Source organism: Sprattus sprattus (assembly GCF_963457725.1).
Source record: "Sprattus sprattus genome assembly, chromosome: 7".
Lineage (NCBI taxonomy): Eukaryota > Metazoa > Chordata > Actinopteri > Clupeiformes > Clupeidae > Sprattus > Sprattus sprattus.
In genome coordinates this window covers 32,593,832-32,730,933 of record NC_137926.1, presented here as the reverse complement: position 1 = coordinate 32,730,933, position 137,102 = coordinate 32,593,832, and the positions used below count along the sequence as shown (strand labels likewise).

Below are 137,102 nucleotides of genomic sequence, written 5' to 3'. Positions count from 1 at the left end.
TTGAATCTCCGACTGATGGAAATAATCCGACATGTTTGTTGTTGTTTGGCTGTATGCACATGGATACGATGTCAACACGTATGCGAGGATAGCCAGCGTGAGCAGCTCAGAGCACACTTTTGCGTTTTCAACCCTTTAGACAGGAACGCGACGGTGGAGCGTTTTTAAGATTTCCACTCTGGAGGGTGGGTTCATTTTTTTGCGTTTTTAAGCCCCAAAAACGCTGTCGCCGTCTAAACAAAAGGCACATCTGATAAAATATTTTGTCGGTTTCACCCGGGAGCGTTGTCGTGTAAAGCCACCCTTAGTGTGGACGGTAAATGCAAACGCAGACATATTTATGCGTTTCTACATTTACCCGGGCTAGTGTGGACGCACCCCGTTTACACGGTGGGAAAACGCAGATATTTTCATGCGGTTTGGCCTTTCATTTACACAAAAACGGAGGTTTTATCACGGAAAACGATAATTTAAAAAAACTCCGGCCAAAGTGGAGATTTCTGAAAACTCCGTTTTTGTGTTTGCGTGTGCACTGGGTCAAACGGAGTTTTAGTTTCTCAAACGTCACAGTATGCGACTAAAAATGCAACACGTCATGTGAGTCTCCTATGTTTACAGTTAGTTTGCTTACTGATTATGGATGCTGTTTAGGTAGTGCTCATTTATACGTTAAGGCAAACGCAGGATTGCATTCTTTCAACCATATAGCCTAACGGAATCTCAACCGTTTCCCAGTGTGTGACTATTGGCTTTAACAATGGTATCCCCGCACTTCCACCAGTGGACAACGAGTTTTCCATTCCATCTTGTCTACTTGTTGTAGTAGCCCAGATTAAATACACTTAAATATCTGGGACTCATAGCCAATTTAATTGATAAGCCTACTTATGCAAACCTACAGGTTTGGCATGGTTATGATGGGCATATGCGGGTTCATGGGGGCATATGCGGGGGGCATATGCGGGTTCATGTAAACAGAAACTTTTTTTAAAACGACCTTGTGTGTACGACGTTATTTTTGAAAATGGAGTGGCAGAAATATTCGCTTCTGTAAATACCCGGCTATGTGTAAATGTGGTCTTAAATGGAGAGGGACAGAGAGGTGCAAGCCAGTTAAATGACCCTTCCCTATCATGATGTCATAATGGGAAAATTTGTATTAGTTTTTATTAAATATCTCAAAAAGTATCAAGTTTAGAAAAACGAAAAATACATAGCATACGTGTCCTTTACAAGACCTACGCGAAAGCAAAGTTTGAACAAAGTTTCTAAGTTAAGTGCTTCGAGCTGAATTAATCGCAGAAAAAGGTAATTGGAATAAGAAGAAAAAGATGAAGAAGCCTAGGAATAACAATACAGGGCATTTCATGCACTCTAATAAATGTTCTTCAAAAAGTTGTGTTGTAAACATGTTATTTGCTGTGACTAGAATTACTGCGCACGTTGCTTTGAGTGTATTTTTCGGGGGGAAAACAAGTTCGGTTTGTTCGAAAAGTCATGCCGTAGTTTACTTTGACAGAGACGGGGGATAAAGTTTTGAAATCACTAAAAGCGGACAGATTTTCAAGCGACCAAGTTACGTCTTGACACGTCGGCCCCTGTCATTTTCTTCGTAAAAAGAACTTTTAAAACCAAGATAACAGATCGATGGCTGTCATTTAACTTATTTGGCTGAGCTTCCTGGTAACATTACCTTTGACATAAGGTGCCAAGCTTGCTAGCTAGCTAGATAGCTTACATACTTCATTAAGTTATTTAAACGGTGCCTGGCCTCGTAAAGAGGCATCATATCATATATTGTATGGGTTCTGTATGCATTACGTGAAGTATATTTCATTTCAGTTTTTGTGGTCTCCTGTCACTGAGATTTTCCTGTCGAGAATGTAGCGCTCATTAGCTGTGCAACGTTATGTTACATCGGCATTTGGAATTAGCTAGCTAGCCAAGTTGGTAAACTTGGAAGTAAGTTAGGTTGCAAGTAAGTTCTGTGGTCTCTCAAAGAGGTTATTGTTGCGTTATCAGTGCAGTTGCCCATGTTAACTATATTCACCACCTCATCACGGTGACTGCCCCAAATCATTAACATTACGATATTTCTCATGGTACTTTTCTGAAGTTTATAACATGTAGCAGAGTACAGTCCAGCGATAAGCTAGCTTGCTAGCTGCTCATTCTCACATTCATTTAACATGCCTTGCTATTTAACTAACTGTCGGACTGTCCTGTAATTGGACTATTTCTGAGTTGTTAAAATATGTGTGCTTTTTAAATACAATCATATATACAGTCGTATAGTATAGCAGCGGATAGCTTTTTGAGGGAGCAAAGACACTCTATCCTAAAAAACTCCAGGTCGCGTTATTTAGACAGGTGGGTTTAAGTGCAGAGATGTGCAGGTTACTAAGGTATTGTATTAGTCACTGCCTTTATGCAGCAATGACTAGGTTCAAGAAAGTTGTTGAAGATGTAAGTATGTGGACATCTGTCCGCTGCCTGGGCTACCTATCCAACCTCAGTCTATTTGTGGCTGTATGCCTTGGACTTTATGTTCGGTGGGAGAGGACGGCAGAATCCATTGTTCTGGTCATTTTGATTTTGGCCCTCTTTGTTCTTGGAATAGCAAGTATTTTTTATTACTATTTCAGTATGGAGCGTGTCAGCCTTAGTTTCTTCCATGTCTGGTTTGGATTTTTGCAGGGCCTTCTGTGTTTTCTCCACAACCCTTCCCTTGAGATGGATGTGAAGGAGCAAGCCACTAACTACTTACTTATAGCCAGTATAGTAACATTTACTCTATGGGCACTTTTGGAAAGGATTTTTGGCAACACCAAGCCCAATTCCATCTTCCTCACATCTTATGAAGCCCTGGAGCTGACTGGTTTTGCTGTCGCAAGCACTACTTTGCTTGTTGATAAATCGGCAGCTGTGGGTGTTCTCTCTGCTGCACTTGGAGTGCTGCTTGTGGCCCTCCGGACAAAGTCTTTTCTTGCCCTCCCTAATACAATATGTTTTATTGCCATCAATGAAGTTCTGTTTTTTAAGTCCCTGAACACTTACACCAACCCATTTGCTTTGGCTTGTTTTTTTGTGCGCCTCATCTGCCAGCCACTGCTGGACTTCTACTTCAGTGGACTGTCAGCTATTGAGCGGTGGCAGCCCCTGCTGCTGCAGGCGGGTCTGTGGCGCAGGCTCTCTCTGCTGCCATTACTCGTGGTGGAAGTTGCATTCTTTGTCCTGGCTGCCTTTAAGCTTAGTGATCTTGAACTGTGGTACCTGGTCATCCCTGGATTCTCTGTGTTTGGGGTGTTTTGGGTGATCTGCCATGTGGTCTTAATGGTCACGCTCTGGGGATTCCACAGTAAACTGAGTGACTGTCAGAGAGTTCTTTCAGGACAGAGGTCAGACGCCAGCAACCTGGATAGAATCATGGCTTCTAAAGGGATGCGACACTTCTGCCTCATTTCACAGCGCTTGGTGATGTTTAGCGTTGTGTCCACTACTATCCTCGGGGCTCTCTCATGGCAGGTAAGTTAATAATGCAAACATGCACTCAAACAAACAAACAACAAGTATTTTTGCTACAGTGCATGAAATGATGTCAGGTGATTCCACAATAATAGATATTTCTGTTTTCTGCAGCCATCTGAAAGCCTGTACATAAGTGTTTTCTTGCTAGTTTTGCCTCTGGAGTCTTTGGCTCATGGCCTCTTTCATGAGCTAGGCAGCTGCCTCGGAGGGACTGCCATGGGCTATGCTGTGGTAGTTCCCACCAACTACTGCAGGTGGGACACATCGACATCGTCTTGTTTTAAAGTTTAACTGCACTCTTAAATGTGTTTTTTGATCTGTAAACTTAACTACATGGCTGAACTGTGATAATGACATACACTAGTGCTGGTGTTAATATGACAAAATCTGATTTTTCATGGGTTGAAAACCACTCAACCCGTCATCTAATGTTTAAAATCATCCTGAACCTGGCAAGGCTAATGCTGATGTAGTGTCAACCATTTGGGATTTATCTTTGTCATAAAATGGGCTGCTCATCCCCCCCAGGACCCTCCCATTAGTGTGAGTCTCATATTCATTTGCTGATCAGGACTCATCACTGACACACATTTCAAACCCCTTCCCCTCTCAGCCCCATGCCCACTTTCATTCTGTGGTATAGAGTTAGGCTCTGAGCTGGGAGTGAAGTTACACTCTACATGTGTTGTGGATGTAATTATGTCATGGTGTTTGTGAAGCAAACATTTGCATAATAAGGCAGTCTAGCAAATGTCACTGTACTTCTGCATTTCTGACCCAAAGTACATATTAAATAGCCTGAGCTGACTTTCAATTAACTTTCCTTCACATGATCATATACCATCACCAAATTAATCTGAGGATGTTATAAAAATGGTGTCCTTATAGATAGCCTACCTTAAAAAGATTATTGAAAGACATTGCTAACACATTTAGTCTTTGCTTTTTTTATGTATGTATATATATATATTCATTCATTAATATAACATTAATTTAAATGTATTTAAATATGCACAGGCTTTTCTTCTTTTTGTTGAAGTTGGGGACTGAAGTCTGATTTGTGGATGGTCACAAAAACAAAATCATAAACAAGAGATAATAATTGTACCAAATCTGACTGTTAAATCACAATGGGGTGTTCTGGATATAACATAAGTGGTTAAAAAAAGTTGTCATATTTGGATATTGTTGTCCACATTTTGATGCCATTTCCCTCTTTTTCCCTCCCTCTGTCTTGCAGTCCAGATGGCCAGCCCACCCTTCTCCCCCCTGACCAGGTGCAGGCTCTGAACCTGCGCTCCACTTCCATGTTGAACCATGTTCAGCGTTTCTTCTCTCATCACATGATTGAGACGTTTGGCTGTGACTACTCCACCAGTGGCATGACTCTGGAGGGCCTGCAGGCCAAGCTCCGTGCCTTCCTGGAGAGCACCACAGCCGACGGGCCCCGGCACGACACATATGTGCTCTTCTACAGCGGTCACACACACTCCACTGGGGACTGGGCCCTTGCAGGTGGGCATCGTAGGTCTTATAACGAGCCTTCCCCAGTCATATAGAATAGTTTAGATAGAATAAAATAAAGAGATGACTTCTGTATGAGCTGAATGTGAATCAGATGAATGTGACTGGCACAGTTGAATGATGTGAGTGGTTTTGTTTTTGTTTGCTTCGATCAGGGGGAGAAACCTTGCAGCTGGGGGAGATTCTAGGTATCTGGAGAGAGAAGAACATGGGTAACTGCTCTCGGCTAATCCTGGTCTTGGACACAGGTAATTCATTACCGTGGGTAAAAGCAGTCCGCAATGTGGAAGACGTCTATGTGGCCATCCAGGGTGCGGGGCTCGCCCAGGCCACAGATGTGGAGGGGCAGGACGCGCCTCAGCTTGGGGACTTCACTGCAGAGTGGGTGGAGTTCAACTGTAACCCCGCTAGTGTTATCCACTGGACAGAAAGGGGGCGCATGGTCAAGGCCATATATGGCCTCTCCAGGAACTGGGGGGACTACAGGCTTCACTTACCCACTGGAAATGATGTGGCGGCCCACTGGAGGGTTAACTTCCCCCGGCTCACGTACCCAGTGGTGCAGCTGGCCCACTGGTCCACGGGCCTGAATCTGTTCTGGACGTGTAGCATGTTTCTGAAGTGTCTCAGGAGGATCAAGCTAACCTGGTTTCCCCCTGCTGTTCTGGACACTGGCCAAGGCTTCAAATTGGTTAAATCTTAGAAGACGGTCTACATATTGCTACAATTAACAATGCACAATGGCTCTAATTATAAAAGATATATATTTTACAGCATTTCCAAATTGTATTTTCATTGGTTACTGTTCTGGGTTACTGACATTTTTTATTTGAAAACAACTTTCTATGTTTTGTTTATTAACATTTTTCAATGTTTGTGACTGTTCACACTGGTTAGAATTTGAATTCCAGTACAATTGTGCAAGATGACTAATTAGACAGCCAAGAACTGTTTTTGGCATAATTTTATGTACTCTAAAAAATTATTTCTTGTATTCCAAAAAGATAATATCCACAAAGTATCTTGAGAGAACAAGATGATGAACTCATATACACAAGAGCAAATATCACATTCAAAATAATGTGCACTCTAAATGATCTTGTGGATTAAATCTTGTGTACGTTAATTAGCCTGCTGTTGATGATAAACTGCTTTCATTTATCCTGTTGTGTGAGCGAGGTGAGCAGCTCTCTGCCCTAACTGGATGAGCAACTTTAAGTGGTACTTGAATTTGTAAGACAGGTTTTGTGTCTGTTGCTCAACTGGTAGATGAAGATCATGGTTTCAATGTGGGAAACAGAAGATTCATCTTATAACAGTCTACATTGCAACAATATTGCCCACAATATACTAGCTGCTTGGTTACAAGATGTGAACAGTCTCAAGGTGGTGTCTCCATTTAAATTATAATAGTTTGTGTGACTTATTTTTCTGAAATCAGATGTAAAGAAGTTGTTATACTGCCATTTGCAATTATTGTGATGATATGCTTAAGTGATCTTCATTAAGATCTCTACAACAATGCACATACTTTTGCCTGTCATTGAAGTGCCTTATAATATTAAAGCTTTAATAGTAATTCAAGGATACCCAGGTGTTTTTTTATACTGTAAACAAAATATTTATTCACATTATTTTTTTCATCATTTTGTTCTGATTCCCTCTTAGCTGACAGAACTGTGTTGCAGAGTAGAAAAGATGGTGCAGCTCCTCATACCTTGCCTTTGTAGATATCTATTGGAGCAATGTCTGTCAGACTGAAATACAATTATGTGGTCTCGTCAGAGAATTTCAAACTGTCCACATGCAGGGTGGTTACACAGCTATAATAAATGCAATATTATGGTACATTAGGCCTAGGTAATCCAGCCAGCACTTCCAGCCTTCTTTTGCCAGTGCTTTAGTTTAAAGGGATGTCCTGAAGGAGAAGAATACAGCTGTCTTTGGGCTCAGGGAACTCATCAGAACAATGGAACTCATTTCATGTTTGCTAAGCCAACAGTTCCGTTACCTACTCATCTTCTCCTCATTAGGCCTGGGCAGATCAGCTTACCGAGTCACCTGTGACACGCTTGCCACCCCACTGCCTTTTGTCTTCAGCTGTTAGTGTCAAATAGGCACATCAGACCAGGCTATCAGTGTGGAGAAGAGATGCACAGACAGCATTTTGACCTCTCAAGGACTGCCTGGGAGTCCTAATGCTAGCGGCCTGCACTGTGGACTATCGTATTTAATCTACAATGGGTAGCGGGGCTTCTGCCATTGATCCCAAAAGAGACACAACAGATGAAACAAGAGACACAACTGTAGAAACAGTTACCCGAGAACAGATGAGAGAAGAGGCTGCACAGTCCACATCACACCGAGGAGACCATGACGACGTGGAGCGGATAGAGAGAAAAGACAGTGTGATTCAATCTGAGAATCACCCCATGGTGGTCGGGGAGCTTATAGAGAGAAAGGACAGTGTGATTCAATCTGAGAGTCATCCCGCGGTGGTTGGGGAGCGGATAGAGAGAAAGGACAGTGTGATTCAATCTGAGAATCACCCCATGGTGGTTGGGGAGCGGATAGAGAGTGAGGACAGTGTGATTCAATCTGAGAATCACCCCATGGTGGTTGGGGAGCGGATAGAGAGAAAGGACAGTGTGATTCAATCTGAGAATCACCCCATGGTGGTTGGGGAGCGGATAGAGAGAAAGGACAGTGTGATTCAATCTGAGAGTCATCCCGCGGTGGAAGATAAGCCTATTGAGCATGGAGAGACAAACACAAAGGAAATAGAAGAGGACCTCAAACAAGACCAACAGTCTCAGTCACGAGGTCCAGTACCAGACGACGCATCCAGGGATGAAATCTGCAGTTCTGAAGTCAGTGTAAGGCTTCTCCTGAAGTTACTATCTGCAACTTTGAGTTTGTGAATTCTTAGACGTCCCAGAAATTGATGTTACCTCATCCATGATTTTGCATACCATGAATGTATGAATGTGTTTTACTTAATTACTCTCTAATTACTTAATTACTCTCTAATTTTTTCAATATTCCAGGGAAAACCACCTAGTGTTGTGGTTGATGTAGATTCCAGCGAAGAAAGTATCTCAGAAAAGGAGGGAAATGAAGATCCTGAGGAAATTCGGAACACTTTCAAAACGACTTCTAATGTATATATAGCCTTCATTTGGGTTTTTATCTAATGAATCTATCTGCCATGATCAGCCCTGCTCATCAGAAAATGTTATGTGTGTTCTGAATATGAGCGGTAACCTTGTACAAGTAATCCCCCACCCAGTCTGGTGTGAAGTCTGGCCTATAAATCCATCAAGCAAACAATTGATTTGAATTTGCCAAACACATTTGTAAACAGATGTGTTAAATACTGAAATCACATAGATTTTCTTTTACTGTAACTTATTGCAACAGGATTCCTGGCAAAATGAGACTTTATAATTCTTTTGAGGTTATAGTAATAAGGTTTTTCAAGTCAGAATCAATTTGTTTACTGTCCAGTTCTGAGTATTTCCAGGCATATCAAATGTTTTTGCTAGGATAATGTCATTTGAAAAAAAACAAGCACTGTATGTAAAATAGGGTAGATTGATATTTCACTCTGTTGATAATTAAGCTCTTGTGCTGTGCAAAAGAACCAAGCGCATTACCTAAGGCGTGTTTTCTTGAAATATGCAGCTGTTGTGAAAACTTCCATCACATTATTATAAGTATTTTTATGAATCAAATAATTACATTTGCCTTCTGCAAGGAGTCCAATGTAGACAATGAGGAAGTTCCTTTAGCCTTTGAGAGTTTTCTCCATCGGAACGGCATACTCTACAGCTGCTTCTGCCAGCATGGCCACAGGATGTATGTTGATGAGTCAAAGGTAAGAGAAGAGAGGCTCTTCTTTAATGTCTGTACATTAAAATGTACTTTGATACGTCCCTTTTGTAGCTGGAGTTGCTGTGAAGGTGACAGGTTCAAATGCGTTAACAAATACTTCAACAGATTTTTGAAAAGTTGCAAGTACCAGTTCTAGTTCAAGTGTTATGTTGCAATTATTGAATGCTCTTATGTCGTTAATCTTAGGGACTGGTTCCTTTTCCAATGGAGTGGTATGACGAAGGAAGATTTGTAAGTGGGATAAATGAGGTCATTATTTATTTATCTTTTGCCTTCGGTGTGTAGTTGTAACTGGTGTTTCATCACAGGTAATAGATCAAACTGAGGATCCAGTCAATAGCTCCAATGTGAACACAACTTCAGTGGCAGAGAATGATCGAGCCGGTGCTGTTTACATTCAGGGAAAGGGGACGGTCATGACATATATGTTTGAGGTTTCTGAACTTTTTTTTTTTATTTCATGCCACACTTTTATGTTATTCTTACTGCTGTAGTATTGGATGAACACGGTGTCCATCTAAAATCAAATAATAGTTATGTTTGAAAAATATATGCTATGGATATCAGCTGAAAAACAGGGTATCTCAACTAATGACCACCATGGCTCCATGTTGAGAGCCTCTGTAAAAACACTGTGCCTTTAGAACTTTAACACCCATCAGCAGATATTCTGCTAGAATACACTAGAAGGCTGAAAGTGTACTTCAGATCAGTTTTGTGCTGCTACTGTCATTTCACTAGCTTGAACTGCCCGGAAAGTTGACAGTTATTTTTTTTAATCCAGGAAAAGGTCAACATCTGCAGGTACTATGATATTCATTCAGGACTGTGGCTCTTGTTACCTCTGCAGTGGGAGATGAACATTGATTTTGTCACACAGAGAGTGAAAAAAGTCATGGTAAAGTCTTGAAAACCTGTTACAAAACACATCAGGTATTTTCTATGTTGCAGAACCACGGTTTAATTAAAATATATATATTTTTTTTTTTCACAGGAAACTCTTCCTGGTCTGGTGGACCAGAAAGAGATAATTGCAGCGCTCAGACAGTGTAACTATGATCCTGACGAGGTCATGTCTGTCTACCTCACTATATTCGGTGACAGTCTTTTTGCGTCATCCAGCAGTGCACAGAATTTTCTGAGTTTGGGTTCAGAGTTGAATTCATTCAGGTATATTTAAAAAGAAATCACTGTTAACAAAAAGAAATGACAACAGTATTGTTTTCACTTAGAAACGACAGTTCCTTTAGCTTGTTGAAAATGTTGCGAGGTATTATGAAGAATGTGTACTATGAGAGGCCGGTGTGCACAAGCTGAGCTAATTCTTCGTATTAGAGCAAAGATTTCAGTATTACTTGTCAGGCTGTTGTATTGACTTGACTAAGTCCGTATTTGTTTCTCTCCATATCTCCAAGGAGCCATTTGGAAAAGGACAGGATGATAGAAAACCTCAAACTAAAACTTCATACAAAAGAGAATGAGCAAGAGAAACTTTTCCAGAGGAACCACTACTTAGAACAAGATTCCAGGTACCTCGCTGATGTGGTCCAACACTTGAACCAGCGAGTAGCTGAACTTGAGGCTGACAAGCAAGAGGCCAGGGAGAAGATCAGAGCCTTGTTGAACCGAAGATCCACAAAAGCACCTGCTAAGTTGCCCCCTAAGCCCTCTGTAGATCATAAGCACCTCCGTCAAGTCAGCCGTTTGACTCATGAGTTGAACGTCTCCAACAAGCAACTGGGCTCCACAGTGCGTCATGCGCTTGTGGATCTGCAGAACCACTTCCAGCAGCTGAGAGAGCTGGTGGAGAAGATGACCCAAGCAGAGCAACACAGGGTTCTGGAGCAAGAGGAGGTTCGCTCTCTATACATGAAAGAGGCTCTGGAGAGAAAGACTTTGTACAACAAACTCCTGGAGCTTCAGGGGAACATCCGTGTGTTCTGCCGATGTCGAGGTAACACTTCATCAAACTCCTGTTTGGAGGTGTCTTCTGAACAGGAGATTGTGGTCATCCAGAAAGGAGGCAAGAAAAAATTGAACTTTGATAGGGTCTATTCACCAAACTCCACTCAGGTCAGTCAACACTATGGAAAAGGAAGCTTTCATGCTTTTCTAAATTAATATTTAATAAACTTTATTACAGGCTCAAGGCCCACATGGAAGATGTATATTACATAAAATCAATAAATTACATAATAATATACATACATACATACATACAATCATAAATACATATAAATACACAAGGAAAGAAGGGCTAAAAAAGGCACTTATGCCAGTGTTCCCAGATCTTAGATGTGTACTTGACAGAGCTGCGGCTAGGGTCTGTCATCAGATCAATTATAACATTTGAAGAGTGGTCCAGCCGACACATAAACTTAAAAGTAAGGTTCCTCAGCAAGGCCATGAAGGTGGTTAGACCCATATTACAGAACAGCTGACTGGCTCTAGTACTCCTGGGTTTCTTCAGGAGTATCCTAAGACAGTCATTATAGGCTACTTTCAATTTACACAAGCTCTCCTTCTTGTAATTCACCCAGGGTGGAGCTGTATATAGAGGGGTGCAGTAGGCTCTAAACAAATACATTTTTACATCATATGTACAGTGGTGGAATTTTCTTACCAACATGTTAGCTAGGACATAGAGCAATCTCCTCTGTCTAAACATGTCAGCATCATCCTCCAATGTGTCTGTGATAATGTATTTTAACAGTTGATCATTTGATCTTATTATTCTTTTATGATGTAAATTAGTGACTTGCATTGAGGGTAGTGTGTAAGTACTTAACAGAAAGTGTATACTTACAGGAACAGGTATTTGAGGGGACAGTGCCCATCATAACCTCTTGTGTAGACGGATATAATGTATGCATCCTAGCATATGGTCAGACAGGCTCTGGGAAAACATACACGATGATGGGTCCTAAAAACAATCCAGGAGTTAATATAAGGTAATGAACAGTTGTGTTTTCAGCCTCATGTAGAGTTGGGAACAACATTAACTTGTTCTGCATGTTATTCCAGGTGTTTGTTGTTACCCTTATGAAGGATCCATGAGATAATAATCCCTGCTTTAATGCTGAGGTCTAATGAGGCTAATTGTTTGTCATTGTATCCTGGGACACTTGAACGTTCTGCATCAATATGTGATTAGCATACTAAGGTGTCAAAGCTCAAGTTCAAGTTACTTAGAAGGTCAGGTTTCCTCTGTTATTTATGTCAGGTATTATAGTCCCTCCCTAGCTTCTGTGCAGCTATACCCACAAGGTCAGTGAGATGCCAACCATCCTCTATGTAACCTCTTTATGACAATTTATATTATTTGCCATTAGCCAATGACAAGATGGCAGAAAAGCATAAATGTGGTGCTTGTGTATTGTACGATATGTATTTCAGCAGTTTGACAAAAATGTTAAATAGGATTGTTTACATCTCAATCTTCAGGTCTATCAGAGAGTTGCTGTCTATATGCAAAAACAGAGAAAATGTAATGTACTCTCTCAAGGTAGGTATCTTTACTAATTGTTATTGAAAATAAGATTCAGAAAGAATTCATGAAATTAAATATCGAGAGCTTTTTGAAAGAAGCCCGGTCTTAAGTTAAATAATAACGTAAGTAATTTCATATTGATAGTCAAATCCATGTTTTAGGTGTCCATGTTAGAAATCTACAATGACAGCCTGAATGATCTTCTGGCAAACAACCCAAATAATCATCTGGACATTCGCACCCAAGGAAAGTCCGTCACTGTTCCAGGTTTGACACAAGTTGAGGTCAAGACTGAGGATGACATTTTGCATATCATGGAAATGGGTGAAAAGAACAGAAAGATAGCATCTACCAAAATGAATATTGAGAGGTACTCTAAATTCTTGCATGTACATACAACCATAAACATTACCCAAATGCAATATTTTATAATTGTATACCATGTTTAAATAGCAAAGCTGTTTCTGAAGTTATTAAAACTAGACGTAACGCAAAGCTTTACAAAATATGACCGCCGAACTGTTCAGTAGGTTACAAAAAAAAAAAAATATTGTATGGAATTGCACGAAACTTGGCATGCATTCAGAGGGTCTCATAATGATCCACCACTTTCAATTTCGTGCACTTTCGACAATACATGCATAAGTTATAAGTGACTGGAGTTGTGAAGAGTGCATAGTTTGAGGGTCTGCCACGCCCACACCCTTCAAACTTTGTAAAAGATTCTCATAACTTTTAATTCCCCATTGCTGAAGAGTAACCTGACCACGTTTGAAGGCATTCCTGTAGGAGGAGTTCAATCACAAGCGAGGTGTGGAAACAAAGTGAAGTTTCCAACCACCAACAGGTGGCGCTATAGGTGATATCAGTCAGGCATATGTATGCCTTTCGGGCCGGATCCAGCGTCCACCCTAAGACATTTTCTCTGGATCAAACAATGAGACTTTGTGTTTTTGGCAAGCACTGGCAAGTTGGCAAAGTTTGAGGGTCTGCCACACCGACACCTTCCGACTAATGAGAAAATCTTCTAGAACTTTTAGTAGCCCATGGCTGAAGAGTAACCTGAAGGTGTTAACATTAAATCTGTCGGAGGAGTTCGATCAGATGCGAGGTGTGCAAACGCCGTCAAAACGCATCTTCCACTCAAAATGGCCGACTTCCTGTGGACCTGCCACCATGGCGTCAAGAGACTTTTTGGTGCGTCCAAGCATGATGAAGACATGTACCATGTTCTGTCAAGCTACGCCAAAATAACCCCAATGCGCAGGGTTTTTTGCAATGTTCTAGGGGGCGCTAATCCTACAGAGCCATTTTGCTCCATCCATGGACAAAAACTCTACCGAAGATGGACGGTTACAGGCTTGATGTCCCAGGCAAATTTGGTAACTTTTCGAGCCCTTTGACATATATGCGATTAAAACACCTCATTTTTGCTTTTTCATTTTTAACTAGGTGGCGCTATACATGTAATGACTGGTTATGGTATGGGTTGACATGGCACCTAAACACAAACATACAAGAACAATTTGGCCCTCCTAGGCCCTACGGTTCTCGGGATATTCGAAGAAAACAGTGTTGCGCCACCTACAGGCCAGTTGGTGTTAAACCATATAATAACTACTTACTGGCCGAGAGTGAGGTCATGCAGGTTGATGCGGCGGGGCAGAAGTCTGATATACCTGCATGACCGAACGGTCGAGGTTAGTAAGTTGTTTATTATATGGCATTTAAGCTCTTTTCATTTTGATAATAAATAAATGGTAATTGTAAATAGAAAACATGTCGTTTTGTTCAGCTCTCAAGTCTTCTCACGACGTGTTTCAGGTGTTGCCTAGCAAACAATGACTTGCTAACTTCAAGTTACAATGATCAATAGAAAACGGACAACAGGGCTCAGCTTAAATTTACAGTTAAACACAAGGTTTTCAAATTATAGTTGTCAAGTCTTCATCATCACTTTTAATAACACATTTTCGCTGCTTCTGAATTGTACTGACCTGTAATAAGTCCTAAAAAGTATTACCCGGTATCAAAACGAATTCTTGAGTCTTTATTCTTCAACTGTCATCAACTGTCATGTTACCACGACATTCAACTGGTTTCCTGTTCTCAGATAATTTCATAATAGGAGTCCTGATTCTATCAATACATGCTCATGGCTGTTGATATAGGCCTATCGCTAATTTTTAAGGATGTAATGTTTAGTACTTGGTACATGGTTTCACTCATTTTTAAGATTGATGGGGTGTGCAATAACAATACAGACCGCAGACCGGCTAGAACGTCAATACGCGGCTGGCATGACTACCCATTAGCCAATCAGAATGCTCGTACTGTCGTTGCCATATAATAAATCAATTTATTGCATGCCCCCCGTGAACGGAATTCCACAAAACTTAACGTGCAATCAGAAGGTGTCATAATGATCACACACCTCCGATTTCGTGCAGTTCTGACCTTGTCAACTTACATTTTTTACAACACTCCATTTTTGCTTTTTCATAGGTGCTATACATAAAATAAGTGGTATTGGAATGGTTGACGTGGCCTCTTAAAACCAACATACAAAAAAAATGTGGTCCTCCTAAGCCCTACGGTTTTCGACTTATTCACAGAAAACTGAATCGCCCCACCCTCTTTAAAAGGGGTCCAGTCCGACGGGAGTGCAACGGATCAAAACTAAAATCAATGGTTCCACGGTTATCTAGTGGGGCTACATGCCCAGCAAGTTTCGTGCACCCCGGTGTTTCAGTGTCCCGGGAATCGTTGACAGAAAATCGGCAAACAGAAAAAAAAAACTCCGACTAAACCTATATGACGCCGTCGCGCGGCGGTCATAATAAGTTGTCAGTGTTACACTGTGCTGCCTCAGTGTCATTCCTAATTCTTGTCCAGTCCCCGTCTCAACTGTCACTTTGATGATGTCTTCCAGCTCTCGCTCTCACCTCATCCTCACCTTGACTGTGGTTGGAGCTAACAGCCTCTCCGGGGTCACGTCTCATGGTACACTGACCCTGTGTGATTTGGCTGGTTCTGAGCGCATCTCCAAGACAGAGGCAAAAGGGCAGCGCCTAGTGGAGGCAGCAGCCATCAACAAGTCCCTCACAGCATTAGGACAGGTACAAACACATATGAGGTCACAGCATTAGGAGAGGTACAAACAAATATAAGGTCACAGCATTAGGACAGGTACAAACACATATGAGGTCACAGCATTAGGACAGATACAAACAAATATGAGGTCACAGCATTAGGACAGGTACAAACACATATGAGGTCCCTGACAGCATTAGGACAGGTACAAACACATATGAGGTCCCTGACAGCATTAGGACAGGTACAGCACATGAGGTCACAGCATTAGGAAGGGTACAAACACATATGAGGTCACAGCATTAGGACGGGTACAAACACATATGAGGTCATAGCATCACAAACACGTATGAAATTCCACCATTACCAATTAAAAGGAATAGACCAAATCCACCCCACTATTGTATTTTTAATACCTTTTGCTAGATATATTTATTTCACTTATGTCATTAATATCTTAAACAAAGAATTTATCTTCAGGATATATTAACAATTTATGTAATGCTTCATTAATTGTCAATCTACTGTAATGAGAATGAAATGATTACATTTTTAATACAAACTATTTCAGATGGTGTTTAGGTCCAGTTGTTTGCATATTTATGTGAGAGAATGGTGCAACATGGTGTCATTTGTCCATTAGGTTTTCAGTGCTTTGAAATGCAATGCCATTCATGTGCCTTTCCGAAACTCCAAACTCACACATCTGCTTCAGCCATGCCTTTGTGGAGATGCCAAGGTAAGACATTGGACACCACCTTATAAACATGCTTTGCTCCTCAGTTCAAGACAGTTTGCTGATGAGTGTTATGTTTAAAATAAAGATGAGAAAATATTATCTTTAGTGGTAGTGGCTTAGGTAGTGATTTTTCCGTTAAAAAATGTTTAATGTGCATTAAGTGTGCTTATTAGTTTATTATTGCAGAAGGGTTGTATTGTGGGTGTTCATTTTCTGTCTTTCCTTTTGTCAGGCTTGTGTGTTTGTGAATGTAAGTCCTGATGCTCGAAACGTAGTTGAAACTCTTAGCACGCTCCAGTTTGGCTCTTCAATTCGTCAGGTGGCACTGGGGAAAGCTACACAGCATGTCACTTCAACACCAACTACCAAGCAAGACAAATAACTACTTTAGAGACCTGTATACAAAGATTTACAATAGATCCAAGCTTACTGAACCAGTTATAGTGTTATCGCAAATAACGTCATGGCTTTGATGTAATCTGCCTCTGAATCACAACAATTATGCTGTTTTGGGTTCATTTATGTTCTCTTTGTGATAAGAAATATTGGCAAACATTCCTGGAGCTTCATTAAAGTAAACAAACACATTCCAATAAACACTATCAACTTGTTTATAAGGACGAAATTCCTCTATTTCCTTTCAAGTTGTTTATGTTTTTATAAACTCTCAATTAATAGTTTCTTTAATTCAGGGTACCTTCAAACAATAAAATTGTTTATTGGGTGAGTTCAAAAAGTACAAAACTGCTGTGTGCTGCAGCAGCAAACTTCATATTCTCTGATGCATCCCCACCCGGCCAAGTCACTGAGTGAGTCCCATCTGACTGGGTGGAATAAGTTGCCTTCCTGTATGATGACTGCATTGGTTCTCCATGAAGACAGTGTAGTAAAGTGCTTATAAACATATTCCATACATCTGTGCAACGTGACTTCACAAACTCTCATATTTGGTACTTCTTGGTCATTGCTTTGGAAAGCCAATGCAATCAATGGCAATCAATTTGTAAAAGTCATAAACTTATTAAGATAAGGAAATGTACCCATACATATACAGACAGTCTGGTGTTTCATATTTACAACCAACCACTCTCAATATTTTTCAAAACAGCTTGTATTTTAGAAATAATTGTCTGATATGCAATATTACCCGTACGATATATTACACAGAGATTCTAAGCACAAAGTTGGAAGAAGGATTAACATGGACCACTCCTATCTTTTAGCAGGTGTTTCAGCACACTGCCTTGTTTCAAGGTCTCCAGGTTAGAAATATCTTCAGCTATGACAGGGACGCCCCCCTTCTGATCCGCCTCCTCCTCATCCTCACTGTCTGTTAAGGCACAGAGAAGCGCATCATTCTCATACGTGGGGAAGTAATACCTAGAGAAAGAAATAACACTTGTCCACATTAGTCATTTCATCAAAGCTAACTAAAAACATTTCCACAGTACATCTATTCTAACCCATATTCACATAACATTTTCAGCAAACCCGTCAAAATTGTCATGATATGAAATGCACTGTGGTTCTATGTAATGGCAAGCAGTGCTTCGTTAGAGGATATAGATGTCAGTTTGGGATGAGTGAGGCACAACCTGGTTTACACAGAACTGCCACATGTTTGTGCAGAGATCCCTTTATAATTAGGGTTGGGTACCGAGAACCTGTACCAATACGGCACCGGTACCTACCCGGACCGAAATGCAACGCAGTTTTCGGTGCTTCCTTTCGGTGCCTGAGCCGTTTTTTTTTTTTTTATTAAAAAATTAATAATTTTACAAAACTAGCGATAGCTAACGAGAAGTAACGTTAGTGGCGTAGATCTTTCAGTGTACGATCTGTATACTTTTTTGGGTTGCTAACAGATTTCGTGGGGCACATATAAAACTTCTCCATCTCCCAATGTAGACTCTCGCCTGTGTCGCTCACGCTCATTGGTGATAATGTAGCATTGCATATGGGACTAGTGGAAACGGGATTTGTGTTGAGGAGTTGCCATGGTAATGGGTTGACTTGTGTGTGGTTTCGGTTTCAAGATAAGTGTGGTTGTTCTAAGCAGAAGTTGGATACGCTTTATTAAACGGAGAGCTACCGTCTCATCCAAAGATATTCCTTCTCAGTGTGAGTTCTTAAGAGAGCTTATCCTTCCCCTGACCTATACTTTTCAATAACCTTTTCTCTGAGTTTCTTAGGGTGATCTTTGGTCTTCATGGTGTAACAGTAGCCAGGAATACTGATTACTGAATACTGACCAGTGAATGGACCTTCCAGACACAGGTGTCGTACTACAATCACTTGAGACACATTCACTGCACACTGATCCCCATTTCACTAATTGTGAGACTTCTAGCACCAATTGGCTGGACCTCTGTTGAATTAGGTCAGTCTATTTAAAGGGGGTGAATACTTATGCAATCACTTATTTTCGTTACATATTTTTATTTAATTTACATTAACTGTGTAGAAATCTGTTTTCACTTTGGCATTAAAGAGAGCTATCTTGTGATTTTTTTTTGTCCAAAAAGCCAACTTATATTGACCATGACTGATTTATAAAAGCCATAAAAGGGTCAAACATCCAAGGGGGTGAATACTTATGCAAGGCACTGTAAAAGCTCTCCTCCAAGACACTGAATATGATTTTAAGAACCAAACGTTCATTCTGTCACTTGTATTTTCATCCTCTATGCAAAGTGCGGAACACATAGCTGGGTGCGTTGGCATATTATAAATAGGGATGGGTATCGTTTGGGTTTTTTCCGATACCGGTACTTAACCGATACTTTTAAAAAGATACCGGTGCCTAAACGGTGCCAGAACCGATACTTTTTCTTTTTTTTAATTAAAGACATTAAAGGCTTATTTATTGCCAAGGCAAATAGTTTTCTTCAAATTTAACAATATATTAACTGTTTAAGGTGTACTATAATACAAATAAATACAAAACACTTGGCTTCAAACCTTTTAACTCTAAACTATGAACAATATATTACCTTTTAACAACGGTTTACAGTATACTTATATAAATATAAATAAATACAAAACACACTCTGTACACACACTTCACACTTCAGTAATTCTTTTGAAGAAATATGAGCATATTTGCCTTCAGAGTAAAAAAAAATATTATTTTGTTTGCATTTATTTAAACCCACTGGTTTCGTGAATGTGTACTGCCCCTTTAAGAGTTTAGGGGAAGGGCTCAGTCTGCGATTTCGGATCTGCCTTTGCCTCTTGTTGTTGCATATGCTGCACATCGCGTTGTTTGAATCTTTTTGTGCGAAATACAGCCACACTTTTGATCGTTTACCTTCAGGGATTTTCTCCGTTATATTGATGGCTAGCTCTGTTTGTGCTTGCTCTGTGCAAGGCTGCCTGCTCTTCGCTGTCATTAGACTGCAATGTTATTGTGGCGTCCGAGTTAGTGCTCTCTTAACCTTTCAGAACGTAGCGACACACCGGTGTGACAGCAGCCAATTTCCCAATTTCCGCAAAGACGTACCGACACACGGGTGTGACAGAATGTAGCGACAGGAGCGTTCCAAAAGCCGCTTAACAATAAGCCTGTGTGTGGGTTACTAACTTCGCTAACGTGAGCTAACATTGTACATTCAGCCACCTTCATCCATTATGCCTCTTAAAATCGTCTTGTCAGTATCATTTTGTTTACTATATGTAGACTTACTATATTTGTGTGGTCCACGTCCAATTTTACATGACAAAGTTACAACGTTTGCAAGTATAGGGAAGACATGATCTCCGGTACAAGACAAGCACAACAAGTGTTTTGTTTTGTGAAACTTGTATTAATCCCCGTAGGGAAATAATGGTAAATTAAATATACATAACTGAAAATAACATGTATGGTACATTACTCAATGTTCAGCCAAACATCAATTCCAACGACAGCTCGATATGACAACCAGCAACCCAGCGGGAATATACCGTACATGGAATGCTTCACGAGCTGACTAGCTTAGAGGCATACGCTCCTCAGGATACGCATCTCATCATTGATGCACACAAACTGCGCAGACACCTTTTCATATTACAATCACTTGACACTGACAAATCATATTGGCGCACTATCAGCGCATCCACAACATGCAACAGTTTGAAAAAAATAACGACACACCGATACCTGCATCGCATTCATTCATTTATTACAGAAAAACAAGTAGCGTAAACGTAAACTCACAAAACTAAATAAACATGACAAGAAATGTTGAAAGGAGGCAACAGCTCACTGATGATAAAATTCGGGACATCTTCACCAGCTGAAACACACAGAAATACCAGTCAGTTAGTGTAATGGCCAAAATCATGTAAAGACACATACATGCATAAACCTATGGTACAAACACTGTTCATCGCTAAGTATAGATAAGTTGATGTCTCAACACAGTCATCAAATGAAACCTGTTCATGAGTGAATGTGTGTCCGTGTGTGCTTGTGTTTGTTTATGTGTGTGTGTGTGTCCATGAGCACATAAAAGTAATTGGCCTCTTTTAAAAATAAATGTTTCTGGTTTCTTGAAATATTCAAATAGTTTGCTATAGAATTGTACATACTTTTTGTCATTTAGCCTAACTTTTACTCAAAATCACTGTTCGACATTTATCATGTTCCCAAAATCTACACTAAACTGCCTTCTATTTGATATTGACTACATTAACTTCGCAAAGTAATACACTGATATGTGGTATCTGTGCACAAAAATAAGGTAATTTCACCTCAACTTCTCGTTTGCCTCATCTGACTAGCTCTGGATTTGCGCAAAAAAAAGAATTGGCTATTGTTGTTGAATCGACTGAATTAGACGTTCACTTTCTGGAGTATATTTCCACGTTATTTTCACATCTAGCTAGCTCTATTGGCCTACAGTTCGACATCGATTGTATTCACATTTGTATTGTTTTGCATTCACGCGATTGCATTGCATTTACACATCATATCACATCACATCACCTCATATTCCGCTAACTAGCTCTATTGACCTACAAACGGTTTGACATTGATTTTTATAGCCTAATTTACAACTCTGATGTTTTCTGGATATCATAAAGAAAGAAATTATAAGGTCACTTACCCTTTGTTGAATCCATGTGAGGAAAGGAAATAGTCGTTGACAATCATCAACTGTTGGGCCAGGTGATGACAAATTCACGTGAGACTGGCTGGTAACTACTGCCACGACGATATCATCGCTACAAACGTGCAGGCACCTGTCGGCCTATGGTGTAACGATGACGTCACACGGTTGACAAAGAAGCACTTGTTGATTAGTCTGATATTTGTTAAATATTTTTAATGAATAGCCTACACTACTGATAAAAACGTCTAGATAGCATATCAGATCAGGAAAACTCTGCATAATAATTTCCTTGAAGCCTTAACAATGACTGTAGAATGTTCCCGTAGAACATTCTGTAGAACATTCGTGAATCAGCCAGAAAAAAAACTCACCCACTGCGGTAGGTTGGTAAAAAAAAAACCTACGTTCTGAAAGGTTAAGAACTCACACTGAGAAGGAATATCTTTGGATGAGACGGTAGCTCTCCGTTTAATAAAGCGTATCCAACTTCTGCTTAGAACAACCACACTTATCTTGAAACCGAAACCACAAACAAGTCAATCCATTACCATGGCAACTCCTCAACACAAATCCCGTTTCCACTAGTCCCATATGGAATGATACATTATCACCAATGAGCGTGAGCGACACAGGCGAGAGTCTACATTGGGAGATGGAGAAGTTTTATATGTGCCCCACGAAATCTGTTAGCAACCCAAAAAAGTACACAGATCGTGCTCTGAAAGATCTACGCCACTAAGGTTATTTCCCGTTAGCTATCGCTAGTTTTGTAAAATTATTAATTTTTTAATAAATAAATAAATAAATAAATAAAAATCGTCTCAGTCACCGAAAGGAAGCACCGAAATCTGCGTTGCATTTCGGTCCGGGTAGGTACCGGTTGTATGGTACCGGTTCTCGGTACCCAACCCTACTTAACATCCCCTGAAATTCTGTTCAATCCATCATCAAGAAATGGAAGGAATATGGCACATGTGTAAATCTGCCTAGATCAGGTCGTCCTTACAAACTGAGTGACCATGCAAGAAGGAGACTAGTAAGAATGGCCACCAAGACACCTTAAAGAGGGCCTATTTGTGTTTTTGTCCAAAAAGCCAACTTATATTGACCATGACTGATTTATAAAAGAAATAAAAGGGTAAAACATCCAAGGGGGGGAATACTTATGCAAGGCACTGTACTTTTATGAAATGTGGACATCTTAACTTACTCTGGTTGATCCCAAGTGGATGCCTCTGGCAGGGCCATGACATGACTAGCCTCTGTTACGTGATGAAGAACATCAGCTTTGGAGCTAAACTTCTCATGACAGGAATAACATCGACACTGATGGATTTCACGACGGATGAAGTTGACCAGCTTTATCTGCTGGTAAAACGTCAAGTCTGTGGGAGAACACAGAAACAGTAGATGGATAGATAGATAGATGGATACTTTATTAATCCCTAGGCAAATTTAGGGAAATTTAGATCAGGCAACAATGCAATAGTGTTCTACATGCAGTTCAAAGGTCCAGATGACAGCGCCATTAGGTCTTTAAAAAACTATTAAGTGTGCTGGAGCAAAAATATGATTTTCAAACAGTCCTATCTAATTGTACTTTCAATATATATACTGTATATATACACACATATCAAAATATGATTCTCAAACAGTCCTATCTAATTCTACTTACGGAGTTGTGTTTTAAGTTGATGCAGGTCAAATCCATGTGCTTCCTGGAAAGAAAGAAAAAGATGAACAAAAGTAAACTAATAACATTGAATATAAGAAGCCTTGGATTTGAGTTCACCTGCATGTGGGCGTAAATCTTCTCTATGGTGTCTGACTGCTGCTCACAGAACAGACACACGGCACAAACTGGGTGAGCCTGCCAGTCTGACCAGTCACTGCAAAACACACAAACACACTCATTGGTATTACCTTAGTGTGTCATAGACTAAGAGTGCTTCAAAGAGGAAAGAGAGATACTCCACCATACTACATCCTTTCAACCGCTTAAGTAGTCCTTACTCATCATTGTCTGCTAAGATATCACGGTCATCCTCAGATTGCACTTCCTCCCATGTTTTCCCAAGTTCCTGGACAGACAAAATGACAATTAGGCAAAGTGTAATGAACAGATTGATACTTAACTATTAATATTATACTTTTTTTCATATCATACATCTGGAAGACAATGCATCCATGCATTTCATACGAGTCTGAAGTGTGTAGAAAGGCAAAATCCAAAAGATGTCCAAGTGATTAAAATGTAGCCTCATGTATGAATATTGCATACACACAAAATTACAGGATTTATAAAACAGAACAACATGGTCCAACATTTGCTATTACGAGCAGTTTGGTAGTTCATATAGGCTCCTCAGACACTTCATCAAATTGAATACATTCAGTTTCACAGGATATGTGTGTATGCAGACCTCATACAATAATCTACATGAGGCTTAAAAAAAATACATTTATAGAGTATAAACTATTACAAAACAGTAAGTTAACTAAATGAAAATCAGACTGAAAATTCCCTGCAATATTATGAATGGCTTACTTTTAAAATACTTTAATGCAAATACAAACCAAGTAGTTAATGATGTAGAATCGGTCATAGTCGTGATTGTTTGCGTTAATCCTACGGTGTTGTTTCTTCCTCATATGGTCTTTCAAGGTGGTCTTATCTCGAAAGGTCTTCTCACAGTACAAACACTGCAAACTGGAAAGACATGAAAAGTTAAACCCCCTTTTCCCCAAAGTTTTTTCCAAACTTAAAAAAAAAGTCAAGATTGAGCGAACAAAAAGCTAACCTGTCCAATTTCCTCTCCAATGTGTCAAGGAGCTCAGTACAGTAAACAATGTTGTCAGGCAAGCCCACACTGAAAGAATGTTCTCTGGCCATATGGTTGAGCAAAGTGGACCTGCAATGGGTCATGATGTCAAGTACAACATATTTTTCCATGTTAAAGTTAAGTACAATACACACACATACAGAAAAGTCTATGTCGTAAATCAAACAGACTGTGCCCAGAGCGAATGAGCACCAAATGCAATACAGTGAATAGTTACTATAACTGTCTGCAGCCTGCCAAAAAATACTGTAACACTACAGTAGGCTAATGATGTGTGGGATTTTAGTTCCAAATCTTAAATCATAAATTTAATTCAATTCAATTTTATTTATATAGCGCCATAACAATACAATTGCCTCTAGGCGCTTAAAATTCACTTCACAATCAGTCTTGACTTGACTTGACAATCAATGCCTACCTATTCTCTGTAAACTCTTCATCGCAGAACATGCAGACACGGTGGAAGGTACAGTCATCTCTCTCCTTCTGCTGCTGCTCAAGTACCTCTCCCTGTGGGAGAAACTCATTTTCAATCTGCTTGAATCTTTTCATTAATAGGCCTGGGAAACAATGATTGTAAACGGAGTGAACGTACCAGCCTTTTCTGCTGAAGCTGTTCTCTCAGAATCCTATCCTCTGGCAGAGCATCACAGAGGAGGTAGTATTCCTCCTGTTGGTCTGAAATCATTAAACACCCGTATTGTTATCCAGCTTTGCATCAACTCTTTTGATGAGTCATAAATGTATGACAAGCTGAACTGTAAGTATGATATTTCATTAAGATGTCAAATAAGATACAGGCAACAGAGGGAATGGGGACCATGTCGTATTCATGCAGTGTAAGACTACCCTCAAACTTGTGTACAACATTTATAATGCTAGGTGTAAAGTCAAAGAAACGTCAGGTCTGTGTGTATCTACTGTCCATGACTGCAGAGAGGATGCAAAGATTCTGCCCTCTAGAAAAGTGTCATCTGTATCATTGTGCAGGTATTGAGCTTGGTTGGCAAATTCTAGTAATAGAAAAATATGTGTGTTTGGTGGATAGCATTTTTACCTCTGACATGCTCATACTAAAATACAATTTGGACTTATGTTAGCTTTATGGTTTGTAAGGGAAGTACCCTTTTCCATTAATTAGTCAACCCATTTAATTTCAGCTTAAGGTGTATTGTGAATAACATTATGAACATGATCAGAATCAGGCATGTGAATCATTACACAAAAACATGTTTCAATGTCCAGAACTCCAATGTACTATTTCACAGAGATAGCAATACCCAAACTGGTTCAGAATTAGAATGCATGCTAACCATCTTAAGTGAAACATGACTGACAGAGATCATACTCTGGCATATAATTTAACATGTCAAAACAAGCATACATACCCACAGGACCAGTTGAATTGGTTTTGATCACACTACAAAACTCTGTAATGGGACTCTCTGAAAACCGTTTCCCCCAGTAGAGGACATACCTATGGAAATACAAGTTTAACATTAGATTGAGTCAAATCATAACATTGATAATAAGGTAATATCATATTGATGTTTCTGGTATCAAAAGTATTCTACTTCGCTGCAGTCAGAAAATACCTATTAACCAAGGCAAAACACATTTTGGTTAAAATGATGTAGTACCGTGAGAAGTCTGCAATGAGACGAACATCAGCTATTACAACTTTATGTTCGAGGACGAAGTGTTTGAGAAGTTCATTCTTCTCTGATAATGGTGTAGACTTTGAGCAAAGTATACAGGTGACATTTTTGTTGGCCTCATATGATGAGGTGGAGACGAGCTGATCGGGGAAGGACAGAGACTCCAGAATACAATCCTGATAACCTGAGAAAGGGAGCAAAATCTAACTATTACATTTCCCATGTAACAAGTAATGTATCCCTTCATATCACGTAGCCTACACCCATTCATGAGGATACACTATAACGATATGGGTGCTAAAAGTTCATATTTTCTCAAGAAACAAAGCCGCAAATAATGACAAACGACCACGGCATTAACGACAGCCATAGAATAGGCTATGTTTACCGAAGTTGTTTGATTTATGAGCTGAATATTAATCAAAACGTAGGGTAGATATGAGGATTGGTTAAACACAGAAGATCGTGGTATAACGAGAAGTTCGTTTAACCGTGGCTAAAAGCGGGCAGCTGCACACCACAGTTAAAGACAGATACCTAACTAGCGACTTTGCCACAAACTTGATCTTCAATAAATGTAAATATAGAGTCACACAACTGATGATTTAGGCTTAGCAAAACCATGGTTAGTTACCTGCCGAATTCTCCCCCAGAGAGGTGGCCATGTCTAGAGCAGAGACACGTGAGTCGTTATTGTCCAATCATAAACTTACTGCGTTTATCAGTTTGTGGGATTTGCAGTGTTTTGCTCTGACTGTACTCCATCTCCCACAATTCTCGACGTACGCAGGGTAGGGACACACTGCACTGTAGTTTACCCCTCCTGGTATTTGCATTCAGGACAATACAGTAGTAGACGATGCTGCGATTGTAAAATGGACTAACCTCATATATTAAGACCTCTACATGGGATGATATTTTCCATACTATACATATCGCTTCAAAATGTGGGTGCCCACCGAGCACGACAAATATGGCGTTGGTAGGTTTATTTTTTCATTTGATCTGTAATTTGATGTTTTTCGATAATGATTGTGAATACCCAATTAGTCTAGCCTAATTGGTTGCCTACTCTGTTGATGACTGTGGGAATTATCACACCAGGTAGGCTTATTTAGCTAGGCTGGTTAACTGGTGTTCATGTAGCAGGCTAAGCTATATAAACACTGTAGTATTTTTAAGCATATTGTACAGTGTTATCGCCTAATTTGTATGTTCTAACAAACAATGCAATGTAATGATTGTGTAGGCTACAGCCCGTAGCAGCCTGTATGGAATGCTTTCTGTTTAGTCTTCCCTGCTTTTCTGCAGTAGAGACACTGTGGGAGTGGGAGTAACGTTGTAATCTTTGTGTCTCGATGTAGGTTATTTCTTTTCATTACAAATAGTGGGTATAACATAAATTAATAGCTTTCAAATTGTCAACATGTTATGCCAGTAAATTGGCCTTTGTTTAATAGCATAATGTGTAGGGTTGAAATCAAGGGAAATGAAGGGTTATTGTGTCACGTTTTGATTGCTGTATATTGTTGTGAAAGTAAGCATAAGCCTATTTCCTTTTCAAGTTGTGATAAACTGAAAATTGCAGTTTATATTCAAGTCTGTTTAGACTTGTCATTGTTTTGTGTGGTGGTCTCTGCTGTTATTTAGCCTGGCCTTTTAGTTGTCTCGATCCAGTGAAATACCTCTAGATTAATTGAATATCAACATCAGAGAAGACATTTGTCAACACTAGTGCAAACGATTCCAGTAAAGCAGGGACGAAGACGTTTTGGGCGGGGGTGGGGGGTTGATCGCCATCTCCACTGTGGATCTGGAGCAGTTTTTGTTTCAAGGTGCAGTTTGCTGTTTTTGTAGTCTAAAAATAAAATGCCTCTACACCTACAATGGTGATGTAATTCTGAAAGCGTAGTGGCGTGAATTTACAAATATGGCTGTGCACTCCACACACCTCATTTCAGCTTACAGCTGTTTAATGTCATGTGTTCACACTCTCCAGGCCTTGACAATGTTAAAACATTTCAAACCATCTTTGTAGGCTATCAAAATAGCTCTACATTGAACCAGCTTAACATTACAAACTAGGCAGCTTTATGGTTCAGTCAGTGTGTTTTGTTATGAAATAGTTCTAGACCAACAATAATGATATCTGAAAGATATTAGCAATGCCACAGAGCCAATGCCACACATGCAATGAGCCATAATCAGTACCAAGGGACAAAATCAAGTCACCTGAGCACATCTGATCTGTGATGATCTGTGTAGAAGCTTAATGATAGCAACATTTTCATCTCTTATTAGCCAAGTATAAAAATAAGACTTGATTGAATATGAAAGGGGATTTCTGCCAGGCTAATTCTGTCCATTTAGCTTTATCAGTTACAAAGTAAAGCCTGGCCCCCCGAGGGGAACATGTCATGCATACTTTTTGACACTGTAAAGTGACCTTACGTTTATTTCACAAGTGGAGAATGAAAATGTAGTGCTCATCATTCATATTCAATGCCACTGATTTCAACTGACTGATCACAACAGTGGGATGCAGTGGAACAGTGGCACATTACATTTGGAAGTGGATAGCTTAGTCCAGGGTCAACTCCTGTCAACTAAGAACAGCTGGAATGGTATTTTGCTGATGAATTGTCAGTTGACTTTTCTCATGACAAAAAACTGACTTGTTTGAACAATTATTTGGATTTGATCAGTTACAAAAACTAAAAATAGTTGGCAGTGCAAAACTTTCAAACTGGACTAAATGGATGGGTTCAGACACACACAAACACACAACACAAGCATATACACAACTTAAACACAACTCAACACAAATACACACAGAATTATGTAAAACCTTTATCTCTTCTCCCCTGTCCCTACCTCCGTATCTGCTGACCTATGTTACTAACAGAGTGATACTGGGCTAAAAGAAAATGTATAAAACCATGTATAAACTAGAGTAATAGCACAATCTAAGGACGATGAATCAGGTTTCACACCCCTGTGTTGTGTGCAGAAGGCACTGTTCTAATGCCAATATCTTGATGAGCAGATGGACACAGAACACATTGGTTCTCCACTGATTTCTTAAAGTTTGTGGCAGCATTTGTATCTTTTGTATTGTAGCTAGGGATGGGTATCGTTTTTTTACCGATACTTTTAAAACGATACCGGTGCCTAAATGGTGCCAGAACCGATACTTTTTTGTTTTTAATTAAAGACATTAAAGGCTTATTTATTGCCAAGGCAAATAGTTTTCTTCAAATGTAACAATATATTAACTGTTTACTATAAATACAAATAAATACAAAACACTTGGCTTCAAACCTTTTAACTTCAAACGATGAACAATATATTAACTTTTGTTAACTGTTTACAGTATACTTAAATAAATATAAATAAATACAAAACACACTCTGTACACACACTTCACACTTCAGTAATTCTTTTGCAGAAATATGAGCATGTTTGCCTTCAGAGTAAAAAAAATATTATTTTGTTTGCATTTATTTAAACCCACTGGTTTCGTGAATGTGTACTGCCCCTTTAAGAGTTTAGGTTCAGGGCCTCTTGCCTTCTCTCCCACCTTTACATGCAATTTTGTTTTGCATATGCTGCACGTCGCGTTGTTTGAATCTTTTTGTGCGAAATACAGCCACGCTTTTGATCGTTTACCTTTCGGCATTTTCTCCGTTATATTGATGGCTAGCTCTGTTTGTGCTTGCTCTGTGCAAGGCTGCCTGCTCTTTGCTGTCATTAGACTGTTGCAATGTTATTGTAGCGTCCGATTTAGTGCTCTCTTAAGAACTCACATTGAGAAGGAATATCTTTGGATGAGACGGTAGCTCTCCGTTTAATAAAGCGTATCCAACTTCTGCTTAGAACAACCACATTTATCTTGAAACCGAAACCACAAACAAGTCAACCCATTACCATGGCAACTCCTCAACACAAATCCCGTTTCCACTAGTCCCATATGGAATGATACATTATCACCAATGAGCGTGAGCGACACAGGCGAGAGTCTACATTGGGAGATGGAGCAGTTTTATATGTGCCCCACGAAATCTGTTAGCAACCCAAAAAAGTATACAGATCGTACTCAGAAAGATCTACGCCACTAACGTTACTTCTCGTTAGCTATCGCTAGTTTGGTTAAATTATTAATTTAGCATTTCGGTCCGGGTAGGTACCGGTTGTATGGAACCGGTGCCGTATTGGTACCGGTTCTCGGTTCCCAACCCTAATTGTAGCCTGTATTGCTATGTGTAAATTCACAAGTAGTTGGCAAATTTGGGCCTGTGTCTTTGTGAAATACTGTTTAATGGTCTCGTTTTTAAGGACTTTATATAATGATGCCGGCGCTAAGGCTCTGCCATCAGTGTGTGTGTGTGCGTGTGCGTGTGCGTCTGCGTCTGCGTCTGCGTGTGTGCGTGTGTGCGTGTGTGTGTGTGTGTGTGTGTGTGTGTGTGTGTGTGTGTGTGTGTGTGTGTTTGAGTTTGTGTGAGTGAGTGAGTGAGTGAGTGTGTGTGTGTGAGAGAGAAAGAGAGAGAGAGAGCGCGCGAGAGAGAGAGACAGAGACAGAGACAGAGACAGAGACAGAGACAGAGACAGAGACAGAGACAGAGACAGAGACAGAGACAGAGACAGAGACAGAGACCAAGAACAAGAGAGAGAATAGAACTATAACAACATTTATGGATGTGTTAATGTGTGTGTGGGTGTTTTTTTCCCTGATCCTTTTTCTCTGTTCTTCAGTGTGAACTGTTGTGTCTTTGATTGCCACCAGTCAATTGTAGGACCATGCTTATTGTTACAATATATAAGAGCATTCATTTAGCTCAAGTTTTCTTTTCCTCTGCCCAGCCCATCATGGTGCTCTTGTGCTTGATTGATATCAGGGAGTCCCACTTGAAGAACTTCACCGTCAAAGTGGATGTTTAATACATTTAATGAATATTTCATTTCTTAATAGCGTAAACTTTTCATCTTGATGGAAACATGTCACATACTGTACATTTGGAACAAAACCAGGACAAAGGCAATCACTTGGGAGTCCAGCAGACATTTAAATATTGTCTAGGATATTGGCTTGGGATTGGATGCCTCAAAGATCCTGTTTAATTAACAGCTATTTGGGCTTCTGCTTCACTGTTCCACTTTTTTTGTCACGTTGGTATCAAGAGATCCTCCTTCATCAGCATATGTGTTTTTGAGCATTTGATCTTGTGAGAACCACCTTGAAAAACCTGCTACTTCTTGAGAAAGCTTAGGTTCTTTAATATGTGCAGCAATATGCAGATGTTGCATATCTTCTACCAGGCTGTTGTTGCAAGTGCAATTTTCTTTGCGTCAGAGTGACACTAAAAAACTGAACAAGCTGATAAAGAATGCTGTCTCTGTGCTGGGGACTGCTCTGTGCTGGGGACTGCTCTGTGCTGGGGACTGCTCTGTGCTGGGGACTGCTCTGTGCTGGGAACTGCTCTGTGCTGGGGACTGCTCTGTGCTGGGGACTGCTCTGTGCTGGGGACTGCTCTGTGCTGGGTACTGCTCTGTGCTGGGAACTGCTCTGTGCTGGGGACTGCTCTGTGCTGGGGACTGCTCTGTGCTGGGGACTGCTCTGTGCTGGGGACTGCTCTGGAGCCCCGAGAGTTGGTTGGTGAGAGAAGGATATTACACAAACTGCTCAACATAATGGACAACACTCCACATGCCCTGCACAACCTACTGGTCAGACAGCAGAGTGGTTTCAGTCAGAGGCTCCTGCAGCTCTGCTGTAATTAGGACCTCTACAGGAAGTCACTCCTGCCCACCGTAATATATAATCACGCAAGACAAAGTCATTTTCAGTTTGCTTTGCAAGATGTGCTTTTGGATTACAGAAGTTTAAAGGTAATGCCTATTTCTTACATTAGCCAGATTATCACACTTTACTTTATGCTAGTAAACGTTGTGATTTAGCTTTTAGATAAAGACTGTGATTGTGAACTTTAGGCCCACAGAAAGTTGCTGTGCTGTAGTGTGCACTTGTACTTCACATTCTTTTCAAACAGTATGGACAGGTTGAAACGATATTGAGTGTTTATGCAGCTCAGCTGGTAGAGCAAAGTGCTAACAATATCCACTGGTAGAGCAGGGGTCACCACCACCAAGGTCATGAATCCAAAATGGGGAGAACATACTTATGGAAAAGCATATTTGTACTGTGTTGTAAGTCACTTTGTATGAAAGTGTCTACTTAATGAATATAAGTAAATGACTGGGATCGTCTGCAGAAATCACCGTGTTTCAGGTTTATTGACAGTGCATGGGAGAGGAGGAAATTGAAGGACCCCAATTGTTCTCTTGATTTATGTTATGCATTTATGAATTTAAGTGGAGTTAAAAGAAAAAAAATACAACACATATAACACATTTCTTTAGATGTCTAGCCAGGGAGAGTGGCTGAGTCCTGCTATGTATCATTGTGAATAGGGGCCCAATGAAGTGTTACTGTGATGGGGGACTGTTTTGTTGTACTGGTGAGCAGCTCTAAGTTAGTTACTGTGATGGGGGACTGTTTTGTTGTACTGGTGAGCAGCTCTAAGTTAGTTACTGTGATGGGGACTGATGTGTTGAACTGGTGAGCAGCTCTAAGTTAGTTACTGTGATGGGGGACTGATGTGTTGAACTGGTGAGCAGCTCTAAGTTAGTTACTGTGATGGGGGACTGATGTGTTGAACTGGTGAGCAGCTCTAAGTTAGTTACTGTGATGGGGGACTGATGTGTTGAACTGGTGAGCAGCTCTAAGTTAGTTACTGTGATGGGGGACTGATGTGTTGAACTGGTGAGCAGCTCTAAGTTAGTTACTGTGATGGGGGACTGATGTGTTGAACTGGTGAGCAGCTCTAAGTTAGTTACTGTGATGGGGGACTGATGTGTTGTACTGTAGAGCAGCTCTAACTTAGTTACTGTGATGGGGGACTGATGTGTTGAACTGGTGAGCAGCTCTAACTTAGTTACTGTGATGGGGGACTGATGTGTTGAACTGGTGAGCAGCTCTAAGTTAGTTACTGTGATGGGGGACTGATGTGTTGAACTGGTGAGCAGCTCTAACTTAGTTACTGTGATGGGGGACTGATGTGTTGAACTGGTGAGCAGCTCTAAGTTAGTTACTGTGATGGGGGACTGATGTGTTGTACTGGTGAGCAGCTCTAACTTAGTTACTGTGATGGGGGACTGATGTGTTGAACTGGTGAGCAGCTCTAAGTTAGTTACTGTGATGGGGGACTGATGTGTTGAACTGGTGAGCAGCTCTAAGTTAGTTACTGTGATGGGGGACTGATGTGTTGTACTGGTGAGCAGCTCTAAGTTAGAACTGATGGAGATTAGACTGAGATGTGGGCAAGGCTGCTCAGAGGTCATACTAGGCCTCAGCATGCACATTCATCTCTGTATTGGACCAAACCTGGCCTGCTGGATTCTGAGGAACTAGAGATCCGATCCAGATTGAACGTTAGCCACCTCACAACCCCACAACCAAGGTGTTTTCTGTGATGAGCCGCCACCTCTCTCTCCAGACAAATAACAGGCTCAAATCTTGCAATGTCTTTGTTATAGACACGATTTTATCAATGTTTTAGGTCAGTGTTTTAAAGTCATGCAGAATTTAAAGTATTGACTTGCAATTGTCTCAGCATCTGTAAATTAGCTCTTCAATTAGTCAGAACCACCATCCAAATGTAACGGTACGCCAGACGCTAGCCGGTGGAGCCCCACTTCCACTTCTGTAGCCCTCATGTTTAGCAATTGGCAGACAAGCTATTTTTCCCTCTCCACCTGAATAGCCATTTACAGAATACCAAATTAACTTTGTGTTGACATGGTCCTTGGATCTCACTTCATTAGTTTTGCTGTCCAGAAGATTTGTAGGTGTAGGAAATGAGATGTACTCATTGGTTGAGAAGACATGATTTAAGCACAACACCCACTTATAACGTTCCACTTGACTCAAGCCCATTTGTGTCTAGCACACTTGATTGGGCCGTGCAAGATGTGAATGAAGTGCAGGTGTCCCTGTCTGATATATTTTATATGATGATGTTGAGTCTGCATCTGCACATATGGCCTTGCACATTTAAAGAGGACTGACTATGCTAATTTTCAATGATCATAATTGTATTTGTTACTAAAATAGATTTTCATGCTTGTTCAAAAAACACATTATTTGTCTTAAACAGTACATCTCTTTTCACCCTCTGTCTGAAATGTGCTCTGTTAGAACTCCTGTCTATTTAAGCCAGCCAGGTCAGCTAGGCAGGCAATAAGGAATGTGTTACGAGATTGCATCATCTTGTAGCAAGGGAAAAGGGCTGGAATTGTGTGTACTTTGGGCTTTGTAACCGGCTATATGCACAAAAAGCTTTATAACACATTCAAGGTCGAGTTACACTTCTGCGGACACAATACTGATACGGACGTGTGCATTGGTGTGTCCCCAGTATACCCTTCTTTGTGCTGTTGCAAAATCAGACACAAGCTGAGCGCATGTGTAGTCGTGCAACCTTCTTGTACTGAGTGCATGGGAACTACTGCATGCTCAGTTTCACACCTGTGCAGTGAACAGGGACATGTCTGTACGGACACACAACATTTTGCTGCAGCACAACCAAATTTGCGTCATCCACACTTTACGGAGACCATACACGGTGTCTGCAGATGTCTGCCAAACGGGAGAGGAAAAATGGGAAAGCATAATAGGTCCTCTTTAAAGAAGCATGATGGAGTTTCGGTCTAAATTTAACACGCTAACTACCTCAAAAGCATGCTAGCCTAGTTGCCACTAATAAAAGCTTGCTGACATACTGGCTTCTTTTGGCGATGTTGTGAAGGCTTACATTTTCGCGGGGTGTTCCGACCCGTACCACAGACCTAGATAGTGCATAACATGGACAGTTAGTGGGAATGAAAGGTGGTTTCATCTGTCCTTCACATGACCATGAAATTAATTTGAAGACATATTTGCTCAAAAAACATACCTCAAAAAGAGGCAAGTTGTTGCATAGATATGTGCATAGCTTTTATTCATGGGAAAATGTACTAAGACACAGAGAGAGTAAGCAGTCACATATTCTGTTCAAATTTGCCAAAAATAGGGGCTGATTTGAATGTATGTTACTCATAAAATTAGGCAGTCTTTGTCTATGGTGCTAGACAGTCACCGAACTTGACATAAGTAAATACAATCAATTCAACCCCTTTTCTTGCAGCTCTGCGTGCAGATAACTTGGAACTGTTCAAACTGTTCAGCCTAAGTGGAGCCTGTTCAGTTGAAGTGCGGCTTGTTAAGGCACCAGACTGGCATAATGGGTTGCAGCGTTCCAATGATATGACAGAGTAGTTTGGACATGGTGTGGATGATGCAAGATGGAGTGGGTTAGATATCACTTCTTCACATAATTTCACACTAATGTAAATGTACGTGTGACGGAGTGTGACTGAGTATGTGCTGTGACTGCCATACCAATGAGCCTGACTCTCTGGCAATGCCATCAGCGTGCAGCTTTGGTGCCCTGGATCTTGACCCTCCCTGATGTTTCCTTTGTGTTTGTGTGTTTTAGTGCTGGCCAACTTCAGGGGGCTGGTGCCATGTGGGTTGCCCCTGGAGATTGGAGACACGGTGCAGATTCTGGAGAAATGTGAAGGTAAGTAGGGGATGGAAAAGGCAGTGTGTTTTTGCTGTCATGATGGATAACCCAATTCAAGACATTGTGAAGTTAAAGTTTTAGAAATCTAGAAGTTAATTTGTGAACGTTCTACTATTGCTACTACACAAGACTTACACTGGTGAGCGTAGAGGTGGACCGCTCCAAGCATCGAGAAACAGGAAATCTGCCACTTAATATTTTCTTGCATGCTTGCTTTGATATACCTGACATGATGAGTATATAAAACTACACATAATGTAATGTCAAGCCATGAGTTGTGCTGTTCTTCTGCAAGAAACTACAGAGATATTTACAGATAGTGACTGTCATTGAATGCAAAAATGAAATATTTTGTTCCCATAGGTTGGTATAGAGGATTCATAATTAAGAATCCAACTACTAAGGTGAGCTAAACACGCTCTTTCGTTTTGTAGCATACATGTAGGCTTATAGTACCAAGCGGAATATTTCTTCTATCATAATCTTTAGTGTCATACAGTTTTACAAAATCATCCAAATTATGTAAAATATTTAGACCATTATTAAATAATCATTCAAAACATTGTGTTTTGTTTTGTTCTGTAAATCCGTAATATCCTATATGGCCTGTGAAGGGTTTTGTATATTGACAGTATTGACAGTATATTGACAAGGGTTTTGTATATTGATGCAAAAAGCGCATTATGTCATCATATTTTTAATATAATGAGATCTTGATGGGATTCCCATTTCTATTCATGACATACAGTGCCCTCCACAAATATTGGCACCCCTAGTGAATATGAGCTAAACAGGCTATAAAAAAATATGTCTTTGCTGTTTATCCTCTCAGTCTTTCACTCGAAATATACACAAAAATCTTACCTTTTCATTGAAGTAAAATTATTAAAAGAAAAAAAAAACATTGACATTAAATACATATTTTCCCCCAAAACATGTGTGCCACAATTATTGGCACCCCTTAATGTAATGTTTTGTGCAGCCTCCATTTGCCAAGATAATAGCTCCGAGTCTTCTCCTATAATGCATGATGAGGTTGGTGAACACATGGCACGGGATCTGAGACCATTCCTACATGCAGTATCTCTTCAGATCCTTCAGAATCTGAGGTCAACGTTTATAGACTTAGCTACAGCTCATCCCACAGATTTTCTATGGGGTTGAGGTCAGGGGACTGTGATGGCCATGGCAAAACCTTTATTCTGTGGTCTGTGAACCATTTTTGTGTTAATTTTGAGGTGTGCCTAGAATCATTGTCCTGCTGGAAGGTCCAACCACAGCCCATTTTAAGGCTTACTGGAGGGGGCTGTTAGGTTTTCATTTAATATCTGCTGGTATTTGATGGAGTCCATGATACCATGTATCCTAACAAGATGTCCAGGGCCTTTGAAAGAAAAACAGCCCCACAACATCAAAAATCCGCCACCATACTTCACATTGGGTATGGGGTGCTTTCTATATGGCTATCTTTCTGTCTACGCCAAACCCACCTTTGATGTTTGTTGCCAAAAAGCTTTATTTTGGTCTCATCTGTCCATATAACTCGGTCCCATTGAAAGTCTGACTTTCATTTGGCAAACTGTAGGCGCTTTAGTTTGTTGTTGATTGACAGCAGAGGCTTTCTTCTGGCAACCCTCCAAAACAACTTGTGGTGATGTAAGTGGCGTCTGATGGTAGTTTTGGAGACTTTCTGACCCCAAGACTCAACTAACCTCAACAATTCTCCAGCTGTGATCCTTGGAGATTTTTTTGCCAGTAGAACCATCCCCCTCACGGTGCGTGGGGTCAATGTACTGTACAGACACGTCCTCTTCCTGGCTGATTCTTAACATCTCCTGTCGCTTTAAACTTCTTAATTATTTCCATGATAGTGGAAATGGGTATTTTCAACTGTTTAGAGATTTTCTTGTGTCCATTTCTTGATTTGTGCAGCTCTACAACTTTTTATCGAACATCATCACTGTGTTATTTGTGTCTTTCCCATAGTGATGAATGACTAATGGAATTGGGCCTGTGTCACCAAATATTTGTAAGCCAGTGGAACTGGAAGTCATGGTTGACCTCATTAGAGTTCCTTATCAAACAGGTGAACTTAAAAATGTAAAATATGACTGGAAATATACTTCAGTTAGATTTGAATTAAATATTTTTCTAGGGATGCCAATAATTGTGGCACACATGTTTTGGGGAAAAATATGTATTTAATGCCAACAGTTTTTTTTTTTCTTTCAATAATTTTACTTCAATGAAAAGGTAAGATTTTTGTGAATATTTTGAGTGAAAAACCAAGAGGATTAACAGCAAAGACATATTTTTTTATAGCCTGTTTAGCTCATATTCACTAGGGGTGCCAATATTCGTGGAGGGCACTCTATCGTAGTGAAATCCTTATGAATTATTGATCAAACTGTATTTCATTCGATCTCTATTTCACAGGGAATATTCCCAAGCTGTTACATCCATTTGAAGAGTGCTCATATCAAGAACAAAGGGTAAGAACCAAAGCCATTGCTCTGGTGTTGGCTATAATGTAGATTTAGTTTGTTCTAAATGCATAAATCTTTCTTACACCCGGTGCGAGGCAGGATGAGATGTAAAAAAAAAAAAAAAGCAAGGTATGACGGCTCTTTGTCTTGCTCTACAGGCAGTTTGAAAGCGTCATTCCAATGGAGGACTCTGTCATCACAGAGATGACCGTGAGCTTGAGGGACTGGGGAGTCATGTGGAAGCAGCTCTATGTGGTGAGTGGCACAGTGCTGCAGGCTGGCTGGCAGGCTGGCTGGCTCGCTCTGGAGACCTAGGCAAGGTCCTCTTCACCCCAGGAAGCTGTTTGGCATGCCTTCACAATAATACAACAGCTGCATAGAATCTGTACTGCTGTGCATTTTTGAAAAATGCATTGACAGTGAGTAAAAATATGATCAAAAATACAACAAAGCCTGTCCAAAGTACTCAAAATATGTAACAATAATTAAACAAGTAGCAAAGTGTATAACAATATATAAGCACGAACATGATGTATGCATAACTCTTTTCTGCCACGGCAACTCTCTCTCTCTCTCTGTACCCCTCTTTCTATATACCTCTGTGTCCACCTTTTCTGTCTCATAGAGGCAACATCCTCCTCAGCCGGGTGTTTCTGTATCTACCTATTACCAGTACAAGGTTGTGGTCACTGAGACCACACTCTCTGCCTCTGCTTGATATTTCTGACAGCAAATGAAGCATTTCATTCTGCTCCGTTCGAAAATGTTAATTCATGTGTCGTGGTTTGCTCTGCATTGTATTGTATTTTCTTGGATCTCTGATCATGTTATTGACTCTTCCACCCTCTGTACAGAAGAATGAGGGTGATCTGTTCCACCGGCTGTGGCACGTGATGAATGAGATTCTGGAGCTGCGGCAGCAGGTTCTGGTGGGCCACCTGACCCACGACTGCATGAGCAACATCAAGCAGCATATCACAGCGCGCCTGGACTGGGGCAATGAGTAAGTGTGAAACAAAGGCCCTGGTGCTTTTGTCTTTCAACCTTCATTTGTCAGAATATTCACCCTGAGACATGGAGGTCCTTGGGGGAGTAACAGCTTGTTTGATGTCAGGCTCAGTCTTGGCATGCTGCAGCATGTATGCGTACTACCTGAAATCGTTATGTTAAAGTAGGCTAGTAATTATGCAGTGAATATATGCAAAGCTAGTCCTCGAAAATGCTGTGATATGTTTAGCCTGTGTAATATTTGTGATCTCACATTTTCATAATAGTGAATAGTGCTTTACAAAGGCTGTGCCTTAAGCTGCATTCCCTAGGAAAACACACGTTACTATGTGAAGTCACGTACTAAGCACAGGCAATCAATCCATCTGGAAAAATATAACTTTAATAGAATAGCATGGAACAGTTAAATAGGAGCTGGGTCGTGAACATAGTTTTCTTTGCATTAACAAGTTGTACCAGAAACAACACCTATACATTTAATTTCAAAGGACAGTGTCCAAAAACTTTTATGTTAAGCATCAAATGTATTTTCTATGAATTGCTGATGTAACAGTGTGCCAAAATAATTGTTAATTTGCCTTTTCTTCTAGTATTTAGTTTGTTTGTAGCAGTAATTGTGTGTCATGCTTTGGCAGGCAGCTAGGTTTGGATCTTGTTCCCAGGAGGGAGTTTAGCATGGTGGACCCAGACGAGATCAGCGTCACTGAGCTCTACCAGCTGGTGGGTACTGTGTGCTTACCCATGAGTCATCCGTGCTTATCAACACCTACATGCTGCATCGTTGCCATAGAAACTGACGCTGCAGTGCTGTTGTGTTGCAAGGACACAACAGTAGGATTTTATCGTCTCTAGTTACGCGGTTACTCACACAGAGATACACACACCCACACATACTCACGCACAGATACATACATACAGGCATACATACTCACACAGAGATACATACAGTACATACAGGCATAAACACCCACGCATACTCACACAGAGATACATACACACAGGCACACACACTCACACATACTCACACAGAGATACATTCACACAGACACTCACACAAACTCACACAGAGATACATACACACAGGCACACACACTCACACTAACACAGAGATACATACACACAGGCATACACACTCACACAGAGATACATACACACAGGCACACACACTCACACATACTCACACAGAGATACATTCACACAGACACACACACTCACACAGAGATACACACACACAGGCACACACACTCACACTCACACAGAGACACATACACACAGGCACATACACTCACACATACAGTAGATACATACACACAGGCCTAACCCCTCACACATACTCACAAAGAGATACATACACACAGGCATACACACTCACATAGATACATACACACAGACACACACACTCACACATACAGTAGATACATACACACAGGCATAACCCCTCACACATACTCACAAAGAGATACATACACACAGGCATACACTCTCACAGAGATAAATACACACACACAGGCACACACACTCACATACTCACACAAAAACAAAACCCTTACAATTTAGTTGGCTGTGAATGAGGAAATTACAGTAATTAAGCACAAAGAGTGATGTCGAGTTAATGGTAATTCAGGTTGCTGTTTGCACACAGAGATGCAAATGGTTACACACATCATTATTAAGGGGCTCTGTGGATGTGCTATCAATTACAAGACATAATATTGGTCTCGTGGTCCCATGGTGGCCATATATCAAATCATTGAAGTCATTGCCCAGTGAATATGGCAGCTTCACATCACCGACCGAGTGTAGATGCTTTTCCAGAGCTAACTGATAGCTGATGGTGTCTTTCCTCTAGGCTGGTTGAAAGTGTATGTTATTGGTGTTTTAAGAGGTGTACATGAACAAAGAATGAGTGAGTAGAGTTGTGAGGCAGAGATAAAGAAAGAGAGAGAGAAGTGTCATCACAAAGACAAGGAAAGAGTGAACATGATGGCATGATATGGGAGTCTGTATCGGTATGTATGCACATTCATCTTTATTTTGGCCTTCATAGCCATAGTGAAACAAATCTTAAGTAATCTTTCCTTAAGAAAACTGCATCACATAATCCCATGCTCCAGCAGATTACCCACACCTCTGTGGTTCCCAGGACTGCTTCATTGTACAATATGATTTGCAATGAATATTTGGTTTCTATATGGAAATGACCATGTATGCTGCTTCACTCATTTCTTTGGACCTCATCTGTCAGATGGAGCGGAGGCACCGAAAGAAAGAGCTTCCTGCTCAGGCCAGCATGCATCACCTGTTTGTTCAGATGAAGGGTCTGATGAGCACCAGTCTGGGGGAGGAGCTGGAAGTATTCCTCTTCATCTACGACAGCAGAGAAAGTCGTCCAATCAGGTATGTGGTCTTTACAACATCTTAAGGACCTCAATTAGATTAGATAAACTTGATTTTGGCTTTGGCTTTGGCTCCCAGCTACAAATGACTCAGCTTGTGTTTCACCATGAGATGAGATTTTCAGTGTTATTAAAAATGGTATTAATTGTGATATTTATTAAAATAATAACTTTTTTTCATGGCATGAATGGCCAGCCAGCTATCCTGTTCAAACTAAAAGATTAATTCGATTGATTAAATGAAATTGTTGGACAACTAGAAGGTTTTTTTTTAAATCACTCAAGATCATATTGACACTTTTCCCACAAGTTCCAGACCTGCAATGGTCTGTATGTGAGACTGTGAAATGAACTGTAGAATAAATATTTGATGGATCTTTTTTTCTCCTCTGCCCCTTGATGTTAAAGGGTTTTATATACTGTCTTCACTCCTCCTTGGGTGTGAATTATTCACTGTGATCAATACCCCAGGGTACACGGGAGTGAGTGAATGCAAGAAACTGCACAAGCCTCAGTGGAGTCCTCCTCATAATTAATCAGCCTCCGCAGACCTAGGGATAGGCCACTGATCTGTGCTCAGAGCAGTCCTCTCTTCCTCTTCCTCTTCCTCTTCCACTGACTCACTCAACTGTGCTGTGATGGGTGGACGACCCAAGCTCACCTAACTCCCATGTGTCTTGCAGTGAGAGGGTCGTAGTGCGTCTGAATAAACAAGGAGTTCCAAGTGCGTTGGAGAAGACTGAGCGGCAGTGCACTCTCTTTGTTGTAAGTGCCCTCCCCCTATACTGCTCTGATGTGTCAAGGATCAGAGCCATTTAAAAGCATTAGCTGTGATTGTAGTGGTATTATTAGAAACTGGACACTACTGATGCAAGCACGTGTGAGACACGTGTGTCCAGCAACAGTGTTCACACATTATGTTACAGTATGTTGAGGTCAGGGCATCTGTCTGAATATCTGAGCTCCCTGTGTAGAGGGAGTTTGTACAATTTTGTTCCGCAACTGCTCCAGGAGATACCACTATAATATTAGAGCTTTTCACACACCTGTTTGAAACCATCAAATTGATTCGCTGTACAGTTAAATCACTGTTGAATAAAAATGTGTGTGTGTGTTTTTTTAAGGATTTGGGGAGTAGCGATCTACGAAAAGATGTTTATGTTGTAGCTCATATTATTAGAATCGGTAAGAGTTACTGGATGCCTTGTTGTCCAGAATTTTCAACGAAACACCATGCGTTTTTGTGTATGTGTATTCCACTGGATATCATTTATAAGGTTGAATACTTGTTTCATGTCAAGTTGTCTGTGTGATTATGTGCATGACCTCAACTAGCAGAGTCTCATTGTGGTGACAGTTATATGTCCATTATAATGTCTTATGTCCATCGCATGTAACCACCCTTTCCATTTTGTGCCATTGGCACGACTGTGTTACTTGTGGATTGTTGTCTTACTGTTATTGTACTATTGGTGCGCTATATAGTATATGTAAATAATTGTTGTTTGGAAGTGACTGAATGCCTAATTTATAATATTTCATTAGACAAGAGACTTTGAGATCTATCTAACTTAGCATCATCTTCTGGTGTATATCACAACTTATTTAGATGGTAATGTTTGACGCCTGTGACAGCTGTTGCAAAAATGACAGAAAGTACTATTGTACAATTCACACTAGGTATCAAGCCATGTCCATGACAGTTCAGTCGTAGCAGTTTTCCCAGTGAAATGACTTGTGCTGTTCTGCACTGTGTAATCTCCACCTCTGGATATGATTTCCAGGGCGAATGGTGGCAGGGGAGAAGAAGAATGTCTGTAATGCACAGTACAGACGGCCTTACGGTTGTGCCATCATCAGCATTGCTGACCTCTTGACTGTAGATTCCAAGGATGACCACCTACTGAAGGTGTATGCGTGAGTGCACCAAAATATTCTTATACCCGTATAACCTTAACACTGGTTACACAGAAAACTACAGAAAATGTACACTAATGTAGGTCATAGTGCGTGAAGCAGGTTAGCTAGTTAAAGTGAAACTTTGTTCATATTCTTTAACCTTCTCTGTCCTCCCTGGATAGGGGTGTCAGTGATCATGTGGCCATGTTTATAGTGATAGACATTTATTTGTTAATTCTACTGTCACCCACACCAAATGTCAACAAAATCATTCCTAAGACATTTGACATGGTCTTTCTTGTGACAGATGTAATATGGAAAGTGAGTGGTACCAGATTCATGACAACATCATCAGGAAGGTCAGCTCCAGATACAGCCTGGTTGGCTCCAACACAGGTATGAGTACTGGATTTATAAACTCCTCAAAAAAAGTTCGGAAACTTTTCTTCAGTCGATTATCCCTGGTATTGTATATCGTTGGAAAGCCTGATTAGTCACCTTTACAACGAGGTACAACTTGTAAGGATCGTGCATTCGTGGAATGAGCAGCACAGCTAACCGTGTGGGTAGCGGCCCACATTTTTTTGCCAAAATCCCCTGCAATATTCTTTTGTTGTTATTCACTCTTGTTTTGTGTTCTTTGGTGGATTGGATGATTCTCCCACAGTATTAAGGAAAAAACAACACATATTGACCATTTTTACACTTTATTCATTTTACACTGTCAGGGACCTCAGTAGCATGTGGAAGATCCATACGCAGCCACAACAGCTTGGCACCTCCTGTGGGATGGCATCCCATTCCTGAACCAGAATTTGTAGCTGTTGTTGGTCACTCTGGCACGTTCTGCACGCCCAAGCAGATCCCACAAGTATTCAATTTGGTTTAGGTCTGGACTCACGGCAGGCCTTTCCATCCTCTCCACTCCCAAGTTCTTGAGGTACTCTGTGATGATCCTGCCTCTGTGGGGGCGAGCGTTGTCATCCTGGAGGATGGAGTTAGGTCCCAGATTCTGGAGATATGGGGTCGCCATTGGCTCCAGAATCTCATTCTGATATCTCAATAAATTCCAACAGAAGAATATTGCAGGGGATTTTGGCAAACATTTTTGGGATGCTACCCACACGGTTAGCTGTGTTGCTCATTCCATGAATGCACGATCCACATGCTACTGAGGTCCCTGACAGTGTAAAATGAATAAAGTGTAAAAATGGTCAATATGTTTTTTTTTTTCTTAATACTGTGGGAGAATCATCAAATCCACCAAGCAACTCAAAACAAGAGTGAATAACAACAGAAGAATATTGCAGGGGGTTTTGGCACATTTGTTTGGGCCACTACCCACACGGTTAGCTGTGCTGCTCATTCCACGAATGCACCATCCTTACAAATTGTACCTCGTTGTAAAGGTGACTAATCAGTCTTTCCAACGATATACAATACAATACCAATTGGTATTATTATAAGGGGAGGGATAATTGACTGAGGAAATGTTTCCGAACTTTTTTTGAGGAGTTTATATGAAAAGAGTCATTAAGAACAATGACTGAAGACATTTGAGAATGGAATGACAGAAATTGTATGAAAAGTGATGGAAAGATACTCAGTAAACACATCATTGAGAGATGGCAGATAGTTGTCTGTCTAATAACTATAATTAAGTAAATACACAGATATATAGAGACGTTTTAATCTATCTCACTTGAATCACCTTTCTCTGGATGTGTCCTCTTCAGGGCTGTCCATTTCCCTGCAGCTGCTTCACGGAGACATGGAGCAGATCCGGAAGGACTACATGCGCCTCTTCACACGGAACATCTCCATCACCAAGAGACTGGGCTTCTCTGACATCATCATACCAGGTGAGATTCAGACATGACAACATCTCCATCACCTAGAGACTGGGCTTCTCTGACATCATCATACCAGGTGAGATTTAGACATGACAACATCTCCATCACCTAGAGACTGGGCTTCTCTGACATCATCATACCAGGTGAGATTTAGACATGACAACATCTCCATCACCTAGAGACTGGGCTTCTCTGACATCATCATACCAGGTGAGATTCAGACATGACAACATCTCCATCACCTAGAGACTGGGCTTCTCTGACATCATCATACCAGGTGAGATTCAGACATGACAACATCTCCATCACCAAGAGACTGGGCTTCTCTGACATCATCATACCAGGTGAGATTCAGACATGACAACATCTCCATCACCTAGAGACTGGGCTTCTCTGACATCATCATACCAGGTGAGATTCAGACATGACAACATCTCCATCACCTAGAGACTGGGCTTCTCTGACATCATCATACCAGGTGAGATTCAGACATGACAACATCTCCATCACCTAGAGACTGGGCTTCTCTGACATCATCATACCAGGTGAGATTCAGACATGACAACATCTCCATCACCTAGAGACTGGGCTTCTCTGACATCATCATACCAGGTGAGATTCAGACATGACAACATCTCCATCACCTAGAGACTGGGCTTCTCTGACATCATCATACCAGGTGAGATTCAGACATGACAACATCTCCATCACCAAGAGACTGGGCTTCTCTGACATCATCATACCAGGTGAGATTCAGACATGACAACATCTCCATCACCTAGAGACTGGGCTTCTCTGACATCATCATACCAGGTGAGATTTAGACATGACAACATCTCCATCACCAAGAGACTGGGCTTCTCTGACATCATCATACCAGGTGAGATTTAGACATGACAACATCTCCATCACCTAGAGACTGGGCTTCTCTGACATCATCATACCAGGTGAGATTTAGACAGGACAACGAGGGGGGGACTACATGAAGTAGATTGTATCACACCTCTTTTAGGGGTAACTGTGATATCATTTCCCAGTCTATACATTTATATCCATATAGTTATGTCATTAGGAAAACCACAACTTACCAACCTACCAACTAGTCCCAAGCTTCTTAGGTGTGCCACAAAATTCATATGACTAAAACTCAGTAAACGAAACAAATGATGTTGCCTAGAAGGGTAATAAGTAGAAAAAGAAGAAAGCTCATCCAGCTCAAAAGTAGAATTGTTTGGATGTTGTTGCCTGTGTAGGTGATTGTAATGCCTGTAAAAGGATCCTTTTTGATCTATAAGTGATTATATCAATCTCTAAATTGGACCCTTTTTTCAGGGGAGATGAGGAATGATCTGTATGTAACCTTGGAGAAGGGTGAATTTGAGAAAGGGGGGAAGAGTGTCGCTCGTAATGTGGAGATCAGTGTACACGTTCTTGGAGCTGATGGACAGGTTCTCAAGGTAAGCTGTGTCATGACTGTCTCATTATTACTCAGAATATTGTAAATCATATCCAATATTGACCTGTTAGATCCATTGGGAAAAACTAAGTATTAGAAAGTATATAATATAACATCATCATATCATACTAACCTTTGCATTGGAATGACAAGTTCTGCAAGAAACTATGCTTTAAAATCAACTGCTGGCCGAAGTATTTAAGCCCTTACTTTTTTTCATCTTTTGAGTTTTTTTGTCAATGTGGGATGCCATGTGCTTAATCATTTTATTGTGTATACAGAATATACAGGTCATGGAATCTACCCAATTTAAAATGAAGCCCTTCCCCTGTGTCTCTTAACCAGGACCTGGTCTGTGCTGGCTCTGGAGAGCTAGGAGTGGAACAGCATGACTCGTTTGTGCTGTACCACAGTAACAGTCCGCGATGGGCAGAGCAGATCAAACTGCCCATCCCTATGGAGCTGTTCAGAGGGCTGCACATACGCTTCGAGTTCAGGCACTGCTCCAGTAAGTTTGCTAACCTAGTCTGCATTTAGTCAAGACTACTTAGACTTATGTCTTTGAGAGACTGCCACACATATCCACTTGCTACTGATACTATCAATGACAGGATATTTGAATACCAAGCAGGACCTCATTATTCTCTGATTCATTTCATTCATAACAAATACATGTATTTTCATGATGTACAACATATGCTGATTGTTATAAATGTTACACCCATACATTTGTAATGTGTCTTTCTCCGTAGTTATGGAAACTGTGTTATACATGATTGGGTTAGGGGCTCAAAAGGCTGTAATCATAAAAAATGAAAGCAGTACTTCCAGTTCAAAAAAATCTTGATTTAAGCTACATTCGATTCAGGTCTTTATACACCAGCAGGACTGTGTGTGAACATTTGGTATGGGTCCTTAGTGCAGATTTGACAGTCGACTGCGTCACAATCTGCTCCCAGTCAAGTGTGGCAGGAAATGAAACTGAGAACAGTAGCTATCTGATGATGATTTACCCCATTGGTTTGTTGTAATAGAATGCCAGTGAAGGAAATGGGTTCAGAGATCCTAGTTCACCCCTACCCTGAAATCAAAAGGAAGTCTAAATGATGGAATACAGATGTCATCTCTCAGGGTCTCTTATTGGACCTCCACCTGGTGAAACCTTGCCAAGACTACCAGGGTCTATGTACTATAAAGGAATGCATGAACAAATCAGAGCTCAGATCAACCAGTATCTCAGTGTAAAGTACTGTTATATCAGTGTAAAGTACTGTAATCCCAGTGTAAGGTACTGTATTTCAGTGTAAGGTACTGTATCTCAGTGTAAGGTACTGTAATCTGGGCATGCAGTCTAGGCATGCAGGGTTTCTGAGTTGTAGTAAATGGTATATTTAGGTCAGCCAATCGATCAAATCAGCCAAAATAGCTGCTAAATACAAAAAGGCTTCGCTAGTCCTGTCAAATAGCAGTTCACCACCCGACTGAAGGATCTAGTCCAGCAGAATGCATTAATCCTGTTTCAAAAGCTTAAATGGCCACATGTGTTTAGGCATGTGTGTTCACCTTGTGTGTTTAGGTGTGTTCAGGCATGTGTGTTCACCTTGTAGAGGACTGATGCCCTCTGCAGTGGTGGCTCCTGTCTAGTGCTTGATGACACAACAGGCCTCTTCCCTTCTGTGACTCTGACTTGGATGAACAGGCGAAACAAACTGATAACTGTTGAGCCCACTGTAGTCGTTAACACTTGGAGGAATGTATAATAAACCATGCATATAACACTGTAACAATGTGTTTAACAAGCTCAAATGTTCTTGTTTCTTAGCCAAGGAGAAGGGGGAGAAGAAGATCTTTGGCTTCTCGTTCGTCCCATTGATGCAGGAGGATGGAAGCATACTTCCTGATGGAACACACGAGCTTATCGTTCACAAGGTAGCGTGTGTGTGCACCAGTGTGTTTCTGTGTGTGTGCACCAGTGTGTTTCTGTGTGTGTGCAAGAGTGTGTTTCTGTGTGTGTGCACCTGTGTGTTTCTGTGTGTGTGCATGAGTGTGTTTCTGTGTGTGTGCATGAGTGTGTTTCTGTGTGTGTGCACCAGTGTGTTTCTGTGTGTGTGCACCAGTGTGTTTCTGTGTGTGTGCATGAGTGTGTTTCTGTGTGTGTGCACCAGTGTGTTTCTGTGTGTGTGCACCTGTGTGTTTCTGTGTGTGTGCATGAGTGTGTTTCTGTGTGTGTGCACAAGTGTGTTTCTGTGTGTGTGCACCAGTGTGTTTCTGTGTGTGTGCACGAGTGTGTTTCTGTGTGTGTGCACCTGTGTGTTTCTGTGTGTGTGCAAGAGTGTGTTTCTGTGTGTGTGCACCTGTGTGTTTCTGTGTGTGTGCACCTGTGTGTTTCTGTGTGTGTGCAAGAGTGTGTTTCTGTGTGTGTGCACCTGTGTGTTTCTGTGTGTGTGCACCTGTGTGTTTCTGTGTGTGTGCACCTGTGTGTTTCTGTGTGTGTGCACCAGTGTGTTTTTGTGTCTGCCTGAGTGTGTTTCTGTGTGTGTGCACAAGTGTGTTTCTGTGTGTGTGCACCAGTGTGTTTCTGTGTGTGTGCACCAGTGTGTTTCTGTGTGTGCACGAGTGTGTTTCTGTGTGTGTCTGGACGCATTAGCTGATCGTTCACAAGGTAGTGTGTGTGTGCACAAGTGTGTTTGTGTGTGTGTCTGGGGGGTTGGGGGTGTTGTGTTTATTTTGAACCTGTAGGCAGAAGAGACAGCGAGCTGTTATATTTATGTTTTCTTTAACAGTGTGAAGATACAACGTATTTCCATGATGTAACTCGGTACATCAAGCTTCCCTGTTCCAAGGCAAACATGCCTGGAAATAATCTGCCTGGACGCAACAGCAAGGAGTCTTTCTGGATCACATCCTTTTTGTGTTCTACCAAACTAACTCAGAACGGTATAACATGTTGTGTATCTGTTATTTGGAATAGCTGAAACCTATTTGTTTTTGTTTGGAATAGCTGAAACATATATTCTTTATTACACTATTACCTCTGACTGTGAGGCTTTACAAAAAGAGTGATCATAAATACCAGATGTACAGTGCCACTTGAAAGTATGTGAACCCCTTCTGCACTTAAGAGTTTTCTGTTGTTTTACCATGATTTTTCATTTTTTTCATCACCAATTTTCCATAAATGAAATGTCAGGTTTATGTTTATCATTTGCATGTACTTGTTTGGAGGGAATTGTTTGAGTAGCCAAAAAACTACATGAAACATGGAATTAGTCCATTTCAAAAGTAAGTGAACCCCCAGCTGAATTGGTAAAGTCAAGCAGGTAACAGATTTGGTGAAACATATTTGGGTGCTTAATTAGTCAATTAAGCAAACCGATCAACTGAGACATCCTTAGGGAAAGGTTTGGGCAACACAGATGAAAAGAGAGAGGAAACCAACCAAACTACTGTAGTGCCAAGGTGTACCCACACAGATCAACAATGCCGAGAGGAAACGAGATATCCGTGAACATCAGGAAGAAGGTACTGACAGCCCATCAGTGTTGGAAAAGCTATAAGACCATCTCCAAAAGATTCCAGCTCCATCCATCCATCCCAGACAAATAATTTAGAAATGGAGGGCATTCAACATGACCGCATCTCTGCCTAGAAGTGGACGCCCATCAAGACCATCACCAAGAAGCACCAGAAGAAGAATAAATCGGGTAAAAGTCAACCCACACATCACCTGTAAAGAGTTTCGGACCTCTCTGGCAGCATCTGGGGTAAATGTACATGGGTCTACTTCACTTACTTTTGAAATGGACTAATTCCATGTTTCATGTAGTTTTTTGGCTACTCAAACAATTCCCTCCAAACAAGTACATGCAAATGATAAACATAAACCTGACATTTCATCTATGGAAAATTGGTGATGAAAAAAATGAAAAATCATGGTAAAACAACAGAAAACTCTTAGGGCCTGATTTACTAACAGGATTGCGCCCATTTCTGGCGTAAAATAGCGGTCGTAAACATAAAACGGTATTTACTAATGGGCCGCAGCGCATATTAACGCCTGTGGGTGTGAACAGGGGAGGTTACTTGGAGGTGGGTGGTAACGTAGGCGTGAGGCGCAATTTACATGGGTGGAGACAAGTTAAGTGCGCCTAATGATGTCATGCGTGGTATTTACTAAACTGCCTGTGGAGCGCACGTCTCCAATTTGCAGGCTAATTCTCCGCCTCATAAAAGCACGTCTTAACCAAGCGCAATTTCATTGAGTCTGAAAACGTTGATATGGCAGCAGTGATAAGAGAAAGGCGAAGAAAGAAGACAGAGACAGCGCACAGAAATAATTTTTTCAACTCGCATAACACATTTTCAGTTAAATGAACCACAAATCATTAGACGGTACAGGTTAACCAGCCACGCAATACTTAAATTACTGAACCAGATCAGAGATGACATCTAACCCTCCAACCGGAGATCACATTCCATTCAATCAGTTGGTAAACATTGCAAATATTGGCACCGGATCATTTCAAACAGTTATAGTATCAGCAGTTGATATATCTCAGCCTTCACAAATATTCACACAGGTACTCGAAGCATTGCTATGGCGCACTGGTCAATACATTTCCCCACTGCCACAGCCGAAATTTTAGACATCAAACAGGACTTTTTTTGAAATCGCAATCTTTCCGAACATAATATGAACCATTGATTGCACCCACGTCCATATATATTGTAGTGAACCCATGTCCCTTGTAGAAATTATTAATCTCGCCATGTACACATATATATTGTTATAATAGACAGTTTATGCATTAATGCCACCAATAGCATATTCTTTATAATCGTGTTCTTTTAAACATCTTGCTGTAGGTGATGGCGGGCAGAACAACATTATAGCAGCGCACACATTGAATCAGGTTCAGTGATTGAGCGAACGTGAACCAATATATCAATCTCCACTTGCTGTAGCTTCTTTTTCTCTTCCTAAATAAATACCACGGAAAATACGGAAAAACACCGTGCGTTAATGTGCGAACGCAGTTTAAGCAGCGGTCGCAATGTTAGTAAATCAGGCCCTATATAGGGCGGAGTAAGCACAGATTGCCCAGCGCGATCTGGTTTGATAAATACCAACTAAAATGCGCTAAAACACCGTGCGTTAATTTGCGAACGCAGATTAAGAAGCGCTCGCATATTAGTAAATCAGGCCCTTAGTGCTCAAGGGGTTCACATACTTTCAAGTGGCACTGTATATTATCTGATTATCTGTCAAAAGTCAAAAGAATATTGCTAATGAGACAGCATGTATGTGTAGACCTACTGTCCAGGTTTGGGATGATTGTAAATACAATGAAGTTGAAATGGATAAATGGATATAATGGACGTGTAAATGTGTTTATAAAGTGAGTCCCTTTTGAAATATTCAATCATTTATCCATCTGCCATTGGACTTCAAATGGCTCCAGTAGCTCACTCGACATTACAGTTAACAGCATGTCATCCAAACATCACCAGTGATGCTAATCTGAGTTAATGACTGTGTACGCGATCAAGTGATTTCTACTTCTGCCCTCACTTTCATGCATTTCCCTAAATATTTTGTATTAGAATCCGTCAGTGCTTTTGTTATATTAGACACATACTATGAAGAAGAGGTGTAACTCTGCATTGACTTTTCTCAGGTGATATACTCCACCTACTGCAGTGGAGGACCAATCCAGAGAAGATTGCTGATTGCCTTTCTAAACTGAAGGACATTGACGGTACTGAAATTGTCAAGGTAAAATTCACACTGGCCTCTCCTTTGAGTTCCTTTCATATTTTAAGGATGGCATACAGATAGACACTGCAATACAAATTGGGTTACTTGCTTTTTATGGATTTATGAATCTACAGAAAGCACAGTGTAATAATTCAATATAGGGAAGTTATATAATTGCAGTGCTGGGGAAATTGAATTGAGGTTCCTAAAGCAGTCATTTTAATAGACTGAATTATTTCAAGATGATATTGATATTATAATATAACTGATTTATTTTCTCCATCAGTTTTTACAGGACACACTGGATACTCTGTTTGGTATTTTAGACCAGAGCTCACAGAGGTATGGTCTAAAGGTGTTTGACTGCTTGGTAAGTGATTGTGTTGACCTTCTCTAATGACTGCAGGTTAAGACATTATACAATTTTGCTGTTCAACCTAACACAATGCTATTATAAAGTAGGGAATTGTATACACACACACTCTGGTTGTTTATGAACTTAAGTGTGCTTTAGTCCCCCCACATTAAGTTGCTGTGGTTACTCGTAGGTGATAAAGAAATGAAGGTGTTGGCAAAATGTACTCACATGACAATGGATATTTCTCTTATTTCCCCCAGGTACATATCATAAATTTACTGCAGGATAGTAAATTTCAGCATTTTAAGCCAGTGATGGACACCTACATTGAGAGCCACTTTGCTGGAGCTCTGTCATACAGGTATGAATATGTTCAAGTTTGATCTCATCTGCCTATGGATGTGGCAACCTAGAGCCTTCACATAATCAATCCGTGTTGAATCTGATCTAGAATCAGTATCCATTGGAGGTTTCAGAAGAGTTGTTTTATTGCCATTATTAGAGCATGATAGAATGTAGTAGAGAAATTAAGTACTGCCTGCCCATTTCAAACTATTCTTTCCTGACCTACTGCTGTATACTAAGTGGAACAAAGCTATGTATACTTACACTTCAAATGACTTACTTAATAACAAAACATGCCTTTTTCAGTTTAGAGGGTCTTCAATAGTCAGTTATGTTAAGAGCAGCGGTAGATGAACCCTGTATCCTAGCAAACCTTAAAAGAAACGGTTATCTGTAACATAGATCTGAACCTGGACTAACAAAGCATTACTGTCACTTGTGCCTGCTGTTATATTACAGAACAATGTTATCACTTTTTAGAAAAGTTGAAATATGCAATTTTACAAAGTTTCAATGACTTTGAACACAAATGATAGTTTTCATTCACAAGCGTTCCCTCTCTGTTATCCTTTTCTGTTGGTACCTGTGTTCTTGACCAGGGATCTTATTAAACTACTGAAGTGGTACATTGACCGAATCATTGATGCAGAACATCATGAACAGATTCAGCAGGTTCTGAAGGTAAGTGCTTTTTTGTGCATTTTATGTCTGTAGCAAAAGATTATTAGACGCACAGATGAACATTTCTACTTGTATGCTCCTTTACAATGTGCATGGGAATCGGATCCGGGCGGTTGCATCTCTACTCTTTATTTTGTGTGGTGCTATGAACACGCGCCCTCATTATATGTCTTTTCTTGTAAAGTGAGATTCGTGGCAGTTTATAATTGTACCTTTGCATTCTCCCACAGGCAGCTGAGTATATTTTCAAGTACATTGTTCAGTCGAGGAGACTCTATGCAGGAGCAACTGGTGGCCAGGGTGAGGAGGAGTTTCGCTGCTCCGTCCATGAACTCTTCAAATCTGTCCATCTCTTCCTCTCTCACGAGAGCAAAGGCATCAGCCCCATCACACACACCCAGGTAAGCTTGCTTTTGTTCACGCGCTTCAGTACTTGGGTGACTAACTGCCAATGAGGTGTATAGATGCACTCAAACTCACTCTGCTATTTTTACATTTGCAGTTGGGAACTATAGAACTCTTTGGCACACAAACAGCGTTTTAGAAATCGGTTACAAATACAGAACAGTGTTCAGAACAGAACAGAATTGTTGCTGAACATGACTGTAAAAATCATGGACAGTGTATAGTCAGTCAAAAGTGAAGCCACCAGAAGGAACTAAAAATGATTTAACCAAATATGATCGGTACTGGGCAGGTACTGTCATCCAATTCATTTATTTTTTGTAGGATTTTGTATGCACTTTGGTCCAACTCCGGTTGTTTTTAAATGTCCTATACAAATACATGTGACCTGACTTTAATTTCAGGGCCATTTGGGTGAAACCTATTACTTCTCATCAAACATGACATAAAGTACACAGAGATCAGTAGCACATATGAATTATAGATAGTTTGTTTTACTAAAGCTACATGCCACTGTGTGTTTATAGGCTGTGTTCCTGAGGTCCTTCCCTACAGTGTGCTGTGAGTTGCTCAAGGTCTTCCTGGTCCGAGAGGTGGCTGTGCTGGCCCATGACACCCTGGGCAGTCTGCCCGTCATGGCTCACATGGACTGCCCCCTTCAGGCCGTCAAACTACAGTGTATCGCCAAGACTGTGGAGAGCCCACTGTACACCAACCACGGTGAGTTATCCCAAACCTCCAACACAGTGCTTCATATGCTTGTATTTTTGGAAGCGTTGGTTGCTTTACGAAGTCTTTGAAATTGATCCGTTTAGCTGAGATGTGCCTTGGCATTAGTATCTCCTTACCTCACTGGCTTCAGTGCTGAAAGTGAGTATGCTGTCTGTATTTGTACTGCAGAGTGAGTATGCTGTCTGTATTTGTACTGCAGAGTGAGTATGCTGTCTGGTCTGTATTTGCAGAGTGCCGCTGTGTTGTCCTGCCAATGATCCTGCGTCACCTTCAGGTGCACATGCAGGAGCAGAGGGATCTGGTCATGTGTGCTCACATCCTCAACAGCATGCTCACGGTCATCACTAAAAACGGCACGGTAAGAAAGATATGACAGACACCAAAGGGATGCTCTATAACACTGTCACTGATCTTAAAGAGATGCCCTATAACATTCTCACTTATCTTAGAGACAAAAACAATAAAATAGTACACAAAAAAAAATAGCTCTTACCAACATAACATGAGAACAATGAAATGGTCATGGTCATATATGGTCAGGGTCAGTTGATAGTACTACTGTGCAGCTAATCTTCCCTCTCTTTTTGCCGTGTTTGCCTTCTAGGAGTGTGTGGCGTCTGAGGAGGTGAATGTCATCATGGACAGCATGGCAGCTGGGCTTCTGAGAACCATCCTGGAGGTCACCAACTGCCCACAGCCTGCTGGGACGGCCTTGCGTCTACAGTACCAGGATGTCACGGTGAGAAAAATCAGAGCTTGGACATAAGGCCCCTGAAGTGAACTTTGTTTAACTCAAAGAGAAAAACAACAAAGAGGCAAAGGCTTTAGTTATGTGGCAAACTAATATGCCCAACAGTGTATTATAAGTTTAACAGGGTAGTTTGACAGCTACCCCTAGTCTGGTTCAGGATGACCAAACAGAGAAAGCCCTTACCCCCATTCCATTGATCTGTTTGCCTTCAGACCCGTTCACAGTCAGAAGATACACCAGAATTGCTCTCTGGTGGACGAAAGAACTCACGGCTACTCTGTTGCCTCTCATCTGCAAACTGTTCTATTGCCTTTTGTTCCATGGCTTTGTTTTTGGATATTTTCAGGGTGAATTTGTGGCCTGTTTACTCACCATCCTGAGGCTGCTAAGTGATAAAGATTACCTAAGATTTCTGTCAAGATTCTCAAGCAAAGATGAGCTCATGGTATACCTGCTTAAACACATTTGACTGATTCATCATGAAATAAGAAAAGAATGTTATATTTAGTGTTTTTACTAACTATTTCTTTTTTTATGATTAGACTTTTCTCCTGCAGTTATTCACTGTCTTCGAAATACTCATACGTCCAGATATGTTTCCTAAAGATTGGACAGTCATGCAGTTAGTCACCAGCAAGTGAGTGTTTATCTGAATACCTTTTCAAATCAGGTTAGGGTATATTTCCTATATGAATTATGTGTCATTCTCTCCTGTTTAATGTTTTACTCAAACTGTGCTTGTTTTCCTCTGTAGTGTTATTATCACCTCACTGCTGTACCTCTCAGATGCCCTGAAGAAGAACTTCCTCAGTGAAAAGTTTGACTTCAAGGTAAAAGACAAAGGAAACACAGCTTCCTTAACCCCTCTTAATTTAAAGCAAAAATTCCATCTTAGAAAGATGTCTTTTCACTGATGAAAAATGCGGCCTATTGTAGATACATATTCATATGGTAGGAGATTTAATGCATATTCATGTTGCTATAATTGGACTGAGCTCAACTTGAAACTTTCAAGACATGTGACTGGATATTAAAGACTCCCCAGCATCTCCAGTCCAAATGAGGATCTGTCAGAGCGGAGAGCAGAGGAGAGCAGTGGAGAGCGCTCGCTGCACGAACATGCTGTAATTAAAGCAGCTTCTGTTCCCTCAGGTGTGGGAGTCCTATTTTTATCTGGCTGTCATCTTCATAAACCAGCAGTGTCTCCAGCTTGAGAAGTTCCCTCCCTCAAAAAGAAAAAAAGTGTTGGAAAAGTAAGTATTCTTCGTCCATGTGACAGCCGGCGGTTCTCAGATGTTAAATGATTGCCCCAGTTCATTAAAGATGTGCAAAGTAAATGACCACAGAAGCATTTCAATCTGTTCAGAAGTGAATTTGCAAAACATTTTGGACCTGAAAAACCTTATAGTGTGTAATTTATTCTCATGAAGAATAGGTCAGATTTAAGTATAATTATTTGCTATGGTCCTTCTTTTTTGAGTCAGTTTGTGGACACCTACTTTCTTCATGAAACTTGTTTAATATAATAACGATTATTTTTTGTATCTTTAAATGAAGGTATGGAGACATGAGGGTTATGGTTGGATGTGAGATCCTCAGCATGTGGCAGAGTTTAGGTAAACCTCTTTGAAGACCCCTTTTCCATTTAGAATGAAAATGTTTCACTATTTGATCATGACTTCAAAGTCATTTGCCAAGGTATTATCACTGAGACACAGTTTAAAAACAGTTATAGTTACTGTTATAGTGCCTTGATTGTGTTTTTTGACTTTAAAAAGACAGTATCCAACAATTTGCCACTTTTCAACAAATGTTTTTATAGCACTGGTCACATGTTCTTTCTAGTTTTCTTGGTCATTTGAAGGACAGATTAACACACCTGTCGTTCCAAGTAGCCACCCAGGTAATGCACGGTGCAGTTCTGGGCTCTGGGTCAGACCAGCCAAGTGAAAATGTAAAAGAAATCACCAACTTTATTTAGAGCTAACTGTGTTGTTGGATTTTGCATGCCTTTTCAGTAGTTAGGTTGGGAGTGTTTGACCATAACTGTTTGCTGCTCCTTTAAGAAAGAAGCAGACACTTTAGCCCTTCAACAATCTGACATGAAATGAAACCTCTTCTTCAGAGGAGCACAAGCTGAACTTCATCCCTGCCATGATTGGGCTCTTCCTGGAGGCAACACTGGTGCCCCAGCCTGACCTGCGGAACGTGATGATCCCCATCTTCCATGACATGATGGACTGTGAACTCAGCAGAAGTGGCAACTTCAAACAGGTCATGTCTGCATGAGACCAAATCCAAACATAACTGTTTTATTGAATGTTTGTTATTTGTATTGACTGTTTTATTCATGTACTTTGACCAGTCCACCATAATAATGCCCTGAAGTCTACCGAACCTTATTTCATGCTGTTGTTCAGAGACAGCCAGTGTCATCACTAGAAAACCAGCACGGTGTTAGTTTAGACAGGCCATGGTAGTTCATTTAGTGCCCAACACATAAGCGAACACTGAGCTGATTCCCCAACACCACCTGCAGTCACCCTGCAAGTTAGGGCAGTCCACGTCAGCCAGCCCCTGTGTGGCCATCTGATTGTGTCTCATGGGTGTCTCTCCTCAGGTGGAGGCTAAATTGATTGACAAGCTTGACAGCCTGATGTCTGAGGGCAAAGGCGATGAGACATACAAGGAACTCTTCAACAACATGTGCGTTACATGTCCACTTCATGCCCACTTCTACAGCATCTTTTTAAAAGCTTGCATGCACACTCAAATTTGTATGTTTTTTTTGTAGATTTGTAAGTTATTTTCCTGTTGTGTTTTATAGATGGATGCAGGAGTTCATGTGATATATATATATATATATATATATATATATATATATATATTGTGATTGATTAAATTATGTTGTAAACAGTGTTAGTGAAATCTGTTGCAATAAGATATTAGGGCTATGCTGTACATACAGTTATATCCTCATTACCTACTGAACTATTGCGTCATGTCCCTGAAAGAAATTTTTGGTACTTTTTGGTACTTGGGTCACAGTCCAAATACTTTGATTCCTTTGAAATGTCCTTGACAACATCAAAACTGGATGGATGTGTTTGTGATAACTACATGAATGTACTAAATATCAGTTTGTCCCATCAATGCTTCCGGACAAAGAATTCCCCTGTTTGGCCCATACCCAAGGTAAGACTGAACATCCTTCAGATACAGATATACGTAATACGTAAATTTTTTTTTAGGTTGTATAGCCTTTTTCACTCTAGCAGGGGGACTGCTAATGGAAACTAGCCTTTTGGCTATATTTGGGTGCATTTACATTTTAGTGTTCATGAATGTACACTGTCCCTCTTGATTAAATAAACAACTAGATTGATTGATTTATTGATTGATTCAGAGAAGAACAGGGTAGAACTTTTTCTGTATAAAGTAGTTTTCACAAAGACATAGTAAAGACAGTGTCAAGACGTTTTGCAGTGTTAAAGTCAGTGTTAATTCAAATATGCAGAAGAGGTCTGGACAGTTGGACAAATGTACTTCTCTGTTGTAGTCTGCTGAAGAAGATCGAGAGCGAGACCTGGAGGGAGAGTGGAGTGTCCCTCATCACCACGGTAACTCGACTCATGGAGAGGCTACTTGACTACAGGTAAACAAGAATTGTGTTAAAAAAGAATTGAGTCCTGTTGTATTTCTCAGGTTCCAAGGCATACTAAAGCACATCTTAGTGAGCTTCTGGCCCTCCCATCTGTCCATCTAATTCCCCTTAATGACGTGTGTGTGCTCATGACAGACACGAAGTGTATCCATGAAGTCTAATCATTAGACAGAACAATGATGACAAAGTTTGAAATGAGAGTTGTACATTTAAACAGACACTTGTGTGCATGCTTGCATGAACGCCTAGATTACAGATACAGAACACTCACACTCATCAGATGTTATGTTATGTTCCCCAGGGACTGCATGAAGATTGGAGAAGTGGATGGGAAAAATATTGGCGGTACAGTCAACCTCCTCGTGAGTGTGCAGTGCCATCTCTGCTGAAAGATGCAATTATATGCATTTAAAAAATTAGGGAGACAAAGATGGCCACGTCTTTCATGTTTACGAAATTTACATTTATTAATGGTACTCCACCTCATTATTGTAAGAAATACAAGCATCAAACGATTAAATATCACCTCTTTCTTGACAGAACTTCTACAAAACTGAGCTAAACAAAGAGGAGATGTACATTAGGTACATTCACAAGCTCTACGACCTCCATTTCAAAGCCCAGAATTACACAGGTAAAGAACACCCCTCCGATCACCTGGGCCTTTGAAATGACTGGGTTATCTTTCTGGATTGAACCTTAAGCTCAAGGGTTGTTTGTGTGCTCTGTGATACCAAGAGTCTGTGTTGTGTCTGTGAGCCCTGAGTCTGTGTTGTGTCTGTGTTGTGTCTGTGCTACCTGTGTCTGTGTTGTGTCTGTGATGTGTCTGTGATACCTGAGTCTGTGTTGTGTCTGTGATACCTGAGTCTGTGTTGTGTCTGTGATACCTGAGTCTGTTGTGTATGTGAGATCTGAGTCTGTGTTTTGTATGTGAGATCTGAGTCTGTGTTGTGTCTGTGAGACCTGAGTCTGTGTTGTGTCTGTGAGACCTGAGTCTGTGTTGTGTCTGTGAGACCTGAGTCTGTGTTGTGTCTGTGATAGCTGAGTCTGTGGTCTTGTGGTATGTTACCACAGAGGCTGCCTACACGTTGCTGCTGTATGATGAGCTGCTTGAGTGGACTGAACGGCCCCTGAGGGAGTTCCTTGGCTACCCCATGCAGAGTGAATGGCAGAGGAAGGAGTGCCTCCATCTAACCATCATCCACAACTTTGACAGGGGAAAAGTGAGTCTGCCTTATTCTCTAGCTAGCTTTGCTTAGTTTATGTATTTTATATATATTGCTGCCCAGAGGTCCATTGTATTACACACCTACATGTTTGCCATTCAATGTTTACTATGACGGTGAAAACTATTAATTTTTTTTCAGAGGTTTCAGCTTTATGGTTTGTCGTTTTAATGTGGTCAGCATTCCCTGTGTTTGTTATAGTGTTGGGAGAACTGTATCATACTGTGTAGAGAGCTGGCAAATCAGTACGAAGCCTATTATGACTACAGGAACCTCAGTAAAATGAGGGTAAGTGGCAAATCGGTCAACATGTTGTTTAACCGACTTATTAACTTCTGCTTGACATATATAGACTATGACAAATGTACAAAAAAATGAAAGGTACCTTTGTTAAATATTTTGCCAAAATGACTATTCAGTGACAGCTTGCCCAAACACTGGCCTCTTATGAGGTGAGTTGATATTTTGTTTTGTATAGTTATTGTGCATATCTCTGTGCCAGCAGATGATGGAAGCCTCTTTATATGACAAAATAATGAATCAGCAGCGCCTGGAACCTGAATTCTTCAGAATCGGTTTCTATGGCAAGAAGTTCCCCTTCTTCTTACGGGTAAACATGTTCTCTGATGTCTGATGTCACTATGTTCTGGAACAAGTACACATGTCTTTTCACACTAATTCAACATAATTTCTTGCAATATAACATTTTACTTGTTATTCATGTGATTATACAAATGTAAAAAAAACCTTCTGTATGTTTATTAGGTAAATATATATTTCATATCCTGGGCTCATATGCCCATGTGAAGCTACATTTCATTCCTCATTAACCACGTGCAATGGTCTGAAGCAGGGGTCTTCAACGTTTTTCAGGCCAGGGACCCCCAATCTGATGGCGAGATGAGCAGGGACTCCCTACTATATAAATGGCATAAAATGTTGTTTATAATATACTGGGCCTAGTGCCATATAAACATAGCTACCCTGTTATTGTGCATTTTTGCATAATATTTTTGAACAATGAATTAAACTTAACATTTTTGAACATTGAATTGAATTTAACATTTAACAACATGAAAGGTACAGGGTGGCCGTGCCACTGCCATTTATAAACATACATCTTGCATACAACTCTGAGCTAACAATTAATAACAACTTATTAAAATAATTCACAGATATATGTTTTTATTTCATCATACATAAAGAAGGGACAGTGAATCCTCAAGCATCTGTCGATGGCACACATCCTCCCACATTCTTTTCAATAACTCCTGACCGACACGATCCAACGGATGTCGGAGGAGGACTCTGGCGCATGGGGTTGTGTTGACAACATAGACGTTATAGTGAGATTGACAGGTCAACAAACCAATCACACCGCTAGCAAGTTGTTAACCTTGTAGGTAGTAGCATGCTAACATTAGATAGGGGGCTCATACACCTCGCAAGTCCTCCCAGACTTATTTTTCAGGTACAATTAACGTTTTTTTGACCTTGTACATGTCTATTTCTCGGTAATTTTTTAAAAATCTAAGCAAAAAATGTCAAACTAACAACTTATAGGTACAAACAAGACCAGCTACGGAGTTTGGTCCGCCATCTTTTATGTTTGATCTTCGCGCTCTTCAGACTTGAGCAGAAACGCGATCTGATTGGCTAGTGCCTGTGCTGTCGTATTTGCATGAAAGTTGCTGTGAGTGAACCCGTGCCCAGCTTGAGAGAGCTCCTGTGGGTAGCTGAATGTGAGCATTGGACTGAAAGATAACGTCTTCTCGATCATTTTATACGTTCGCTACAATATATTGGATTTATGTTAATGTGAATTTAAAGGGAATAAACACAAATCTGATTCGGAAAACATTTAAATTTGTGGGGGAAAAAATTGGTTGAATTTTTATTTATTTTTTAAGAAATATTTTAAAAACTTGACTTATCAACCAAAGATTTCGGGACCCCCCCTACAGTACCTCCGCGGACCCCCTGTTGAAGACCTATGGTCTAACGCAGGGGTCTTCAACAGGGGGTCCGCGGAGGTACTGCAGGGGGGTCGCGAAATCTTTGGTTGATAAGATAATTTCTTTTAATATTTTTTTTTTAAAATTCAACCAATTTTTTTTTCCACAAATTTAAATGTCTTCCAAATCAGAATTGTATTTATTCCCTTTAAATTTACATTAACATAAATCCGACATATTGTAGCGAACACATAAATTGATCGAGAAGACGTTATCTTTCAGTCCAATCGACACATTCAGCTACCCACAGGAGCTCTCTCAAGCTGGACACCGGTTCACTCACAGCACCTTTCATGCACAGGCACTAGCCAATCAGATCGCGTTTCTGCTCAAGTCTAAAGAACGCGAAGGTCAAAAATAAAAGATGACGAACCAAACTCCATAGCTGGTCTTGTTTGTACCTATACATTGTTAGTTTGACATTTGCTTAGATTTAAAAAAATAAAAATAAAGAGAAATAGACACTGTACAAGGTCAAAAAACGTTAATTGTAACTGAAAAATAAGTGAGGATTTGCGAGGTGTGTGAGCCTCCTAGCTAATGTAAGCAAGCTACTACCTACAATCTTAACAACTTGCTAGCGGTGTGATTGGTTTGTTGACCTGTCAATCTCACTATAACATCTACGTTGTCAACACAACTCCATGCGCCAGACTCCTCCTCCGTCATCCGTTGGATCGTGTCAGTCAGGAGTAATTGAAAAGAAGATACATCTTCTTAATGTGGGAGGATGTGTTCCATTGACACAGGGTAGCTATGTTTATTTGGCACTAGGCCCAGTATATTATAAACAAAATGTTATGCAATTTATATAGTAGGGGGTCCCTGCTCATCTCGCCATCAGTTTGGGGGTCCCTGGCCTGAAAAACATTGAAGACCCCTGGTCTAACGCATTGAAAGCAATCACCTCAGCAACCATATGGTGACACTGGACAATATGCTACATAACATGTCTTAGCAGCAGTGGTTTGTACTGCACTGTTTGTATCCATTTCACCTGTAGGTTATCATGTGAACCTGTACAAATATTTCCAGTTAGTGTGTTAATAAATAGAACCCAAAGTTATTGCCTGTTATGCTTTATGTTATGTGCAGGGATATTTCATGCAAGCACAGCTACTGCATCTAGCATGATCAGGTTGTATGATTTTTCCTGTAAATGCCAACAGACGCAGCATTCATTTAAGTATTTGGCTGTGCCCTACCCCTTGTCTTGCTCACAGAATAAGGAGTTTGTGTGCCGGGGCAATGACTATGAGCGCCTAGAAGCCTTCCAGCAGAGAATGTTGAGCGAGTTCCCCCACGCCATCGCCATGCAACATGCCAACCCGCCCGACCAGACCATCCTGCAGGCGGAGGCCCAGTGTATCCTCCTCATCACGTTCACACGCCCTCTGCTCCTCACGCGCCACACGTGGTGTGCATGTTCTGCTCTCTCTCTGTTGGAGCACAACACACAGCACTGCCTCCTACACAGTGTGCACAGCGGCTGTGCTGCTAAATGATATCAGCACTCATCACACTTAGCTGCAAGACCACAGACACAGAAGCCCATGGTCACACAACAGTACATACAACTGGTTCATACAGAATTGGAATTTCATTACTTTTTCTGCTTCAGTTGTTAAAATGCAGACACATAATTGTGGTTTAATTCCACAAAGAAAAGAGAATCCTGGCACTAATTGTTTATGCATGCTCTCATTAAAATGAATATATTGTGACATCTAAAGAGCTGCTGTGCCTTCATGTAGGCCTATACTTAAACTACAGCTGTTGTTCTTTTCTGCCTTGCGTTACATTTCATTAGTGTGTGACTATAGCCTTATTGGAGTGGTTGAGTGTGAGGTTCATTAGTGTGTGACTATAGCCTTATTGGAGTGGTTGAGTGTGAGGTTCATTAGTGTGTGACTAAAGCCTTATTGGAGTGGTTGAGTGTGAGGTTCATTAGTGTGTGACTATAGCCTTATTGGAGTGGTTGAGTGTGAGGTTCATTAGTGCGTGACCCTAGCCTTATTGGAGTGGTTGAGTGTGAGGTTCATTAGTGTGTGACCCTAGCCTTATTGGAGTGGTTGAGTGTGAGGTTCATTAGTGTGTGACTAGCCTTATTGGAGTGGTTGAGTGTGAAGTTCATTAGTGTGTGACCCTAGCCTTATTGGAGTGGTTGAGTGTGAGGTTCATTAGTGCGTGACCCTAGCCTTATTGGAGTGGTTGAGTGTGAGGTTCATTAGTGTGTGACTATAGCCTTATTGGAGTAGTTGAGTGTGAAGTTCATTAGTGTGTGACCCTAGCCTTATTGGAGTGGTTGAGTGTGAGGTTCATTAGTGTGTGACTAAAGCCTTATTGGAGTGGTTGAGTGTGAGGTTCATTAGTGCGTGACCCTAGCCTTATTGGAGTGGTTGAGTGTGAGGTTCATTAGTGTGTGACCCTAGCCTTATTGGAGTGGTTGAGTGTGAGGTTCATTAGTGTGTGACCCTAGCCTTATTGGAGTGGTTGAGTGTGAGGTGGTCTGTACTACCTTGACTCCCAGTGCCCTAGACCTACAGATCTATGCAGCGAGTCCAGTCCCTGAAGGTCAGGATGTACTGCAGAGGGACGGGGTGCCCAACAACATCAAGAGCTTCTACAAGGTCAACCATATCTGGAAGTTCCGCTATGATCGGCCTTTCCACAAAGGCACCAAGGACAAAGAGAATGAGTTCAAGGTTTATTCACCATCCTTGTTTGTGTATCTCATTGCATTTGTCCCCACTTCTCACAAAAATAGGCATTTAAGCACTTTTTGTCATTTTCTGAAAAAGCTATCAACATGTCACAGTTATTGGCAATCCAAGATATTGTGAGAAGATGTTTTGAGGACAGCTGCCCATACCTTCTACGTATAGGGGAATTGTGCCATATACCTTTCCCAACCAAGAGCTGAAATGTTACTGACTTGTTGCATGATTATAGTGCAAATGATCCCCTTATTGTGGTGACTTTTCTGTGCCTATGTTCCTCATACCTACTGTTTATCTGCAGAGCCTGTGGGTAGAGCGGACTATGCTGACACTGGCCCAGAGTCTGCCTGGTATATCTCGCTGGTTTGAGGTGGAGAAGAGGGAATTGGTAAAAGACAAATTCAATTCAATTACATTACATTACATTTTATTTATATAGCGCCATAACAATACAATTGCCTCTAGGCGCTTAACAGACGTTTAGTTTTTTCGGAATTGCATGGATATAGGTATTATTTCATTGTTTTTTTAGTAGTTCTTTCCATTGCTCTGTGTTTCTAGGTTGAGATGAGCCCTTTGGAGAACGCCACTGAAGTGATCGAGAACAAGAACCTGCAGCTCAGAACACTAATTGCTCAGTGCCAGACCCGCCAGATGCAGAACAGCAATCCCCTCACCATGTGCCTCAATGGGGTGATAGATGCTGCTGTTAATGGGGGACTGGCACGCTACCAAGAGGTATGGAAAGGAGGAAGGTCTTCAGGGTCACAGGACATGCCACACCAGACATTCAGCATGTTAGTCAACCTGGACAGCTGATGAGGCCAAATACCATCATTTACCAATATGACATATAATACTTTACCGCAATGAACACATTCCTTTCTAGTATAAGTACTGAATTCTTCTTACTCGTGCAAGTGTTCGTGTGTGATTGTTGCTTAGCAACTGCTTATTCACCCATCATTGATTGAGCCGCAGACTGGAGCCTTATGGTTTCCTGCTGTGTGAACCTTTGCAACGGGAAATTAACCCCTGAGTCATATTCATAATTTATACGACGGGTCAACTGTGAAATGAAGGGCAGCAAACTCCACTATGCAGAATTGTGGGTGTTCATGTCAAGGACATGGAGAAAGGACTTATATAATGTGCTCTTTGAGGAAAATATAATGTTGTAATCACAGCATGGTAATGCTGAATAAGTATCGCTCAAGACTCAGCAGATGTCTGTTCTTCTCAAAGTCACACTGAGCAGGCAGCCTGTTATAACCATACATGTTAAAATCAATTAGGTTTGATTGGGATGTGAAACAACAATCATATTTTACCATTATTTCGAAAAACCTGATATAAAATGATAAATTATCAAGTTCTGATTAAAGTTCTTGATGTTTGCATTCTACAGACATCTTGAGTAACAAAGGCATTTTGTGTGTTTTGTTTCTTTGTGTGGTCTAAAAGGCATTCTTTGCAAAAGATTACATTGCAAATCATCCTCAAGATGGGGAGAAGATCACTCGTCTCAGAGAGCTGATGTTTGAGCAGGTAAGTGTTAAGTATTGTGGCAGTGTTTTTAACTTCATGATATGTCTATAGCATCTGTTATGTGAACCACATTGATATAGTACTTTTAGTTTTTAGGATAATTAGTTTAGATTAGAATACTCAAAACATTGAATCATTAGAGTCTTAGAGTTCTTCTTCCACATTCATGATGCCTGCAGTGGTCACATAGTGGTCCCAGCCGTAGTCCAGCTCATCTGTTGCTGTAAAGTAACAGAAACTCTGCTTCCATTCTAGGCTAACATTCTGGAGTTTGGGTTGGCTGTACATGAGAAGTGTGTTTCACAGGACATGCGACCATTGCACAAAAAGCTGGTCGACCAGTTTCATATGATGAGGTCAAGTCTAGGACTACAGGTAGGTGTTTATATGAGTATACAGTGCCCTCCACAAATATTGCTAGTGAATATGAGCTAAACAGGCTATAAAGAAATATGTCTTTGCTGTTAATCCTCTTGGTTTTTCACTCAAAATATTCACACAAATCTTACCTTTTCATTGAAGTAATATTATTGAAAGAAAAAAAAACTGTTGACATTAAATACATATTTTTCCCCAAAACATGTGTGCCGAAATTATTGGCACTCCTAGAAAACATAAAATTTAACTGAAGTATATTTCCAGTCATATTTTACATTTTTAAGTTCACCTGTTTGATAAGGAACTCTTATGAGGTCAACCATGACTTCCAGTTCCACTGGCGTACAAATATGAGGTGACACAGGTCAAATTCCATTAGTCATTCATCACTATGAGAAAGACCCAAATCACACAATGACGATGTGCAACGAAAAGTTGTTGAGCTGCACAAATCAAGAAATGGACACAAGAAAATCTCTAAACAGTTGAAAATACCCATTTCCACTATCATGGAAATAACTAGACGTAACGCAAAGCGTTACAAAATATGACCGCCAAACTGTTCAGTAGGTTTTAACACAGAATGAATCATGGTTGTCAGTGTGTTTGTGTGTTTTTATGTGTTTTGTGTGTGTAAAATGGTTTGTGTTTCATTTTTATGTATTAAAGGAATTATTTGTGATAGATTTTGATGATTTGGTAATGTAATGTTTTGTGTACTACTTTTTTGTGGATTTTTTTGGTATATTTTTCTTTTGCAATGTAGTTTGTTAAAACATGTCACATAAAGAGGTGTGGAAACAAAGTGAAGTTTCCAACCACCAACAGGTGGCGCTATAGGTGATATCAGTCAGGCATATGTACAGGCATATGTACGGGTTCGGGCCAGCGTCCACCCTAAGACATTTTCTCTGGATCAAACAATGTTCGCAAGAGTTATAAGAGACTTTGTGTTTTGTGGCAAGCACTGGCAAGTTGACAAAGTTTGAGGGTCTGCCACGCCCACACCTTCCGACTAATGAGAAAATCCAATATAACTTTTAGTCGCCCATGGCTGGAGAGTAACCTGACCACATTTCAAGGTGTTACCATTAAATTTGTCGGAGGAGTTCGATCAGATGCGAGGTGTGCAAACGCCGTCAAAACGCATCTTCCACTCAAAATGGCAGACTTCCTGTGGACCTGCCACCATGGCGTCAAGAGACTTTTTGGTGCATCCAAGCATGATTAAGACGTGTACCGAATTCCGTCAAGCTACGCTAAAATAACCCCAATGCACAGGGGTTTTTGCAATGTTCTAGGGGGCGCTACAGAGCCATTTTGCTCCATCCATGGACAAAAACTCTGCCGAAGATGGATGGTTACAGGCTTGATGTCCCTGGCAAATTTGGTAATTTTTCGAGCACTTTGACATATATGCGATTGAGTTATAAGAGACTTTGGGCCTGATTTACAGGATTGCGCCCATTTCAGGCGTAAAATTTAGTAGAGTCGCATATTAACGCTTTGTGGGTGTGAACTTGAAAACAGGTGGGATTGCACGGAAACGTGGGTGGTAACGTGGGCGTGAAGCGCAATTTAATGGGAGGAGAGAAGGTAAGTGCGCCTAATGATGTATTGCTTGGTATTTACTAAAACTGCCTGGAGAGCGCACGTCTCTGATTTGCGGGCTAATTCTCCGCCTCATAAAAGCACGTCTTAACCAGGAAGCGCATTTCCATTGAGTCTGAAACCGTTGATATGTCAGCAGTTATAAGAGCAAGGCGAAGAAAGAAGACAGAGACAGCGCACAGAAAGAATTTTTTCAACTCGTATAACACTTTTTCAATTAAGCGAACCACAAATCATTAGACGGTACAGGTTAACCAGCCACGCAGTACTTCAATTACTGGACCAGATCAGAGACGTCATCGAACCCTCCACCCGGCGATCACATTCCATTCCATCAGTTGTTAAACTCCTGGCAACATTTGCAAATATTGGCCTCCGGATAATTTCAAACAGTTATAGCATCTGCAGTTGGTATATCTCAGCCTTCACTCAGCCAAATATTCACCCAGGTACTCGACGCATTGCTACGGCGCACTGGTCAATATACATTTCCCACTACGATAGCTGAAATTAAACTTTCCGAACGTAATTGGAGCCATTGATCGCACCACATGCAAACAGTCCCACCTTCAATCCACGAACAGAGCCATTTTGCTTCATCCATGGACAAAAACTCTACCGAAGATGGACGGTTACATGCTTGATGACCCTGGCAAATTTGGTAATTGTTTCGAGCACTTTGACATATATTCGATTAAAACACCTCATTTTTGCTTTTTAATTTTTAACTACGTGGCGCTATACATGTAATGACTGGTTATGGTATGGGTTGACATGGCCCCTTAACACAAACATACAGAACAATTTGGCCCTCCAAGGCCCTACGGTTTTTGGGATATTCGGAGAAAACTGTATCGTGCCACCTACAGGCCAGTTTGTGTACAAACATATAAATCAATTTATTGCATGCCCCCCCCGAATGGAATTCCACGAAACTTAACCTGCAGTCAGAAGGTGTCATAATGATCCCACACCTCCGATTTCGTGCTGTTCTGACCTTGTCAACTTACAATTAAAATGTTAATGTTAATTAAAACACTCCATTTTTGCTTTTTCATTCGTAACTAGGTGGCGCGATACATGAAATAAGTGGTAGTGGAATGGTTGAGGTGGCCTCTTAAGACCAACATACAAAAAAAATGTGGTCCTCCTAAGCCCTAAGGTTTTCGATTTACTGAAACTGAATCGCCCCACCCTCTTTAAAAGGGGTCCAGTCCGACGGGGGTGCAACGGATCAAAACGAAAATCAATGGTTCCACGCTAATCTAGTGGGGCTACATGCCCACCAAATTGCGTGCACCCTAGTGTTTCAGTGTCCCGGGAATCGTTGACAGAAAATCGGCAAACTGAAAAAAAAAAAAAAACGACTAAACCTATATAAAATGTTTAAAGCGTCAGGAGATGTTAAGAATCAGCCTGGAAGAGGACGTGTCTGTACATTGACCCCACGCACCGTGAGGGGGATGGTTCTACTGGCAAAATAATCTCCAAGGATCACAGCTGGAGAATTGTAGAGGTTAGTTGAGTCTTGGGGTCAGAAAGTCTCCAAAACTACCATCAGACGCCACCTACATCACCACAAGTTGTTTTGGAGGGTTGCCAGAAGAAAGCCTCTGCTGTCAATCAACAACAAAGAAAGCGCCTACAGTTTGCCAAATGTAATTCAGACTTTCAATGGGGCCGAGTTATATGGTCATATGAGACCAAAATAAAGCTTTTTGGCAACAAACATCAAAGGTGGGTTTGGGGTAGACAGAAAGATAGCCATATAGAAAGCACCCCATACCCAATGTGAAGTATGGTGGCGGATCTTTGATGTTGTGGGGCTGTTTTTCTCCCAAAGGCCCTGGACATCTTGTTAGGATACATGGTATCATGGACTCCATCATATACCAGCAGATATTAAATGAAAACCTAACAGCCCCCTCCAGTAAGCCTTAAAATGGGCTGTGGTTGGACCTTCCAACAGGACAATGATCCTAGGCACACCTCAAAATCAACACAAAAATGGTTCACCAACCACAGAATAAAGGTTGTGCCATGGCCATCACAGTCCCCTGACCTAAACCCCATAGAAAATCTGTGGGATGAGCTGTAGCTCATAAATATCTACAAACGTTGACCTCAGATTCTGAAGGATCTGAAGAGATACTGCATGTAGGAATGGTCTCAGATCCTGTGCCATGTGTTCACTAACCTCATCTTGTATTATAGGAGAAGACTCAGAGCTATTATCTTGGAAAATGGAGGCTTCACAAAACTTTACATTAAGGGGTGCCAATAATTGTGGCACACATGTTTTTGGGAAAAATATTTATTTAATGTCAGTGTTTTTTTTTCTTTTAATAATTTGACTTCAATGAAAAGGTAAGATTTTTGTGAATATTTTGAGTGAAAAACCAAGAGGATTAACAGCAAAGACATATTTTTTTTTATAGCCTGTTTAGATCATATTCACTAGGGGTGCCAATATTTGTGGAGGACACTGTATATGAAACGTGAAAGATGAGTTAAGTATTACATCGATTTGATTGTATAACTGCCAGTGCATTGCTCTCATGGTCCTCCTCTGCTGTTGATCAGCCTCAGGAGTTCCCTGCCCTTGTGCGTGCCAGTCCAATGCACTTCGTCAGTGGAAGCCCACGCACCTGCAGGACCCCCGTACCCAGCGCCATCAGCCCAGACAGCTCTCGGATGGTGATTAGGCGCAGGTGAGTCTACCCTGTGTTCCCACCTTTTATACTTATTCTTCCAATGGTCTTCCATTTCCTGCGTGGAAAAGACTCTGCCTCTCCCTTTCACACTGGTTCTTGAGGTTTCTGCCTTTAGATGGTGAGACTGGTGTGATCATTTCTAGGGTAATCTTGTTTCAGATGGTTAAACTCGTGTGATCATTAGTCATATGGTAATCCAGTTTCAGAGAGAAGCCATGGAGACATCATATGCATCAACAGCAAATGCTTGCAGTTAATGGAAGGGTTGGCCTTTGTATGTGGCCCATGTAGAAGTGTTGGATTGTGCTCCATTATTGCCACATCCTGAAACTTGTGTTCTGTGTTAACGCGCGGCCAGTCCCCTGACCTACCCAGCAGTCAACCGGTACTCCTCCTCCTCACTGTCATCGCAGGCCTCGAATGAGGTGAGCAACATCACAGGCCAGTCTGAGAGCTCTGATGAGGTCTTCAACATGCAGGTAAGAGCCTCCTCACGTCTGACGTAGTTCTACCCCTTGCATTAACTACTCCTAGAAATGATCCTTTCCTCCTTTTCCTCCTGTTTTTTAAGTCTATATAAATAATTGTTGGGTTTTAGGAGTACTAGAGCCAGTCAGCTGTTTTGTAATATGGGTCTTACCACCTTCATGGCCTTGCTGAGGAACCTTACTTTTAAGTTTATGTGTCGGCTGGACCGCTCTTCAAATTTATTAATTGATCTGATGACAGACCCTGGCCGCAGCTCTGTCAAGTACACATCTAAGATCTGGGAACACTGGCATAAGTGCCTTTTTTAGCCCTTCTTTCCTTGTGTATTTATATGCATTTATGAATGTATATTTATATGTAATTTATTGATTTTATGTATTGTACATCTCCCATGTGGGCCTTGAGCCTGTAATAAAGTTTATTATTTATTAACTAACTGATCATTTCTGAACACAGTCTTGAATGATGTGTTTTTCCCTTTCCAACTAGCCAAGCCCCTCTACCTCTAGCCTCAGTTCCAACCAGTCCGGCTCCATCCATGTGAACAGTTCCGCTCCCTCCAGCAACAGAGGTAAGCTGAAATGACAACCCTGGAATCACACCCATTTCACAAAATATCCCATAAAACAAGATGTGTCGTACAATTGTCTAGGCAGTCACGTTATGATTGAATACAATAAGTGAGAATGATGTGACTGTTGTTTGAAAAGACTATCCCAAGTCATTGTCTCTCTACCCAGTCGATGCCCTAATGAGAGTTAGTAGTAGTTAGGAGTTGGCGAATGACTGTAAATAGTGCTCATATATCTTCTTGTTTTATATGTTTTCAAAACCTAGCGTCTCCATTGTCCTCTGACAAACATAAGCACTCTCGAGATAATCTGTGCCTCTCGCCAAGGGACAGGCTCTGCGCTGGCATATTTCCCAGCCCACTGGACCCAACTGCAGTAAGACTTTATACAGCACATATTGCAGTATACCTTCACAAAAGTTAGCAGTGCTATTAGATTCCATGTTCTACATGTTTTAATCAGTATTATTTTGCACATTTCCTGTTCACAGAGAACAATGCCACTCCAGATTGTGGATTCTACATCAGCTCGTCCTGAAACAAGCCTCCCAACACTGGAGAAAGGTATGAAGTGTGCAAGTGATATTTCTACACTTTATTTATTTGTAAGAACATACATATTCTATTACAAATGCTGCTGTTTTTAACTCCTTTAATGAGCAATTAGGGAAGATCCTCATATTTGTTATATTTGTTGTATAATAACATTACATACTTTGTAAATACTGACTACACTGATACAGATGTGTTATAGATGTGTCACACATCTGACCTCTCCCAATCCCTCCAGGCTTTTGGAAAGTATAATATGTGCCTGCTCAGCCAGCCAAGAATATCCACCACTATGCCTCTGTCAAATGTGACAAGACATAGCTCTACTCTTTGTGACCCGGACTGTAGTTGCCTGAGGCTGAAAGACTAAGCTTAATGTCATCTCTGATTCTGCCATTTTACACTGTTTTCCTATCAAAGCTATGTACAGTACTGTATACTTTCATTCAGGTCTTCTAAAGGTCCACAAGCCCACAGCCCACAAAATGATCTTTTAAAAATTGTATTTAACATTTAATTTAGCCACACACAGTAGTTGTCTGTAGGTTGCAAGTGTTGTTTACCCATTCATTATTCTATCCAGTTATGTAAGAATGTAACCATGTTTTGCCGTTAAGATGCAGCCTTCTGTGCCGTAACCGGCTAGATAAACATGTTTCCCATTCTTCCAGGAGCAGGATCTCTTGGCATGGTGATGAGGTCATATTCACCTATGCCCACAAACAAGTCTCCCCAAAAGGTATGTGAACGCTAGAATGATTACCACTTTGAACGATGCAGATCAATTTGATTAGAACAGGACCTGCATCAAAGCAGTAGAACTCAAATATTGTTTATATGATAACGCGTCATATAATCTTCCTGAACTTGTACTTCCATATGATACTCTGAACTTTGACCTTTGATCGTTTCTCTATGTGCAGGCATCCATGCCTCCCTTGACACCATCCCCCATTGATGGCCTGCCCCCTGGTGGTTTGGTGCTGAACTCCCCAGCTCGCTCTGGCAGCTGCAGCAGTGGCATCTCTTCCCTGAGCCGCTGCAGTGTTTCAGAGACCTGTAGCATGGATCCTGGTCCCTCGGACTCTCCAGTGCCTCTGACTGTCACCACACTGGATGAGCCCATCGTCCGGCGGGGAAGCAAAACGCCTCCTCCCTACAGCGTGTATGAGCGCAACAACCCCCGTCGTGCCACACCCCTGCCTCACAGCCTCTCTGTCCCCCCAAGTATGGACACCTCTGGTCTGCCCCCTAAACCATATCTGAACCGCAGCCACAGATTACACTCGGAACCCCGCCAACGGACTGTCCCCCGTAAAGTCTCACAGCTATAACGGCACAGTATCATCGGAGATTCAGATTGTAAATGATTAACATGGTCCTAAGGTGCAAAGGCGACAAAAGCACACACTATATACCTGTTTGGTGTGCCATATTTGTACCCTTTCACAGTTGGGGTTTCTTAATATTTCTGAATATTTTTAGGAGCCATTAAGAGATTTAACGTGCTGTATAAGATTATCTGTTTTAAAAAGGGCAAATAGTTTACAGCAAAATGTACACATCTGGCAGGTCCACATTGCATTTAGAGTACTTCAGCTTTAGTCAATCATATGTATTTTTGATAGATGTTTAAAAATTATGATATTGATGTACAGTATGGTTAACAATAGTACTTATTTGGCCTTACACAAAGGTCACACTGTGCAGCTAGTCCTGCAGATCATTCAAAATGCTTTTCTGAATTGCTGAAAGGTTCTAAAACTTAGACAGTATATCTGATGAGTCTTCAATATTTTTAGACTTGTGTTAGCCAATTTCTTGACTGTCTCAGCCTTGCACATATTAAACAATTTATAAAACTGTACTTTTTTTGTAATCGCGTAGTGTAATTTAAACAAGGCACATGCTAAATGTTAGGTAGTTGTAATGATTTTCACAAGTTAAAGGCTTTGGGTTTTTGAAGGGAAACTGAAATACTTTCACGTTGCACTATAAGAGGCTTTCACTGCCCGACCAAAACACCATCCTCTAAAACATTAAGTTCTTAGTGAGTACTTCGTAAAGCACATTTTGTTACAAAAAAAATGCATTTCTCTTTTCAGTGGGAACTTTCATATGATGCCTATTCTACACATGCATACATACATACATGCCCTGAACTCTTAAGCTATGGCTGAAACCGTGTAATGTGTACTAGTCTTCAATGTGCCATGTAATGGTTCTGTATGGATTGCTGACGTTGTGCCAAAGAAACGTACGGACGTTTTAAGTGCTGCAAGTATTTAGAGCTGCTTCATTAGAATGTGTTCAGTTGTGCTCTATGATGTACTTCATGTGCAGTTTGCAGAAGCATAGATTCTGGCAGCATGTGGCATGTATGTAAAGCATTAAGCAATATAAAGTATAAGAATACAATTGCTATGGTTCTGTGAGGGTGTCTTTGATATGACACAAATGGCAGCATTACATTGTTTGAAGAGCATCCTTCCCACGTGACTCTGTTGAGGGAAATGGCTTTTTAAAAAGTAATGGAGTCTTTTTTTTGCTTTCAATTTCAACTTGGAAAAAGTAACCTGAATGTGGTATTTTATCTCAATTTTGAGTGAGTTGGTTACTTACTAGTTATTCACGAAAGAAGAATTAAGTGTTTTTAAAAAAAGTAAATGATACTTCAAATGAAATGGAATGTTCGTATCTTGCAAAGCAGTCAAGACATTTGAGCCGACTGCTTTTATAACCAGACAATTACAACTGACCACTAAAAAGACTCCATGCAATGTTAAACATACCCAATGTTAGATCTGACCACTGGGGTGCAGTATACACAGAAAGCCCTACACAAACATGATACAAGGGGTGAGGAGGATCTTGTGGATTTGTTAGCTGGCTTCAGTGGTCCTACAATTTACTGCAATAAAATGTTACAGTAACAATGATTGTACATTTGTATTTGGTCTGTTCTGTTCAAACTGGGCAATCTGCACTGACATCAGGACCCTGTGCTTTCTGAAATACAGAACAACAGACAGAATGTTGAATTTAAGTCAAATTTGAATTTAAAATGAAAAGCAGAGAAACTCTTCCACACTCCCTTCCTTGCGCCTTGTACTTGAGAGTTGAGTATGTGAGTATGATTTTTTTCATTATATTCCCAGTAAAAAGAAACTGAAATGAAATGAGTTCTATGTTGCCATGGGGGTTGTAGCATTCTCAGCCCAGGACCAGATTAGGCGGTTTGGTCCTATAGCAATTGGGCCAACAGAGGTTGGATGTAAAAGTACACCACTTGACTTTATTAAATAATGTGGTAGATTTTTCTTTTAATTTTAATATCATTAAAGCAACATTATGTAACAATTTGACCTTAAAAAACTGCTTCAAAATCATTTTGGTGGCACACTTGCAATACAGAGAATAGCCACTGCCACAGCACACCCGATGCGCCTGGCGTTGCACTGTGTTACTGTGTAATGCTTTATGGCACCACCTCATACAACAACTAGACCCTTCTGCTAGCTATGAGAAGAAGATAGCACAGTATTCTCTGTATGGACGTCATGGCAGAGGCAACAAAAAGAATGAGCAATAAACTGAACAAGAGGCAGTCTTGGACTGGATTTTATTTGTTGGTGTGAGATAAAAGATACAGAAGTAAGTCAGATGCCAAGCTGGCCTTCTTTCTGTTGGTCTAGAAAGTAATAATGTATAAGCTGTCTTGCTATGTCTTGTGTGGCCCTTGCTTGATGTCTGGCTGCAGGGCCGTCGTGGTAATGACAATTCTTGGGGCCCACAGCCCCAAGGGGGGGGGCTTATTATGTAAGATGAATCATTTCACCAACCAGGGACATGTCACCTGTGTGTAGGTTTGCCTGTTGCATATTGCGGTACTTAGATATGTTTAGTTTTTCTGGCATTGAGCATTTAGTTTTTTGTTGTGATCTGTTTGCCGGGGCCGTACATGCATCCACTCGGCAAACAGGAAACACATTTGATGTTGCGGTACTAAATTACAAGTAGTAATTTAATTTGTTTTTTGTTGTGATCTGTTTGCCGGGGCCGTACATGCATCCACTCGGCAAACAGGAAACACATTTGATGTTGCGGTACTAAATTACAAGTAGTAATTTAATTCGTTTTTTTGTTGTGATCTGTTTGCCGGGCCGTACATGCATCCACTCGGCAAACAGGAAACACATTTGATGTTGCGGTACTAAATGCAAGTAATATTTTAATTTGTGTTCGGATATGTCTGGGTGGCTGGTACAGCAGGTGATTGGTTTGGTGTCGCGGTTACTTTTGGCTATAGGATGCAGCCAGCTGGTTATTAATAGAGAAACAATCATAAAAACAGAAACATAAATCGGGAAGCCCAAAAAGAGAGAAGAGGAAGAAAAGGGAGGACATCAGGAGCCCAGAATAGCATCGATTTCCCCCCCCCCCCCAAAGATAGTGAAAGTTTTAAACTAGCTGCACAGGTGACTAATGTTAGGAGCTAGCGATTAGCCAGCTTTCAACATTACTTTGTTAACCGAATAATAACGTTTAACGTTACGTGTGGTCAGCAGTGTAAAATAATCGCTTGACAAGGCTGACATTACAAAATGAAACCACTAAATATCATCCACAGAAAAGATCAGTAAAGCGGCGTTCACACTACACTTCTTTTTTTAGAAAAAAGCGCAGCCTTCAGCGCCTTTTGAGCTCTTCAGAATTCATGGATATTATGTGACGTCACCATCTTTTAAGCACCGCCATATTTGTGTCTGATGCAAACACATTACGGTCATAACATACGGTCACAACTCACAGAAAGTTCAAAACGCTAGGGGATATGTTGCGCTGTTGAATGTGACAACCTAAATATAAAATTGCTAAAGATTTATGGAATGACTGACCTGTTAAGTGAAATGCAGCACGTTGATACAGTCGTAGTAATGGCTGTGTATTATCAAAGCTATCATACATATATATAGCTACTATCTTGAGCAAGCTACAGTGCTAGCAGTAATATCTAGCGAGTTGTTTACGGCCACAACCCACAGACAGTTCAAAATGCCCGGGATATGTTGGGCTGTTGAATGCGACAACAGTCACCAAAGAAAACCTAGATATACAATTGATACAATTGTGAATAGTTGCTGTGTCTTAGCACTCTACTGAGCAAGCTAGAGTGCTAATAACTAGCGTGCCTTTCACCCAGGGCTTGGCTACAACTCGTTAGCCAGTATTGGCACTCTTGCCTGCTCAGAAGAGTTTCTGTACGCTTGAAATCTCCGGTTTATGGGGATGGATTATGTACAAGATAAATGTCAATGTCGGGAAAAGAAAGTTGGGGCAGATGCTTTGCAAAAACACAGTTAATCGATAACGGCTAGTAGCATGCTAACATAAGATAGGTAGCTCAGACACCTCGCAAATCCTCTTAGATGTATTTTTCAGTTACAATATTGTGGTTTTTAAATTGTACAGTGTCTATTTCTTGGTACCTTTCTAACAATCTAAGCGAAAAAGGTTCAAATACGATGATCTACGGCGTTTGGTCGGCAATTTTTAAACTAAGTTAGAAGGTTACTAGGGAAGGTACGCGACTACCTACTCTCCTCGTCCTGATTGGTCAGCTGTTAAAAAGGCGCTTGACGTCACCCGGCGCTTTTCTTAAAAGTTGAGAAAATTGAACTCAAAAAGGCGTCGGAGGTTGCGCTTTTTTAGAAGTTTTTAAAAGGCGGCGGCGTTCCATAAAACATAACCACAAATGTGTACAAAAGCAATATGAAATTAAACCTTTATATGCTGCTACCCCAGAATCAGCTGCAGCCTCCTCTGACCCCCACCCCCAGCACTCCAAAGATGCTGATGGTGGTGAGTGAGTGAGGTAGACACTTGTTCATAAACATCCTTGCCCATGTTATTTATGAAAGAATATGACGTAGGTTGTTACCTTGTCAGTGTCATTCCTGTCGTGATTGTAGTTTTTCCAGATGCCCAAAGTCATCAACCACAGTCTCATTTTAGGCTAGCATACAAATGAGTTTATCTCACGCCAAATAAGCCTTGGACGTTTGTAATACAAAAGTAAACTGTCCAATGTATATTATGGACTACATGCCTTAATCATGTCGTTAACAACATAGATTAGATTACACATTACACACATTCAAGTGCTTATAAAACCATGTGTATCGGCTGAAAACGTGAGCAGTATTTCAGCAAAATGTAACACTTTTGTTATTCTTTTGGTTGCATAAGCGTTTATCTCCGATGTCACAATATATAAAACTATGCAGTCATATTTGGGTAATATTGTAATATTATTCTACCTTGTCAGTCAACATGTTTCTTTGGCTTCTGGCGTTGTCTTTTCCATATCCATCAGCTTCAAATTCACATGTACCATTGTCCATTGGGGGGTCTCAAAGCACAAACTGTTTGTATGCCAGTAGTCACTTTGTTCCCCCCCAAGATTGCCATTGCCAAAAATACCTCATGATGAGATCATGTTGCTCAAGCAGGGCTCGTTATTAACTTTTTGGCTTACCATCCAACATGGCTGGTAGATGAAAAAACTTACCAGCCAAATATATTTTTTTACCAGCCAAAATTAAACTTGGCATTTCAGACGTATTCTGACATTGTCTGACATAAACAACCTTTACCCATGATTTTAATATCATTGAAATCATGAATCATGAATCATTTCAAGTTAATCACTCTCAGAATGGATTCAACAAAATCAACCAGTTTTACTTTTTTAAATAATTTTTGTATTCAGGGTTGTTCCACTACTCCTCTTGCTCAATGTGAGATGGGTTGTCGTTGTCCATGAGGTTCGGTCTTCGCATTCGCACACTCTCCGCAACCCACAAGTTGATTGCAGGTGTGGGGTCGAATTCCTCCACATCTGGGGACAACAGCTGGACAGTCAGGAGGTCTGAGAGAGCAGCAGGAGTGAGGCTGGCCCTCCAGTCAGTCTTCACCTGATGACATAAAAGTACATGGGGAAATATAGCAGTGAGAAACTTAGTTCATGACAACGATATACATAAAATCACTGATTGAATCCTCACCTGCTTCATGGTGCTGAACCCTCGTTCACATTCAGCGGTGGAAGCAGGAATGGACAGGAGCAGGTCAAAAAGACTCAGCACATCTGGGCAGGCGTGTCTGTGCCACCTATTCACTTCCATCCATGTCAAGGATTCAAATGTTCCCTCTTGATATAGCTTTGCCTTTATAAGGGTCCATTGGTCTGGGATATTTTGTACCACAACATTGGCCGGAATTAAAACGTCCTTGAAATGATCACAGAGGGCCTCAATGTCTTTGGTCACCAAAGTCTAGAAGAAAAACAAATTGTAATATGCATTTCATCATGCCAGTTCCTGTCTAGCCACTTACAGCATTTTCAATCCTAGTCACTTCATCTGATGTACACTTAAATCAGTGGTTCTTAACCTTATTGGAGGTACGGAACCCTGCAAGCTTCATCAGTGCATTCGCCGAACCCTTCGTAATTTGAAAAATGAAATATGATTTCTTCAAAACGTAGGTATGTATAAAAACGCCCCGACATTGCTAGTGTGAACCGGGCTATACTGTGTGTGTCTTGACCCCGGCCGAACCCCTGATGGTGACTCAACGAACCCATGGGGTTTGATCGAACCCAGGTTAAGAACCACTGACTTTAATGCTTAAACTTTCTCTAACAACATCAACTACAAACCTGCAGAATTAGCTGGATCTGCCCAGTTTTTGAAATTGACAAGCTTTGTGTCAGACAAGCTTTGTGACAGAACTCCTGCACCAAAGTCCTGAAATCTCATGCTCTGACTCAGCTTTCTCAGCAGGCTATCCTGTGAGACCTTAACAGCCCTGTTATCACTCCTTGAAAGTTCTACTCCCTCAAAGCTGGGACCACTGGTGGCCTTCATCATTGGTCCTTCTCTGATGAAAAAGTAGATATCTTTTAATCATTTTGGTATTTAAAAAAACAGTACTCTCCTATCTCTTATGAATACACAGGTAGTGAGACACATAAGTTCCATACTTTGTCAGGTACTTTGTGAGCACAGTCTGTGTACCCACAAGTGAGCCATGTGCCTCTGCAATGGTGACACCATTGTGAACACCAACCATCACCGCTGCTCCATCAGTGGCACAGGCAACAAGCTTCTTGCGCCACTCCTCATCCACACTGTCCATCAAGCAGGAGATGACAGAGGTGATGTGTTCGGCGTCAGCCTTCTCCCCGGCGTCGATCCCAGCAAATCTGACAGTGACTCTCCCTTCATTGCATGTCTGGATAAACAGCAATTCCTCCTGTCTGTAGACCCGTCCATTAGAAGGCCCACAAATTTTGCAACTTTGATCAGCTCTTCTGTATGCCCCCTCTCGATAGTGGCAATAGATCTAATGAACTCCCGGCACTGTTTATCGTAGGTCTTCCCGACAGGTACACCTTTCTTCTCATCCAAACTATAGAGAAACATTATTTAACTTTTGCATGACCACAATTTATCAAAGCACAATCAAGAGGTGGATATTAAAAAATATACTTCAAATGAATGAATTTAACCTCATAAGAAGCGTTGCATTAGGCCTACAAAAAAAATCTAAATCAAGCCTTAAAATGACACCTATATGATAGATAAATATTGTTCAACTAACAATATAGCATACATATTCAAAAGTAGATTACAGCCATCAACCTATTCTGAACAAATTGTCACAGCATTTTTTATAATCAAAATAGCTGAATTTCCGCAAACTGGGTTGAATGTATGCGTAGAACCTATCTAGTCTTGCTGATCTGACATGATCATTATAAAACTAATACACTTTATTTAGATAAAACCTTTCACGCAAAAGAATGAAGCTCAAAGTTCTTAAAATATAACAACGTCCCCTCCTCGTTCCAAAAAAATCAAGTACAAATCTCCGGTATGATGTTAGGTGACCGAACTAACTAAAAGCCTTATACATTTTTAAAACAGAGAAAAAAAGTACTGCAAACAATGGCTATGTGCAGCGATTAAACTCATCTACACTGTTCAATACAAAATAAGAACTACAATGTATATGAAATTATGAATATTTTAGACAATCAAACAAAAACTATGCCAGATAGAGCGGCGTTAACCTCGCGAGCGTCCCCGTTACCTAGCAACCTAAAACCACTGTTAGCTCGCCTCACCAGCCAGGAACTTCACCGCAGTGAATAGTTAACGTTAGCTAGTTTTAACCAGAGATAACTAAGCATAGGAAAATTACAGCCTAACAAGAGCAATGGCAGATAGCTAATGAACGTAGAGTTGACTGTGTGGTCTGTGTCTTATCGTCGGACGAAAGCCTTTTAAACGGCATAGCATTAATGTCTACTAAACCTCTTTTGTGGTCATTGGACATTGATTCAAAAACGTAAAAAACAACCATTCAAATGCACACGGACATCTAAAATATCTGGAAACAGCGCTAGGCACCGTGCAGCGTCACACTTTATGTCAATTGAATTGTGTTACATTTTGATAAATAAAGTATCAACTTACCGGCACATCCAAACGAAGCCCGTGAAGGGCTTGGCGTGCTTGGCATGGGCATTTCAGAAGAGCACCTGCATTTTTTTGTTGGTCGAGTCGGTGAGCTTCGTAAGTTGCCTGACGGTCTCGGTGGTCTGCACTGTCGAGCTTCTGGCATCGTTGATCGCCATACAATCTTTGTGGCAGTTTGATGTTTCATGGCTTTTAATGGCCTCAAATTTCATGACTTGTGTCCTGACAACAAATTAATTATTCCGCCTCTAATCCCTGACGATGTTTCGGCATACTTCACAATACATAGTACTATCAAAGTATTTTAGCCACTGCCGTGGCTGACCATTATCAGCAACGAGCCACCTACTGCTACATTTTCTTGATGTAGCTGCTGTTGTTACTTCCTCGCTCCTCTGCACCTTTGCGGGAGGTAAAACACCGGGAATGAATCGCCACATATTTTCGAGAAGTAACTTTATCTTTAACTGTATGAACTTGCGTGTGAATAACTAAGTGTCTTTCAACTTTTGATTAGCGCTCAAAATATTACAACTTTATACACTTTGTATTTGCGGCCAAAATATTAGAACTATGTATTCACGCGCAAAGCAAAATTAACTTTATAAAATGTGTATTTGCGGGCAAAATATTAGAACTTTGTATTCACGAGCAAAGCAAAATTAACTTTATAAATGTTGTATTGGCGGGCAAAATATTAGAACTTTGTATTCACGCGCATATTGTTATAGTTGTATACAAATTCATGTAGCCCCACCGCTTCCCCCTCTCCCTCTCCCACTGTTCGTGTTGGCGTTGAAAGCTATTTTTAACCATGACGGTTGCGGTAGTCGGAAACTGTACTCCGCAATTTCTCCGCCCCAAAATCTACACGCCATTGGCGCTTTGCGGATGCCAATTTCGAGCCCTGTGCTCAAGTCAAGGAAGGATCCTTGACGGCTGTGTTTCAAGGATGCTAAATCATCGAAACCCACCGAATGACTAGCCCCATACATGTGTCAATGTGATCCGATGACATCGCGTCTGTTCCGATAGAAACTCGCGATACGGTTACAATTGCCTCATGTAGCACTGGCCTAGATGTGATCTGATCGTTTTTCCGCCGATGTCTGAGCCTTTCGAGAGAGGTGGTTTACACCGATCGTTCAGCTCAGAAAAGGGCGTGTCAAATCAGGCCGATGTGCCATGGGGGAGGCGGTGACAGGAGGCTAGAAAGTTAGAGGCTAGAAAGTTCTTGCCTGTTCTTGAAAGGAGACTGATCCAATAGGCTAGTAGGCCTACAATCTTTTATCATTGTAATAAAACACAATTTGGTACACCATTTTAATATGGTAATATAGCCTACTGTTTTTTGCAAAATGAAAGAAAGCATATTGAGGAAACGCCAACTCGAGCCTATTAATTCCGAAATGTAACCACATTGTAGGCTATATACTGTAACAACCCCAACACTTGCCTGCTTCCCTTGCAAATCAAAGTTTTCCGACTATTTCTCTTACCTTCTTTCTTAGCTGTTGATGTTACTGAGCTAGAAGTTTAACTTGTTCTGAACATCTCGCGCTGCCAATGCCCAATGTCACTTCTGAGTCAAATCACTCAATCATCTCTTTGAAATTCCTTATTCCACAAGTGGTAGGCTACAATGACTGGCTGTTTTAAAATATAACTAATAGCCTAACGAAACAAAATAACCCAGGCAGTTTCATCTACGAGACGTTAAGGCTTCTTCCAATACTGACAGCTGACTCATAGCTTGCAGGTTTGCGGCGCTGCAAGGAGACGCGACATTTGAGGGATCGTCACTTAATTTAAACCTTTTTTGCTTCCGTTAGTGTGTGTGTGTGTGTGTGTGTGTGTGTGTGTGTGTGTGAGATAGAGACAGAGAGGACTCAGTGAAACATCGGAAAACACTGTGTCTCGTAAGCCTTAAGCTATCAATCACCCCCACAATGAAATATGCCATTACAGTCGCGACAAACTTCTTGGCATTGTGGTGCGCCCAAAACGCAAGCTATAAACGTAGCCATCCTAATGTAACCAAATATACCTCTGCTGATATGCCTAACCTTCGTTCTATTTAAAATTTGTCTTAGCACTATACAGGAATAAAATAGCATCTACAGTGTCAGGATTCAGGCGAGAGCGCCTGGCTTCTATAACGCGCCCTGCTGCATTGAAGGAGCGCTCACTCGCAGCACTTGTTGCTGGAACGCATATAATTCGTTTTGCAAGGTGCTGTAGTCGTGGGAACGACTGGCCTTGTTTCTCCCAAAAGGAAAGTAGATATTCCTCTGCTGGTCCCGCGTCTATATTGAAGTTTGTAGAGAGATTGCGGGGGAGTAAAATGCTCCGCTGCCGAAGTAGAGTGTTTTTGACTTCGGGGTTAATTCCCTTTCCTTTACGTCTGCTGCTGGCTAGAAAATACAGACAGCCGCAACGGTGAACAAACGGAATGAAATAGCTACACATTACACACGCTATGTTTTAATAAAACCCACGTTACTCACATACTGGTTAACTATGCGTCACCGTTGTCCCTCCCTGTATGTGCTCCAGCCGCACCATTTTACTTGCAATGTGAATCATTTAATTCAAATATGCTTATTGGCATTTGTTGCACCTTAATCATTTTCTACAAACATGATATGCTATGTATGGTGTAGTAGACTGAGACTCTATTCACTACTGCACAAAAACGAGACACGTTTGCAAAACTAGACGTTTGCAATGAAGTAGGTAAAACAACTTTCGCCAATATCTCCGTAAGGGAGATGGGTTATGTGCTCAAATTTCCTGGGATCAAAGAAGACGTATTCATGTGCAAACTAAAAATCACGTCTCAGGATTGCTGCGCATGCAAGTTATTCCGGGTGTATCAACTGTACCCATGTCTCAACTGTAGGCTACTAATACCACTGTCATATAATTATGAGTTCAGTAAAAGACGGAGCAAACACAGTTTTCTACCGTTGTTGATGTTGTCCAAGTACACCCAATATATCACTGAAATGGCCCTGTGGTTCAAAGAAAGCTCACTGCAGTTGAACATCAGCAAAACCAAAGAACTGTGTTGCCATAGGAGGAGGGCATCTAACACCCCACATCCACTTTCCTCACCTTTGACCCTGGAAGGACAAGTAGTTGAACAGGTGGTGAACTTCAAATACCTTGGCACAGAGATCGACCAACGTCTCCAATGAAAGTGGGGTGGAATATGTTCAGGACACTCTAAACATTAAATAAAATGTGTGATGAAGATGTGAATTGCGTCCCTGAATGCTCCAGAATACTTTAAACATAGGCCTACACACAGGCGAAAATGCATGATTTTCAATTGCAGGACCATATGACACATATCACACTATGCTGATGAAACTAGAGATTGTGTCTCAATGAAAGTGGGGTGGAATATGTTCAGGACACTCCAAACATTAAATAAAATGTGTGATGTAGATGTGAATTGCATCCCTGAATGCTCCAGAATACTTTAAACATAGGTGATCAGACAGGTGAAAATGCATGATTTTCAATTGCAGGACCATATGACACATATCACACTATGCTGATGAAACTAGAGCTTGTGTCTCAATGAAAGTGGGGTGGAATATGTTCAGGACACTCCAAACATTAAATAAAATGTATGAAGTAGTTGTGAATTACGTCCCTGAATGCTTCACCATGCTTTAAACATAGGGGATCAGACAGGCAAAATTGCATTATTTTCAATTGCAGGACCATATGACACATATAACACTATGCTAATGAAACTAAAGATTGTGTCTCAATAAAAGGGGGGTGGAATATGCTCAGGACACTCCAAACATTAAATAAAATGTGAGAAGTAGTTGAGATTTACGTCCCTGAATGCTCCACAAAACTTTTACATAGGCCTACACACAGGCGAAAATGCATTATTTTCAATGGTAGGGCCATACGACACGTTTCATACTTTGCTGATGAAACTAAAGATTGTGTCTCAATAAAAGGGGGGGTGGAATATGTTCAGGACATTCCAAAAATTAAATAAAATGTGTGAAGTAGTTGTTATTTACGTCCCTGAGTGCTCCACAATACTTTTAACATAGGCCTACCCACAGGTGAAAATGCATTATCTTCAATGGCAGGGTCATATGACACGTATCACACATTGCTGATGAAACTAAAGATTGTGAGGAGAGAGGTGTGTAAAGAAGGGAGTGTGTGATAGGGAGAGAAGTAAGGAGGAGAGAGGTGTGTAAAGAAAGGAGAGTGTGATGGGAGAGTGGAGAGAGGTATTGAGTTGATTACAGACTGCACCATCCAGCCCCTCCGACTGAGTGACGAGCTGGTGCAGACGGGTGTGAACGTCCACCTGGTATCCTGGATCACTGACTACCTGATGGAGAGGCCACAGTTTCTGAGAATGTGCTGTGCAGCACCGGCTCTCCACAGGGGACTGTGCTCTCACCGCTCCTGTTCACCCTGTACACATCGGACTTCACCTACAACACAGAGTCATGCCACATCCAGAGGTTCTCTGATGACTCTGTATCAGGGATGGACAGGAGGGCCACCTGCAGCTAAACACCACTAAGACCAAGGAGATGGCTGTGGACTTTAGGAGGTCTCAGCCTCCTCTGCTACCAGTCTCCATCGAGGGGGTCAGTGTGGAGGTGGCTAACACCTACAAATACTTAGGAGTGTATCTGGACAATAAACTGGACTGGTCAGCCAACGCTGATGCAATCTACAAGAAGGGTCAGAGCCGGCTCTACTTCCTGTGGAGGTTGAGGTCCTTCAATGTCTGCAACAAACTCCTGCGCATGTTTTACCAGCCTGTTGTTGCCAACGTCCTTTTTTAGGCTGTGGTGTGCTAGGGTGGCAACATAAAGAAGAGGGATGCAGGGCGACTGGACAGGCTGGTGAAGAATGCGGTAGCTGTTGTGGGCATTGAACTGGACTGCCTCACAACAGTGGCGGAGAGAAGGACCCTGAGCTGCTGACCCTGCTGACCATCTTGGACAATGTCCACCAACCACTACACAGTACTCTCAACAGACAGAGGAGCATATTCAGTGGCAGCCTCCTGTCGATATCATGCAAAAGGTCAAAGACGTAGTGTGAAGCTACTTAGAACAATTTGGAGGTGTAATAGGGGTGATATACAACAGTTAGTGAAGAGTATACATACTCAAAAAGAAAATAACACTAAGATTTATTTAACCACCACCAGAGACACATCAGGTATATAATCTGAGGCTGGTCAATAGAAGACATGGAACCACTATTTATCCATAATTTCCTCTTGAATTTCAACAGAGACTTCATTATAGGTATAATTAGGTATAATTTGATTACATTGGACCTATACTGAATCCAAAATAGGAGAATATAAAAAATATAGGCCTACACAGTTAATACAAATAGCACCAATAAAAATATAGACAGTTTGAGAGGGTGCATGTCTGCAGAAGATATGATTTAAAGTGAAGTAAAACCTGTGCTTTCATGATGTAGTCCTGGTTATTAAAGGTTAGTTTTTTTTTTCAATCTTATACATAGGCCTGCCTAGTCAATGGTATCGTATAACCATTTTAAAGTAACTTCTTAACAGTACCAAATATGTATACTATATGCAATGGTCATAGCCTACATTTTTGTAATCCTGTTTTGCTCTAATGCACGTGCACTGATCAAATACATTATTTTTAACATAGTTTTCAGCTACAAGTATCCTGTACGTTTAAAAGTAATTTACTATATCTCACCTTGTTTTAAAACAAGTTAATATAATGCACAGATAACACAATACAATACTTTTATAAACAATGATCTAGCAAGTAGTTAGACTCAGACTTTATACTGGCAATTAGGCTACAATAGCTTTCAAACACGCTTTCAACTATTTTCCCGATAATTACGACAAATGCAACAAAAACTCGTTCCATAAAAAACGGTTTTATATAACCCAGACGATTTACAGGGCTGTTTGTTGTAAAAACCTTTCATTTGATACAAAAAATGTATTTTACTTCCTCGTTTCTTTTTACTTCCTGGGGTTATTGTTGGTTATGCAGCTACACTCTCACAGAACGCTGCTCTTTGAGGAACACCCAAAGATTTTAAAAGGGCGGAGCTCCGCCTGTGTGATTTGCAGGAACATGGTGTTCTCTAGGACCTGGAAATGCATTCAACGCCGAAGACGGACCATGCGAATCACACACTAGGTGAGTAGGCTAGTCTGATCACAAAAGTAGTTGTCAAGTGAGTTAGCTACAATCATTTTCGAAGTGATGTTGTGTGGTGATGCGGGATGAAGTGTATCTTCATAATGTGACTGCAAGAAAGAACCGCTGAACCGGAGCCTATCGTGACGTTTGCTAGCTTTCTAGGATAATTAGCTTAGCCTGAAAAAGTAAACAGGCTTGCAGGGCTAGAGTGTTTTTTTGCGTTTTGTCATTGTATGCTTTTGCTCAATGTTTTTTTCATAACATTAAGGTATAGATAGACTGGTGTTTAGTTGAATGTTGTAGTGTCCAACCGCGCGGTTGCCATGATAAAACACAAGGGCAAGTTGATAAGAATAGTGCTAACGTGGGAGGCAACCAGACAGCTCTGAGCAACTTTCAGACTCAAGGTTAGTATATCAGTTTACAGCACTTCTTAAAGGCAGTTGGCGTTGCCAAAGGGGTGCAATAAGGCGTGTGGCTGAAATTACTAAACAATCCGTTGCAAAAGTTTGTTCGTTTTTCATACACCTACTGAATCGTCTTCGTTGTTGACAATGTCAAACCAATTTCCTCCCTATCGTCTGTGTCACTGCTCCAAGCACATCTGATGGAAAATAAAAGTTAGTAGCTAAATCGGGTGTGCTAATTGAAGCGTGCCAGTAGGCCCATATACATGTGTCAATGTGATCCGGTCAATTTATCGTATCGTATTCGCGTGTAGGTGTGAAACATTTTAAGGGAATCGGCTCTTGTCGTTACGTGTCTACAGCAAAATATGATCCGGTTACCTTGCCTTGGGCATGTGCAAAGACGACGGAGATGTGCTCCCACCTGGTTTGTTTACTAACAACATCAACGTGGATCCGCATTGTGCAAAGGCAGTGTAGTGGCTAAAAGTTCACTTATTTCTATCAGTAGGCTATATAGTTCTTAACAGTGGTGCCAACTCGTACGAATTGATCCGTACTAATACGAAAATGTGGTGGAAATACGGCGATACGAATATAATGACTCATTCATACGAATTTAGGGTCAACTTGCAATATTATTTATTGAATAGAATATTTGCGGAAACTCGAGAAATAAGCAAAAATGTCATGATTTGGCCTCCTGCTTACTAACGCGGAGGGCGCCATTTTTGTTTAATTTGACGGACGTGATACGTTTGTGCTGATTGGTCAATATTATAGCTGCAGCGACAAACCAATAGGGGAGTTCGGTTCATTGTTATCTATTTAAGTGCGCACAGGCGATTGGGAATGTGTTTTATCGTTTTGAAGACTATTTACTTTTGACGTTGATGGCTAAAGTTACCTTGTTGCATCTGCTCATAGTTTACAAATGGCCGTCACCAACAGATTTGGGTACGTTTCTGCGATGTTTTCTTTTTTAATCAACTACTGCTTCGTAATATGGAACCCCAATCATTAAACTAATGATCAAGAATAAAACTTTCTTGACTCGAGCGATATATATTTTTCTAATACAAATACGAATGGCTAACGCAGAATTTCCATTCGAATCAAGGTATATTTCTGTCAAAAGAGTGAGCTAAATGAAAAGACAAAAGACTGAAGTTGGAACAGACCACATTTGTTGTTATTCCCGTGGCAACAAACTGACACGAGCACCGCTGTCACTGCTCTTGTGGTCGTTGTCGAGCAGTACTTTCCACGTGACGGTATTCCATCTAATCGAGCTCCTTTCTTACTTCGCTCAATTTGCCTTACTGAGTCTTTTCATTTAGCTCAATCTTTCTGTTGTGGACGAACAATTTCTCATTTCAAGTTTTTAAATATAGCATGCAAACTTTATAATCTAAAATAATGGCTGGGAAAAATAGAAGAAGCCATTTCCTAGGAAACAGACTTTCTCCCAGAGTTAAACCAAGGAATACACTTACATTAGTTAAAGTCCTGTGTCTACCAGTCATGCCTTTTGCACTACAGTATTTCGGTCCACATTTAGCATTGCCCATAGTGGACTCTATGATGTTAAGACACACATGTCTTCCATCAAACAAAAAACAGCCAGCACCCAAGTCCAAGGGAATAAGAGTCTGCTGTCAATGTAGAAAACTGTGTTTGCTCCGTCTTTTACTGAACTCATAATTGACAGTGGTATTAGAAGCCTACAGTTGAGACATGGGTACAGTTGATACACCCGCTGTAACAGTGTTAACCATTATGTGAGTAACGTGGGTTTTATTAAAGCATAGCGTGTGTAATGTGTAGCTATTTCATTCCGTTTGTTAACCTTTCTGGCTGTCTGTATTTACTAACCAGCAGCAGACGTAAAGGAAAGAGAATTAACCCCGAAGTTAAAAACATGTTATCTATTTTGGCAGCGGAGCATTTTACTCCCCTGCCATCTCGGAATGAAATAGCTACACAATACACACGCTATGCTTTAATAAAACTAACGTTTTATGAGACACCAACAGAGGCACAACAGACAAGTCTTACCATTGAAGATCTTTTTGCACGCCGACGTTCGTTCTGAAACTACATCCAACCATCCAGGTTTATCCATGTTGTGGAGAACGAGAGTTGCATCAATCATATTTCATTAAAACTGCACACTCCTTACATTGGACATTTCCAACAGCCTAATTAGAATCTACATCGTCCACTAAGCAGAAATATCTCCATACAGTAGATTTCCCCTCGTTTAGTATCATTTTGAACTCTCCAGATGACTGTATTGCCCCCGCTCGTCAAGTGAAAATCCCCCTCCTTCTTGGGGACAGCAAGGGCTAGCAAGACCTAGCATAACTGTCATTCACATCCAATGGTAATGCTACATAGCTAGGTATGCTAACTGTCGGTATCCATCGTTAATCGTTAATACTCATGTCACTGGCTTTAATTTGAGAATGGCATGTTAGTAGTACATTTAATATCAGTACAGTTGATTCATTACTGCTGATGTGTTACTTATATCTATCTATAAATCTCTGTGTGTCTTTCTGTCTGTGACAGGCGTATCTCCCTGACGGTAGTTACGTTAGTTATGACATTTCGCATGTAGCTTACGCATGTCATGAACCTGTGCATCCTTGATTTTGAAGAATTCTGAATTCATATTTTTCTCGAGATATTTGTATTTTACCGTTTGCCGTATGCACTATGGGTAGTGAGGCACTATGGGTACTGTAGTAATTCAGAGAAAGAGGGGTGGACCCGTGCAACGTGAATGATGTCATAGTCATAGAACAGTCGTTCGGTAGCCTAGACCACTGACCATGCCTTCATGCATCTACTGACGCAATGAGAGAGGTTTTCCGATGTATTAGTGTCCGATGTATATGTTGTAATTCGTGTGTACTTTGTTTTCTCATTATTGCAATATTATAAACCTCAGTCTGCATTTACCCTGGCTGGAGAGGCTGTCATTCCGAAGATACTGTGTGTGTTCGCCTTATGTTGGGCCACGTCGTCATGGTATCCTCTCAGTTCTGCACTGAATTCGGTGGGGGATAGTAACGCCATCTCCAGTCAAGAGTATTTAAACTGTGTTCCCATTGTAAGGACATTATTAGCTTACGATCTGTCTGAGAGTGGGCTGTCAAAGCTAGCATCATCGAAGTCATACAGTACAGTACATACATTCAATGAAATTAACCTACATTTGAGTCCAACTGCATGACCATTCTTACCCTACACTTACCCTTACAATAAAGAAGTGATCCTATTTCTACCATAACTTCATTTAAAATAATGTATTTCTTTATGACATTTAGTTTATAGTTTAGACAGCAACTTTGACATCTACAGTGCCTTGCATAAGTATTCACCCCCTTGGATGTTTTACCCTTTTATTGCTTTTATAAATCAGTCATAGTCAATATAAGTTGGCTTTTTGGACAAAAAAGCCCTCTTTAACTTCAAAGTGAAAACATATTTCTATACAGTTATGTACATTAAATAAAAATATGTAATGAAAATAAGTGATTGCATAAGTATTCACCCCCTTTATATAGACTGACCTAATTCAACAGAGGTCCAGCCAATTGATGCTAGAAGTCTCACAATTAGTGAAATGTGGATCAGTGTGCAGTGATTGTGTCTCAAGTGATTGTAGTATAACGACACCTGTGTCTGGAAGGTCCATCCACTGGTAGTATTCAGTAATCAGTATTATTGGCTATTGTTAAACCATTAAGACCCAAGATCACTCTACGCAACTCAGAGAAAAGGTTGTTGAAAAGTATAAGTCAGGGGAAGGATACAAAAAAAGTGTCCAAGGCACTAAACATCACCAGGAATTCTGTTAAATCCATCATCAAGAAATGCACATGTGTAAATCTGCCTAGATCAGGCCGTCCTCACAAACTGAGGGGCCGTGCAAGAAGGAGACTAGTAAGAGAGGCCACCAATAGACCTATGACTACTCTGAAGAAGTTTCAAGCTTCAGCAGTTGAGATTTGAGAAACTCTGCATACCACCACTGTTGCCTTGGTTCTTCACCAATCAAAGCTTCATGGAAGAGAGCCATGAAGCTTTGATTGGTGAAGAACCAAGGCAACAGTGGTGGTATGCAGAGTCTCTCCCATACCAGCTGCTGAAGCTTGAAACTTCTTCAGAGTAGTCATAGGTGTCTTGGTGGCCTCTCTTACTAGTCTCCTTCTTGCATGGTCACTCAGTTTGTAAGGACGGCCTGATCTAGGCAGATTTACACATGTGCCATATTCCTTCCATTTCTTGATGATGGATTGAACAGAATTTCAGGGGATGTTAAGTGCCTTGGACATTTTTTTGTATCCTTCCCCTGACCTATACTTTTAAATAACCTTTTCTCTGAGTTTCTTAGGGTGATCTGTGGTCTTCATGGTGTAACAGTAGCCAGGAATACTGATTACTGAATACTGACAAGTGAATGGACCTTCCAGACACAGGTGTCGTTATACTACCATCACTTGAGACACATACACTGCACACTGATCCCCATTTCACTAATTGTGAGACTTCTAGCACCAATTGGCTGGACCTCTGTTGAACTAGGTAGATAAAGGGGGTGAATACTTATGCAATCACTTATTTTCATTACATATTTTTAGTTAATTTACATAACTATGTAGAAATATGTTTTCTCTTTGACATTAAAGAGAGCTATTTTGTGATTTTTTTTTTGTCCAAAAAGCCGACTTATATTGACCATGACTGATTTATAAAAGCCATAAAAGGGTAAAACATCCAAGGGGGTGAATACTTATGCAGGGTACTGTATATTCAACTGCATCCACTACATAATCTCAAACTTTATTTGTTGGTATATCTCCTAAAAGGCTATACAACATTAAAACATTTCTTAATGAAAAGGAAACATGCATCACAATAATACTTCAGTGTAACCTGTACATTTGTGGAGTGCAAATATGTCTTGCTATTACACTACCCAACAGCTACACCTATGTCTGCTAACACTACAGAATGCATAATTCCTACGGGCACTGCACTAGTGTTACTAATATGTTACTTATTAGCAGCTAGCTACCTAGCCACTATGTGTTCCAATGTGTTTTCAGTTAGTGATAGCGTCAAGCTAGCTGTAATAGTTGAGTTGAGCTCCAGTTAAGACCTACACTATTCCGTTTGACCTCACGGCATTCGTGTAGCATATAAACAACAAACCGAGTCGATTAGAGGTATAAAAAGTAGTTTAGATAACCTTTATTCACATAAAATATGTTCTGCACATGAGACCATGACTCCCCTGAGATCACTCGCTGTGATTGAGCCCTGCCTTGGCACTCCCTATAAGAGGCTGGGGTCATCTCCACGCAGGCTGTCACCGCCGTCACATCGGCCTTATTAGACATGCCCTTTTCTGAGCTGAACGATTGGCGTAGACCACCTCTCTCGAAAGGCTCAGACATCGTCGGAAAAACGACCGGATCACATTTAGGCGTGTGCTACATGAGGCAATTATAAGCGCATTACGAGTTTCGATCGGATCACACGCGTTGTGATCGGATCACATTGACACATGTATAAGGGGCTACTGATGAGTTCAGTAAGTATGCAGAGCGGGGTTAAGGTTGCAGGTTTGAGTATCATTGGGAAAGGGTACGACATGGCATACGAATCCTGTGGGTGATGTCCTGTGATATGATTTCACGCATGGTCTTTAGCCACACTAACACCTGTTAAATGCATTTTACTACATGAAGAACAGTTATAGCACCAATTTGAGGCCAACAGTTAACTATAATAAGGAAAGGCAATACATAAACCATGTTTTATTCCATTGAAATCAAATTGGGAACGGAGCACTATATACATGTTATGGTTTAAGATGACCCATGTGCAAAAGTTTCCATGGCAAAAGGAGTTTGGATATCAAAAATTGCCCAGTGTCGGTTGTAAACAGAGCCCATTTACCAAATGAATCCCTATGGGTGTTCCCATATTCAATAAAGAGTTCTATGAAACAATATGAAACAGTGTTGTGTAGTTTGGTTTATTCTCTGGAACTATTTTATGCCAGCAATACAACTCTTATTATGGTTATTATGATATGTTTAACAGCTTTTACTTAATTGTTGCATTGCTGACAGACATGTTATAAAAGAGAATCCAAGGGGAAAGTAAGATAAATAAACAATTGTGTATTTCTTGGTATATGATGAACACAACATGAACATACAGAAGTTCAGGAGTATAGATATTGTCTTAAGTAAGTTAGTAAATTAGTAAATCCAGGCAAGAATGAAACCTACAATCATTAATGCAACACTCTAAGAATATTTCCAAAGTTTGGAACTGGCATTCGTGCATGTTTTTGATTCATAGGGTAGTAGAATTGGCTTAATATTAACTCTGTGTTCTTTATCTTTTTGACTCTGTAATTTGCACATAGTCTTAATTGAGAATTTCAATGTTGTTTCAGCTTTAGTCACAACAGAAAAATATCCCTATATTATGAATCATGTAATGCATCATACTAGTGCATTATGTTCCACATATTTTGATATTTTGTTACGTACGTTAATTCAAATGCAGAAATGGACCAAATATCTAAATAAGCTTGATTGGGGACAAACTCTGATTTAGTCGGTTTGAATAGAAACAGCAAGGTTTAAGAGTTTTTATGTGTATATACGAATGTGTAAGTGTATGCCATAGGAAGAATATGCATATTCATTTAGTTCTTGTCCCTCCTTTCCACAGGTGATGGCTCAGCAGGCAAGATTTGGTCAGAAATATTTTAAGGCTTTTATAAGTGGCTTCTTTGTAGCAGTACCAGTGACGGTCACTGTTCTTGATCGCCTTGCCTATGTAGCACGTGTGGAGGGGGCCTCCATGCAGGTAAGATGGCTTGTTGTCTTGCATGTCACTGCCTGTATTTGTCATCTGTATTGCTGATCAAGGTAGCAGTGTTCTTCTTCTGCTTCCACTTGGTCCAGAGGACAGAGGGTGCAGCTGTACATTTGATAAGTTAAAGCAAGACAGAAGGCCGTAGTTTCACTGGCTCAAGGCCACACTGTCTTTTTCCAGGTCCATCTCTCAGGTCAGGGGAAAAAGGGATGTTTTTAAGTGCAGCCAACATGATCAACAAGTTGCAGGCGGTACAATGGTGACTGTGATCGTTGCTAGTGGATGCCTTTGCGTTAGATTCGTTTTTTTTGCTCTTCTCATATTCTGACATGAGATTTGGTCAGAATCCAATATCCATTTGTTCTTTTGTAGCCCTCCTTGAATCCTGATGGCGGTTCAGCATCTGATGTTGTACTTCTGAATCGTTGGAGTGTAAGAAACTACAGGGTGCAGCGTGGGGATGTCGTCTCTGTTTTGTAAGTTACCCAGATGGAAGAAAAATGTTTTATGAATTGTTAATTACAGGAGAGTGTAGTAAACAGATGACAACCATTTTTATGTTTTCAGTGTGCTTGTCACAATTGAATTGCCAGTCACAAGATACTGTGCAGCTGTCAAGCTTAAAAGGCACCGGGTGCCTAAAAGAGCCCGATGTAATGTTGACTTTCAAACGACTCTTGAGTGACAGTTGCTATGCCAACGCCAATACGTCACCCGGGCACTTTTTGGAAATTCCTCATAACGCGATTTACTTCAGAGCATCTTGCATTGAACTTCGCTACCTGAGACCAGCTGGCTTGTATTTGACCTGCAATAAACCAACCAAAACAACCATGTGCTTGATGTTTGACTTTGGTAGGAAAGATGTTGATTCGCTAGTTTATTATAGTATCAAAGTAAGCACATTTCATCAGCTAGCTCGTGCTAGTGTAACGAGCTATCTTGTTAGCTTGAAGCTATTCATCTGTTGTGCATAAATTAAGAAAGTCCTTAATGTGTTGTGATTTTTAGACAAATCTGACGGCACCCACAATTACATTTGAACAAAACAGGGTATTGTTTGCACAACATTTGACTAAAGAACAACGGGGGATTGCTAGCTTTGACATGCTAGCGGACATTGCTCACTTACATGATACCAGCAGGCAGGTGTAGCTAAAACTTTTTAGTCGCTTAAAGGCACCCAGTGCAACTTTCGAGGCTTAAAAATAAACATTCAATTTCTAGTCTTTTTTAGTTTCAATAACTCCATACCATTACATATCGACATTCAAGGAGCAAAGATGAGACGTCGTTGTGTGGTGAGAACTGATAGAAAATCGATAACAACAACAATCGCCGCCATTTTTCTTTATTTTTTCTGACCTACAATAAATAAAGCAGGATTCCAGTCAATGGAAAAATGGCCTCTCCCCACCAGCGATTGTTGTTGTTTACGATTTTCTATCAGTTCTCACCACACAACGATGTCTCATCTTTGCTCCTTGAACGTCGATATGTAATGGTATGGAGTTATTGTAACTTACTACGTGTAAAAAAGACTAGAAATTGAATGTTTATTTTTCATTGAATGTTTATATAAAGTTGCACTGGGTGCCTTTAATATTGTGCCTAAACGGACACTATGTACCCCGACACTTTTTGGCTATCAGTCAGAGAGTCTCAAGAGTTGTTCGAAAGCCATCAGCTACTTTTCAGTCGCTTAATATTGTCACACAAAAGGAGGAATTGCTATTAGCAATATAGATGCTAGCGGCGAAACCTTTTGAAAAAGTACCTGATGGCTTTCGAAACAACTCTTGAGACTCTCTGGCTGATAGCTAAAAAGTGTCCAGGTGCGTAGTGTCCGTTTAGGCACAATATTAAGCGACTAAAAAGTAGCTGATGGCTTTCGAACGACTCTTGAGACTGGTGGCTAAAAAGTGGCCGGGCTATGTAGGCCGCAAGGTGAAGCACGAAAAGTGCTTTAGAAAATGAATCCCGTTCCACTCACTGGCATCTACACAATCTTTAGCTTATAAAAAAGAACGAGTCGTGGTTAGTTACCAAAAAAAAGTTCGTCGCTGATTTTCCAGTCGATTGTCTATATGGCTTTGTTTTATGCAGAACTAGAGACTTCAGAGAGTAATAAGATTTTTGTCGGGAGCCGTGCCACGGTTCGACACGTGATCATGCTACACCAATGAGAAGGCTGCTTTTTGACAACAGAATGGAAAAATGGCGGCTCCCGTGCGGTTAGAAACATCGTTACAGATAGAGGAAAACACTTGAACATCCTCAAAATTGGGCTAAATTAATTCTAATTAGTGCTGTATACATAGCCGCGTCCAAGAAGAACAATGAGGCAAATATACGATAATGTTATTTTTATGTTAAGTCATTTAGATCAAGTTTGACATATATGGGCATACACATTACTGACGATCTTACATGGACTGTGAACACCCAGCACACCGAAGAAATCAAGGCAAAGACTGTACTTCCTACGTCAGCTAAGGTGATCTTAACTATGAGAAATCATAGGCTTAGATGATACACAAACAATTCCATGCAACATTGTAAGAAGTCATCACAGAAATACAATAATCATCCCAACTTTAGAAATCCAGGGAGGGGGTTGACTTTTCCTCATTGATCTGGAGCACTCACACCTAATTGTAAGCCCTGTCAGACCCTCGTTTGTAATTGTGATTAACATTAAATAAGGGTTAAATACATTATATCAGTAAGACACAGCACAAAATACAGTAGTAATAAGGATAAGTGCAACGGCCCAGTGGTTGAGAAACACTACACTAGGACATCAAGTCTGAAATGCCATCAGCGGTTGCACAGTGAAGAAAAGCCATGTAAATGCTTGAATTCTGAAGTTTGCCCTTCTCAAATGCATATGTTGATACTCATGCCAATGTGGAAAAACTTCTAAACAAGCTGGGTCTTTAAAACATCACCTGATAGTACATGGCAGGGAAGGTCCACATAAATGTGCCTGACCTTTTATATGTTTACAATATTTAAAGGCATTTTCACTGGCATTTTCATATGCAAAAACATACTATGTGGGAAAACATTTACAAGGTCTTCAACTCTGTTTGTGTGTGTGTGTGTGTGGAAGAGAAGACTGGAGAGAAGCCTCGTGGAGGTGCCCAGTGTGTGCACACTCACACTCACACACATGCACATCCTCATATAGGCTGTAAGGTGAACCCTGTTTCCGTTTCAACCCGCTACACTGTCTGGCATATACAGATGTGGCAGTCATTGCTGTAAGTGTGCAGACAGATTTGCCATGCACTTTATATGTTTTTTTACAGGGACTGGCAACAGGACATGTATCATTGACATTACCAAGGTGTCATCAGCTCTTGGAACCAGTGTGTTTTCAGCCTTGATCGGAATTCAAACATTTTCTGGGTGTGACTCCACAAGTGCCTTTAATGGCAAAGGAGAAAAAAAAGACATTTTCTGTTGCATGTGAGAAAGATGAGTACCTAAAGGCTTTTAAAAGTTTAGGTACTAACTTAAACTTGGAGCAGTCAACATTTGCATTTCTTTGCCAGTATGTATGCCACTTATATGATCAGTCGGCAGCTGATAATGTAAATAAAGCTAGGTTCAAGGCTTTCTGTATGACATCATCAGCCTTGCCAGAATTATCCATTCCCCCTACCACTGATGCCCTCCATCAGCACTGCAAAAGGGCAAACTACCAGGCTGCAATAATGAGGTCCTGTCTCAAACATAATATAAGTGCTCCATCACCTGCTGGATATGGTTGGCAAATAGAGAATGGGAACTTGCATGTCACCTGGATGACTAGAAATCCGGCCCCTGACAGTGTTTTGCATGTGATACACTGTGGCTGCAAAGGTGCCTGTGAGACAGACAGATGTTTTTCTGCAGGATTGTGTTGCATAGTTGACCTATGTCGTTGCTGTAGGAACTGGAAGATAACTGTCCTGACACTGACACTAACAGTGAGGACTGAGTGTCCCTAATCTGTTATTTCTTATTCAGTTTTGTACAGTTTTATATATCATATTTCATGTTTCATAAAGAGTGTTTTTATGGTTCATTAGTGTTGTTTTCATTTGTGGAAGAATGAATGAATGAATGAACAAACAGATGGTCATTGGTATTTACAATTACTGCCTTTTATTGATATATGGAGGTTTATTTGTCACATACATAAAAATACTACTGTTTTTTCTGTGCGAGTGTGAAGAAAGAAAGATCAAGAAATATTTTTCATAAATAGCAAGAGGGAGTTTAAAGAGCAGTGTGTGAAAAAAGGTGTAATTGATGTTTTATAGTCATTGTGTGTGTTCAGGATAAGGAATGCTTGAGGAAAGAAGCTCCTCCTCAGTCTCTCTGTTCTGGTCTTGTAGCAGCAGAGACGTTTGCTTGACCTCAGTGTTTTGAAAAGTCCATGGTCAGGATGTTAGGAATCCTTTACAATACCTTGGGCGCTGGTAGGTAGGTCTTTTCTTGTAGGTCTCCTGCAGAATATGGAGAGATGCTCTGATGATTCGGTGCTGCAGTCACAGGCTGTACAGTTCCCATACCAAGTGATGCTGTCAGGACACACAGCTGATGGTGCTGAACTTCCTCAGCTGATGTAGGAAGTACAGTCTTTGCCTTGATTTCTTCGGTGGGTGTTCACAGTCCATGTAAGATCCACAGTAATGGGTATTCCCATGTATATTAAACTTGATGTCAATGACTTAACATAAAAATAACATTATCGTATATTTGCCTCATTGTTATTCTTGGACGCGGCTATCTATACAGCACTAATTAGAATTAATTTAGCCCACTTTTGAGGATGTTCGGATGTTTTCCTCTATCTTTAACGATGTTTCTAACCACACGGGAGCCGCCATTTTTCCATTCTGTTGACAAATGCAGCCTTCTCATTGGTGTAGCATGATCACGTGTCGAACCGTGGCACGGCTCCCGACAAAAATCTTATTACGCTCTGAAGTCTCTAGTTCTGCATGAAACAAAGCCATATAGACAATCGACTGGAAAATCAGCGACGAACTTTTTTTTGGTAACTAACCACGACTCGTTCTTTTTTATAAGCTAAAGATTGTGTAGATGCCAGTGAGTGGAACGGGCTGAAACGAAAACCGTGTTCACCTTACGGCCTAATGTGGTGACCGGGTTATGTAATGCTAACGTTGGCATAGCAACTGTCACTCAAGAGGCGTTCGAAAGTCAACATTACGTCACCCGGGCTCTTTTAGGCACCCGGTGCCTTTTAAGCTTGACACAACCACATTTAATAACAGCTATTCTTGAAATACTCTTAAGTATACAGGTTCAGCGTTCTTGTTGTGCAAGTTGTAAAAGAACGACTTCTTGAAGTTGAAGCAAAAATCAATGTTAATAACTACTTACTGGCCGAGAGTGAGGTCATGCAGGTAAGTATCAGACAGAGGCCGTAACGTATCGACCGAGCGATAGCGAGGTTGATGCGGCGGGGCCGAAGTCTGATATACCTGCATGACCGAACGGTCGAGGTTAGTAAGTTGTTTATTATATGGCATTTAAGCTCTTTTCATTTTAAAAATAAATGGTAATTGTAAATAGAAAACATGTCGTTTTGTTTAGCTCTCAAGTCTTCTCACGACACAGTGTTTCAGGTGTTGCCTAGCAAACAATGACTTGCTAACTTACAAGTTACAATGATCAATAGAAAACGGACAACAGGGCTCAGCTTAAATGGCTTTAATTTACAGTTAAACACAAGGTTTTCAAACTATAGTAGTCAAGTCTTCATCATCACTTTCAATAACACATTTTCGCTGCTTCTGAATTGTACTGACCTGTACTTAGTCCTATAAAGTATTACCCGATATCAAAATGTTCGCGAATTCTTGAGTCTTTATTCTTCAACTGTCATCAACTGTCATGTTACCACGACATTCAACTGGTTTCCTGTTCTCAGATAATTTCATAATAGAAGTCCTGATTCTATCAATACATGCTCATGGCTGTTGATATATCGCACATTTTTAAGGATGTAAATGTTTAGTACTTGGTACATGGTATCACTCATTTTTAAGATTGATGGGGTGTGCAATAACAATACTTATCAGACCGCAGACCGGCTAGAACGTCAATACGCGGCTGGCATGACTACCCATTAGCCAATCAGAATGCTCGTACTGTCGTTGCCATATAATAAATACAATTATCAGCAGTAGTATAGCAAAATACTTTGGATTCATCTGCATCAAAATGAATACAGAATAATATATATAATATTTACAATAAATTCATGAATAGAGCTGGGCGATATGGATCAAAACTCATATCCCCGTATTTTTATGCTGAATACTTATACAAAATATGTATATGTAAATGTTCAGTTTTACTGATGAAGCCACTGTAGTGACAGTGAACTGATGTTCTGCAGAATGATTGAACTGCATAAATATTGATTGTTTTGATTTAACGTGATTTTCTTTTTTAAAATAATATTTTAAGCATTAACATTATATGTACATTATGATTAACAATCTGTTGTTGGGAAAACGTACTTATATCTATTTGCTGAAGCGTCAGGGGCATGCCCAGGCTGTAAATATGCTCACAAGAGTGCAAAGAAAATATCTTGACAGTCCCACCAAGTAATAGTACTGTATGCGTGTTGTTCCCCAAATGTCAGCTGTATCTCACAAAGTGACCAAAGGAGAACTAGTTCTGTTTCCTTATGATTCCCTTCAGCCCTTCAAGTGATCAGACAAATCCAATTCAGCCCATGGTCTTTGACAAACTTGCTGTTTACACAGCTACACAACAGTTTTTTTGTGCTTTAAATATGTATTTCTTTTTTCCCAGGTCTCCTAAGAACCCTCAGCAGAAAATCATTAAGAGGGTCATTGCCTTAGAGGGAGACTTCATTAAGTAAGTGGGACCTGTAAACCATCTACTAAGCTAAGCAGTATGACAGGATCCTATATCCCAAAATCAGTACAGTGAAAACAAGTACTGGAAATACATTCAGAGCACTGCAATACACTTTTGGTCAAATTCATTAAACTTGTCCTAAGTGAAAACGAAAAACAGGAAAAGCGTAAACAGGATTTTAGAGATTTTTACAAATGGAAAAAGAGAACTATAACATAAGTATTTAGACCCTTCCCTCAGTACTTAGCACTTTTGGCAGCAATTACAGCCTGGAATCTTCTTGGGTATTTTGCACACATGGTTTTGGGGATTTTTCTCTGCACATTCTCTGCATCTCTGTCCGGTTGGATGGGGTCAGTGGACAGGTCTATTGATTCGATTGGGTTCATGACAATTTGGCCCAAAGGACTCTGGACCAGATTTTCCTTAAGGATATCTCTGTACATTGCTCCATTCAGCTTTCCCGCAACAACACCACCACCACAGCATGATGCTGCCACCATCATCCTTCACTGTTGGAGTGGTATTGGGCAGGTGATGAGCAGTGCCTGGCTTCCTCCAGACATGACACTTGGAATTGAGGCCAAACGGTTCAGCCTTGGTTTCATCAGAGAATTGTGTATCTCACAGTCTGAGAGTCCTTTTGCAAACTCCAAGCAGGCTTTCATGTGCCTTTTAACTGAAGAGAGGCTTCCGTCTGGCCACTCTGCTATAAAGCATGGAATAACAGTGTTGCAGTGATGGTTTTCCTTCTGGAATTTTCTCCCTTCTCAACACAGAATCTCTGGAGCTCAGCCAGTCACCATCAAGTTATTTATTCACCTCTCTTACTAAGGCCCTTCTCCCCCGATTGCTCTGGGGCCAGCTCTAGGAAGACTCCTGGTCGGTCTCAACTCAAAGGTGATCAAGAGAAATGGAAGGAAGAGTTATAGCAAAGGGTCTGAACACTTATGTCAGTGTGATATTTCCATTTTTCCTTTTTAATACATTTGCAAAAATATCAAATCCTGTTTTCGCTTTGTTGTTATGGGAAAGTGTAGATTGAAAACACAAATTTTAACATAACACATTCAATTTTTAACATAAGACTGCAACATAACAAATTGTGAGAGAAAGTGAATGGGACTGAATACACTCTTTACTGCCATTGTTTAGCTTCCTTGCAATAAAACATTTTCACCTTCCTAAGTGTGGGGGGGTCATTATTGAAACAGCTCAGGTGATGTGATGTTCCAATATAACTTTATTCCCTAGCAAATATACTTTGCATGCAACATTGCTTTGATGAACTTGCTTTGAAGACACACTTAATCACCAACCAGTAGTAATACTGCTTGGACTGTATTGGCCTCAAGGGGGATCATTGAGATTATTGCAAGATTAGATAAGTCAAAAGCAAATTGTAACATCAGAAGCATAGTCAGACTTCAGGTTTCAGGGAACACATAAATCATGAAGCTTAAGTACATTTATAATTCATAACATTATAATTTAAGTTCAGAAAATTTATTTCAGTATCTTCCTCCAGAACACTAGGATATAAAAACCGTTATGTGAGGGTTCCTGATGGACACCTGTGGATAGAAGGAGACCATCATGGCCACAGTTTTGACAGCAACAGTTTTGGACCAGTAAGTGTTTCCTCCCACGAACAGAGTGGAGCAAGTTTGTCACAAACAACACTACACCACTGACATTTGTCTCCCCATCATCGATCTGTGACAAGTACAAATGAAATTAATGCATTAAAATCCCCATGACAGGTCTCCCAGGGGCTCCTCCATGGCAGGGCGTCTCATATCATCTGGCCACCCAACCGATGGCAGCGGATAGAACCCTATGTTCCAACTGACCGTAAACCATTGGTGAACTGGAGCCAACAATCCTCAGAGGATGAGGATGATTGAAAAAGATCTTACACAAACAAACTGGCACTGACATAACTTGCTGCAAACTGAACAAGGAACATTTCATAAGAAAGTGAAATGGCAATTCCAAATATTTTTCCAAAGTTCAACTTTCAACGTTTGTGTTGATCCTCTGCTTTCCTCAGTAATGAAACCTATTCAAGCAATGAATTGTTTTTTCTTTTTAAAAATGGAATAGAACATGGTGAAGGTTACATTGAAGGTTGAGATGCTTTCGGGAAGTCATCATTAGGGTAACGCACATGCATTGGAAATCTGGATTTGGAAGTGTTTCAAATGTTTCTGTACTTTACAATACTATGACTAATAAGTTGAACCATTTATGACTTATTGCTATTGAAGTACTCAATGGTGGGATCTGCAGTGTTAATTAACGTGGTTGTAGTGATTATTTTTTGGCAAAATAATGTTGCCATTTGATATTTTGCTGGTTAAAGTTTTTTGCTGGTAAATATATACAAAACAAAACAAATATAAAAAATGTATATACCCACATGTTCCATATAACAAAATATGGAAAACTTAAAAGGCTCGAAACGTTCTGAATGCACTGTATTATATACACATATGTATACAGTGCCTTCGGAAAGTTCAGACCCTTTCCAGTTTTCCACATTTTGTTATGTTTTAGACTTCTCCTAAAATGGATTAAATTTTTTCCTCATCAGTATACACACAATACTTCACAATGATGAAGCAAAAACAGGTTTTTAGAGTGTTATGTTAATTTATTCTTAATAAAAGTCTGGAATATGCCATTATGCAAGTATTCAGACCCTTCACTAAGTACTTGGTTTAAATAAGCACTTTTGGCAGCAATGACAGCCTCAGGTCCTCTTGGGAATGATCCTACAAGCTTGGCACATCTTCTGGAAGTTTCCAGATTAGATGGGGAGTGTCGGTGCACAGCCATTTTCAGGTCACTTCAGAGATACTCTTGGCTCCAGGTCCAGATTCTGGCTGGGCCACTCCGGGACTTTCACTGTTTTCCCAAAGCCAGTGTTGAGGTAAAATGAACATTGTGAATCTTGATTTCAATTCATTACACCAGCTAGCTTGGCTTTGTTTAAAAAAAACTGCAAGTCTCAGAATGCACCACTAGCAGGCCAGTGCAGGCTGCTCATTATTTTAAGTTGGAACACCTGTGGATGGTATCTCAGCAAACATTTCAGCAGAGAGAGCGAGAGAGGCAAAGGATCCAACTGGGCCCTGTTCGGCGTACAACTGAAGCTAAGATAATTAATTTAGCTCGCGACTGGAGATAATATAGCTCGCTAAATGAGAACAGGCCAAGCCGGTCTGGCGACGTGCGCTAAATTATTTATACGTCAAGTTATTTTATCCCAGGCCAAACTCGTCAACTAAATTGCGCGTGCACGTCCCTCTTCAAAAGGCAGGAGAGGTCGATCACCAAAACCATGATATTTATAACGGCACCATAGTCTAAACTCAAAGAAAAAGACTCATTTTTTTCTCTGCTAAGGCAGGATATGACCATGAACCGTTATGAAGAATTCAAGACCATAATCATGTCAAAATTCAACACTGACGCGACTGCGACAGCATTAAAGAAACTGTCTATAGGCTGTGTTATAAGTGATATCTTTTCTCGTGCCAACATATGACTTTGGTGCAGCGGGTAGAGCGTATGGCTTGCATGCAGCAGATCATCGGTACGACTCCCCTCACCGTCGTAAGAATCGTACTTTTAAATCGCTTTGAATAAAACCGTCTGCTAAATGACTAATGTGAATGTATTAATAAGAAATTCAATAAATTGAAGCAATGCAAATAAATTGTGTTTATTTCTCTCTTCTTATCGTGCATCCACCTTACCATCCACCTCCACCATCCACCATTCACTACTGCACAAAAACTAGACACGTTTGCAAAACTAAACGTTTGCAATGATGTAAGTTAAAGTAGGTAAAACAACTTTAGCCAATATCTCCGTAATGGAGATTTGTTATGTGCATCATGATGGAAAAATGGATCTTGTTGGCGATCGCAAAGAACTCTTCCTACGCTAATCAAACTATAATATGACTCCTTGTCAATGGGATCCCTCCTTTTGGCGTGGGTGTGGCAAGTTTAGCCAGCTAAACTTTGGTTAGCCTGCCCTGGAGCAGGTTAGTGCTAAGCGATTAATTACCATGGTTATTGATCAGAAGTTGCTTCGGCGAACTCGGTAAAGGGGCGTCCTCTTTTTTTAGCCTGGAATCTAGCTCGCTAAACCGCTTAGCGAGCGTCGCCGAACAGTACCCTGGTACTGTTACTTATGGTGTTTCGTATGACACTTATTTGTTGTTGGAAGTGCTGCTATAGACATTGATGGTTGATGATGGTAGGATGAATTGTTTGATATGTATAAAAATAACAACCAAGCAGCACACAGCATACAGGCAGCATGATATCAGTTTGCTGCATGCATTTGAGTTTGGCTTTTTGTGTTAGTTGTAAACTTGGTACTTATTTCACTCATTTGTTGAATTGAAAGTGTTTAAAATGTATTTACATTTTCTGTATAACTTGTGTTTTTGTGTTTTGAAGGTTTTCAAACTAATCACCCAACCAGACCAAACTAATAAGGAAAAATAAGGAGTTGGAAAGAGTTGTCTCGTGCGTCCTTTGGGGTTCATGTTAGCCTGGATACCAGCCTGAACTCCGCCCACAACATTTTTGGTCTGAGAGATTCAGTCTGGCTTTGAGCTAGTTGGGAGAGATTTAAGTTTTCGGAAAAGCAATCTGACTAATCAAATTGTAAGGGCGGGCTTTATACGTTGATGGACAGATGACCAACCAACGCTTGAGTTGATTAGATATAGATTATAAATCGAACAAAGATGGCGCCGTCTCGGGAGCTTAGTGGGACATATTTTATATGATTTAAGCTATCTACACAACTTTTTTATGTCTACATTGACTCGGTTAGTTGTGTATGAATTGTGTATTAGTTGTGTAGAATGTTGCCGAGGATTGTAGGTCTTAACTGAAGCGCTCTAGACCATTATTGATAGGTTATTGCTAACGCTTAGACAAAAAATCCATTGAAACACATAGTAGCTAGCTAGCCTTGCTGCTAATACGTACGTGAGCAGGCATATCTCACAGATATTGACAGTGCATTCATTTTGAAATATTTTTTTATTTTTATTTTTCTGCATCCATATTTCCCTCTATCCTGACTAGTCCCTCTACAAAACATCCCCACAGCATGACTGCCTCCACTGTGTTTGACTGTAGATATGGTATTGATGGGGTGATGATCAGTGCCTGGTTTCCTCCACAAATATCATTGGGAACTATGGCCAAATATATATAAAAAATATATAGCTTAGTTTTATCAGACCAGAGGTCTTCTCATGGTCTGCGTGTCATTCAGGGGCTTTTCGGGAATGGCTTCCATCTGACCACTCTACCAAAAAGGCCTGATTGCTGGAGTGCTGCACTTTCTAGAAGGTTCTCCCATGTCAACAAAGGAACTTTTGCTCAGGAACTCAGTTTGGCTGGGTGGACAGATCTCTTCTATTTAAAACATGAAGGAGGCACTACCTGTCTCACAGCTCTATGGACAATTCTATCAATCTCATGGCTTGGTTTTCTCTCTGACATACACCATCAACTGTGAGATCTCATAGAGACAGGCGTGTGCCTTTCCTAATTGCAGTTGAATGAAAAAGTTTGGGCACCATCATTTCTATAACTTTCATTTATAAATTGTTGGGTGTTTGGATCAGCAACTTCTTTGTCATATATATAATACTTCATGGACACAGTAATAGTTCAGCAGTGAAATAAGGTTTATTGGATAAACAGAATGCTAGACGCTTCCTATAGCTTCTGATGAGTGTCTGGATTCTGGATGACCATTCCTCCTTACAAAACATCTCCAGTTCAGTTAGGTTAGATGACTGCTTAGCGTGGACAGGCTGCTTCAAGTCGTCACATAGATTTTCAGTAGGGGACTGGGATGGCCATTCCAGAACATTATACTTGTTCCTTTGCATAAATGCCTTGGTAGATTTAAAGCAATGTTTTAGGTCATTGTGTTGCTGGAACACCCAACTCCGGCGTTACTTCAACTTTGTGACAAATTTATGAACATTATTTTCTAGAATTCTTTAATATTGAGTTTAATTATTGCAACCCTCAACTTTAACAAGATTCCCAGTTCCTGCACTAGCCCCACAGCATGATGGACCCCCCACAAAATTGTACTGTGGGCAGCAAGTGTTTTCTTGGAATGCTGTGTTCTTTTGGCGCCATGCATAACCCCTCTTGTGACCAAATAGCAATCTTTGTCTCATTAGTCCACATCACTTTGTTCCAAAATAATTCTGGCTTGTTCAAATGTGCAAGCGTGTTTGTGGCAGAAAAGGCTTCTTCTGCATCACTTTTCCATACAGCTGTTCTTTGTGCAAGGTGTGCGGAATTGTTGAGCGATACACTGTTACACCATCTGCAGCGAGATGATCTTGCGGGTCTTTGGAGGTGGTCTGAGGTAGTATTTGACCATTCTGACCGTCAATCATCCTTCATTTGGCCTGCCACTTCTGGCCTAAACAAGAACTGTGCCTCTGGCCTTCCATTTCTTGATAATTCCTCACAGTGGAAACTGACAACTGAATTATCTGGGATAACTGTTAATCAGATAATTGATTGTTGTTTTAAGGCCCCCAAGTTGAGGAGAATCAAAGAGAAGTACAACTTGCAATTGGCTACCGTAAATAACATTTCTAATGATTGGATGCTCCTTTCTATGTAATTGAAGGCTTAATGAGCTAATCATACTAATTATATGTCGTGATTAATCAGTATTGAGGCATTCAAATCAACAAAATGATTAGGGTGCCCAAATATTTGCACAGCCTATTTTTCTCATTTGATTTCATTTCGCACTTCTAAGTACTGCTACACTAAATATCTTTGTCTGGAAAACACCCCAGTACTCAGTGTTGACTATAAAATGAATAATATAACATTGTGATGGTTTTTTTCGGTGAAGACGGGTAAATTAGCATGCAGCCTCAAAGGGGTGCCTAAACTTTTTCATACGAATGTAGATTGATGAGACGAAAATTAATGGAATCAATTTAAAGAGGTCTGAAACATAGCAAAATGTGGAAAAACTGTGTGTCTGTCTCTCTCTCTTTAAATATACTAGTGCAGTGCCCGTAGGAATTATGCATTCTGTAGTGTTAGCAGACGTAGGTGTAGCTGTTGGGTAGTGTAATAGCAAGACATATTTGCACTCCACATAGGTACAGGTTACACTGAAGTATTATTGTGATGCATGTTTCCTTTTCATTAAGAAATGTTTTAATGTTGTATAGCCTTTTTGGAGATATACCAACAAATAAAGTTTGAGATTATGTAGTGGATGCAGTTGAATATAGAGGTCAAAGTTGCTGTCTAAACTATAAACTAAATGTCATAAAGAAAGAAATTATTTTAAATGAAGTTATGGTAGAAATAGGATCACTTCTTTATTGTAAGGGTAAGTGTAGGGTAAGAATGGTCATGCAGTTGGACTCAAATGTAGGTTAATTTTATTGTACTGTATGACTTCGATGATGCTAGCTTTGACAGCCCACTCTCAGACAGATCGTAAGCTAACTAGACGTAACGCAAAGCGTTACAAAATATGGCCGCCGAACTGTTCAGTAGGTTTTGACACAGAATGAGTCATGGTTGTCAGTGTGTTTGTGTGTTTTTTTGTGTTTTGTGTGTGTAAATGGGTTTGTGTTTTATTTTTATGTATTAAAGGAATCATTTGTGATAGATTTGGTTATGTAATGTTTTGTGTACTTCTTTTTTGTGGATTTTTTGGGGTATATTTTTCTTTTGCAATGTATTTTGGTAAAACAGGTCACATAAAGTAAAGACAAGTTGAATTGACCCAAACACAATATATTGTTTTCAGAATTGTACTATCTATTTTAAACTGTTCACACACCCATCAAAAGCAGACATTCCTTTAAAATCTCTTATGTTTGGCCAATGGTAAATGTATGTATTGTCATTTGTTGTCAGGCTACCTTCAGGCCAGTTGGTGTACAGTCACATAAAAAAAAGTATTGTATGCCCCCCCCATGGACATTGCACGAAATTGCACGAAACTTGGCATGCATTCAGAGGGTCTCATAATGATCCACCACTTTCAATTTCGTGCACTTTCGACAATATAAGTATGTTCGGTTCTTTAAGATTTTCCCCACCGAACGGGGAGTTAGGAGAAGACACGTTGTTATAACTCTTTGTAGTTTTATTCAACTTTAGTTTTTATACATAGTTGTCCACAAATAGCAGGTTATAAACCTGTGGAATAGAAAGGCTTAAGGTGTAAACAGCAGTACTCATAGCCACATACATGAATTATGATTCATTTTGAATAATGTAAATGTATATTAAGAAATATATAATTACACACAATATATCCATAAACTACAATATTATTAGTGTTTAGTTTTATAAATAACCACAGCAATGCAACAACTTCACACATCAGCAATACTGCACATTAAATATTAAACACTACATTTCCACACACAAGCCACATTGCCTAAACTAAATGCACAAGTGTCAATGTTACACATTAAAACCAGTGAATGTAGTTTTAAAAAGCAATGTAGAGCACATCAAACCATTACCAACACAGTGGTTAACTGCATTACCCAGCCTGCAATGGAAGCAAGAAAGCAGCTAATTACAAGCAACTATGCGAAACAGAAAGTAAACTCGTGACCATGACAGCGCTACTAATTTAAACACTCGCTGGAATATAATCACGAGCCGATAACGATAACGTTAAACATTAGACCCCAAACAATGTTTGTCAGCGTGACTAAAGCAAGTCAACAAGCATACGAACCCAACGCAAAAAAAAAACACATTTAACCCACAGTTTAATGAATGGAACCAGCAGCTTACCGGTGGCGTATCTCTCCTAACAAGACGACAGTTAGTTAACTTAGTGCTCGCTCCCGTTTATAGCTCGTGCTCGTTCAACAGTGGATTCTAACATGCATTTGGGATTTTATTGGTCGACATTTCAATCCGGGTAAATCAGGTAAGTGAACCTCCCACTTACCCACCTGCATCTAATTGCTACGGTGCACCTGTGATGTAGTGAACGCAACAATGTATAAGTTTTAAGTGACTGGAGTCAGTGGCGCAAAAAGTGGGTATGCGCTGTATGCGGCGCATAGGGGCGCCGCACCATGGGAGCGCCAAAGCAATGGTAAAAAAAAAAATGTTTGGGGAATTTTCTATATGTAGCTGCTGTTGTGCGTTTCTAAATCATTTCTGCATTTCCTTAATGTTATATAACATTTTAGAGGACTAAACAGACTAGAGTAGGCGCCTCATCTCTTAAGATTCCATAATAGAATTTTGACATAGAAGAGGGAGAGTGAGCGCCATGACCGCTCAACACACAAGCAGTTAGAACGGAGTAGTGAGTTGGTTGGATGGAAGATGGATAAAGCAAAGGAGGTCAGGAGCTGAAAACAGAAAAAGAAACAGGGAAAAGGAGAAGACATGTCAGGGGATGCAACAGCAATTAAATAAGTGGATGGTGAAAGGCAACAGGTAGGTTTTAAGGTGACTTTACGTTTGTGCTTGGAGGTAGAGGTCTGCACTCCCGCGGGAATCCCGCGGGACCCGCGGGCTGCGATGCAAATCTGTGCGAAGCGGGACAAGTTTGAAAACCTCTGTGCGGGAACAGGCGGGACAAGGGAGAGCTCCCGCGGGATGCGGGATAAAAAGAAAAATGCATCACTCCCGCAAATTGAATATGCGCGCAAAAATAAAACTATGAATGAACAAGAGCAATCCGAGATTTCTGACCTCCAGCAAGGGTCCGTTAATTTATTGCAGTACTGCGTTTCAACGACGTTGTATTCACAAAGCGACGTTGTATACACCCAAAACTCAGTGTAAATCTTGTATCAAGCACTTGCTCGATCCCAATGCACAGTTTTCGATTACAGTGACAACGTATCACATACGTTTAGTTAGTCACGCGAAGCAATGTTAGGATAAATATCGTATTGGGACATTGAGAGAAAGATCGTGTATTAGTCTAAACATCATTCCTTGTTTTGACAAATAACCTCATTGGGATTTTCCACGAACCAAAATCCTCACCCATACTACAATGTTAATCATTGGCGAAATCTTGGATTGCTCCAGATCCGGATCATCCTGAAATCTGAAATTTTATTGGGGATGTCCCAGGAGCAAGATCCGCCTCTTGTGAAAATTTCAGAAAGATCCGCCCAGTAGTTTCTGAGAAATCTTGTCCACAGACAGACAAACAGACGGACAAATAAATAAATAGCGGACCCGATCGCATAACTCTTCTCCTTGCTGGAGGTAATAAAGTATGTGTACATGATTAATGTTATGCTGGAATTCTATGATTACAGCAGCACTAACTGATGCTTGAATATGGAAAAACTTCATCAAGTCCCCATCATTTTGTTTTGTTAGTTAATTATGGTAATGAAGTGAGGTAGTCTTCAAGTTTTCTCCAGCAAATGGCTACTATTATTTTATTAATATGGACATTTTTTTTGTTTTGTAACCAAGGCTATTGCCTTTGTTTAAATGGTCTTGCCATTACATTTGGTTTAAAATGGTAAGGAGTAGCCTAGTGTGCATTTACTTCCAATGGGCCATGTGACAAGCACTTCGTGAAATAGAGAGCGGAAATGAATATCCATCTTGCATGGACTGTCTTGCGCGGGATTCTCGCGGGCGGGAGCGGGATATATTACTACAGCTGCGGGCTGGAGCGGGACTAAAACATATTTTTTCTTGCGGGAGCGGGACATAATCTTGCGGGAGCGGGCGGGAGCGGGACTGAAAAATGTGTCCCGCGCAGACCTCTACTTGGAGGCTTGCAAATAATGTTAACAGACTAGCTAGCAGGTTAGCTAGCGTTTGCTAACATAGAAATGTAGCAGCCAAATGGGGGTTTATGGCTAGCTTTAGCCTCATCAATTAGGCTGATGATAGCTACATTTAGATTTTGGTTAAACCCTACTATACCAATCCCATGTATGACACATCTCAATTTTATTAAGGCAAAATAACAACTGGTAAATATAAGGTGGCAGACGGGCTCTGGTAGCATTCACAGTAACTAACAAGAAGCTGGAAACGTAACTCTGGTTACCATGGTTACCATTAGCTGTTCATGTTAGCTGTGCTGTCAAACATACAGGCTGTTGGCATGGTGCATTTGTTGGCATGGTGCAATACAAGATAAATGGGCAAGGGAAAAGGCACAGCGTGTTATTATTTAGTAGCAACTAAAGAGCACTCTAGAATATTTTGGTAGCAGCATTGTTACACATAATTTCCTTAAAAGATCTTTATTTGTAGGCTTACTTTTGCGTTTTAAGGCATTATTTTGCAAGGGTTATCATTTTAATGTTAATGTTTGCAACTGTTTATTATTTGTTAACATTGTTACTAATATATATATTTGTGTGTGTACAGTATATACTGTATGCACCATAGGGCACCATTATGGTAGGCATGCAGTGGCTGATATACTTTAAAATAAACCTTTATTATTTAAAGCCCATACATGATGATGTCTGGCACACTTATTTATTTATTTGTTTAAGAAAAGAAAAAGAAAACCTGTGTGTGTGTGTGTGTGGGGGGGGGGGGGGGGGGCGCCAAAATTGTTGCTGCATACCCCCCTGACATTGGGCAGTTGAACCCCTGACTGGAGTTGTGAAGAGTGCATAGTTTGAGGGTCTGCCACGCCCACACCCTTCAAACTTTTTAAAAGATTCTCATAACTTTTAATTCCCCATCGCTGAAGAGTAACCTGACCACGTTTGAAGGCATTACCATTCAGTGGAGGCTGGTGGTTTTTAAAGTGAGGGAGGAAGGACTGTGCGCCTGGTTGCCATTGCCCTGCTTATTCCGTTGGTGGCATAAGTATGTGAGATACAAGTTGTTTCAGGGTGTTTTTGTGGACTACAGTACTACAAAATAGCAGGCAGGGATAGAATTGATACAAAGCCACCAGTGAGGCACCATTGTACTTAAAAAGCTGGTGGACAGCATGTCTTTGGACTAAACAAGGCCAGAAGGAAAGGATGCAAAGCCAATTAGTCAAATCAGGCCTACTCTTGATTTGAAAAACTACATTCTAAATGTTGGGCCTACCATTTGGCCTTTTTTCCCCCTCAATTACTAAAGCTATTGGTTATTATTCGACTAATTTTCAGCTGCAATTGTTTTAAGAAAAATTAAGACACAAGACCAAAAGTGATGCATCATGCTCTGAATCATTCACTAACATCCTTTCCAAAATATTAAACAACAAGTAAAAAAGGCAACAAGTAAGAGAACATTATTTTTCACTAACTATAACATGGGCTGTTAGCCTAACATTGTTTGTGGCAAATGTGGATGATTCAGAATGTTGGTCAATGTTGGTCCGTGTAACGCTTTGCAGTAGCCTACATTGCTCCGCTTGCTCCACCATCTGACACAAATCGATAATTGAGTTGACATTTCAATTTTTCATTTTTCTTGGTGTACTCTGCAAGTGATTAGTTGAATTTTTTTAATGTATGTAAATGTATAGTCGTACTTCTTCTAAAGGAAAATGCCTTTATAAGAAATTGGTGAATTGTATTTTTTGAATTTTAAATGTGTGCCTGGACTGGTCCATTGCCAACGAAGGGACGGCTTGTATTAAGCCGCCCGCCGCAGACAGGCCGAGACCCGCCGCAACGGAGTTGGTACTCGGTCTGCTCACACAGACTGGAGTCTGTGAAGCTCTGAGTGTTTCCCGGAGGTGTTGATTTCTCCCCCGGAGAGGAGAAAAAACAAAGCACAGAGAGCGACGGGTCCGGCAGGTCTGGCAGGGACCGAAGTCCCTCCGCGCCTTACCTCGCCCAGCCGCTCTCGGCTTGGTAGTGGGTGGCAGCCCGAGTGCGAGACGCCTCACATTGTGCGCATACCGTTAATGATCCTTCCGCAGGTTCACCTACGGAAACCTTGCTACGACTTTTACTTCCTCTAGATCAGTGGTTCCCAAACTTTTTAGAGTCACGTACCCCTTCAGACATTCTTTCTCCAGCTACGTACCCCCCACCCGTTTTTTTTTTTTTTTTTTTCATGTTTGTAACCGCCGCCACGCACCCTCCACCCCGCGCACATATTCAGCCCATAACACTTGAAACTGTTATTCCGTTTTGGCTCATTTTGTTCACCCTGAGGTAGATTGATGCCTTAAAATGAGTCAATAATATGTGCCACAAGTGACCCAATCCTTCTAAGATTGTTGTTTGCCAGCCATCAACAGAACAGAAGACTAAAAAAACATTATTGGCAGGCGATTGGGAAGATGAGTGAAGAAACATGACAGGCTTTAGCGGAGGTGTGTGCGTCAACCGTTGAAAAGGGGGGCGTGGCCGGAGCGGAGTACAGCGCATAATGTGACATTTTCTCCGTGATTTTGTTTTTAAATTAATGTTTGTTCATCGTTGCGATTGTTGTGTTTATTTGAAAGAAATACAGACTTGCAGGGCAAAATACAGGGGAATTGGGCGATTTTGATGCACAAAATAAAGTTTCCATCTGAAAGTTGCAATTCCATTTCAAAGGCTATAGCCTACATTCCGCGATTTCCGTCCGTTTTGCTGAATATATGAGTATGATTGGCAATGCCACTTGGATATTCAGACTATTTAAGATGTCATGTCTTTTTATAGCTCAGTTTGAAACCGAATGAGCTTTTTCAGTTTGGAAACGCAAATCTCCCCGCGTACCCCCTGAACCACTTTGCGTACCCCTGGGGGTACGCGTACCCCAGTTTGGGAACCGAGGCTCTAGATAGTCAAGTTTGATCGTCTTCTCGGCGCTCCGCCAGGGCCTGCATGGCTTAATCTTTGAGACAAGCATATGTTACTGGCAGGATCAACCAGGTAGCTGCGACACCCAGAGCAGAGCGGTGACCTCCCCGAAGGGAAGTCGCCACCCCCGTGAGAGGTGTGGACCAACTCTGGGCAGAGAGGGTACCGGGAGGACTCGGAGAGTGCGTTTCAAGGCGAGCCGGGGGGTTGGGGCGGTGAGTAGCCGGAGCCAACACCGCCTTTCCCGCCGCAGCCACCTGCTTCGGACGGCTCGGGCAGACGGGGCGTCTGAGTCTCGCTAGAGAGGAGTTCGGCGCTGTGACAGAGAGCTCCGTGGAGCCCTCGGCGTCCCCGGCCTAGAGGCTGACCCGCGGTGGCGGGGAGGTGGGACCTGTCGCAGTGACAGCTGCCTCCCCTGGCGGGTCACGGTTTCCAATCAGTTAATACAATCGGTCTGCTCATGACCACCCACCCAACCCCGCCCCACCTCATCCAAGCCTTCCCTTCGTTGGCAATGGACCAGTCCAGGCACACATTTAAAATTAAAAAAATAAATTTTACCAATTTCTTATGAAGGCATTTTTCTTCGGAAAAAGTACGACTATAAATTTACAAACATAAAAAAAAAAAAATAATCACTTGCAGAGTAAACCAGGAAAAAAATGAAAAATTTAAATGTCAACTCAATTATCGATTTGTGTCTGAAGGTGGAGCAAGCGGAGCAATGCACTGCAAAGCGTTACACGGACCAATGTTCATTGATCACTTAGGGGTGGACTGACTTTGACTAAATTTTGTATTAAATAGAAATATATTTTTATGTTTGGCTATGTGTTAGCAGATGCTTTAAGCTTATATTAAACAAATAGACCTATGGAAAAAGAACAAACCCTGAGTAAATTACCTTTGTTCTCTAAAATTGCAAAAACAAAAATTTCCTATAATTGCTGCTCAGATTATGCCAGATTATTACAGCTATCACTCAAAGTAGCCAAGTATGAGGCCAATGCCCAAGTGACAAGTAGGCTAATTAGAATAGATACGAAACACATCGCGTTCTGAAACATTCATTAACAATTTCCATTCAGAATGTCAGCTGAACGTGAACAGTCAGACTAACAATAGGCGTATGAACGATTTAAACAAAACAGTACAGCTGATTGTTTTTGTATGGTATGGATTTTTGGAACAGGTTTCCCTGTTGTTTTGATACTAACCTCCTCTCTGTAGCTCAATGAATGACACGGTTTGTTCAATAAAACATGAACAATATCTTCGTTCTCCATTGCACATCCTCTTTATTTGCAATCTTTCTACAACAATCTTTAAGGGTGACGTGTTATCGATATCCTTCTGCAGAATGGTTGAAGAGGGAAACTTCGTTCGGTATTAATGTCTAATCCCCTCCCTTCAACGCCAAATCCGTTGTTTATTGGTTAAGCGATATTGGCGCAGACTCAGACTCTAGGGAGGTCTTTCCTCCCCTGGGAAATGTAAGTGAATGAGCCCCACGAGCCGCCAGTATCAGAGACAGATCCCATTGATCTCAATGGGAGCCAAGGGGAGGATGTCCTCCGTGCAGTAATTTCTTGTTACGATAGGGGGTGCTAATGTTATTTTAACTCAGGGAAACAAATTATAATATTCATAGTATTAAATACTGATATCAAACTGCATTTTTAAAGGAGTTTAGTTCAATTACAAAAATACATTCTCAAAAAGTTTGAGGAGGTTCTTCCTCCGTTTCCTCAATGGAAGAGCCTCCTCTGTCCATTAAATCTGTAGGAGGAGTTAAATCACATGCGAGGTGTGGAAACAAAGTGAAGTTTCCAACCACCAACAGGTGGCGCTATAGGTGATATCAGTCAGGCATATGTACGCGTTCGGGCCGGATCCAGCGTCCACCCTAAGACATTGTCTCTGGATCAAACAATGAACGCAACAGTTATAAGAGACTTTGTGTTTTGTGGCAAGCACTAACAAGTTGGCAAAGTTTGAGGGTCTGCCACGCCCACACCTTTCGACTAATGAGAAAATCCAATATAACTTTTAGTCGCCCATGGCTGAAGAGTAGCCGGACCACATTTCAAGGCGTTACCATTAAAGCTGTCGGAGGAGTTAGATCAGATGCGAGGTGTGCAAACGCCGTCAAAACTCATCTTCCACTCAAAATGGCCGACTTCCTGTGGACCTGCCACCATGGCGCTGGAGACTTTTTGGTGCGTCCAAGCATGATGAAGACGTGTACCGAATTCCGTCAAGCTACGCCAAAATAACCCCAATGCGCAGGGTTTTTTGCAATGTTCTAGGGGGCGCTACAGAGCCATTTTGCTCCATCCATGCACAAAAACTCTACCGAAGATGGACGGTTACAGGCTTGATGTCCCTGGCAAATTTGGTAATTTTTTGAGCACTTTGACATATATTCGATTAAAACACATAATTTTTGCTTTTAAATTTTTTACTAGGTGGCGCTATACATGTAATGATTTGTTATGGTATGGGTTGACATGGCCCCTTGACACAAACATACAAGAACAATTTGGCCCTCCAAGGCCCTACGGTTCTCGGGATATTCGAAGAAAACTGTGTCGCGCCACCTACAGGCCAGTTGGTGTATAATCATATAAATCAATTTATTGCATGCCCCCCCGTGAACGGAATTCCACGAAACTTAACGTGCAGTCAGAAGGTGTCATAATGATCCCACACCTCCGATTTCGTGCAGTTCTGACCTTGTCAACTTACAATTAAAAGTTTTTACAACACTCCATTTTTGCTTTTTCATTTGTAACTAAGTAGCGCTATACATGAAATAAGTGGTAGTGGAATGGTTGACATGGTCTCTTAAGACCAACATACAAAAAAAATGTGGTCCTCCTAAGCCCTTCGGTTTTCGAGATATTCACAGAAAACTGAATCGCCCCACCCTTTCTAAAAACGGGTCCCGTCCAACGGGGGTGCAACGGATCAAAACAAAACTCAATGGTTCCACACTCATCTAGTGGGGCTACATGCCCACCAAAATTCGTGCACCTCGGTGTTTCAGTGTCCCGGGAATCGCTGACAGAAAATCGGCAAACAGAAAAAAAAAAAAAACTCCGACTACACCTATATGACCACCGCTTCGCTCTCGCGCGGCGGTCATAATAATGTCCTTACAATGGGAACACAGTTTAAATACTCTCACTGGAGATGGCGTTACAATCCCCCACCCGAATTCAGTGCAGAACTGAGAGGATAACATGACGACGTGGCCAAACATAAGGCGAACACACACAGTATCTTCGGAATGACAGCCTCTCCCAGCCAGGGTAAATGCAGAGGTTTATAATATTGCAATAATGAGAAAACAAAGTACACACGAATTACAACATACATCAGACACTAATACATCGGAAAACCTCTCTCATTGCGTCAGTAGGTGCATGAACGCATGGTCAGTGGTCTAGGCTACCACACGACTGTTCTATGACTATGACATCATTCACGTTGCGCGGGTCCGCCCCTCTTTCTCTAAATTACTACAGTACCCATAGTGCCTCACTACCCATAGTGCATACGGCAAACGATAACCATAGTGCCTACGACAAACGGTAAAATACAAATATCTCGCCAACTATGAATTCAGAATTCTTCAAAATCAAGGATGCACAGGTTCATGACATGCGTAAGCTACATGCGAAATCTCATAACTAACGTAACTACCATCAGGGAGATACGCCTGCCACAGACAGACAGACACACAGAGATTTCTTGATTTATAGATAGATGGAGGTAGCCTGACGATGTCATACTCATAATTCTAGTCAGAATATGAGTCTGAGACCGGACAATTGGGCTGTGATTATGGGGCGTGTTTCAACGAACCAGGAAAGAAAATTCCTCTTCGCTGAATTGGATACCTAGAACCAATCAGCGCAACGTAGTATTACCATCTGACAGATTAAACTTTTACCTGCTCCCGTAGGAAGGACGGCAAAAACATCTTTTCAATCGACAAATGCCTTGATCGCGTTTCTCTGTTCCTCTTTCAAAATGAATGCGCTGTCAATATCTGCTGAGATATGCCTGCTCACGTTACTTAATTAGCACTCAAGGCTAGAAGCTACCATTAGTTTCGATGATTTTTTTGGCCAACGCGTTAGCATAACCGATCAATAATGGTCTAGAGTGCTTTAGTTAGGACCTAAAATCCTCGGCAACACTCGTTTTGCGTATACACAACTAACCGAGTCAATGTAGACATAAAAAAGTCGTGTAGATAGCTTAAATCATATAAAATATGTCCCACTAAGCTCCCGAGACGGCGCCATCTTTGTTCGATGTATATTCCGGTATCTTCTATCTATATCTGTCCATCAACGTATAAAGCCCGCCCTTACAATTTGATTGGTTTAGATTGCGTTTCAACCTTTTTGAAACGTTAAATCTCTCCCAACTAACTCGATTCCAGACTGAATCTCCCAGACCAAAAATTTTGTGGGCGGAGTTCAGGCTGGTATCCAGGCTAAGATGTATGGGGCGCCGTTTGTAAAATGTTGCACGTTCTAAAATCCTGCTCAGTTTTGGCACATTTAGCATTATAATACGGGGGGAAAAAGCACGACAATATTCACATGTCACCTTTTCAAACATTTAGAGAGAAATTGTTGTTTAAGTTGTTGTAAATAAATGTTAATGTTAATGTTAAATGTTATATGTAAATGTTATATATATATATAGGCTATATATGTAAATGATAAATGTAAACGTAAATATTAAATATAAACTTAAATGTTTAATGTTATATATAAATGTTAAATATAAGTGTTAAATGTAAATGTAAAATATAAATACTTAAATGTAAACGTAAATGTTAAATGTCCGAATTATGTTCAGTCTACATTTAAGATTTGGCGCCAGAACATTACAATATTTACGGTAATTCGCTCGTGGAGCGGGATGTGGTGTTGGTTGCAGCACTTGTTCCCAATGTAGGTCGGTTTTGGAGAGCCGCCCTAACGCCAGCTGCAACAGCTCTCTCTATAATTAAAGCTAAATCTAATTCATTTGGACTTGCCATCTTGTTGTCTTGTCGTTATCTCGTGAATAAAAGACCGCGCTTTTCTCCATTCAAAAAACCCGTTGCTTCACGAGCGAATTACCGTAAATATTGTAATGTTCTGGCGCCAAATCTTAAATGTAGACTGAACATAATTCGGACATTTAACATTTAGATATACATTTAACATTTACGTTTACATTTAAGTATTTATATTTTACATTTACATTTAACACTTATATTTAACATTTATATATAACATTAAACATTTAAGTTTATATTTAATATTTACGTTTACATTTATCATTTACATATATATATATATAACATTTACATATAACATTTAACATTAACATTAACATTTATTTACAACAACTTAAACAACAATTTCTCTCTAAATGTTTGAAAAGGTGACATGAGAATATTGTCGTGCTTTTCCCCCCGTATTATAATGCTAAATGTGCCAAAACTGAGCAGGATTTTAGACCGTGCAACATTTTACAAACGGCGCCCCATAAAGATGGAGGTAGAAACAGAGAGCGATTACGCACCGACGAGTGTTTGACAATTCTGAACACGCCCAAGATGATGACGCAGGACTATGGAAATGGCCCTTGTATGATACTAGAGTTGGAATAGCTAGCTAGCTAGCTGCAGTTTGTCTGCATTGAGTAGTAATAAATGACATTATACGTTAGCGGTTGCTGTTCTTAATATCGTACAATTACATTGTGGCCTTCAAGATATCGAAGACAAGACGCTTTCTGACTTCCTTGTAAACTGACAGCTGTTAACGTGAGTAGCCCACTGGCTAAATTCATTGTGAGCTAGCTATCTAGCTAGATATATTTGAAAGCTAAAGTTAGTTAACTGAACTCGTGCAGATGTTAATGTTACATATAATAGGTTTAAACGCATTTATTGTCCCGTTGCTGAAAGGAGACAAGCTCATTCCATGAAAGTTTCGTGTTGTCAAGACACCAAAATGAAAAACATGATCATAGCTGATCTTTACTGACGTAACATAGCCAGTGAAAGTGGTTAACATCAATGGTTATAGCGAGGCTAGCTAGCTCGCTAGTCGAACAACCATCGTTATGTAACTTAAGTGAGCAAGCTTACTTTGCAACTTGTAGCTAACTAAACTTCAATGTTAGACGAGTTCAAGCTAACCTGATCTTAGATAGCTCGTAGATCTCAGATCTGCTCGTATTATAAAATAATTAGCTATCTAACCTTCACGGTGACTTACTAGCTAATGTAAAGCATCCATCTCCAAGCATCCATGTCCAAGTATCATTTATGGCCACGTATCCTCTCAACAGCTTTATTATAACTATTCATTCAAGCTTCCACCTCTAAGTGTTAAGTTGTTAGTTATCTATCTAGCTTGCATTACGGTTGTTTGGCTGGCTAGTTAGTTAGCCATGTTGCTAATCATTTTATGCTTCCAGTGAGATTGACTCAAGGTATAGTGACCTCCTGTGACTTTATTGTGTTTCGTTTAATAACGCTATAACATTATGTCTTCATAACAGACAGGCACACATTGCCACTACTCCTGGAAGTTGACAGCAACCCGGACCCAAATATGTCTCTGGCACAGAGGGTGCTCCTTACCTGGATATTTACACTGGTCTTCCTTATCATGCTGGTCCTGAAGCTCGATGAGAAGATCCATTGGAATTGGTTTCTTATATTTCTTCCTGTGTGGACATTTGACACTATTCTCCTCCTCATGATTATTGTTAAAATGGTGGGCCGCTGCAAGCCAGGCTTTGATCCGCACAATGCTACCCAGGACCTGAAGAAGAGGATTTGGTACTTGGTGGCCATGCTTCTGAAATTAGCATTTTGTCTTACACTTTGTGCCAGGCTCGAGAATCTAACGAATATATACTTGAGTTTTGTTTTTGTGCCTCTCTGGGCACTGATGATTGGGGCCATGGTAGAACTTGGCTACAATGTCTTTCACTTCAGAAGAGATTGAAGACTTTGGTTTTTGGTTCAGTGAAATCACAGTTCTACTGGGACTCTACTGTTGACTTAAATTGTCAGTACTGAAAGTCAAACACCACATTTCAGTTTCATCCTGTCAGCAGGTTGGGCCTTTTTTTTAACCAAAGGGACCAAGTTGACAAAAGAGAGACATGACTTGGCATGATGCTTAAGGGGCTGTGCATGATGTGCAGACTCATTTAGGTAAGGTCAAAATAAGATCTGGCCATTCCGGGTCTCCACGTAAACATCTGGATAGAGTGTGTGTGTAGGCAGTGGGGCAGTGTTGATTTAGCATACATGAGGGATACACTTACACTCACACACATACATAAGCGTGTCGTATAACACCTTTCTGCCCCACGCCATCTGCTGAGGTGCTTTGATGCACTTGTCTTGGTTTCCATTCATTGCCACAAGAGTTTGATGGGAGGGAACACTGTAACCACTGCAGGACACTGGTATTGTAATTATTGTATCATGTCATCTCCTCTGATATCTTGCACTCATTGCTTCTGTGTGTCCGACTGTTGTGGCGTTTTATGCATTTAATACCACCTTGCATTTGGTTTCCTAATACTGATGTGATATTTAATAATGTCTTGCACACATGTGGGAGATTGATTTAACAATTGAAGTAGCCTTATTTATTAATTGTATGTTTTGTGCATTGTAACCTTAATAAAATGTGCTGGTACCACAGGATCTTTGTTATGCCTGCAGGGATTAAAGCATTCCGGCACCGTGCCGGATTTCCGGCGTGTGGCGTTTGGCTGCGGAAAAAAAGTCTAATATAATTATATATATATATATATATATATATATATATTTTTTTTTTTTTAACACACGTCTCGATATCATCACCATTACTTTCGAGTTTATGAGTTCGTCTGCCAATGATATGAAAGGAGCACAACTTTCAGGCGCTCAAAATAACATTATTAGCCAATCAGAAGTAGATTGGGGCGGGTCTTGTGAAAATGTGCTTTCAGCACCGGCTTTTCTATATGGCTCTGCCTTATGCTACGTAGAGACAAACGTAGAGATACTGTCACACCGAAGCAGAGTAAATTCAAGATCCTTGGGATGATGCCCTCCTAGTTGATAAAGGATTGAAAAATACATGGCGCTGGGCATGGATAGAAGAGATGGGGAAGGACGGTAAGCCTTTTGGTAGCCGGTGTAAGAAGTTAAGAGAAGCAGGTGCTCTCTTGAGCTCAAGAAAGCTTCTGTATGCATCTAGCGGGGGAAAAGTGCTTCCAGTGCTTCCACTTCATCACCCGCTCATAGAGCAGTTCGCGCTATCCAACACACAACGCTTTTACAACCACATCTGATGTACCAGCATCAATAACTGACCGTTAATGTGCCCTGAAATACGCTTGTGTACGTTCATCGCAGAACACAATCTGTCTTCCAGGCTCGCCCAACCCCTGTTGAATTTTTGCCAAAAAATCGCTGAAGTCAAAATTGCTTTGAATAAACTGTCAATATCCAATCAGCATGCCAGCTATTTTAACACATGGCATAGCCTAACACCAGAGTCCAAAAGACGTATTTCGGAAAAGCTAAAAAACGGCATGTTTTTCTTAAATGTCGACAAATTCACCAACAACAACATAGACAATGTCCTCGTTCGTTTTTTGGATGAAGATGACAATGCATTCAAAACGTAACACTTGCCAGGCAGGAACATGAATATAGCCAATGCCTCAGCACTTACTGCTAGAATAAAATATGTACATTTTAATTTACGATTATTTCTTTTGAACAAAGTAATTATGGAACTGTTGCAATATAAATCCACAGTATTATCTACACTGTTGCACTTCAACGGTTTAAAAAGTGGATCACTGTCCTTTTTCGTAGATCCTCAATGAAATGGTTGCAAATCAAATCTTCTTCCACTGACTGAATTTCACATACCCTTATAACATGTCACCTTATGATTGTAGGTCATCTTGAAATCTTCCAAGGACAAAGCTTAGCAGCAAAACTTGATATCAAGAGAAATCGTAAATGCTACATGTGTTAGTACCATATTGTAGTGAGGTGGAGTACTATTGCTGACCTTCTTGGGATTGCAGTTTCAAAAGTCCCACCATAATCTGCCATCATTCATTTCTAAATGTTTTTTTTTTTTTTTTTTGACCCTGTAAATGTGTGAACCACCGGACCACACACCCCCTCGCACTCAACCACATTCAAAAAAAGTTCAGGCACAGGATTTTTTTTTGCTTTAAACCCTGTGCCTGGCCTCCACCAGTAGGTTGTGCTCCTGTCCTTTTCGCAGTCATGTGCAACAAAACTCCTAGAAACAGACCATTTCTGTATGTTTTGAAGTAGTCCAGTCCAGAGTAACTCCTGTGAGAGACAAAAACCTTTTTATTGATTCTGATTCCCAACAAAGTAAATGTGCATCAGCCAGTTGTGCAGGTCCATTTATCCCTGTAAGTCAGATTTGTATGTATATTTGCACAGGTTCTATATTCCCTCTACCAAGGAACAAACAACCATATACTAGTCTTGGTCCCCTTGAATCATCTTCAATGTCAGAAAACTGAACCTTTATCTATGTAGATCATATTACAAATCTTAAAGTTTAGTAAAATGTTATTTAACGGGATTAACAGGGTTATGATTTATGCTTAGAAGTGCTTATTTTACGAGTAAATATTCATCCAAGACAAGAGTTTCGGTTTGAGTTCTGAAGTACAAGTAAAACCCTATTTAGTGCAGACGTTGACTAATGTAGCTTTACATATTTGCTCACTCATTTGACATTGTTAGACAAAGATATTTTACATAAATCCTGCATTAACAATCCAGTTAGTGATAGACATGCCACAAGTCAGAAGTTTGTCACAAGCTATAAAGACAGCGGTACCACATCCTTCACATACCAAGTCCACTGTATATTACATATCTGACTTTACAGAATTCTGAATACCTATGGTTTATAACTTTTTGGTCTTATCATCATTGACACAGTTTTGAATGCATGTCTGTAATTAGTTGGATAATGCTCTCTGGAGATGTTAGGCCATGTACCCCAAAAAATACCATTGCGTACTCCCTTGTATCGTGTTTTGTAGTATTTCCCATTTAAATTTGCTGACATACAAGAGTCAAACCACCAGCCAGAGCTATAGTAGGCTCCACAGTTTCCAGATGGGTAGAGGTCATTGTCTCTGTCGTGAGTAGTGAAGAACTTCTGGTCATGGTTAAATGTTTGGCTGAAATGAAGAGCATCTCCTGCTGTACCAGAGTAGTGACCTACAGACAATCGATAGTGCTCAAGTTCACTAGCCACTGAAAAACGCTCATAGGTTGCATATGCTTTAAGTCCTTCAAAGTCTTCCAGCTGAATATGTAGAACCATCTCTTGACCTTGAGTTAGCAGGTAAATCTTTTCATTTCCAAGCCAAAATTCACCGTCCAAGTGACCAAAGCCCCTTCTGTATTCATTCCAAGATCGGTTGAATCTAATACTCCCATCATACCGCCGCTGGAGTAAAGTCCAGCCCCCATCATTAGCCTCCATCTCACAGAGCACCAAGAAGGGGCTGTACCTCAGGACAGGCCTCACGGCGAATACACCATTTTCCCTTGTAGTGAAATCAGAGCAATCTCGAGCTGGTGAAACACAAGTTATGTTCATATTAAGAATAATCAAACCAGCATATTTCCAATGGTCTTGAAATGTAACAACAGTTTTAACATGCAGGTGTAAATACATTTTTTACTACTGTATATTTCAGAGCTGCCCTGTCAGACATAGGTAACGCTTGTCCATTCCTTTTGGTCTTGCACAAAATTGTCTTCTTATTGGACTGATGTCTTTCAATGCTTCTCCAAAGCTTTCAAGAAGAACTGGAACCCAAATTCAGTTCTATCTTAGGAGGAACTGGGTTATTACCCATGACCAACACATAAGAAGGTCAAGCAAGGTATCTTTGGGTATGTTTATAAAAAAGAATGTAAATATGTGGAAATGTGATTCTGTACCTGCCTATGAAAAAAAGCTGAGAGAAATGGGTACTAAGCTTAAATAAGATCAGATACCATAGCAATGACGAGTCAAAGTACTTTGATAAGATCTGGAACTCTCTACTGATGTAAATAAGGGGGAGGACTGATTACTGGACTCCTATTAATGTGTAAACTTATCTAGACATAGATCACTGTATATCTCATCTTTTTTGCCTTCCTTCTTATTGCCTGTAATATGTTCATAACCGTGATGCTTGACACACAGCTTTGTTCATTCTTCATTCAAAACAATAAATAAATTGTTTAAAAAATCTTCTGCATCTCTAAACTAATACATGTTCATCAATAAGGTTGTAAAGTGGAGAGAAGAGTAAAGCATACTGAGTCACTTCCCACAGAAGTGAGATATTAAAGGGTTAAGAGCGCTGTGTGAAACTAATTTAAAACTGCCTGACTAACAGCCTCCTCCACCCTTCCTGACATTTTTTGAAACCATAACATCTGTTACTCAGATGACGAGAGAGATTCATATCCCCTGTCCTCATCACTATTGATCCTTGTTTTGAGAATAGTTTGGCACCCTCCATGGCGAGGCAAAGGATAGAGTCAGCACAGCTTTAGACACTGTCTGCAGCGTCTGGGACACACACACTCACCATTCATAATAGTTTGTGCTTTTGGAAACTACGAGGCACAAATTATTAATGGGATTATCTGACTAACAAAAGCCTACCTTGTCAGTTACTATAACAAGTGTTTTCAAATAAGTGGTTCTAACTACATCCTTTTGTCAGTAATAAAGCTTTACAAATTTAAAGCATGAAGAATATTTGTTGTGAAGGAACACTGAAAACTTCACATACCTGGATAAACAACTCCACTGTTGCTTTTGGGCTTTAGTGGTATCGGATGGTCTTCTGGTATCCTCTCCACAGTAAGGGACTTTGACCCCCTCACCTCATCTGTGTACTTGGCTACTCCTACATATTCAGGTGGCTTCAGGTCCATCAGTTGACTGTTGTTTTTACGGCCTGGAATTATATGTGATCGTCCCATTTTTGTGACCTTGCCAATGGGGACTGGGTCCTGTTTATTCCTTCTGCTGTTCCTAACAGCAGGCTCTTGTTTCATGATGTTTGATGGCCTCCCTTTGGTTTGGTTCTGGTTTGGGTTAAATGACAATAGCTTCTTCAGTCCACTGGTGCTATTAGTCTTTTGTGTCATGGATGCCTTTGATTCATTAGTCACTCTTTCTTCATCAGCCCTGTTCTCTGTGAGATAATATGACTGGTTCCCTAAACTCTTGCTTTTCATATCATCAACAGAGCCTGGATCCTTTGCCTTGACCACACCAAGAGTGATACCAGTTCCTTCCACGGAGAGGCGTGTTGAATTATTTGCAGAGTACTGTGTATTCTCCACTGAAAGGTGGTCTGATGATTCATCCATTCTGTGAGGAGGTTTTAATTCCCCCTTTGCACTGTTGTTGTTGTCGTCACTTTGACCTTGGGCCTCCAACTGGACCGTCCCATGAACATCTTTGCTTTTGTCTCCCCATGGCTGTTCACGGATCATAAGATGACTTTGATTTTTGCCACTGTCTACAGGAGGGGGTGTTGACTGCTTCCTACCACCAATGTCCATAGTGACTGGGTTTAATGCCTTGTCTCTGTTGCCACCCTCAGTGATGTAACCTAATGGATGATGTGGCTTCCTTTCTCCTTTGCTATTGTTGATATTATCTTCTGTGCGTGGGATTGACTGTTTCATATCATCAGTCTTGTGGGGTATCTGGTGATCCTCTGGGACCAACTCTCTTAGCTTATTGCCAGTTCTTTCAGCATCTGTCAACACAGGATTCACCTGCCTCTCGCCACTGATGGCCGTTACCCCAGGAATGACTTTCCTCGTCTTGTTTGTGATGCCCACAGACCTGTCCTCAGTTTGGAGTTTGCTTGCATTCAATACACTGGTTTTGTGATTTGTGTCCACTGAGGTTGTGTTGGAATTCTTCTCTGTGTCTGTACTAAGGAATGGCTTTAACCGTGCCTTGGAGCTGTCTGCAGGGCTTCCCTGAGGGAAGAGTTTTGCCATATTTGTTTTGTTTAGGTTGACTGTGTTAGTGTTCACAAGTTGTTTTTGATGGTTATTAAACGTTTGGTTAAAAGGTGTCAAGGCTCTCTTCAAACTGTCACTGTCATTTCTCCTGTCCAGATGGGATGAATTTGTCTGTTTAATATCACCATTCTCTTTGTTATCACCAGTGTCTTTAATAGCACCTGTCTGTTTAATATCACTAGTCTGTTTAATATCACTAGTCTGTTTAATATCACCAATCTGTTTAATATCACTATTCTGTTTAATATCACCAGTCTGTTTAATATCACTAGTCTGTTTAATATCACCAATTTCTTTAATATCACCAGTGTCTTTAATAGCACCTGTCTGTTTAATATCACTAGTCTGTTTAATATCACTAGTCTGTTTAATATCACCAATCTGTTTAATATCACTATTCTGTTTAATATCACCAGTCTGTTTAATATCACTAGTCTGTTTAACATCACCAGTCTGTTTAACATCACCAATCTGTTTAATATCACCAGTCTGTTTAATATCACCAATTTCTTTAATATCACCAGTGTGTTTAATATCACCAATCTGTTTAATATCACTAGTCTGTTTAATATCACTAGTCTGTTTAATATCACCAATCTGTTTTATATCACCAGTCTGTTTAACATCACTAGTCTGTTTAACATCACTAATATCTATAATATCACCAGTCTGTTTAACATCACCAATCTGTTTAACATCACTAGTCTGTTTAACATCACCAGTCTGTTTAATATCACCAATCTGTTTAATATCACCAATCTGTTTAACATCACCAATCTGTTTAACATCACCAATCTGTTTAACATCCCCAATCTGTTTAACATCACCAGTCTGTTTAACATCACCAGTCTGTTTAACATCACCAATCTGTTTAACATCACCAATCTGTTTAATATCACTAGTCTGTTTAACATCACCAGTCTGTTTAATATCACCAATCTGTTTAACATCACCAGTCTGTTTAACATCACCAATCTGTTTAACATCACCAATCTGTTTAATATCACTAGTCTGTTTAACATCACCAATCTGTTTAATATCACTAGTCTGTTTAACATCACCAATCTGTTTAACATCACCAATCTGTTTAACATCACCAGTGCCTTTAATATCACGACCATCAGTGACAGGATTTATGTCTCTGGTCAAATTGCCACTCACCTTACTGCCAACATAAATATGATTTATCTTCTTCCCAGAAGTTTTATTTTGAATCTGTTCTAAGATCGGTGTATTTGAACCAAGTAATTTTGTGATGTTTTCATTTCTGTCCAAAACTAGTTTGTTCTCTTTGTCAGAAGACGTGATGTGTCCCAAAATGAATATTTTTTGGTCACGGTTCCAGGCATTGTTCTCTGTCCCTGTAACCCGCTTCTCTCTGACATCAACTTGAGTTTTACTGACACTGGAGTTTGTGAAAAACTCTCTTTCCTCACCCACATTCTCACTTCTGTTTATAAGGGCTAGTGTTGAATTTAGCCCCCTGCTATTATCAACACTTTCAAGAAGCACTGAACCTGCCACCTTTGACATGCTTACATTTGAAATAATAGTGAATTGGCCTGAATTTAGGTCTACTTGCTTTTCATTAGGTAACTCCAAATCTTTTGTCTTTGTGTTTCCCTTTACTACCCTTTCCGAAGGAGGTGGATTTTTAACCCAGCCATTTGAATTCAGGTTGTCTTCACCTCTGTCTTTGTTGACTGGACTTGCACTAATCCCCACACCCATGGGTCTGTTGCTTGTTAATGGATCAGTGGTTTTGAGGTGTTCTTCACTGTCCATTATGACTGGGTTTGTCTGTTCTCCTTCACTGTATTTTAAAGATGATACATTTGCCGTAAATTGGTTGCTTGAATTTGTAACCTTGACACCAGCCTGTGTATTCAGTCTCTTTTCCTTGGTATTTCCAGGCGGATGGGTGGCTAACAGGGTGGACTTCTTCATACCAATGGTGGTTTTTATTTGTGGCTGATGGGGCTTCAGGTCCAAATCCTTAACACCAACAACTTCATCATCTAATATCAGTGGATTCATCTTTTTCAACTCTGTGCCATTCCTGTTCGTTCTCCCCACACTGAGTTCCTCAGGTTTCTTCAGCTCCCTGGATTCATTCAGACTCATTAAGGTGAGTGAGATCAGGTCCTCTTTCGCATTATTGCCTTCAGCGTCATCTAAACTGACAGGAACTTTGAGCTCATTCACATCTATGTTACCAATTTCCCCACTTGGCACAATTGGGCTTGAGGTGATTCTCTTACTGCCACTGTCCACCAAACTATGTATGTGGCGCACAGTAACCTCGCTGTCAGGATGAGTCCTTGCTAGAACAGTTTTAGTCACTCTGGATATGTGATGTGACTCTTTCCTCTCTTTGCTGGCATTGCTCACTCTTCTAGTGATTGCCACTGGATTTAATTCCTTTGGGATTATCCTTTCATCTGTAGACAAGGGTGCTGTCTTTGCCATCCTACCCGTATCCATTTGCCGAGGGGTCAGTTCACTTACCTTGATCACCTTCAATCCTCCTTTCACATTGGAAGGATTCCATACAGTAATATTCCTCACCTTAGTGAGTGGTTTTGCCCCTTTCGGTCTGGTTTTATTTCCCACACTCGCTCTGCTCTCGTCCACCATTCTTACGGTGGTTTTGGGGCTTGATTCCATTCCTCTGTCCTTCTTTTCATTAGTGAGTATGTTCAATTCGTCCCCACAAGGTTTAAGAGTGCTTGTTTTCCTTTGAGTAACCTCGGTTTTTTGTGTGTATTCCCCTGGGTCTGTGGAGTCGGCAGAATTCTTTCTTTCCTCCTCTCCCACAGTGGCCCTCGGCTGCAGGGGCTGTGGCTGCCGCTCCCCTCTCTGTGAGCTCCCCAGGCAGCACCTCCTCAGCTGGCTGACCGTCTCCTTTAGTTGCTGCAGCTCCCTGTTCATCCGCTCCTGCTCCCTGAACTCTTTTGGCATCTGGAAGGTCAAGGGAGGCAAGATTATTTGGTACGGACAAGCGTCTTCCCCCTCACATGGCCCCGCAGGTTGTAACCTTGCCCACTGGGGATCCCCCTCTGCCGTCTTGCCGCACTTCTCACTTCTGTTTAGTGCCAGCAGGCTCCACCACAGACAGAGCACAGCCAGTCTCATGGTGCCTGATAGGTTATGCTGTTAGGTGAGCTTTGTGGGTCTTTGTGAGAGAGGGAGACTCATAGGGAGGAAAAGGGGAGAGGGGAAAGGCAGAGACTGGGGGACAGCCTCCTGCCTCGCTGCTCCATCTGACATGCATGTGGGAAGGTTTTATTACAAGCAGAAGAGATATGGGCTGAATCTAAAGAATGTGATGCATAAGCACATTAGCAGATTATAATATGTTTATGATTAGATGGTAATTATTAATGGAATAATTAAAAAAAATATACAAAGTATAAATACAAAGTAAATTTAATGATGAGCTTGATTAGTAATTCAAAGCCCTTTTATTGAGGATAGTGATCTTGATTAGATCAATGGAAATAATACCACACATTTGGTCATATTTTAGTTCCTCAGATGTGTGAATGACCATGTGCACAGGAACATGTGCATTTCTGCACGTGTGCTATAAAATTCAGATGGTGGACAGCTTTTCAATTTCCTATCATTAAAAGGCATCTACATCTGAAATGCATTGTTAGTGCTTGGCTAGCACTGTTCTCCCTCTGGTTAGCAGACGTCACCTCAGACCTGTGTATACACCAGGCCTAATTGTATCCCTTTCAAGAATATCTGCCAAGCTATCTCAAGGTCAGATTAAAATTGAGTTATGGGTACAAAAGAGGTTTCAAACCAGGAGTAATCATTGTTTTTGGGTGTTGGTCCTCTGATCTTGCATTGCACATTTCATCCGAACAAAATGATAACAGACAGAATGACACAAAACGAAAATCTTGCATAATACCCAGTCAGACAAAAGACTTTCTTTAAAATGGAACGCCTCTTAAAACAATGTTTATAAATCATCAAGCAATGGCTTTAAACAAGGCTTTGTTTCTTTTCACTCAAGTGTTCTCAAACCATTTAGAATGTCATGATTGTCACATGAACTCAAACGGGCACAAAGCCATCTGTTCAAGTACACTGAGCACTCACAACAGTGACCGTACATGGACAGTTCTATTTTAGTCAGACAGCTCCACGACGACATGTTTCTAATTTGCCAGAGAAAGCTAGACCCATCCGTATCACAAACTATGTAAACAGTGGAATTTTTCCATTTACCAGCTTGAGCAAACATTCAAGCTGAAGTTCACGCTTAGTTGGCTGACTGGCATGGTACCCGATCCACTTCAGAGTGAGTGGTAACTTTGTTTACAAGATCAAGTGCATGCAAAATAATATGCCCCTTGTAAAGACAAAATGCCCTCATGCTCTTGCCGTCTCATATAAAAGTGAACATCGTTTCAGGAGGGAACCTTACTGCTGTTATTATACCTTTTGCTCTTGCACAATGGAAGAGTGAGCGCCATGCAGCTGGGATTGATTAGCAACACTGCGTCAACAACAGATAATGTCAGGTACTTTTGTTTCCGTCACAAAAGACTTCATAAAACCCTTGGCTAATTCTCCTAAAGCTTCTTTTCATTGTTATTGGTAACAAAGATGGCAACTGCAGTTTCTGTCTCAAGGTTTAACGTCTATATGCTGTTCTTCATGTGTGTATAATGTTGAACCTAAATCAGTCATATCCCTATCAAGTTAAGCATATGGGTGGTATAGAGATTATGTAAAGAAATGAACCATCATGGGGAAATGGCTGGCTTCAAGTTGATCTAGTAATGTATTGCCTGTGACACCACTCCTGCCGTATCATATCTTGTTGGATATGTATAAGCCTGTCATGTAGGCTATTTAATTCTCAAAAGGTTTCCTATAAGAACCTGAGCTACACAAATCAACTTACTAAACTTTGGTTGTGCAATACACTGCAGTGTCACTGTGACAGCATTTATTTCACAAGTCCAAAGGTGCCCTCTGGAATTCATCACAAAGCTGTTGCTGGAGCCAAGTATGAAACAAATCAGCACAAACATCACCAGGGCCTGCAACCCCTCCGTGTCAGTTTTAACTGCGTGTTGATGTCATTTGTTTTCTTTTTCTCGAGTGAGGACCATTTGGGAAAGGAGAAATAAAGCGCCCTTAGCTGTGTACAAAATGCAATAAAGCATTAATAAAAGCATAATAAATGTGCATTTATGCATTGATACATATTACGTTTATATTTGGCTTGCAAATGGTTAGACCTCCAAGGTTCCTATTAAGTCTGATATAAAAATGTAGAACTGTTCTTTAAAAGTGCAGAAGTGTAGTTCTGAAGACAATAGTTTTAGCCAGAGGTGGTCTTTTCCAACAACAGTGTTCTGTTGACTATTGTCCAGACAAGATGACTCTTCCTTTTTTGTTTTATATGTCTTCAAATACTTATAATGTGGCATATTTAATTAGAATATTTAAATGATCGCCAACATTTTTGTACACTCTTCCAAAAATTAAGTTATAGTCTAATAAGTGTGTTGTATCAGTCATATCTTGACAGGTTAATTACATTAGCTTTAATTGTTTCTTTTGAGGTTATGTAACATGTTCCCAATTCTTCATACAAACAAGCACTTATACTTACACACACACACCCACACACAGAGGCATGCAAATGAGTGTTCTAGAGTTCTTCCACACACTTTAGGGAAGGTGCTATTAGTGTTCTAGAGTTCTTCCACACACTTTAGGGAAGGTGCTATTTGTGTTCTAGAGTTCTTCCACACACTTAAGGGAAGGTGCTATTAGTGTTCTAGAGTTGTTCCACACACTTTAGGGAAGGTGCTATTAGTGTTCTAGAGTTGTTCCACACACTTTAGGGAAGGTGCTATTAGTGTTCTAGAGTTGTTCCACACACTTTAGGGAAGGTGCTATTAGTGTTCTAGAGTTGTTCCACACACTTTAGGGAAGGTGCTATTAGTGTTCTAGAGTTGTTCCACACACTTTAGGGAAGGTGCTATTAGTGTTCTAGAGTTGTTCCACACACTTTAGGGAAGGTGCTATTAGTGTTCTAGAGTTCTTCCACACACTTAAGGGAAGGTGCTTTTAGTGTTCTAGAGTTCTTCCACACACATAAGGGAAGGTGCTTTTAGTGTTCTACAGATCTAAAGGAGATCTTTTAACTGAGAGAGAAATGGGAAGATTTACAGACCCAAAAACTGAACCTGAAATTTAAAGGGATTTTTGCCAGAACACCTTCATTTAGAAATCCTGCTGGTGTCATTCCAGTGGGGAGAAAGATGTTTTGATTCCGCTCTGAAGGTTTAATGGCTCACTTGGTTTACATAATAAATAAAGAAACTACAGATAAAGGACACAGGTCAGACACATTTATGTACATATTTACACAAGTCAAAATACTCACACACATTTCTTACATTGTTTTACAAGAGTTTGCACTCTCTCACAACACACAAAGATACAGCACTGGGCCAAAATGACAGATATAAATGATCTAGAGGGCAGGAGGCTTAGAGAGAGAAAGAGAAGGGAGATAGACAGATTGATTCAAGACAGAGAGAGAGAGGAGACCCTTTAATATTTTCCATTCATGAAAGCACATCAATCCAGCAATGTGATCTCATGAGGCATATATCCAGGCCTGAAGTCAGCTCTACACATGGCTGATTACTGATTCTATGCTGGAATTATTTGCCCTCAGGCTGGCATTACCAGACCAATTGAGCTGCCTCCCAGTTGTGAGTATAGTCTGGAAACCCTCAAATGAGAATCAATCAAACTAGTAGACTTTCTACTACAGTAATCTGTGAAGAGCCATGAAGAGGGTCTCAGGTGATGACAAAGAGGAAGAGCTGGCATTTTAAAACCAGCGCATCCTTACAACTATGGCTGTGCTTGTAGTGGATTCACACAGATGCTGCAATGGTGTCTGTTTTTTGTGTGTTCAGATGTAATGGA

At 40.6% G+C, this 137,102-nt stretch overlaps 5 protein-coding genes across 6 annotated transcripts; 4 read left to right on the top strand and 1 right to left on the bottom strand.

The window, feature by feature from the left end:
* The first annotated feature begins 1,726 nt into the window (after nt 1-1,726).
* tmem168b (transmembrane protein 168b) lies at nt 1,727-6,511 on the top strand. The gene is made up of 4 exons (XM_080842407.1): nt 1,727-3,525; nt 3,640-3,782; nt 4,769-5,043; nt 5,208-6,511. The coding sequence occupies exons 1-4, from the start codon at nt 2,389-2,391 to the stop codon at nt 5,753-5,755; spliced, it is 2,103 nt and encodes a 700-aa protein (XP_080698533.1). The 5' UTR covers nt 1,727-2,388; the 3' UTR covers nt 5,756-6,511.
* A 10,460-nt stretch (nt 6,512-16,971) lies between these two features.
* znf277 (zinc finger protein 277) lies at nt 16,972-26,542 on the bottom strand. The gene is made up of 12 exons (XM_080842067.1): nt 26,500-26,542; nt 25,848-26,049; nt 25,596-25,684; nt 24,803-24,885; nt 24,626-24,717; nt 24,166-24,276; nt 23,942-24,074; nt 23,378-23,445; nt 23,157-23,253; nt 23,040-23,082; nt 22,575-22,749; nt 16,972-17,648 (listed from the first exon to the last, which is right to left on the bottom strand). Exons 1-12 carry the CDS (start codon nt 26,528-26,530, stop codon nt 17,465-17,467), a joined length of 1,308 nt encoding a protein of 435 aa, XP_080698193.1. The 5' UTR covers nt 26,531-26,542; the 3' UTR covers nt 16,972-17,464.
* Nucleotides 26,543-26,810: 268 nt separating this feature from the next.
* dock4a (dedicator of cytokinesis 4a) lies at nt 26,811-74,495 on the top strand (the record flags this gene model as incomplete). The annotated part of the gene is made up of 53 exons (XM_080841801.1): nt 26,811-26,847; nt 35,459-35,542; nt 35,909-35,949; nt 37,982-38,037; nt 38,190-38,286; nt 38,886-39,034; nt 39,675-39,759; nt 41,285-41,436; nt 42,119-42,200; nt 42,560-42,620; nt 43,220-43,352; nt 43,642-43,730; nt 45,071-45,150; nt 46,001-46,067; nt 46,520-46,644; nt 46,989-47,151; nt 48,466-48,572; nt 49,427-49,580; nt 52,322-52,419; nt 52,688-52,771; nt 53,020-53,120; nt 53,704-53,785; nt 54,016-54,186; nt 54,718-54,910; nt 55,153-55,280; nt 55,527-55,661; nt 56,020-56,118; nt 56,216-56,310; nt 56,428-56,503; nt 56,826-56,926; nt 57,231-57,289; nt 57,799-57,947; nt 58,294-58,379; nt 58,842-58,868; nt 59,233-59,328; nt 59,639-59,699; nt 59,878-59,971; nt 60,412-60,560; nt 60,765-60,851; nt 61,069-61,173; nt 63,802-63,943; nt 65,117-65,283; nt 65,600-65,686; nt 65,860-66,036; nt 66,763-66,846; nt 67,102-67,221; nt 71,419-71,546; nt 71,908-72,028; nt 72,528-72,609; nt 72,876-72,985; nt 73,101-73,173; nt 73,833-73,900; nt 74,085-74,495. 53 exons carry the CDS (start codon nt 26,811-26,813, stop codon nt 74,493-74,495), a joined length of 5,808 nt encoding a protein of 1,935 aa, XP_080697927.1.
* A 14,359-nt stretch (nt 74,496-88,854) lies between these two features.
* Nucleotides 88,855-106,888, top strand: immp2l (inner mitochondrial membrane peptidase subunit 2). Of its 2 annotated transcripts, none has more exons than XM_080841702.1 (6): nt 88,855-88,915; nt 96,091-96,228; nt 96,610-96,713; nt 103,087-103,152; nt 104,684-104,786; nt 104,919-106,888. In XM_080841702.1, the coding sequence occupies exons 2-6, from the start codon at nt 96,094-96,096 to the stop codon at nt 105,060-105,062; spliced, it is 552 nt and encodes a 183-aa protein (XP_080697828.1). In that variant the 5' UTR covers nt 88,855-88,915; nt 96,091-96,093; the 3' UTR covers nt 105,063-106,888. The 2 variants fall into 2 exon arrangements, with proteins under 2 accessions (XP_080697828.1, XP_080697829.1); XM_080841703.1 differs by lacking the exon at nt 88,855-88,915 and adding an exon at nt 88,956-89,325.
* A 15,751-nt stretch (nt 106,889-122,639) lies between these two features.
* On the top strand, nt 122,640-124,716 carry tmem60 (transmembrane protein 60). The gene is made up of 2 exons (XM_080842313.1): nt 122,640-122,810; nt 123,554-124,716. The coding sequence occupies exon 2, from the start codon at nt 123,607-123,609 to the stop codon at nt 124,003-124,005; it is 399 nt and encodes a 132-aa protein (XP_080698439.1). The 5' UTR covers nt 122,640-122,810; nt 123,554-123,606; the 3' UTR covers nt 124,006-124,716.
* Nucleotides 124,717-137,102: the final 12,386 nt, after the last annotated feature.

Coding starts and splice junctions, on each gene's coding strand:
- tmem168b (XM_080842407.1), top strand. CDS start 2,389: ATGTGCAGGTTACTAAGGTATTGTATTAGTCACTGCCTTTATGCAGCA. Junction 3,526..3,639: donor TCGGGGCTCTCTCATGGCAG/GTAAGTTAATAA, acceptor TGTTTTCTGCAG/CCATCTGAAAGCCTGTACAT. Junction 3,783..4,768: donor GTTCCCACCAACTACTGCAG/GTGGGACACATC, acceptor TCTGTCTTGCAG/TCCAGATGGCCAGCCCACCC.
- znf277 (XM_080842067.1), bottom strand. CDS start 26,530: ATGGCCACCTCTCTGGGGGAGAATTCGGCAG. Junction 24,075..24,165: donor TTGGAGAGGAAATTGGACAG/GTTAGCTTTTTG, acceptor ATGTCTTTCCAG/TTTGCAGTGTTTGTACTGTG. Junction 23,446..23,941: donor TCTACATCATTAACTACTTG/GTTTGTATTTGC, acceptor TTGTCTGTCCAG/GAACTTGGGAAAACATGGGA.
- immp2l (XM_080841702.1), top strand. CDS start 96,094: ATGGCTCAGCAGGCAAGATTTGGTCAGAAATATTTTAAGGCTTTTATA. Junction 96,229..96,609: donor TGGAGGGGGCCTCCATGCAG/GTAAGATGGCTT, acceptor GTTCTTTTGTAG/CCCTCCTTGAATCCTGATGG. Junction 104,787..104,918: donor ACAGCAACAGTTTTGGACCA/GTAAGTGTTTCC, acceptor TCCCCATGACAG/GTCTCCCAGGGGCTCCTCCA.
- tmem60 (XM_080842313.1), top strand. CDS start 123,607: ATGTCTCTGGCACAGAGGGTGCTCCTTACCTGGATATTTACACTGGTC.